This window comes from Trachemys scripta, chromosome 5, assembly GCF_013100865.1.
Source record: "Trachemys scripta elegans isolate TJP31775 chromosome 5, CAS_Tse_1.0, whole genome shotgun sequence".
Lineage (NCBI taxonomy): Eukaryota > Metazoa > Chordata > Testudines > Emydidae > Trachemys > Trachemys scripta.
In genome coordinates, this window is record NC_048302.1 from 96928333 (window position 1) to 97048561 (window position 120229).

The following is a 120229-nucleotide window of genomic DNA, read 5'->3' on the forward strand; positions in this document are numbered from 1 at the left end:
CTCTCTCTCACTTAATTTATTTTAAAAGGAAAAACTCACAAAGAGTAGTTACAATCAAGTATAAATAATATGAGATGGAATTAAGTAAAGAAATGTACTGCATGTTACATAAAACCTTTAAAAATCCAGAGTATACTGGATGCTGCATAACTTCTGCAGCATGTATTAATTAGCAGATTTCTCTTAGCATAATAAAAAGACAATATTTAAAATAAGGCTTTGGTTAAATAAAAAGGTTGCTAAACCTCAGTTATGGTGAAAAAAGTGCAATATAGTCACCAAATATATACCTTCATCTTCAAGGCAAGAAATATGCCTGCCATTTACAACTGATTTGCACTGGTTTGTCTGTCTGCACTAAAAAATAATATCCTACATAGCTGCAGCAAAACACCTTCAGTATAGGCAAATTAAACATCTAGGGCCTGATCCTGCAACATCTTATGCCCATTGAAATCAGTGGGACTACTTCTGTGAATAAAGTCACTCTCATGCATGTTTGCAAGATCAGGGTCCTTAATCTGTAACATTCAATTATTTTAGAATAGACTCACTCAGTTTCTTAGCACTTTCTCATAAGAAAGTATTTGTTGGCAATCAACTGACCGTAGTACAATAGCTTACAAATACAGTTCTTGTATGTATATGTAACATAAGGTAATTTTTTTAAAAAAGTGCTTATTATTGGTCCATTCAAAATTGTTTAGCTGTATGCTATCTTAAGACCAAACACTTAGCTCTGAAGAAAACATACAGTACCTCTGTTTACTGGTAACGTATTCATTCACTTGAGAAAAAAGTAGTGAGTCTATGGAAGAGACTAGTATCTTCATATACAAAATAATTAGAGTTTTACAGTCACAACACATGCTCCAGCTCTTCCTAGGCACAATGGTGCAACCTATAACAAAAAACAAAAAATGACGGATGTGCTAGGTTTATAAAATAAATATAATCAACTTTATTAAAGAAAAACAGATTTTCAAAACGGATAACGTACCACCGTAGTTAAGGCTGTAATGTCATATTTATAGATGCTTTGTAACCTGACTTTAAAAATTAACAAAATGGGCTGAAGATTGCCATAAAAATGCTCAGAGAAACAGCAATATTTTCTTCTGCAGGACCAAATTCTGCTCTCTCTAAAGTCAATGGCATACCCCATAAACAGTACTCTTCACAGTAAAATAATATTTATTTGAATATTTTAAAAATCAAGTATTTTTATTATATTTTAAAATGGGATCATCATCTAACACTGTACTTCTAAGTATAACAGTACTTGGTACTGGGCCTTCATTTCATTGCTATGCAACAATCCTAATCCTGTAGATATTGAACAGCCTGCAGCATTGCTCATAGATTTGGTAGAACCAAGAAAAGTTGTTGCACACTGCAAATAGCTTGTATTGTGCAGGTCTTTTAATGCAGCTTTAACACAGCTCCTGATCACTTGAAAAATGCTTTCAAGCACCATTTGGAGGTATGTGCATGAAGGAGAAAGTAGCGCAGCCTTGAAGTCTATTCACCAGATGCTCATGTACCATGATCATCATCATGGTACAAGTACAGTATCTAGATAAAACAAATGCCAAGACGAGCTTATCAGACAAATCAAATCAGCCTTAATAAGAGAGACCTGATAATAGGCAGCAAGAGAACTAAATGGGGCCCTACAAAATTTTTTTTAAATCTTATTTTGTTTTAAAAAGAAAAATAGAGGCCAAGTTCTTGTACTTATTTTCATCTTTTTTTTTTAAATATCTTTGTTTCATCATACTGCACTATCCGTGCTGAATAATCAGACGGACAATCTTCTTGACGCTGGCCAAGATTTTCAAACATAGGAAAATGGGACCTGATGGGTGCTCAGCACTTCTGAAAAATCAGATAATTGATTTAGGCACCTAACTTTAAACTTTTATTTTTGAAAATTGTGGTCTTTGTCTCTGTCCTTCTGCTATACCCCTACTGTCTTGTAATCTCCTCATTGCAGGTAAGCTCCTTGAGGCATGTACTTAATCTTTTTTCTTTCTTTACCGGGAGGCACCAAGCACACTTTTGGCATCACTAAAATATATAAATACCATATATACTCATTCATAAGCCGAATTTTTTTAGTAAAAAAGGGAAGCACCAGAGAGGGAGAGCTGGGACACAGCCCCTCCCCCCAACAGAGGGAGCAAGGAGAGGCAGCACAGCCAACAGAGACAGAAGGGAAGAGGTGGGGCCAGAGTCTCTCCACTTCTGCCTACGCTGCTCCCCCCAGCCTCCAAAGCAGCTGCAGCTCCGGGGTTGGCAGGCTGTAGCTGTGTCGCTTGGCCTTGCCCCCCAGAGCAGGCTGTGGCCGCGCCGCCCGGCCCAGCCCGCTGGAACATGCTGTGGCCGTGCCACCTGGTCTGGCCCACTGGAACAGGCTGCAGCCGTGCTGCCCAGCCTGCCGGAGCAGCTCTAGCCTGGCCAGAGACATTCTCCCTTGGCCCTCCCCAGATAAGGTGGGAAGGGATGCAATGGGGAGAGTGTGGGGGTCCCGGGCTAGGGGTGGGGTCATGTGGGGGGTGGTCACAGGGGTTACTCCCCTGATTCCCAGCTTCTCTCCCCCAAAAAATTTCCCCACCAGTTGCTGTTCTGGCCTGTCAGGGTAAGCAGCTGGCGTGCCAGGACACTTTGTTTACTTAAGTTTACCTCCGTGTCTCCGGACGCTCGAGGTAAACAAACCATCTCAAGTCAGCAGCTTATTCTGATGGCCCAGGAGCCAAAGTTTGCCGACCCCTGAATTCAATTTTTACTTATCCATCTTTGGGGGGGGGGGGGGAGAGAATTGGCTTATAAACGAACTGACTTATGATCGAGTATATACGGTAATTTAATTAGAAACTGTACCTGTGTCCACTCATTCGTTTGGGGATCATAAGACTCCACTGTATTAAGATAGGTTTGCCCATCATATCCTCCAACAGCATACAATTTGTCACCAAGGAGACACACTCCCACTGCATCTCTGCTAATGCTCATGGAGGCCACTGCAGTCCACACATCTGTTTTTGGATCATACCTGAAAGATAATTTTTGTAAAAAAGTCTAATATTGTTGCCTAAAATTCCATTAAAATACTGAAATTGACTCTCAAGGTACTAGACTATCTAGTGGAATCAGCAAAGGAGTATTCTCTCTTCGGGTGTGAAATTAAAAGGATTTCTTACTTGTTTAAACCTTTCCCTTAAAAGCAGCATTTGGTTAATCATTTCACTGAGGCTGTACAGTCACATACAGAAACAGAAAAAGATACTGTTAACAATACTATATGCAACTTCATTTAGCAGTATATATGAATAATTTGTTAAAGAGTTATTTGAATTATCTTGTAAAGTTTCTATGGTAAGCTACATAGGAAAGGGTAAAGTAACAAAGAAATCAAGACACTTAAAATAGAAACAATTAAGTCCTTTTTAGAAGTTATTTAAGAATCTATGACTAGAATAAGCTTTTTGATAACTTTACCAGTTCACCTTTTCACTAAGTCCACAATCCTGCAAGCTGGACCATGTAACTTGGAGTAGCTTGTGTGACCGGGGCCCAAGTAATCTCTGGACTATGTTTATCTTTTTTAGCTTTTACATAATAGATACTTTAAAAAAAAAAAAAAAAAAAAAATTTTCCCCTCTATTATGACCAAACATGCTCTGCTCCAGAATCAAATTCTGCTGCCAGACTCTGTTAGAGTTTAGTGCTCTCTTCATCTTACAGACAGACAACTATTATATCCCAAATTACATACAGAGTAATACAGTGTTGTTGAGGAGATTCATTGGACAAGTTGATCATTGCTTTTTGCAATAACTATAATTTATAGAAAAAACATCCACCCGGTATACATGGCAAAATTCTTCTGCAGCAATTTACAGAACTTTTCTCACCATAAACTGGTATCATTAGGATCAAACACAATAGTAGACCTGTGGTGTACTGAAAACACCTCAGTTAAATTTGAACCTAGAGCACATCAACAGTCTTTAACAGATAGGTCAGGAATTAAATTGGAGAGTCCAAACTCGTCTTTTAAAAACTTGTTTTTTACTCAATCTGTAAATGTCTCCTTTTCAGATTAGCCAGCATATTTACAAGCAGGGCCAGCTCCAGCTTTTTTGCAGCCCCAAGCAGCGAAGGAAAAAAAAAAAAAAAAAAAGATAAAGCCGCAATCAGCAGCACTTCGGCGGCAGTTCTATTGCGCCGCTTCATTCTTTGGTGGCAATTCAGCAGCTCTGAGAGGGACTGAGGGACCCAGGGCTGGCGCTTCCACTTAGGCGACCTAGGGGGTTGCCTAGGGCGCCAGGACTTGGGGGGGGGGGCAGCATTTTGCCACCCTTGGCGGCAATTCGGCAGCGGGGGGGTCCTTCCACGCTCTGGGTCTTCAGCGGCAATTCTGCGGCGGGTCCTTCACTCACTCCGGGACCCGCCACCGAAGTGCCCCGAAGACCGGGAGCGCGGAAGGACCCCCCCGCCGCAGAATTGCCGACGCCGACCGGGAGCGCGGAAGGACCCCCGCCTACGGCGCCAAAAACCCTGGCGCCGTCCTGGAGGGACCCGCCACTGAATTAGCACTGAAGACCCAGATGTGCCGCCCCTTTCCATTGGTCGCCCCAATTGCTTCCTGTGCTGGTGCCTGGAGCCAGCCCTAGTTTCAAGACACAATGCCAAGAAAACAGAAACAAATTTCTTGAGGGAATCACATTAATAAAATGCTTTTAAGGCACAGGACTAATCAAAAGAAAATATATCCATCGCTAAGAAGGTATCCAAAACCACTAAAGTGAGTTTGGGGGATGAAATTGGTGTTGATTTCTTTGCATGAGATGCAAAGATGTAATGAGTTTTGAGTGTCTTTCTGGCACCTTTTTCTTTAGTGCAGCAGGTCTCTGTTGGAAACACACATTTTATTCATGTAGAGTCATAGTGTGGAAGCATTGCCTGAAACTTATGCAGCAGGCAAAGTGTATTATGTACTGAAAGATAGTGAATTATGAACTATACAAAGTGTTTGTCAATTTGATTTATATACAGTGACAAAGTTCCTCCTCTATCTTGGTGGGTCCTGCACTTATTGGCGGATTTTCTTGCCTCAGAGATTCACCATGTGGGTTGGGGGAACAGCTCAGAGACCTTTCCCTCTGGAAGAACCCACAGTCCCGGTCAATTGGGAGGTTTGGGGGGAACCCGGGCCCGCCCTCTACTCCTGGTTCCAGCCCAGGGCCCTGTGGACTACAGCTGTCTATAGTGCCTCCTGTAACAGCTGCATAACCGTTACAACTCCCTGGGCTACTTCCCCATGGCCTCCTCCAAACACCTTCCTTATTCTCGCCACAGGACCTTCCTCCTGGTGTCTGATAATGCTTGTGCTCCTCGGTCCTCCAGCAGCACGCCCTCTCAGCTCCTTGCGCCTCTTGCTCCCAGCTCCTCACACTCACAAACTGAAGTGAGCTCCTTTTAAAACCCAGGTGTCCTGATTAGCCTGCCTTAATTGATTCTAGCGGCTTCTTTTTAATTGGCTCCAGGTGTCCTAATTAGTCTGCCTGCCTTAACTGGTTCTATCAGGTTCCTGATTACTCCAGTGCAGCCCCTGCTCTGGTCACTCAGGGAACAGAAAACTACTCATCCAGTGACCAGTATATTTGCCCTCTACCAGACTCCTGTACCCCACTGGTCTGGGTCTTTCACAATACCAATGTGATGCTCTTGAAAACCTATCACAGTGTACAGTAACAAACAAGCATTCACAAACTTCACAGTGAATTTTATGAAGCTAATTTTTAGATTACTATATTTGCATTCAATTTATTTTATGCTGGTTTTGCAGACATTTCAACACCTCCATCCCACTGATTTAGAAGGAGAGAGCAAATTAGAAATAAGCAAAACACATGTATTGTAGCAATTTTATTCCAACTTCCAAATTAAAATTTGGCCTAACAAAGATCATTTAGTAATACATTTTAACCTATTTCATAATTTTTTCTAGATGCTATTTATGAATATCATGTCATTCATAATCCTGTTTCAGAACTGAAATGTCAAACTCATCAGGTGACATTTGGGCAAAAATTGATGCACTTCTTTCCCATGACCTTTCTTCAAGTGTTAGCACTTCCCATCTCCTTCTAAAATTTAATTTGTGCCGGGATGGGGCTGCATATCTGCAAGCCTTTCTGCAAGGCCTTGGTCCTGCAACTGCCACATTTCATTTTCAGGTACACAGCATTAGTGCACTAAAAGCTTGAAAGCAGCATTTCTGGGGCTTAGCTGGAAGGTTTCTGAACTGGAACCTCAAACAAAAGAAATCTGTGAATAAAGGAATGGGCTCAAGAGTCACAGAAAAGGCTGTGGGAAGTCACGGGAAAGAAGAGACTGGTAGCCTCTTGGGAGCAAGAGAGTTTGAAGGGATCAAGTCCAGGGGAAGAATTTTGAAAATCTGCCCCCCTAGTAAACAGGGAGTGTGCTGTATCAGAAAAAGTTCAGTTGGCTTAGCATGCCCATAACAGGATATTTCAGAAATCTGGATACCTGACCCCAGTGAAGAGAAAATATGTGATTGCGCAGTATAAAGTTTTTACTATAATTGTCACTTGTTTGATGAGACCTGTATAATTCACACCTAGTTCTGCCTTTTGTGAGTAATGCAGTCATCCCAAACTTATTCCAGTAACCATTTTCTATCAATCCATTTCAATTTTGGGATGATTGCATTACTCACGAATGGTGAACATACCTGATTTTTCCATAAAATCAAGGGGAACCAGGAAAGTGGTGACATTAAAGGATTGGACAGAAATTGAATGGTACCTCATTTAAAATGGAGAAAGTTCTATCTCTTGTGAAAGGCCAGTTTGGGTGAAACACTAGTGTTTGTAAGCATCTTGATTAAAAGTTTTTCTTAAAATGAATTCTGAATCCTTCAGTGAGGTTGTTAGAAAACAAAATAATTTTTCTGGATAAAGTGCAATAAGATGGTATTTTTATTCTGTTGGATATGAACCATATTATAAATAATGTTTTGATTACATGGTATATGTCTACATATTTACTAGTATTAAAATTATACGACCATTTTAACAGGTTTTCATATTACAGCCCTTTGTGAAAATCATTCCACACTTTTTCACCAGCAATATCCTCATCTAGGTATTACCTTTCCACACAGTCTGACAGTCTGGATGTCAAGTTTGATGCTGGAGCATCATGCCCACCAATAGCATACAGGAACCCATTCCAAGTAGTTACTCCCACACCTCCTCTTCTCTTTGACATTTGAGCACAGAGAGTCCATTTATTAGTATGGGGATCAAAACACTCCACAGATTTGAGACAAGAACTTCCATCCCGACCACCAACTGCATAAAGTCTGTAAAGAAAAGAAACCAACTGAACTCATAAAATAAATATACCTCTACCCTGATATAACGCGACCCGATATAACACGAATTCGGATACAACGCGGTAAAGCAGCGCTCTAGGGGGAAAGTAGGGGGCTGCGCACTCCGGCGGATCAAAGCAAGTTCGATATAACACGGTTTCACCCATTACGCGGTAAGATTTTTTGGCTCCCGAGGACAGCGTTATCGGGGTAGAGGTGTATTACAGTAATAGTATTTCCTCATTTATAGATACTTTCTACACATGGTTATTCAGGAAAATAAAATTAGCTAGAATGAATTTGAAGGGGTGGAGAAAAATATAACAGAGAAATAGATAATGAGCTGGGGATTGGGAAGATAGCTTTTTTTCAAATGGTATCTTTGAAATAATGATTATTAGATATTTTTAATAATATTCAATTTATCTGACCCACCTTTTCTCTGTCTAGCCTTCATGATTGTTTTTTGTCCTGCATGTTGTTATGATCCTAAGATTTGTTATGATCCTAAGATTTTTTATAACATTTATTTTTTCAATCTTTAGAGAAAAAGCCAATTTTAACTGGTCCTAAGCTAAAAAAAAGTTTACCTCTGTTCCAAATAGCAGAATAATGATTTCAGTAAGAATTGCATAACAATGTTTTTTTCAAACTTTTCAAATGCAAAGGATGTAAGCTTCATGTGACAGTTGATTGTGGCTGAGGAATCTCTCAAATTTGTTAAGAAAAAAAGTTCAAAGGTCTTGAAATTTCAGTGGAAGGCTCTACAACTAGGACTCAGATGGATGATAAAGTTTTATTTTAATCTTTTTCTTTCAGTCATTATAAACACATAATAACGATAATCAAGCATTTAAAATATTGTCAACACATGTGATGTCCTTAATGAAGCACTTATGATCCATCCTATGGACATAAGTGCTCTTGAAATTTTTTACTCTAAACAAAGTTGGGTGAATAGCTAATTTTTTGATTTGCTGACAGTTCCGTGGGCATGGGCAGGGAATCAAAAAAAAATTTAGTTTCACCTGAACTGAATCCAAAAATTGCAATACATTTTGGTGAATCAAAAAAATAGTTTCATGGTGGAGTCCCAAAAAATATTTTTTGGGCCAAAACTATTGAATGAATTCATGTCACATTCACAAATATTCCACTGAATAGTCCACTGAAACTGTGTTTTTCAATGAATAAACTATTAGTCCAAACATTTCACCCAGTTCTATACCTAAGTGACTTAGGAGCCCAAGTCCCATTTTCAATAGTAACTTAAGTCTTGGTTTCAAAAGTGTTTAAAGAGTCTAAGTCACTTATGTACTTTTGAAAAATTTTACCCATATGTAATAAAAGTCATGGATTTAAAAATTTTAAAATATATCTTCTTCCTGAAATCAGCAGTAGTTCAATCATATATACTGCAACACTAAAGGGACCAGTTAGATAATTTAGCAACTATTTAATACATTTTAGTTTTCCTCAGTACTGGTAGCATGCTATCACAATAGGCTACTGCTCCAAAACAAAGCTCCCAAATACAATTTAAAAGTTACATTATTCACCATGGAGGTAGCCAGTTTCCTTTCTTTAGTGCAGCTCCCTCAGCATAGCAGGGTAGCATCCACTCTGGGCTGAGATAAAATTGTCTAGCCCTTCCCTTAGCAGTGGCATGCTCTCTGAAGTTGTCTGCATTTCAGTCTGATTATAGGAGAAAGAAAGAAAAAGAAAAAGAAGAAGTTGCTAGCCTAGTTTAAGGGGGAAGGAAGGACAGAGCATAAAACTGATGGAGCTGCACTTGAAAATGGAAAGAAAATGTAACTCCTCCACAGTGAGTAACCCCAACCTCCATGTCCTCTCTGTTTTATTTTAAACACAACTGGATATATTATTCAGTAACAGTACAGATTGCAGATGGTGAACCTGCATAACATAATTTCGGTGAAGAGACAGAATCAGTACTCCTCCAAAAAAATTAAACTCAATAAGGGCATCTCATAATAAAATCCGAACATCCAGCATGATCTCCAGGAAACTAAATACCAAAAAGTATCTGTTTAAATACTATACACTTTTGCCTAAATCCCAAGCTGGCTGTTCCCCCTTGTAGAATGGGCATACTGAAGAAAGAAAGTGCTTTGTATTGAGGTTTGATATGCCTCTTTAAAACATGGTACAGTGAAATTCAAAATGACATGGTCATATCAAAGCCGTGTTTTACCCGTTTAAAAACAAACAAACAAACAAAAAAACATTCTGCCTCCAAATTTTAGCTCTTGATAATGTCCTCACATCCACTAGATGGTGTAATTTGCCCTTTTCTAATACACAAAGGTTTTTGGCTCATTCTAGTAACAGCTTTTCAAATTGATGAACAATTAAGGCACTACTTTAAGAATGGAAAGAGAAATCCAGTGTTAGATGCACTACATGACTGGTGAACCCGAAGAAAAACTCAGAAATTAATAATGATGGTCAGATATGGGCAACTTTCATGGTATCCATTTTTTAAGCAACTAACAAAATCATCCAAAGCCCAAGATTTGGTGGTGATGGGGGACTTCAACTATCCGGATATATGTTGGGAAAATAACACAGCGGGGCACAGACTATCCAACAAATTCTTGGACTGCATTGGAGACAACTTTTTATTTCAGAAGGTTGAAAAAGCTACTAGGGGGGAAGCTGTTCTAGACTTGATTTTAACAAATAGGGAGGAACTCGTTGAGAATTTGAAAGTAGAAGGCAGCCTAGGTGAAAGTGATCATGAAATCATAGAGTTTGCAATTCTAAGGAAGGGTAGAAGGGAGAACAGCAAAATAGAGACAATGGATTTCAGGAAGGCAGATTTTGGTAAGCTCAGAGAGCTGATAGGTAAGGTCCCATGGGAATCAAGACTGAGGGGAAAAACAACTGAGGAGAGTTGGCAGTTTTTCAAAGGGACACTATTAAGAGCCCAAAAGCAAGCTATTCCGCTGGTTAGGAAAGATAGAAAATGTGGCAAAAGACCACCTTGGCTTAACCATGAGATCTTGCATGATCTAAAAAATAAAAAGGAGTCATATAAAAAATGGAAACTGGGACAGATTACAAAGGATGAATATAGGCAAACAACACAGGAATGCAGGGGCAAGATTAGAAAGGCAAAGGCACAGAATGAGCTCAAACTAGCTACGGGAATAAAGGGAAACAAGAAGACTTTTTATCAATACATTAGAAGCAAGAGGAAGACCAAAGAAGGGTAGGCCCACTGCTTAGTGAAGAGGGAGAAACAGTAACAGGAAACTTGGAAATGGCGGAGATGCTTAATGACTTCTTCGTTTCGGTCTTCACCGAGAAGTCTGAAGGAATGCCTAACATAGTGAATGCTAATGGGAAGGGGGTAGGTTTAGCAGATAAAATACAAAAAGAACAAGTTAAAAATCACTTAGAAAAGTTAGATGCCTGCAAGTCACCAGGGCCTGATGAAATGCATCCTAGAATACTCAAGGAGCTAATAGAGGAGGTATCTGAGCCTCTAGCTATTATCTTTGGAAAATCATGGGAGACGGGAGAGATTCCAGAAGACTAGAAAAGGGCAAATATAGTGCCCATCTATAAAAAGGGAAATAAAAACAACCCAGGAAACTACAGACCAGTTAGTTTAACTTGAAAAGGGCAAATATAGTGCCTATCTATAAAAAGGGAAATAAAAACAACCCAGGAAACTACAGACCAGTTAGTTTAACTTCTGTGCCAGGGAAGATAATGGAGCAAGTAATTAAGGAAATCATCTGCAAACACTTGGAAGGTGGTAAGGTGATAGGGAACAGCCAGCATGGATTTGTGAAGAACAAATCATGTCAAACCAATCTGATAGCTTTCTTTGATAGGATAACGAGCCTTGTGGATAAGAGTGAAGCTGTGGATGTGGTATACCTAGACTTTAGTAAGGCATTTGATACGGTCTCGCATGATATTCTTATCGATAAACTAGGCAAATACAATTTAGATGGGGCTACTATAAGGTGGGTGCATAACTGGCTGGATAACCGTACTCAGAGTGTTGTTATTAATGGTTCCCAATCCTGCTGGAAAGGCATAACGAGTGGGGTACCGCAGGGGTCTGTTTTGGGACCGGCGCTGTTCAATATCTTCATCAACGACTTAGATATTGGCATAGAAAGTACGCTTATTAAGTTTGCGGATGATACCAAACTGGGAGGGATTGCAACTGCTTTGGAGGACAGGGTCATAATTCAAAATGATCTGGACAAATTGGAGAAATGGGCTGAGGTAAACAGGATGAAGTTTAACAAAGACAAATGCAAAGTGCTCCACTTAGGAAGGAAAAATCAGTTTCACACATACAGAATGGGAAGAGATTGTCTAGGAAGGAGTACGGCAGAAAGGGATCTAGGAGTTATAGTGGACCACAAGCTAAATATGAGTCAACAGTGTGATGCTATTGCAAAAAAAGCAAACATGATTCTGGGATGTATTAACAGGTGTGTTGTGAGCAAGACACGAGAAGTCATTCTTCAGCTCTACTCTGCTCTGGTTAGGCCTCAGCTGGAGTATTGTGTCCAGTTCTGGGCACCGCATTTTAAAAAAGATGTGGAGAAATTGGAAAGGGTCCAGAGAAGAGCAACAAGAATGATTAAAGGTCTTGAGAACATGACCTATGAAGGAAGACTGAAAGAATTGGGTTTGTTTAGTTTGGAAAAGAGAAGACTGAGAGGGGACATGATAGCAGTTTTCAGGTATTTAAAAGGGTGTCATAAGGAGGAGGGAGAAAACTTGTTCACCTTAGCCTCTAAGGATAGAACCAGAAGCAATGGGTTTAAACTGCAGCAAGGGAGGTCTAGGTTGGACATTAGGAAAAAGTTCCTAACTGTCAGGGTGGTTAAAACACTGGAATAAATTGCCTAGGGAGGTTGTGGAATCTCCATCTCTGGAGATATTTAAGAGTAGGTTAGATAAATGTCTATCAGGGATGGTCTAGACGGTATTTGGTCCTGCCATGCGGGCAGGGGACTGGACTCGATGACCTCTTGAGGTCCCTTCCAGTCCTAGAATCTATGAATCTATGAAAATCTATGAATCCGCAAACAGCCAGAGCGCTGGGGGGGAAGGCGGCGAGCCCGCCACGGCTCCGCTCTCCTCGGCGGCCAGAGCGCCGGGAGGAAGGCGGCGAGCCCGCCGCGGCTCCGTTGGTCCCCGGCGGCCAGAGCGCCGGGGGGAGGGCGGCAAGCCCCGGCCGTGGCCCTGCTCTCCCCGGCGGCCGGAGCACCGCGCCGCCACCCTCCAGGTGCCGCCCCAAGCACAAGCTTGGTGGGCTGGTGCCTGGAGCTGGCCCTTCATGGATTAATGAAGAATAAATCTTGACAGACAAACTTGAGGTATATGTAATATTTTTGGGTTTTTAGTAAACCATTTGACATAATATCCAATGAATTTTTACCCTCAGAATGAAATCAAACTGCCACAAATATGAACAGTCACAGGGTCTAAAAACTTGCCTAAAGGATCATAGGTACAGTAAGTGGTAAAATACTGAGGCCTGGTCTACTCTGAGTGGGAGATCAATCTAAGTTACATAGCTGAAGTCGACGTACTTAGACCTGCTCATCGCGGAGTCTTCACTGCGGTGAGTCGACTGCTGCTGCTCCCCCATCGACTCTGCCTGCACCTCTCACGGTGGTGGAGTGCAGGAGTTGATGGGAGAGTGCTCGGGGGTTGATTTATCGCGCCTAGACTAGACGCGATAAATCGATCCCCGCTGGATTGATCGCTACCCGCTGATCCGGCGGGTAGTGTAGACATACCCTTAGATAGGGATAGGTACCTAGGCCCTGATTCAGCAATTTACTTAAGCATGTGTTTAACTTTAAACACATGAGCACCTCTATTGACATCAATGGAACTATTGACATGCTTATGTTAGGCATGTGCTTAAATAATTATCAAACTGTGGAAAAGTCCTCCACATGAAGTGGTGGAAGAAATGGTTACTTACTATAACTGTGGTTCTTCAAGATGTGATGCAGACGTGTATTCCATTTAGGTACGTGTGCATCCAGCGCACTGGAGCTGGAGAAATTTGCCTAGCAGTACCCATAGAGGGGTGGCATTTGCACTTCATGGCCATAGTCCCTCCCCTGGCTACATGAGACAACGCTACCCTGCCCCTCCCCCGAATGCCCAAAAACAATACTCCGCTACAGAGGGGACAGAGGGTGGGTGGTGAAATGCATGTCTGCACCAACAGCTCAAAGAACTACAGTTACAGCACAGTTATAGTAAGTAACAGTTTCTTCTTCTTCAAGTAGATGCAGCCAAGTATTCTACTTAGGTGACTCACAAACAGTAGCCCTCCCCCAGTCCAGGAAGCAGGGTTTGGAGTCTACCTAAACAAGGATTGAATGACTTCTCTACCAAAGTTTGCTTCTTCCAGGGCAGATGCAGTTATGGCATAATCATTTGTGAACATATGTATTGATGACCATGTAGCAGCCCTGCACATGTCCAATATAGAAACATCACTGAGGAACACAATGGACTTTGCTTGTGCCCTTGTAGAATGAGGTCGCACCTGCTGAGAGGGTGTAACCAAAACTATTTCATATTTAGTCTTGATGCCGGATGTTATCCATTTGGAGATTGTCTGCAAAGAGACCGCTTGAATCTTCATGAGATCCGCATATGACACAAACAAGGTGAAGCACAAAATGATTTAGTGCTGTCCAGATAAAAGGCTAGATGTTGCCTGACATCTAAAATATGGAAACACTGCTCCTCCAGAGATGAATGCAGCTTGGGAAAGAACACAACTAAATATGCTGCCTACTTCAAATGAAAGTGAGAAACCACTTCAGACAAACATTTTGGATGCAGTCATAAAGTCATTTTGTCTTTGCAGAATTGTGTATAAGGAAGCTCTGCCATCAGCCCTTCAGCTCTCACACTCCTTGCAGATGTTATCACTATGAGGAACACAGTTATCTGGCACAAAAGTGGAAAGGCACAAGATGCCAGGGGCTTGAATGGAGGTCCCATTAAGGCCATTAAGACTGAGTTAAGGTCCCACAGAGGAATCAGCTCTTGGACAGGAGGATGTAGATGAAGGAGCCTTTTAAGAATCTTGCTTCCATGGCATTGGAGAAGACTTATCTTCTCGGAATCAGAGGAAGACGTGCCAATATGGCTGCCATGTGCACTTTGAATGAACTAAATGCAAGCCTCAATGATGGAAAGTGCAAGTACTCCAAAATGTCCTGGATAGAGACCAGCATAGTTTGAATTCCACAGGCTAATGACCACACTGAAAATCACTTCCATTTCACTGAATATGCCAGCCTGGTGGAAGGTTTTCTACTCTAAAGGAGGACTTGTTGGCCAGCCACCAAACACTACTCTTTCTCCTTATTCAGCCATGCCATGAGATACAGGGAGCTGAGCACAGGCTGCAAAGTGCAGCCTTAGCTCTGAGTGAGTAAGATGGAATGGGGAGGAAGCAGTATAGGAGGCTGAACAGACAATACGAGAAGGTTGGAGAACAAGCACTGTCTCAGCCACATTGGTGCAATGAGAATGATCTTGGCCCAATCTGCCTTGAGATTGATAACATGAGGGATGATCGAGATCAAGGGAAAGGCATACAGGACAGCCAACTGACAGCTGAGGTGGAAAACATCAGACAGGGAGCCTGGACTGAAGCTCCCTCGAGAGCAGAACAGATGTCATTTTGCATCGTCCCTTGTAGCAAACAGGTCAATCGTTGGGGATGCCCAAAACTGAAGATGACCTGGAGGACATTGGTCTTCAGGGACCACTCATGACTCAGAGAAAAATAACTATTGAGAGAGTCCACAAGATGATTCTGAACCCCGGGCAAGTGAATGGCTTTTGGAATAATGTTCTCCTCGATGCAGAACTGCCCCAGCCTGATCACCTCTAGGTAGAGCAACCTGGGGTGTGCTCCCCCGTCTTTGTTCACATAGTACATTGTGGTGGTATTGTCAGTATGTGACCCACTGAGTTTATAATATGGTCCTGAAAAGCATGACATGCATTGTAGATGGCCTGAAGCTCTAGCATGTTGATATGGAGTGAGGCCTCCTGCTCCAAATACAGCCTCTGAACTTTCAGTGACCCCATGTGCGCCCACCAACCCAATCAACCTGGTTGTCAAAGGCTAGACAAAGGAAATGCCTTGGAAAACATTCTCTGGATGCACCCACCACTGCAAAGAGTCCAGGATCAGTGGAGGAAAACAAACCTGTCTGTCTAGGATGTGAAGAGTGGGATGATCAACTTTCTTGAGCCACATTTGAAGGAGGTGAAGTTGCAATTTTGCAAACTGGACCACATGTGTACAACAGACATGTGGCCCAAGAGCCTCAGATTGTCAGAACTTTCGTGCAAGGCTGAGACTGCAGACTGAGGCAAAGGTAGCAAATTGTCTGAAAATGGTTGTTCGGCAGAAACTTTTTTGACATATTGGAATCTAACAGGGCCCCAGTGATGTTCTGAGTGGGAACCAAGGTTGACTTCCCAGTGTTTAGGATGAGACCCAGATGGACGAGCAAGCACGGTGTAGTGCCAATGTGAACAAGAACTTCCTCTTTGAATCTGCTCATTAGCAACCAGTTGTCCAGATATAGGAAGATGTGAATTCCCTTCTTCCTAAATTACTGTGTACTGAAAGTCGTGCTCTGCCATGACAAATCGAAGGAACTTCCATGTGACAATTTTGCCAAGCCACAGAAAGTAGCCATCCTGAAGGTCCAGAGCAGCAAACCAGTCATTCTGAGATAACACAGGGACAGTAGTCAATAAAGTGACCATTTGAAATCTCATGTACCTGATATATTTGTTGAGGCCATGAAGGTCCAGAATGGATCTTCCCCCTCCCTAGGATCGGGTACTAGAAAGTACTGGGAGTAGAAGCCGTGACCTTGGTGTTCCAGTGGAACTTTCTCCACAGCTCCCAAAGCCAGTAGAGAAAGGACCTGCTTGAGGAGCAATATCTCGTGGGGGGGTCCCTGAAGAGGCATGAGAGGAAGCATGGGGAGGAGGTGTGGAGAGCAACTGGATGGCATAACCCAATCTGACAGGGCTTAGGACCCAGCTGTCAGTGGCGACTGAGCACCAATCATTGTGAAAGTGACCCAGCCTGACCCCAACGGGAGATGAGGAGGGGGGAGTAATGATTGGAACAGTGCTCTGGACCAAGGAATCAAAATGGGAACTTGGAGGATGCCAGGGGAAGGGAGGGGCTGCTACCTCAGAGGAGACAAAGGCCGGCCAAACATGCACTGCGGATAATACTGCTGCTGTTGCTGCTGCTGAATGCCATAGTGGTGGCTCTGCACCACTGGCATGTACACTCCCCAGGAACCCTGGAGTCTTTGAAGGAGTGCAGTATTTCATTAGTCTTGTCCAAGAACAGCATTTGGCCATTGAAGGGCAAATCCTCAATGGCAGAGGTGTCCATGACGTCTAGTGCGGACTGCAAGAACGTCTTAGCCACCAAAGGAGCTCTCAGTTACAAATACTTGAAGTTCTTCTCAAGAGGCCTCAGGCAGCTGGTCTGCAAACTTTGACATAGCTGTCCAGTTAATAAAATCATACTTGGACAGCAAGGCTTGCTGGTTAGCAATCCATATATGTAGGGAAGGGAAGGTGTAAATCTTCCTGCCCATGAAGTCCATTCGTTTGGAATCCCTATCCTTGGAGGTGGACTTAAACCTGTCCTGCCAGGTTCTATCATTCTCCGCAATTACAACTAGAGAATTTGGGGCCAGATGGGAATAAAACCCCTCAAATACCTTCAAGGGAATGAAACAGCGCTTTCTCATGCACTTAGCCGCAGGAGATACAAAAGGTGGCATGCTCCAGAAGGCCTTAGCCAGTTCATGGAACACATCCTTGATAGGGAGGGCGATTCTCCCAAGAGCAGGCAACTGTAGGATATCCACTAATTTGTAGGTGTTCTCTTGCAAGAGCTCTGCTTGGATACTGATAGAAGCAGCAACACCTTAATATCGTCCACTACCAAAGTGCAGGATGAACCAGAATGTATGGAATTGTCCAGAGATAAAGGCAAGACTAAAGCTGTATCCTATTCCAGGGCTGACAGACTGAGAAAGGATGACTCTGGAGACTCTGCAGGGAAAAGGATCACTGGTGCCTAGGCCTGCAGCAGATCGACAGTCACCATCACAGACCTGGCCAACAATTTCGCCTTTGATCAAGATGAACAGCTCTGCAACCAAGGAGCACTCCCCAGATTCCATGGTGGCCACTGACATGGATAAGGCATTGTTGACCAGTACATGCCGGATTCTCCATCCTGACCACAAGATGAGTGCCAATCCCGGTACCTGTAATGGTCCATCAACGGTCCCAATGCTGCTCAGGAGATGGAAAGTGGGAGGATAATGACCCTGAGTCAGACATTGAGGAGCCTCAGGATCCTGGGAATAAGGGCGGAGTGAGAGCAGGGGGATTGAATAACTGGTCTGACTTGGCCATTGCCCAGAATGAGGCAGGAAGTGGTGCTGCTGATAGAAGCAGCTGTTACTGCTGCTGGTACTGAGCTGGTACTGAGCACACTGCTGCCAGAAGAGGCATCAATCCTGAAGTCAGCAGAGGTACCGGAGTGTCTGATGGTACAGATGTTGAGGGTGGTGAAAGCCACCATGGTAACATTCGCTGTGCCGACTACAGCGATGCCAAGGAGATTCCCGGTACCAAGGTCCCTCATGCTGATCCCAGTACCGGCCCTGCTTCCACAACCTGTGAAAGGGAAAATGGGGGCAGTGCTGACAGACCTGAGGGTTCAGCAGCTAGTTCAGTCAATGGGGCAATAGATGGTACAGCACTGGCAAAGTCCTGGACCCAAGAGATGCTGGAAACAAAAATCAGAGGTATGTAGCTGCCTGGTACACTGCTGATATGGTAACAGTCAGTACCAGCATCTCCATTGACTCCACTCCAGGTGTCGGACTCAACAGACATCCAGGGGTTTCTAACCTCCCTACTCTATACCGAGGAAGGTTTGGAGGTACCCATGCCATCCTGTGTGCCGTTACCAACTCTGTGCTGGTCCATACTTTCCCTGGGGGAGGCAGAATAGTCCGCCCGAGACCTGGAGTGGTCTTGATATGTCTTATACAGCCTTTTCCTTGAGACAGTCAATGGGAAATGTCTCCTCCATTTCTTTGGAGAGGCACCTGCTCTGAAACGTGAAGCAAGAGCACGCTTAGAAATTAAAGGCAATCTCTGACCTGGCAAGGGCCTCGATGCCAAAACAGACCACATGGCCTGTTCAAGCGGGTGTTGCTTCAGGTGAAGGTCCCGAGCTACTTCAGTTTATTTCTTGAATGATCTGCAGATCACACAACGCTCTTCAATGTGGGCCTGGCTGAGATACAGCAAGCAACGCATGTGTGGATTGCTGATGGGGATTTCTCTCCCACATGAAGGACAACATTTAAACCAGGGGTGGCCAACCTGTGGCTCCAGATCCACATGCGGCTCTTCAGAAGTTAATATGCGGCTCCTTGTATAGGCACCAGCTCTGGGGATAGAGCTACAGATGCCAACTTTCCAATGTGCTGGGGGATGCTCACTGCTCAACCCCTGGCTCTGCCACAGGCCCTGTCTCCACTCCACCCCTTCCTGCCCCCTCCGCTGAGCCTGCCGTGCCCTCACTCAACCCCCTTCCCCTCCCCAGAGCCTCCTGCACGCCACAAAACAGCTGATCGGGAGGTTCAGGGAGGGAGGTGGAGGTGCTGATTGGTGTGGCTGCTGGTGGGTGGGAGGCGCAGGGGGGGCGGGGAACTGATGGGAGGCTGCTGACGTATTACTGTGGCTCTTTGGCAAAGCACATTGGTAAATTCTGGCTCCTTCTCAGGCTCAGGTTGGCCACCCCTGGTTTAAATGTTGCTTAGAGTGGCACAGAGGAAAATTAAACTAATACAACTAACATTATTCTAGTAACAGGGTACTACTAACAATATACAACAAAAGAAAACTAAACTAGTTGAAGAGTTGCGAAGCTAAGACCACACAGACTCCAGCTCCAGCCACAGACAGTAAGAAGGACTTGTCTTCACTAAAAAGCTAAATTGACACTGCTACAATAGATGCAGCAGCATCTATTTATGGGTCTAGTGAAGACACGCTCAATTGATGGGAGAGCACTTTCCCATCAATTTTTGTACTCCACCTCAACAACAGGCGGAAGCAATGTTGGCGGGAGAGCGTCTCCCATTGACATAGCTCTACGTCGACTTGAGTTATGCTACAAACGTAACTCAAAATGCAAAGCTTAGATCATCTGGCAGCAGTAGTGTAGACCCTGGCCTCAGAGAGGGCCAGAGCAGCATCCCCTCATGTTGCCAGGGGAGGCACAAGGTATGAACCACCCCTCTACAGATACTGTGAGGCAAATTTCTCTGGCTGTGGTGCGCTGGGTGTGCACACACTTAAGTGGAATAACATGGATGTATCTACTTGAAGAAGAATCCCCATTGCCTAAGACTTTCAAAACCAGCCTGGACAAGATACTAGAAAATGTACAGTAATGAACAATTCTGCAATGACAGGGAGAGGTAGTATATGAACTTTTTTCACCCCCATTTCTTACTTCTATGGTTCTTGGCAGGTTTTTTTTCCACATCTTCTATGGTTCTTTATAAATTTGAGCATTTGTGTTTATAGCAAGATCATACAATTGCTTAGTATAATCTTTATGAGTTGACTTTATGATTAAGAAAGTGGTTAGTTTGTCCAAATTCTTTCTGTTTCTACCTGTGAAAAATGTGTGTGTTTAGTGAAGGTTCTAATGGAAACTCTGCAAAAATCACCTTCCATTACCAATTTCACCTACAAAAGGATAGGGAGATTTTCAGCCCATATCTTATAGGTACATTTCTCTTTAGTGCAAGCAGGGCTGGTGCAACCACTAGGCAAACTAGGTGGTCGCCTAGGGCGCCAAGTGATTGGGGGCACCAAAAAGCTAAGACCACAGCGAGCCCCAGCCATGGAGGAGCCGGCGCGGCGCAGGGTGGGCAGCAGCCCTGCAAAGGCGGCGGCGCCACTAGCAGGCAGCAGCCGCACCCCCCACCCTCCTGCCCAAGCTGCAGCCCGGCGCCCCCCCTGCTCCTGCAGGCTGCAGCAGATACATGCGGGCGGCAGCCCCTTGCGTCCCCCCGGCTCCTCCCTCGCTGCGCTCGGCTTCTGCAACTCCCGGGCATGTGAGCCGCTGCCGCCGCCGCCTGGGCGCGGGGCCCTCAGCCTCCTCCTGAGAGCCGCAGAGCCTGAGCACAGCGAGGGAGGAGCAGGGGGGGGGCGCATGGGGGCTGCCACCCGCATGCATCCACTGCAGGAGCCCCCCAGGGAGGTGCCGGGCTGCAGCCCGGGCAGGCGCACCCCTCCGGTTCCCCCCTCACCGCGCTTGGGTTCTGCAGCTCCCCGGCGTGTGAGCTGCCGCCGCCGCCAGTGCCACTGCCCCTGCTGGAGGGCTCCGGCGATCTGCAGGGGACAGAGGCGGCTCCAACTTTCCCGACTCCTGCCACTCTCCAGCCCATGCACCCCGGGCCAGGCGCTTCCCCAGCGCAGCAGCAGCCGGAGCTTGGGAGGCGGGAAGTTGCTTCGGGCCCCACGGTTCAGGAAAGTTGGAGCCCGGGGAGGAGGTGGCTGCGCACTCGGATGCTGCCCGCTGCTTCTGTCCCCCGCAGATCACTGGAGCCCTCCAGCAGGGGCAGTGGCGGCGGGCGGCATCCGAGCGCGCAGCTGCCTTCTCCGCAGGCTCCAACTTTCCTGGGTCCCGCTGCTCTCCAGCCTGTGCGTCCCCGGCCATGCGCTTCCCCTACACAGCAGTAGCTGGAACTGGGGGTGGGAGGGGGGAGGGGAGTTGCTTCGGGCCCCATGGTTCAGGGAGCCGGGAAAGTTGGAGCCCGGGGAGGAGGCGGCTGCGCGCTCGGATGCCGCCTCTGTCCCCCGCAGATCGCCGGAGCCCGGCGTTGGCTCCTGCCCTGGGAGTGGCAGCGGGAGGCGGCGCAGGACTAGTCACCGTCTGGCTGACTTGGCAGGAAACCTTCGCGGCGCCAACCTGAACCTGGGAGTTATAAGTTGCAGCCCCTCAGGGTCCCTTCCCCACATGTTGCACGGGCCAAGCCTCCACAGCTCAAAAAAAAAAACCCTGGACTTTCTAGTTGTAGTTCCTTATATGGATTAATCTGGGATTTCTATGAAAAAACAACCTATTTAAAAGGTTACATGATTAAATACTTGATATTTGCATTAACCTAACTTTCAAAAATATGCCCCAATTTTTTTTATTTGCAGTGTTTAAATCAAGAAAACAATTCCAGTTGCAATGACGTATCCTGCTCTTTAAACTGTTCAGAACGCCACAACATACAAAGAAATTAATGTAGCTAACATTTTAAAAAGTAATTCAACTGATTATAAAACACAGCCACAAAACTGTTGCCAAGACAGTTGGTTTCACACTTCCCAGATAAGAAAGTGATAAAACACATATTATATATAAGCGGAGTCAATGTCAAATAGAAACAGAAGTTTCAGTAAATATTAGTTTAAACTTAAAGACAAACTTTACAATAAGAAATCATATGGGAGGGGCCTATTTTATAAAGAACATTTCAAAAAAGCACTTTTCATCAGTTGTTGGAAAGTTGTCAGGTCATTTTTAAGTAGAGATATCAAAGGTCTGCAAATCTGTTATTGAATTTATTACTATGAACACTTGAAAAGGACCAGGGTGATGGGGTTTAGCTACAGGGACACATGATTTTTATATAGTCCCTTGTGCTGTCACATTATTTAACAGAGACAAAGTGGATGAGGTGATATCTTTTATTGGACCAACTTCTGTTAGTGAAAGGGGCAAGTTTTTGAGCTACACAGAGTTCTTCAGGTCTAAAAAAGTACTAATAGTGTCACAGTTAAACACTAGATCTAACAGATAGTTTAACACAAGTAGTTAGCACATATTCAAGGGGACCATTCAAGGTGAAGTAGCCCATTACATCCACCCTGATTGAATTGGCCTTGTCAACACTGGTTCGCCACTTGTGAAGTAACTCCCTGCTCTCCATGTGTTTGTATATAATGCCTGCATCTGTAGCTTTCACTCTATGCATCCGAAGAAGTGAGGTTTTTACTCACGAAAGCTTATGCCCAAATAAATCTGTTAGGGTATGTCTACACTACGAAATTAGTTCGAATTTATAGAAGCCGGTTTTATTGAAATCGGTTGTATACAGCCGATTGTGTATGTCCACACAATAAAATGCTCTAGGTGCTCTAGTCGGCAGACCGCGTCCACAGTACGAGGCTAGCGTCGACTTCCGGAGCATTGCACTATGGGTAGCTATCCCACAGCTATCCCACAGTTCCCGCAGTCTCTGCCGCCCCTTGGAATTCTGGGTTGAGATCCCAATGCCCGGATGATGCAAAACAGTGTCGCGGGCGGTTCTGGGTACATGTCGTCAGGCCCCTCCCTCCCCCGTCACAGCAACGGCAGACAATAGATTCGCGCCTTTTTATCTGGGTTACCTGGGTTACCTGTGCAGACAACATGGAGCCCGCTCAGCACAGCTGAGCTCACCATCACCATATGTCCTCTGGGTGCCGGCAGACGTGGGACTGCATTGCTACACAGCAGCAGCTGCTAACTGCCTTTTGGCGGTAGACGGTGCAGTAGACTGGTAGCCTTCATCGGCGATCTGGGTGCTGGCAGCCGTGGGGCTTGCCTTTTGGCAGTAAATGGTGTATTATGACTGTTAGCCGGCCTATTACAAGTCGGGTCATCGCACGTTAGCAGAGTCTTCCCTGAGCAGCAGCTCGTGCAATAGGCCTGAAGACCATCGTCATACACCGCCCAGTATTTGCTGCCAAGCACCCAGAAAGATGCCGAGGGCTATCAGTCACGCTGCACCGTCGTCTTAAGATGTAAAAAATAGATTTTCTCTGTATTCATTTGCTTCCCCCTCCCTCCGTCAACAGGGTTTTCAGTTTAATCTTTGGGGGGGACCAGTCTGTGACAGTTGTTTGTGTCTCTCCCTGATGCACAGCCACCGTTCTTTATTTTAATTCCCTGTGCCTGTACGCCATGTCGTCACTCGGCCCCCCTCCCTCCTTCCCCTAGGCCGTCAGATACTACGTTTGCGCCACAGCTCGAGCCGAGAAGCGGTTCGCGCCTTTTCTTTGAATTCTGGGTTGAGATCCCAATGCCCGGATGATGCAAAACAGTGTCGCGGGCGGTTCTGGGTACATGTCGTCAGGCCCCTCCCCCCTCGTCACAGCAACGGCAGACAATAGATTCGCGCCTTTTTACCTGGGTTACCTGTGCAGACAACATACCACGGCAAGCATGGAGCCCGCTCAGCTCAGCTGAGCTCACCGTCACCATATGTCCTCTGGGTGCCGGCAGACGTGGGACTGCATTGCTACACAGCAGCAGCTGCTAACTGCCTTTTGGCGGTAGACGGTGTAGCATGAGTGATAGCCGTGGGGCTGGCAGCCGTAGTGCTGCATTGCACCAGCCCCTTGCAGGCGATGGTATATTATGACTGGTACCCGTCGTCGTCGTACTGGTATGGCTGTCAATCATGGCCACCTGGGCAGACATGCTACTGTTTCGATGATGACGGTTACCAGTCATAATATACTATTTTCTGCCAATTGCCCAATATTGTCTGCTAAGCACCCAGAAGAGGCCGAGGGCGATGCTGGGTGCTGGCGGACGTGGGGCTGGCAGACGTGGGGCTGCATTGCTACACAGCAGCAGCCCCTTGCCTTTTGGCAGATGATGGCATATTATGATTGGTACCCGTCATCGTCATACTGGTATGGCTGTCACTCATGCTGCAGCGTCGGCTGCCACCTTAAGATGTAAAAAATAGATTTGTTCTGTGTTCATTTGCTTCCCCTTCCTCCGTGAAATCAACGGCCTGCTAAGCCCAGGGTTTCCAGTTTAATCTTTGGGGGGACCATTCTGTGTGACAGTTGTTTGTGTTTCTCCCTGTTCCTGTACCTGTACGCCATGTCGTCACTCGGCCCTCCCTCCCTCCCGCCCTCCTTCTCCTGGTCCATCAGATACTACTTTCGCGCCTTTTTTCTGACCAGGCGCCATAGCTAGCACTGGGATCATGGAGCCCGCTCAGATCACCGCGGCAATTATGAGCACTATGAACACCACGCGCATTGTCCTGGAGTACATGCAGAGCCAGAACATGCCAAGGCGAAACCCGGACCAGGCGAGGAGGCGATTGCAGCGCGGCGACGAGAGTGATGAGGAAATTGACATGGCCATAGACCTCTCACAAGGCACAGGCCCCAGCAATGTGGAAATCATGGTGTTACTGGGGCAGGTTGATACCGTGGAACGCCGATTCTGGGCCCGGGAAACAAGCACAGACTGGTGGGACCGCATCGTGCTGCAGGTATGGGACGATTCCCAGTGGCTGCGAAACTTTCGCATGCGTAAGGGCACTTTCATGGAACTTTGTGACTTGCTTTCCCCTGCCCTGAAACGCCAGGATACCAAGATGAGAGCAGCCCTCACAGTTGAGAAGCGAGTGGCAATAGCCCTGTGGAAGCTTGCAACGCCAGACAGCTACCGGTCAGTCGGGAATCAATTTGGAGTGGGCAAATCTACTGTGGGGGCTGCTGTGATCCAATTTGCCAGGGCAATGAAAGACCTGGTGATAGCAAGGGTAGTGACTCTGGGCAACGTGCAGTCAATAGTGGATGGTTTTGCTGAAATGGGATTCCCAAACTGTGGCGGGGCCATAGACGGAACCCATATCCCTATCTTGTCACCGGAGCACCAAGCCACCGACTACATAAACCGCAAGGGGTACTTTTCAATGCTGCTGCAAGCCCTGGTGGATCACAAGGGACGTTTCACCAACATCAACGTGGGATGGCCGGGAAAGGTACATGATGCTCGCGTCTTCAGGAACTCTGCTCTGTTTCGAAAGCTGGAGGAAGGGACTTTCTTCCCGGACCAGAAAGTGACCATTGGGGATGTTGAAATGCCTATCGTGATCCTTGGGGACCCAGCCTACCCCTTAATGCCATGGCTCATGAAGCCATACACAGGCAGCCTGGACAGGAGTCAGGACCTGTTCAACTACAGGCTGAGCAAGTGCCGAATGGTGGTGGAATGTGCATTTGGACGTTTAAAAGCGCGCTGGCGCAGCTTACTGACTCGCTCAGACCTCAGCGAAAAGAATATCCCCATTGTTATTGCTGCTTGCTGTGCGCTCCACAATATCTGTGAGAGTAAGGGGGAGACATTTATGGCGGGGTGGGAGGTTGAGGCAACTCGCCTGGCCGCTGATTACGCGCAGCCAGACACCAGGGCGGTTAGAGGAGCACAGCAGGGCGCGGTGCGCATCAGAGAAGCTTTGAAAACGAGTTTTGTGACTGGCCAGGCTACTGTGTGAAACTTCTGTTTGTTTCTCCTTGATGAACCCTCCAACCCCCCCCCCGACCCGGTTCACTCTACTTCCCTGTAAACCAACCACCCCACCCCACCCTCCCCTCCCCTCCCGCTTGCAGAGGCAATAAAGTCATTGTTTTTTCACATTCATGCATTCTTTATTAGTTCCTTACAGAGGTAGGGGGATAATTGCCAAGGTAGCAGGGATGGGTGGGGGAGGAGGGATGGAAAAGGACACACTGCATTTTAAAACTTTAACTCTTATTGAAGCCCAGCCTTCTGATGCTTGGGCGATCATCTGGGGTGGAGTGACTGGGTGGACGGAGGCCCCCCCACCGTGTTCTTGGGCGTCTGGGTGACGAGGCTATGGAACTTGGGGAGGAGGGCTGTTGGTTACACAGGGGCTGTAGCGGCGGTCTCTGCTCCTGCTGCCTTTCCTGCAACTCAACCATACGCTCGAGCATATCACTTTGATGCTCCAGCAGACGGAGCATTGCCTCTTGCCGTCTGTCTGCAAGCTGACGCCACCTATCGTCTTCAGCCCGCCACCTCTCCTCTCGTTCATGTTGGACTTTTCTCATCTCCGACATTGACTGCCTCCACGCATTCTGCTGTGCTCTATCAGCGTGGGAGGACATCTGCAGCTCCGTGAACATCTCGTCCCTCGTCTTACGTTTTCTCTTTCTAATGTTCACGAGCCTCTGCGAAGGAGAAACATTTGCAGCTGGTGGAGGAGAAGGGAGAGGTGGTTAAAAAAGACACATTTTAGGGAACAATGGGTACACTCTTTCATTACAAGGTCGCATATTTCGGCTTGCAGGCAGCCATCGTAGGCCACAGTGTTTTGGCTTATTTAACCTTCTTAACATGCGGGAAAGGTTGCAAACAGCAGCGCATTTCCCATCTCAAGGATGAATTGGGTTGTCCATTTAAAATGGGGTTTCAATGTAAAAGGAGGGGGCTGCGGTTTCCCGGTTAACATGCGGCACAAACACAAGTAAACCACCCCCCCCACACACACACACACGATTCTCTGGGATGATCACTTCACCCCTCCCCCCCACCGCGTGGTTAACAGCGGGGAACATTTCTGGTCCGAATAGCAGGAACGGGCGCCTCTGAATGTCCCCCTTAATAAAATCACCCCATTTCAACCAGGAGAGCTTTCTGGAGATGTCCCTGGAGGATTTCCGCTCCATCCCCATACACGTTAACAGACTTGCTTGCTTTTTTTTGTAATGTTTACAAATATTTACAAAGTTACACTCACCAGAGGTCTCCTGTGTGCCCTGAGGGTCTTGGGTGAGTTCGGGGGTTACTGGTTCCAGGTCCAGTGTCACAAACATATCCTGGCTGTTGGGGAAACCGGTTTCTCCGCTTCCTTGCTGCTGTGAGCTACCTACAGTACCTCCATCGTCATCTTCCTCGTTCCCCGAACCGTCTTCCCTGTGTGTTTCTCCAGTGAGAGAGTCATAGCACACGGTTGGGGTAGTGGTGGCTGCACCCCCTAGGATCGCATGCAGCTCCGCGTAGTAGCGGCAAGTTTGCGGCTCTGCCCCGGACCTTCCGTTTGCTTCTCTGGCTTTGTGGTAGGCTTGCCTTAGCTCCTTAATTTTCACGCGGCACTGCTGTGTGTCCCTGTTATGGCCTCGGTCCTTCATGGCCTTGGAGATCTTTTCTAATACTTTTCCATTTCTTTTACTGCTACGGAGTTCAGCTATCACTGCTTCATCTCCCCATATGGCGAGCAGATCTCGTACCTCCCGTTCGGTCCATGCTGGAGCTCTTTTGCGATCCTGGGAGGACTCCATGACGGTTACCTGTGCTGATGAGCTCTGCGTGGTCACCTGTGCTCTCCACGCTGGGCAAACAGGAAATGAAATTCAAACCTTCGCGGGTCTTTTCCTGTCTACCTGGTCAGTGCATCTGAGTTGAGAGCGCTGTCCAGAGCGGTCACAATGAAGCACTGTGGGATAGCTCCCGGAGGCCAATAACATCGAATTCCGTCCACACTACCCCAATTCCGACCCGCAAAGGCCGGTTTTATCGCTAATCCCCTCGTCGGAGGTGGTGTAAAGAAACCGGTTTAAAGGGCCCTTTAAGTCGAAAGAAAGGGCCTCGTTGTGTGGACGTGTCCAGGCTTAATTCGGTTTAACGCTGCTAAAGTCGACCTAAACCCGTAGTGTAGACCAGGCCTTAGTCTTTAAGGTGCCACCAGACTCTTTGTTGTTTTTATTAACTCCCTTGTAATCCCAGGACAAAAGGGGACATTAGTGGGTTGCAAGTTGTTGTAATTAACCATAAATCCAGTATCTTTATGAAGATCATGATTTTTAATGTCTAGCAACGTTTTGAATTCAAGCTCCCAGGCTCATCTTTTGAAAAGTGTTTTGCAGGTTTCCTTTGAGGATGAGGACTGATAGGTCAGATATCGAGTGATTTTGTGGGGGCCCAACTCATGAGTTCTGAATGTTTGAGGTTGGCAATACTAAATATTACATCATGTCACCAAAGAAATTTAAGTCCAGGTTTCTCAAACTTTTTTACAGGCCGCATCTTAATACAGTTATTGTTTCATGGGCCAAATCCTCCCTCTCTGTATTCATTCTAATGAACAATGCCACATTATGCAGTATTCATTTTTGAAAGTTTATAATAAGCGATGCTCGGGGGGGATGGGGGGGGCGCAAGGTGGAAGTTCCGCCTAGGGTGCAAAATATCCTTGCACCGGCCCTCAGTGTCAGGGGAGTTAATAGTCTTTAAAATGGATTATTCTACACCCATATCAACATCATCTATAATATAGGCTAAAACTGTACTGCACAGCTATAGATGTTATGTGGATTCTTTACTACAGACATGGACAAGTGGCAGAAATAAAAACACTTAATATATTTTAGAAGCCTTTTTCTACTTCTAAAAATAAGGACTAGTGCAAGTCTTTGTTGGTTTAGTAAACTTTGTGCTTTCATTCTTCTAAAAACGTGAGAACTCGAACATGTCTTGTTTTTCAAAAAAATAATTGTGTGACTTGAAGTATTTTGCTTTAATTAGGTCATGGCTTTGAAGATGTAGTTCTAAACTACAAAAGCCAAAGAAGAAGAAACTATTACCTGTATGTATTAAAGTTTGGTTTTGGCAAATTTGATTATTTTGCCATTTGCAGAGTTACAAAAGGTTAATTTTCATCAATACATAGGTTCAACACTAACAGAAACTAGAACTCCAACTGGTGCCCTCAGCAAAGGTGTCAGGGACTTCATTAATAAGGAGATAGAATTGCTTGCTTGCCCTTAGAGATGGCTCCTTCTTTACAGCACTGAACCACATTGCGGTGTTATGGGGAAGCTTGCATAGTCAATGCTGTACTTTTTCCATAAGAAGAGGACTTCTGTTCCCAGTACTATCAACTAACATCTTTCATGAGCAATACATTCATTTTAAAATATTTCTAAAGCTACATTTAAAAAATTAATGTAAACAAAAATTGGGCCAAATTATTTCTCAAGAAAATGCCTTTGCTTACTTTCCATTTAATACTGCTACACCAACAGTGCTCCTTGGAGTTGACATACTGGCTACAAAGTTCCATTGACGAGCTTGTGGATCCCATCTTTCTACTGTATTCAGGTAGCTCCAACCATCATGCCCTCCTACAGCATACATAGGACCTTCCAATACAGCTACCCCTAAAAAACAGAGAGAAACAACTGCTTCCTGGAAAAACAAAGGGCATCACTTTTCCATTACCCCTACCAAAAAAGGTGCACCTTTAAAATAAATACAAATCACATCCTCTTTTGGCTGCCAATATTAAATACGTTCACAGCAAATCAATCAAAATAATTTGTCACTTTAATTTTAGCTGATTTCAGAGTTTAGATTTAGGCTAGTATCAAGATAAAACCAAATGAGCTTTAAAGAGAGATTTTAACTGCTCTTAACCAATCATAGGTTTAGCATTTTAAAAATTATGAAGTTATACATACCAAGGCCATGCCGATGTGTGGACATAGGTGGCATTACACTCCAAGTTTTTGTTTTGGGGTTGTAGCACTCCACGGTATTCAATGTCTTCAGTCCATCTCTACCACCAACAACATACAACTTATCATCTAATACTGCAACTCCAAACTGTAACCTTCTCCCATTCATATTTGCTACAGGAGTCCACATGTTGGTACGCAGTTCATATTTTTCAATGCTCGTAGCTCCTTAACAGAAATATATACACGTTATAGTCAAAGAGAACAGTTATTTGCAGTAAGTGTTCTATTTAAATTACTGGCAGAAGGCTTGATCCTCCAGCCTGCTGAGCCCTCTGGATTTGATCCTGAAATTCACTTAAGCCTATGCTTAACTTAAAAATGCAAGTAGTATTCTTTATTTATTTTTTTAATTTTAATTTTAATTATATTATTTATTTTTTAAGCATGTAATTAATCCCAGATTAATTACATGTTTAAAAATTAAATATTTTGAAGGGCAAGAGCCAGAATGCTCAACATCCTTGCTGGATTAAGCCTATAAAGAGCATTAAATTTTCAGAAAGTGACATAAAATGAACCTGACAGAACTATATTTAGGTATTAAGATTAACCTCATATCATATTTAGCACAAAATCTGAAGTTCTGTGAAAAAATGCAGGTTCATACATATACACACACATACACATTCACAGTCTATATACAACTAACATAATTTGTATAATCTGTATTAATAGAATGTTAAAATTAATACACAAACTAAGAATGAATGAAAATGTGTTCTAATTCTCGTGGCATTCATAACTCACTAAAATGTTTCTAGTTATCACCACACAGCAAGAAAGCTCATAAAAGTACCATTCTGAGACACCTTGATAGAATGTCTTAATAGTCAATAAGGGTATGAGTTAAATATTCTGTAGCAGCTTTCACTTATTTTTGTTTGTATTCAAGTCTTCATTAATATTAACATTTTTATGTATAATTTCCTTAAGTTTTTAACCATGTTAATTAACACTCAAGTGAACAGAGGTGATTTTCCATTCATTTGACTGAACATCTAAATGAACAGAAGTGAGGCGATCCCATTACTGGTTTACAACAACCATAACTCAGCTTCCTGCACACATGTAATATTTTTATTGCTATATATGTCTATTACTGAAGTAAAAAACATCAGTAGATATATGTGAATTTTGTACATTATAATGTATAGCCTTTGAATGTTTTAATTTATATCCTACATACATATCTAATAAATATATCTTTACAAAACTCTACTCAACTGATTTTCAATATACATTATCATCAACTAAAATTATGTAAACCAATACCTTTTGTTGCATCCATTCCTCCAACTGCAAACAACACTCCTACTGTAGACTTTCTAGGCTTTGTGCGAGGACTTTGTAACATGGGTCGTCTCTCAGGCAACAGATGGTATTTCATTGCTTCCATAATGAGTTTTTGACATTCAATGTCATCCTTAAAGAGGGCATTATTTTCCATGTCTGCCAGAAACTGGCAAAAATAAAATTAAACACGTTAAAGTGCTAAGCAAATGGCAAGAAGTTTAAAAGAATAAAAATTATAATGGAACATTTTGTCTGAAAAATATTGCTGTCTGGCTTACAATAAACATCGTCAGAATGATCACACAAATAGAAAAAGTGTAAAATTAGATGAATCAATGTACAGAACACTCACATATTTTGAAATATACTTAGAAAGATAGAAGAAGGGAAGGAATGAGGTTCACCTTATTCTAATGGGCGATTCCTGCTCAATGCTCCAAAGGAAGACACAATAAATTTCCCAATGTCACTGCCAATATACCCAGAGGAAAATGCTTCCTATCAAATTTGTCACTCAATTTAACCCTGGCCATATGTATCAAGAATCACAATAATTACAGCAAAATATCTAATCTGGGGGTGTCAAAGACATTGCAGCAAAAGTTGGACTCTTCAAAGTAGATTCTGTTCCCAACTCTGCAAATGACCTATTCTGTGATCTTGTAAAATTCACTTTTCCGCTCTGTACCTCAGTACAGTACCATAGAGGCTGAAATGGCAAAGCGGGAAGGAGGCAGAGGTCTATACAATGACATTTATACTAGGGCTGTCGATTAATCACAGTTAACTCATGATTAACTCAAAAAATTAATTGAGATTAATCGCAGTTTTAATTGCACTGTTAAGCAATAAAATACCAATTAAGATTTATTAAATATTTTTGGATGTTTTGCTGCATTTTCAAATATATTTATTTCAGTTACAACACAGAATACAAACTGTACAGTGCTCACTTTATATTATTATTTTGATTACTAATATTTGCACTCTAACAATGCTAAACAAAAGAAATAGTATTTTTCAGTTCACCTCATATAAGTACTGAAGTGAAATTTACAAATGAAGATTTTTTTTTGTTACATAACTGCTAAACAAAAACAATGTAAAACTACAAAAACAAAACAATGTAAAACTTCAGAGTCTAGAAGTCCACTCAGTCCTACTTCTTGTTCAGCCAATCACAAAGACAAACAAGTTTCTTTATATTTACAGGACATAATGTTGCCTGCTTATTATTTACAGTGTCATCTGAAAGTGAGAACAGGCGTTCGCATGGCACTTTTGTAGCCGGCACTGCAAGGAATTTAAACATACGTATGCTGCTTCATGCTTTGGCCACCAATCCAGAGGTCACGCTTCCATGCTGATGACACTCGTTAAAAAATAATGCGTTGATTAAATTTGTGACTGAACTCCTTGGGGGGAGAACTGTATGTCTCCTGCTGTGTTTTACCCATAATCTTCCATGTATTTCATATTATAGCAATTTTAGATGATGACTCAGCACATGTTGTTCATTTAAAAAACATTTTCATGCAGATTTGACAAAACACAAAGAAGGTACCAATGTGAAATTTCTAAAGATAGCTACGGCACTCGACCCAAAGATTAAAAAGCTGAAATGCCTTCCAAAATCTGAGAGGGTCGAGGTGTGGAGCCTGCTTTCAGAAGTATTAAAAGAGCAACACTCCGATGTGGAAACTACAGAACCCGAACCACCAAAAAAGAAAATCAACCTTCTGCTGGTGGCATCTGACTCAGATGATGAAAACTTGTGTCGGTCTGCACTGCTTTGGATTATCATCGAGCAGAACCCGTCATCAACATGGACTCATGTCCTCTAGAAGGCTGTTGAAGCATGAAGTGACATATGAATCTTTAGCGCATTTTGCACATAAATATCATGTGATGCTGGCTACCACAGTGCCATGAGAATGCCTGTTCTCACTTTCAAGTGACATTGTAAACAAGAAGTGGGCAGCCTTATCTTCTGCAAATGTAAACAAACTTGTTTTTCTGAGCAATTGGCTGAACAAGAAGTAGGACTGACTGGACTTGTGGGCTCTAAAGTTTTACATTGTTTTATAAATCCAACTTTCATGATAAAGAGATCGCACTACAGTACTTGCAATAGGGGAATTGAAAAATACTATTTTTTTTTACAGTGCAAATATTTGTAATAAAAATAAATATAAACTGAGCACTGTATAACTTTGTATTCTGTGTTGTAATTGAAATCAATATATATGAAAATGTAGAAAACATCCAAAATATTTAAATAGTATTCTATTATTGTTTAACAGCACGATTAATCGTGTGATTAATCACAATTAATTTTTTTAATCATGTGATTAATCTTTTTAATCGTGTGATTAATCGTGATTAATTTTTTTAATTGCTTGACAGTCCTAATTTATACAGTGTTTATTACGATAGCATCTAAGCACTGCACAGGTATAAAAACACTAAGACCTGATCTACACCTAAAATGTAGGCTGAACTAGCTACATTGCTCAGGCGTATGAAAAAGTCACATCTTCAAAAGATGTAGGTAAGCTGACCTAAGCCCTGGTATACGTTGATAGAAGAATTTTTTTGACAATTTCACTACCCGCCTCTTGAGGGGGTGGATTAACTACAGTGACAGAAAAACCCCTTCCATCACTGTAGTAAGTGTCTACACTACAGCGGCACAGCTGCAATGCCATAGCTGTGTCAGTCTAAACATCTGTAGTGTAGACATGCTCTTAAGATCTGCCAAGGGGGCAGTTGTTATGTAGACCCCTATTATGAGTGGGATGTTAGTTCTTCACACTGTTCTTGGTTCAATCTTAGATTGCTACTTTTGAACACACCAATGAGTTTTCTTCTGTACTGGTTCTATGTGCAAATGCACTGATCAAACTCAACTTCATTTCATTGCAGCATGATGAAATGAGTCCCAGGTTCATCACATGTGCTAAAAAGTCTACAGAACAGTATCAAGTATTCTAAAAAGTTAGGAAATATACATTAAGAGAACTGTACAATTAGGTCCAGTAAAAAGACGACTGAGGTCAGACATGAAAGCATAATTTCTTCTGGAGAGATGGTCATCGTGTATAATTCCCAGCATAAACAAGAAGAGATGGAGACTGTGGCTCCTTCAGTAAGAAATATTGCTTTTCCTTATGATGCATGGATTGGATGAAGATGGCAGTCAGCCATGACAGATCTCATATTCCTGCCTGCCTCCAGAGAACCATCTCACTTTCAAGTGTACTAACCAAGCTCTCTCAAAGATTGCCCCTGTAGGTTAGCCAGGTTCACTGAATTGATTTGGTTATTGACCACAAAAGCATAAGCATCTCTTGTGAATTTAGAGCTGCCTAGATTTAACAAAGCCCACTATTGGTTGGGGTGGTGGTATATTTTCCCAGTGGCTCCTCATTGAAGTATTGTGTCACACATAAACACAAAGATCCCAGGAGATGAGTTGTCTAACTGCTGCACCATCCTTTAAAGATTGTGTAGTGTGCACTCCCTCTGTGGATTTGCTAGCTGATACAAAGGAGAGAGGCAAGGCCATGGCTTCTACCTCACTCCTTTTTTGACAGGCTAGTACTCAGGTGAATGCAAGATCTCAATTGTGCCCAGCTGCAACATGGGAACATAAGGAAAGGAGGCACATTGCACCCACTTCTCTGACTTGTGCCTCTGTGCAGGAGCCAAGCACAATTTTCCCCTTAGTATGAAGTTTTGTACACCCAATTCCTTTATTCCTTTTGAAGTTTTGCACTCAATTTATGTAATTCACTTGTTTGTGATATTCCTACTTTATTTTTTGTTTTTGTTTCTCAGCTCTCTTGGGGCTTTTGAACCCAACATTTGTTATCATGCTGCAAAAATATCTAAAAAAATACTAGATTTCTGTAAAATAAAAGAATCAATTTCACAACTATTAGGTCTTACTCCATTTTATGCTGGAAAAGGGAACATATTGCATACATATTTTTCCTTTGCCAAAAGTGATAAATTCAGGTCAGCATAGAGGCAGCAAAATGAGTTAAGGCAAAGGTTCTCAAACTGTTGTCTGCAGACCACCAGTGCTCCGCGAGCTCCATTCAGGTGGTCTGCGGATAGCTACTTCTAAGGTGCAAACCTGGGCGGCTGCAACAAGAGAATGAAGGGCCACCCACCTAATTAGTGGAGCCGCACAGGTGTGGCTCCACTAATTAGGTGCCTGGTCCCTGGGGAAGAAGCACAGGTAAGGTGAGGTGATGGCCTTCAAGGGGATAGGTGGGAGGGTACAGTGGGGTGAGAAAAGGGAGGTGTGGGGAATTTGGGATGTGCAGGGCTGCGGCAGCCAGAGAAAAAGGCAACTTTCCCCAGCACCAGGGCTGCGGCTGCTGGGGAGAGACGGCCCCCCTTCCCAGCCTCAGCTCTGTGGTGGGGGAGAGACCCCCTTCCCTCCTGGCCCCAGCATGGGGGCTTCTGCAGCAGGGGAGAGAGGGCACATCCATTGCATTAGAAAGACTACTGATATTAAAATGTGAGTTGTGTGCTTTTATTTGTAGGGAAAAAAGTTAAATATTAAGTTTTTTTATGTAGCGCTTTTATCCAAAGTGCTTTACAATAGTTAGCTAGTGGTACAAACATTTGGAAAGATCCCTAAGTGGTCCGCTGAGACCCTCAGCAATTTTCAAGTGGTCCGCGAAAAAAGAAGTTTGAGAACCACTGAGTTAAGGAAGTAAACAGAACTATAGATTTATAAAAAAGTTTTCCATCAGATTTTAACAACTTATGTTTTTAGACAAATGCAAAATACCATAATTAATATTTTCAACTTGGCTTTAGCAAAGGTTTGCTTCTATTTGAAAAGCAAATTAAAATCCCTTTGATTAAAACCATCAGTAAGAAGGAACAGTGCCTATCTTAGTTTTCATCATTCTCAGTTGCAATACTTCACCTGAACTGCTTTTTTTTAATACAAAGCAGTGCTTGCTACTTTGACAATCTTACACTCATTTAATTATTAGAAAATTGCTAAACTGAAAGAAATGTTACAATGTTTTAAATGTTGGCATGCAATGCTCTATACTTGTGTACAGACAGAATATCAGTGTCACACTGCTGTCTAAAAGAACGAGGAGTACTTGTGGCACCTTAGAGACTAACAAATTTATTTGAGCATAAGCTAAAACATTTGATATTAGGCCACTATATTCCTGAATAAAAAGGACCAGATAAGATTCTCTCTATATATATATACACACATGTAAACACAACTCCTTAACTGGCTGAATGGATTACTTTTGATGCCACACATAAGTGCCTCTACAACACCACCAACCTCTGCATCCTTCTAGATCAAGACTAAGAGTAGGCACTGAAATCTGCTTTCCTATAATACAGAAGGCTACCAAAAGGACAACAGTCTGACCTCAACCCAGTCCTTGGATCTACTTTTGAGACTGACAAGTACTATTTAACCTTTTTTGGGGGGGGCGGGGGATGGGGGAGATCAAACCCACTAAAGCTGTATAAATTAATACTTCTTGCAAAATTCTTCTTTGCATCTCCAAACAACAAATATATCTACTCACTAGAATAGAGAACCCCAGCATAACTATGATTTACTATAGCACAAGGTTTGGACCTATGAAAATAATTCCATGATAACTAAAAATATAAGCAGTCTAAGGCTGTTTTTGACTAAAAAAACCCAAACTGTGTTCTTGTGACTAAGTCCACTGTATTGCAATTCATTGTAAATTAATATTCCCCACTGAAACAACCTGTCTTGACTTATATATTTTACAAATGCTAACCATTTAATAGAATGCATTATAATCATTATAATTTAATTATAATGCATTCTGATTTTAAGTTTTAACTGATCAACACTGATAAAACAACCCCAATTAAAGAAAAAGAAATGTGTGTATCCAGTAAAAACCTGCAAAACACTGGAAATAGTTACTTGTATCTAAGGGCTTGTCTAAATGGAGCAGTAATATGGATTATGGGAGCATGACTTCTAAAGCACACTTATGTGTTACTCATTAATTGGTCCATGCAGACCCCATTGGAGTGCACCAAAGGTTCTCTAGTGCACTTTAAAGTAATGCTGTGTGAGAGAGTACTATGTTAAAGTGCTCTAGAGAACATCACAAAGAGATTACTTATTACAGTATATATATATTATACTATACAATGTAACATACATTACTCATTACAATATATACTAAGAGAAAGCCCCCCAAAAGCCCTGATTTTTTTGACATCTACATAAAAGGCAACAATTGCTAAAAATAAACCCTGAAAAATGCAATTAATAAACCCCCAAAAACAAAAGCCCCAATTATAAATTACAGTTTTCTGGGGATTTGGTTATTTATGTAGCTCCTTGCACCAAATTTCAAAGACATTTATAACTGAGCAATTACAAATGGTGCATTATAAGCACATCTGAAAAACATATGCAGAAAGAGGTATAATGTTTGTATATTTGGAACAAATTTTTTAGCAGTAATTTAAAACAGAAAATTCTAAAGTACTAGGAGCTTCTGAAGAAAAGAAAGCTGAATCTCTCACAGTTAGGAATGTGATTAATCAACTTTTCAGAATATGATCAAAGACCAGATACTAGCCACTGGAACCTGGTAAACACATAATACAAATACAAATAAACAACTATGTCACAAGCCTTTGCAACAGCAACAAGATTTTCCAGATGTCTAGGATGCTGCTTCTGTCAATAAACAGGGATGCCAGAATGTACAATGGTAGCTTCAAATAAATTTTTATAAATAAAACTGATGAAATAGAGGTTCCATTATAAGTTTTGCTGCCATTAGCTCTACAGTCCTATAACATTCTTCTTCTTCTTCGTTTAGCCAGATAGTTGGCCATAGCGATAGTTCACCATTTGGTCCATTCCTGCACAACCGCAAAGGCTTGACGGTCTGAGAGTCAAACATCGGAACAGACTTGATAAACTCATGTACTGGGCCACCTCCACTCCTCGATTCGTGGAATTTTCTCCCGGATGTTTCAAGCCACCCGGAGAACGACATTCGCTGGAATGTCCTGTGGCATCCTTGCGACATGTCTGAAAAGCATAAGGCGCCACCTGTGGACAATGGCGCTAGTAGTCTGTAGTCCCAAACAACCATAAACATCTGCATTACAGATGAAGTCATGCTACTTTATACCCAGTATACAACGTTGACATTTTGTGTAAAATGCCTTCAGCTTTGTCCAGTCTGTTCAGTATAGTGTCCATGTTTCGCACCCGTACAACAGTATGGAAGGATACAGCTCAAATAAATCCTGAACTTGGTTGTCATACTAAGATGATGTTGATTCCATATCTGTTGTAGACGGCCCATGGCAGATGTGCGATGCCAATCTGATGGAGAACCTCTGTGTGAGAATTGGAGGAGATAGTACCGTAAGTATAGAACCCAAAGCTGGAAACTGATTTGACAGTTTCATTGTTCAAAGAGATTGGAGTCGCAGGTGGACCTGGTCCTAGATTTTTCAGTTTTGTCTTTGACTATGAAGCATGAAGACCAATCTTAGCTGACTCCCCCTCCATATGCTGGAGTGCCTCATGAAACCTGTCGGGGCTCCGTACTAAAAGATCATCATCAGCGTAGTCAAGGTCTGTGAGCGAGAGATCACCAATCTCAATGCCTATCGACCTAACAGAATGATGCATTATGAAATCCATTGGCCGACAAAAGAGTGCAGGGGCCAGAACGCAGCCCTGCCTAACACCAGATACTGATTTAAAAGGCGTTGACATCCAGTTCCCCAGACAAACATGGGCAGTGATTCCATTATGCAGTTCTCTAATCAAGTCCAGCAGAGTAGTAGGGACACCTACACCCTTTAAGGCCTTCCGTAACGTGACACGGTCTACTGAATCAAATGCAGCCTTAACATCAACATACGCTATGTGCAGGTGCTTCCTGAACTCATGATTTATCTCTGACAACTACCGAAGGGCCAAAATGGCATCTAATTTGGAACTGTTCCTCATAAAGCCTGACTGTTGGGGACAACGCTTCCGATGTAGCAAAGGCTCCAGGCATGCCAGCAAAACATGCGCAAATACCTTTCCTGGAACGGAGAGCAAGGTGATTGGCCTGTAGCTCTTACATTCGCTGCACAGTCCCTTGCCCTTATAGAGTGAGATCACAATACCATCCTTCCAGGCAGTTGGCAGGGTTCCAGTTCTCCATACCAGACAAAAGATGGCCAGAAGTGATGCTGCTACAGGATCAATAGCACATTTTAGCAGCTCTGAGGGGATGCCATCAGCACCAGCTGCGCGTCCATTTTTCAGTTTAGAGATGGCATACTTCACTTCATTCAATGTTGGTGCATCAGTACAAATGTCTGGATCCAGAACCGCAGTGACTGAGAGATCCTCCAGTTCTGAACAAGTGGCAGCTGGAGGATGGTTCAGGGCACTGTGATAATGTTCCACCCAGCGTGAGAGAATGTCATCATCCGATTTACATGGATGGCCTTGGCTAGCATTCAGGATACCATTTGTAGTGACTACCTCTTGACCACTGAGGTTGTGAATGGCGTGGAATACTGGTGGCAAGTCTCTCCTGGCTAAGCCAAATTCAACATCATCTGCCACTTGGTTATAATATGCCTTGCGATTGCGGCGTGCCAGGGTGTTAAATTTTCGCTTCAGCTGATTATGAGTGTGTTTATCACCATGCTGGCGCGCTGAGGCCTTCAATTTAATTATCTGGAAGGCCTCCTCCGATAGCCATGGTCGACGTGCTGGATGCTTATAGTCAATCGTCTGCTCAGTAGATTGGTTGAGGGGAGAAGAAAACAGGAACCAGGCAACCTCCATGTCGTCTGGCAGATTAGCTAGAGCTGAGAATCTGTTGCTGACATCAATACAAAACCTGTTGGCTAAACCTGGCACACGGAGTGCGTAGATGTCAAACTTCATCATCAGAGAGGGCTTACCTGCTCATTGGAACATCAACACCATACGGGTAACCACTAGATGGTGATCTGTGTTCGCCGCGCATTCTGCACCACAATAAACTCTACAGCAGGCGAAGATATGCCTATCGTGTGTAATGATGTGGGCCAACTCCTTTTGACTGACACAATCATGAGAGATCCATGACATCTGGTGTAAGCGTCGCCACTTGAACCATGACCCAAGAATGGAAAGATTCTGGGAGGCACAGAATGTAAGCAAGCGGCAAGAGTTATTATTGGGTGTGCCTGAACCATAAAGACCAATGACCTGTTCAAACCCAGTTCACAGGGAGCCAGTCACTGCATTTAGGTCACTCAAGATCACGAGATTATCATGTGGAAGGACTGTGCATACTAGATGTTCCAATTGATCACAGAAATTATCTTTAACTGAGGGTATGTCTACACTACGAAATTAGGTCGAATTTATAGAAGCCAGTTTTATAGATATCGGTTTTATACAGTCGATTGTGTGTGTTCCCACATAAAATGCTCTAAGTGCATGAAGCCGGTGGACCGCGTCCACAGTACCAAGGCTAGCGTCGACTTCCGGAGCGTTGCACTGTGGGTAGCTATCCCACAGTTCCCGCCAATTGGAATTCTGGGTTGAGATCCCAATGCCTGATGATGCAAAACAGTGTCGCGGGGGGTTCTGGGTACATGCCGTCAGGTCCCTCCCCCTCCGTCAGAGCAACGGCAGACAATCAATTCGCGCCTTTTTACCTGGGTTACCTGTGCAGACAACATACCACGGCAAGCATGGAGCCCGCTCAGCTCAGCTCACCGTCACCATATGTCATCTGGGTGCTGGCAGACATGGTACTGCATTGCTACACAGCAGCAGCTAATTGCCTTTTGGCAGTAGACAGTGCAGTATGACTGGTATCCATCGTCGTCATACTCCAGTTCAATCATAGGCACCTGGGCAGACATGCTTTGTCTCCTGGAGACTCAGTCCTGCCGGCAGTCCTATTGAACCGTCTTGACGATGATGGCTAGCAGTCGTAGTACAGTATCTTCTGCCAAGCACCCAGAAGATGCCGAGGGCTATCAGTCATGCTGCACCGTCTGCTGCCAGCCTAAGATGTAAAAAATAGATGGACCAGATTTGTTCTGTGGGCTGTAGTCCACGAAAGCTTATGCTCTAATAAATTTGTTAGTCTCTAAGGTGCCACAAGTACTCCTGTTCTTCTTTTTGCAGATTTGTTCTGTATTCATTTGCTTCCCCCTCCCTCCGTGGTCACCTGTGCTCTCCACGCTGGGCAAACAGGAAATGAAATTCAAAAGTTCGCAGGGCTTTTCCTGTCTACCTGGTCAGTGCATCTGAGTTGAGAGTGCTGTCCAGAGCGGTCACAATGAAGCACTGTGGGATAGCTCCCGGAGGCCAATAACGTCGAATTCCGTCTACACTACCCCAAATCCGACCCACAAAGGCCGATTTTAGCGCTAATCCCCTCGTCGGAGGTGGAGTAAAGAAACCGGTTTAAAAGGCCCTTTAAGTCGAAAGAAAGGGCTTTGTCGTGTGGACGTGTCCAGGCTTAATTCGATTTAACCCTGCTAAAGTCGATCTAAACTCATAGTGTAGACCAGGGCTTAGTCAAAAGATTCCTCTGTCGACACAGACTACTATGACAGTGAAGTAACCGTGTTGATGTTTAAGATATGCAATTAGTAAATGAGGAGACATAGGCATCCAGGTTGTCAGGGAGGACTTGGCTTCGTGTCGCAATAGTACTGCTACACCATATAAATGGTTGGGGCTGCCAGAATACAGTAGGAAAGAATCGTCCACCTCATGATGTCTGTGATCCATCAGCCTTGCTTCTATTAGTCCTGCGATTGATATACCAAGACAGTCCATTTCGGGTGAGACAGCGACCTGATGACCATGCCTGTGAAGAGTTGCAATATTCCAAGTTGCAATTTTGGTGGACTGCTGGAGATCCCAGATACAATTGCATGCATTGTCACAATGTACTCCAAATGTGCCTGTCGACATCAGTGGACGTGCGTTCCTAGGGGGGCTTTGGCATGAATCCATCATGTTTGCACTGAGGGAAGACGGCACCGACGGGGCATCTACAGCTGAAAATAAGGCAGGGGCTTTAACCCTGGTACTGAGTACTAGGTTATTCATGGTCAAAAAAAAGAGCCAATGATTACCCCGGGAAATATCTCGTCCTAGGATGAGATGGAGATGCAGTAACGCAACCTTATTCCTAGTCTACCAGTACTGGCTTCATGCTGTATGACCTGAGCCATTGAGTCTTTCTCAGCGACTTCCTTTGCCTCGGGTAGCTAGGTGCAGCTGCTGCCCTGCATCTTTGCTGCCTGTGTTAGCCATCATTTTCAGGGTTCACGTTGGATCTGTCCACCTCGCATAATGCCCAATGCAATATTTTGGACAAACCTTCATCGCTGATGGCATAGCTCCAACGAGCAATCCCCTACTTCAAATGCTCTGTAATTTTTTTTAAGTTTGTGAGTTTAAGTCCCCACATCTCTACTTATAACAAAATGGCTTTTAGTGAGCCCTCCAATTTTCTGTCTCCTTTCTTCCAAACAGCTTTGAACCTTCTACCATAAAATTGGAAACAGTTTCATTATATTTTACTGTGTTTGCTATGTCACATTGCCCATTGCTGTGTGATCATGTAACAAAACATTATACTATAACGCACCCTCATGGGTCAGAGTGAAGGCTGTTGTTGCAACTTAATTCAATTTCCTGATTTATGTGTGATTAACACTCATTTTAAAAATACTTCAATTTCATTTTTTGAGGAATCTGAAAAAATGGAATAAATGAAAAAGGTGATAGAAATGTAGAATCAGAAATGCCAGCATACATCTGCAAAAGATGGAAGAAAAGTGAGAGACACAATAGTGGTTGTAATCAAGTATTGTTTTGGTGTTTTACCCTTAATGTTTAGTGTCCAATTAGTACTGATCACGCCCAATTTCTCTTGATTTTATATTTATTTACTAATTTCTGTAAATTCTATTTCCAAGGACTCTAGATGTTTCAATTACAGTCGATTAAAAGACAAGAACAATATAAAAATAGCTAAGAACATAAGAACAGGGTCAGACCAGAGGTCCATCAAGCCCAGTATCCTGTCCTCTGTCAGAGGCCAATGGCAGGTGCCCCAAAGGGAATGAACAGACAGGTTATCATCAAGTGATCCATGCCCTATCACCCAATCCCAGCTTCTGGCAAATTCCTGCCCATCCTGGCTAATAGCCATTGATGGACCTATCTTCCATGAATCTATCTAGCTCCCTTTTGAACCCGTTATTGTATTGGCCTTCACAACACCCTCTGGCAAGGAGTTCCAGAGGTTGACAGTGTGTTGCGTGAAAAAATACTTATGTTAAACATATGCTGAACAAAATAAGTAAGCCTTAACTTATTTCCTGAAGGTCAATGGACTCTGACCTTAATAAGTTTCTAAAGAAAGTGAATTACAAATGCAGGGACCCACAGCTCAGTAAGTTCTGCCACTGGTTATGGAGTACTCAAATGTAAGTACACCTCTACCTTGATATAACGCTGTCCTTGGGAGTCAAAAAATCTTAACGCATTATAGGTGAAACCGCGTTATATCGAACTTGCTTTGATCTGCCGGAGTGCACAGCCCCGCTCCCCCAGAGCACTGATTTACCACATTATATCCAAATTCGTATTATATCAGGTCGCGTTATATCGGGGTAGAGGTTATCAAAAGCAAATGCCTTCTAGCCAACTCATCTAATGATCATAAAGAGGACACAAGGTGCATACAAGTGCTTTAAAGATAATCATTAAGAGATTGAAGAAGGTCACAGTTCATAGATGTTGATTAGTGAATTTTATTTGTATATGTCAAAGGCTCATGAATACCTTAGTTTTCCCATCTATAAAATGGAGATAATTCTTACCGTACCTTACAGGGATGTTGCAAGTGTTCAGTTTGTAAAGCCCTTTGACATTATATAAGTGCTAAATATTATTAATGAAATCAATGAGAGCAGTTATTTTAATGACCCTAGTGCAGGTGGCATTCTCATCCATTCAAATACAAAACTGACTACAGATCTTCCCCATTCCTCATTTATTTATCTCTATTTCTAAGAAACCAAAATCACTACTAGTTGGGGGAACTTCCACATAGACAGTATAAGTATGTCCCCTAAAAATACTGATGTTATCCATGGGAAGAAAGAGCTAATGGTTTTATATTTGTAATAATTTACCTGTGGAGCAAGCAGAGGCAGCCTAATGTAAGCCAACAGCTTACTAAGTTCTTTCCTTCTCTGTTCCAAATCATGTCGAACCCAAGTAAGCAGTGCATTCAGTATAGTTTCTTCATTAGGAATATTCATATCATCACTTGCCAAAAGCTTTGCAATTTCAGCAGCTGGCAATAATAAAAACTCCTGGTTTCTAATTACTTCCATGAAATTCTCCTGAAAAAGAAAAAAGTATTTTCAATATGAACACTGAAGACCTTTGGATAGGCCACTATTGTCATCCGCTGCTGAAAGTTGTAGAAACACCATGTATTGAGATGCAGATTTTGCTGAGTAGAGTACAGCATACTCCAGTAATGGGCATGTTTGTAATGGTTTTCATTATAGTTGGATTGGTTTGTGTCAAATATAATTTCCAATGAATAAATGAACAGGAAAACAGTTCTAACTTTAACTTTTGGTGGGTTATTTTAAATTGTTTTTATTGTTTTGTAAGTCAAATACAGCTGAATAAGGTATATAGATAATGGAATGAAGATATAAAGGATTCACAGTACTGCACCAGGCTACAAATTTATTTATTTTTAATCAACAATTACTTTTTTGATAGGTTTCAATTCTCCACATCTTCCCTTCTGTCATTTCTAATAGCCTGTCCTCATTTCAGGATAGGAAGAAACACAGTATAAAATGTTTCCAACCATAAATGCACATTATTTAAAAATACCAGGATTTTTAGAAGGTTTTGTGGAAGCTTTATTAAACTCAAGTGCAAATGGTAAAAAAAACACAAAAAAATAAAAGAGCAATAAGAAGCTTATAACAAATATATTTTGCCAAAATTGAATGCTTTTTTAATAGTACTGAAAAGGGCAAGATCACAGTTCCTCCATGCTCCTTTGCAGGGGAACAAGAAGAAGGCATAAGGTGGAAAGAGTCTTTGATTCAAAATAATACATCTACACTGCAGTGGAAGACCCGTGGCACAGCTGTGGCTTGTCCAGGTCAGCTGACTTGAACTTGCAAGGATTTGGCTGGGGGCTTTAAAATTGCAGTGTAGATGTTTGTGCTTGGCCTCGGGCTGGAGCCAAGGCAAGCTCAAACGTCTACACTGCAATTTTATAGTCGCACAGCCCAAGCCAGCTGACACGGGCTCTGAGAGTTGATGCCGCAGGTTTTTTATTGAAGTGTAGATGTACCCAATGTGGTCTGCTCCTGGAACAGCACATCTATATGTTTCCTTTTACTCAGAGTTTGTAGTAACTCCATGATCAAGTCCAAAATTAGCAGACATAATGTAGCTGAATTTTAGAAAAACATTTGATTTAATCTCTAAAGTAATCTTACTCTCAAAATTAATTGAAATCGGTTTGGATATCCAAACACATGTAGACTGAAAACTGGCTGAAATATTTTTGTTTTTTTAGAGGTAAAAATAAAAGCCAAAATATCCGCAGGAGTGGGTGTGTTCGATAAGGGGACTGTGCAGGGATTAGTGTTAAGACCAACCCTATTTAATATCTTCATTAATGATCTAAAAGCAGTAAACTGCATGTTAGTGAAATTCACTGAAAATCCTAAATTGGAAAGACCTTCATCTTGGAAAAATGCAAGTTAGTATCTCAGAGGAAAAATAATTCAATAACTCAAAACACAGATTTAATAACAGAGAAAAATCTGGGAGCTGTAGAAAGAAATACTGTTGAAAATGGCATTGCAAATCAGATATGAATTTGCAATACAAAATGTCAATAACAATGTCCATTACAGTTTTGGATTGCATAAGCACTGGACATATCATCACAGAGGAGGGAGATGACTTTTTTTTTTAATATGGCTCTGGAAATACATTGCGTATTGCATTCAATTCTGTGCATCTCATTACCAGAAAGATATTGACAAAATAAGGGAACTCAGAGAAGAGGAACAAAACCTGAAAAGGCTGGATGGATTGACTTATAAGGAAAGATTAAACGAGTTGAATATGTATTAGTGTGACTAAAAGATATAAAAGAGGACAAGGCACACAATTGTCTACAAATATCTAATTACATTTTTAAAAAAGTGTCTTCATGCTTTCTCCGTTGTTGCCTCTCACATTTGGGAGGTGCTCCCCATAAATGTCCATAAAGCTACCTCATTATCCATGTTCAAAACCCTCCTCTCTGCCATGATGCCTAAAAAAAACTTGACAACAATTGGGATGCTGTAAGTGGAGATCACTTCCTATTATGTTGACCAATATTGTCTAATTGTTTCCTTGTACTCCCCTATTTGTCTGTATCCATCTGTTGTCTCTTATCTTACACTAAGGATATGTCTACACCACAGTGGCACAGCTAAGGCATACCTTTCTGGTTGCTATATATGCGCTGAATCTGCTTTTCCATCCCGCTCCAAGCCTCTGTTTCTGAGTTCTTCTCCTCATAAATAGTTAGTATTGATCTCTGCTGTTGCTCATGAATTACTCAAGCAGCAGCAAGCTGAACTTGATCCAATTCTTGTAATATTTTTGTATTGTTCATGTGTTTCTGAAGACCAGTAATAAAAACTGACGTGACTGTTCACTTTTCACTCTGCTTTAAAGCTTGAAAAAGCTCTGAGCAGCAGCTGCAGCAGAGATTCTGGAGCTCTCTTCTTGCACACTTGGACAGCACTGGTTTATAATCACTTCATGTTCAGGTGGTTTTCCTTGCAACTTAAAAGGCTAGCAACTTAAACCAAAAATTAACACAAAAATTAAAGCTTAGATGTGGCAGAAGTTGCCTGGGAAAATTTCCTATTCACCATAGACAAGTGGATTTTTCAAGCCCTGAAAGAAATACAAGCCATTTTCCTCTTCTCTGAAAACAATCATTTCCCTTTGGTTTGCATTTTTTGAAAGGGAGAAAAAGCTAAATATTTCATTGAATAACTACTGCACACTATCAACTGTTCTCAAATGAGCTAGAAGAGAATAAAAATTGATTTTTTCCTTGATAGATTGAGGATAATTAGAGGCCACTGGACAGGTCACAAGACTGAAAAGTTTGGAGTTCTGGATTCTCTTCCTAGCTTTGCCATTCAGTAGCTACAAGACCCTTGCCTTAACTTTTGTATCACCATTTTACAGATGGGAAATTAAGGTATAATTACACTCACCCTCTTTTATAAAGCACTTCAGGACCTACAGATGAAGTCACTATACAAGTACTAAGTATTGTTACTACAAAGCAATCACCACACAATGAACGATTTTCTTAAGTTAAAAAAATAATGCTGATCTTAGAATAATTAATGACATTCATCAACTCTTACAAATTTTGCATCTATTATATTTTGTTCCCTCCCTGTCCTCAAAATAGAGGAATTATACTGTGCTCATCTTGGGACACGATGGCATAGCATCTTGATGTTACTTGAGATATCAAGTTAATGGAGATTATGTGATTCTGATCTCCTGGATAAACTAAAGAAATCACAGCAGTCACCTTTGTTGGAAATGTAGGATGTCCCCAGACCTGATATAACAGGAAGATGTTGGAAGTAAAACACTATGTTAGATGCTGCTTTGGAAAAAGAACAATCAAACGTGCAAAAACTCTGTACTTTATGCCCTGATACAGAGATACTTAAATTAATCTTTTGGCTAGTCTAGCAACATTTTTAATTTTGTAGTCATGTGGCCCATTACTTTTTATAAATTATATTTATATAATAGGATAACTGTATGTGTAAAAGGTTAATTTGGTGCATTTGCACACACAATCCTGGTAATTGCATTTTACATGCCTACATTATCAGAATCAGGCCCACAATGCCTGTTTATATGCTATTATGTGCACCACTATTCACTTTAGACTGTTGCAGTGTTTCACTTACTATGTCCTGAGGATTTTTCAGGCACTGTCAAATTTTGAAGTCTAAAAAACTGATCTAGTTTGACAATAATCTTGAAGAGTTTTCTTATTCTTTGTCACAATGAATAAATAGTCTATCAATTGAGTGACAACATAGTTAATAATAAAGTAATGAAACACTCATGTTCTTTTAGCAAAATAGCAACATACATACTTTTAATTTGAAGTGGTCCAGCATTCAAATCAATCCTACTTATATTTATACTTCAAATACACTGCACTGACTGAAACCATGCCAACGCTTTCAAGTGACACTAATGGATGTTGTTCAGATAGAGAAAGTCCATTAGTGGAGCTGGATCCACTGAGATTATTCACTGATGGATCTTTTATTTTGAGAAAATGCCCATTTCATGTGAACTGCTGGTCTCAAAGTACAGCAATGGTTTAAATTAGGTGCTTATCAAAATACTCATTGTTTTACTCATAGCTTTTCAATATGACAGCATTAAAACTGAGTAGCTGTTTTAACTGCAGTGAAATTGTCTGCATGGTGAACTGCTCTTTCCATCGGACTAGAAAAGAAAAAGCAGCAGCAAAAGAAAGAAAATGAATATATTGAAATAAAAATATAAATATTTTATACTATTAATTTACCTCAAATTTCAAGTGCCTTTAAAAAAGGCAAAACAGCATGGCAAAACCAACAGAAATTTCTCCAGTCAGAGTCATTTCAGTGTAACCCATGATCATTTGTGACATATGAATAATTTATGGATTTTAACAAACAACAGAATTTACAGAACTATAGGTATGTTTAATCCTGATGCTTTAATATTTTTAATGGCATGAGCATCAAGTGACTAGTATTTATTAGTGTTAAACATTTTTATGCTTTCAAATTGCTTTTAAACAAATGAAATTATTTTGGGATTTATTTTAATTGAAGATTCAATTGGACTATACATTTCTATTCAGTTTCCATAGCAACATTAGTTTCAAACCAAAGGAACTGTTTCAGTATTACTCATTATTACTAAAATTCAATTTCATGTCTCCATTGGAACTAAACAACATTAAAAAGGCCTTGGGAAGAATCCATCTGGCACAACTAATTAGTTTGAAAATGGCTTTTTAAAATCCAGCTAATTTAAATTTGATTCATGGCAAAGCTTTAGAATCAGTAATTGTGCCACTGAAGTAAACAATGGCCTAAAGATACGCAACTATTTTCCTGTGAATTGAACAACTTCTTACTAAAGGAAAGATGTCGAGTCAGTAATAAACTAACTTTTAAGAAGTGAGACAACAACCAACAGTTGCTGTCAAAATAATAAGACCAGATGGAGGTACACCTTCTAAAGGCTCATATTTTAAATTGCATCAAATAATATTTTGTTAACCTTCCGATTCTAGCACTCCACTAGTAAATGTTAGAAGAACATGACTAGACAGTACCACAATTAAGACAATTATTTATTTAGAAAAAAACTGTTTGGGCAAGGAGGAAATAAGGAGTCTATTTCTGTGTGATTTTTTTCATCATAACGTACAATGATTTCTCAGTCTCTCACAATTAAGCATACTATTTCTCATAATCATACATATCTGTTTTACTCTATTCTTCCTGCCTCATCTGATTGTTTTATTGACGCTCTGTCTTCAATCCATACTTGACCATAATGAAACCTTTTCTCATTATATACTGTGATTTGCACACTATTCATTCACGTGTTTTAATAAACATTAGTATGGATGCATTATTAAATGCATCAATGATCCACCCACCTGAGAGGGAACTGAATCACACACAACAAGAATGCCAGGATATTTGATTCTAATCTCTCATAGTAAACTTGAAGCGACAAGGTGGGTGAGGTAAACCATTTCTGTTGGTGAGAGACAAGCTTTTGAGCTACACCGAGCTCTTCTTCAGGTCTCCATGTGTACCTCAAAAGTTTGTCTCTATTATCCTGGGACCAACGTGGATACAACAACACTGCAAACAATAGTAAGCTTGGACATTAAGTCAGAGGAAAAGAATAAAAAATAAAACAACCAAACAACGGGTTCCATTCAGCAAAAATTCAGAAGGTAAAAGGAGAATTGATGGATTTCTGATTCAATTACCCCAATTCCAATTAAGAAACACAAATCATACATTTCAGATGACGTGGGGATACCACACGGGATCAAAGGCTTTAATACTAAGTTTACTGATGTGGTATCCCATCTCCTAAAACTGGAAGGGACCTTGAAAGGTCATCAAGTCCAGCACCCTGCCTTCACTAGCAGGACCAAGTACTGATTTTGCCCCAGATCCCTAAGTGGCCCCCCTCAAGGATTGAACTCACAACCCTAGGTTTAGTAGGCCAATGCTCAAACCACTGAGCTATCCCTTCCCCCCTGCCTAGGTTCAGTTACCAAGAGCCTAGACCAGCAGAGGCCATATCATGAGAGGTGGAGAGAAGTACCTCACGTAATTCTAGGAACTCCCATGAGCAAAGAGCAGCAGTGCTAACTGGCCACAGACAGATATGCCTCTTAGGTCCTTACACTTCTCTGATAGTAGAGTTACCATAAAATTATACCCTTGAGGGAGGTAAGGAGAAAAATTAACAAAAGATGTTGGTGAGGGAATGAAATTTAAGAATGTCAGAGAATCAGACTTGCTCCAAATAAATCCCCAAACCCTCACTTAATTGCTGGCTATACTTTTGCATTTGGCTACTCATGACTCTACCTAAGAACATATGTTCCTTGTTCCTATGTTGCTATATAGAAGGTGGCTGAGTACATTTCCCAGACCAGAACAAGGGTTCTGCGTAAGCTCGAAAGCTTGTCTCTCTCACCAACAGAAGTTGGGCCAATAAAAGATACTACCTCACCCATGCTATTTCTCTAAATAGTCACAGGCATTTTTGAAGATTTTACCCATTACTTTTTTTCTGACTAAATGGAACACTACCAAGATAGAAAGCAGTACTTAATGTCACAGTATATAAATAGCTCTGATAATAACAATGGCTCTTAGGGGGTGGGGGTGGGATAGCAACATTTACCTCAGGAAGGCAGATACTCTATATTTTCCTTGCTACAGAAAAATCAATGAATGGATGATGCTACAAATAAGGACATACCATGGTGAAATTGTGAGCCACTTTGTGCAAGTCAGTGCAACCCTGTGCATCAGCAAAAGAGCGGATTCCAAGGCAGTTGGATGGGTGAAGTTGTTTCATTAAGAACTTACAGCACGCTTCCACAACCTGAGAGAGCTGGAGAAGGCAAGCTGTAGATAACAGGCACTCAATATTATCTTCTTTTAATTCAAGGTGACCTAACAATATTAAAAGAAGGGTGCTCATTATTTATGAAAGAATATTGACTGTAATTCCAACAAGAGATTTTTCTGAACACACACAAAAAAGTTTTTTTGACAGACTAAGTAAGAGAGAGAGAGAGAGAAATGTGGTTGAAATGGTAGTTCTGTTTCCCCTGCTTTTATCTTTTGTCAACCTCCTCCCAAAAAATCATAAACAACATAGAATTATTTTCAGAACATGCTACAGAACTAAGACAATAACATTCCTACAAAACAGCCCAAAAATTAGTAGCTTGCATAATATAGTGCAAAAGAATTATGAAAAAAAATTCTTTTTTCGCCCATCAGGATGCATCTGAAATATTTTGACATTTGTCAACTAACTAGACATCAACTAACAACTAACTAGATCCCACTGAGTTGCTCTAGATAATGGCAGTAATAGTAGTTTTAATAAATAAGCAGTTCAATTGTATGGTGCAGCATTTCTACCAAATATCTGAAATCTAATAATGGAATACGATGTTCACTTAGGGACAGAACATCAGAGAAACATTACCACCCTTTTCTTCATTCTTCTTACCTGTATACGCATATTGAACCAAAGCCCACAGTGCATTTGGCTCTACACCTTCCATCTTGATTTCTTCCTGTCTTGCTTCTCTTACATCATTAGTAAACATGGCTGCAAAGTAGTCCGAAACAGAGGAGAGAACTAATCTGAGACCATATTGGAGAAAGGGGAGAGAGAGGCAAAAAAAGACCTTAGTGAAGCTGACGTTTGTTAATAAATGCTTCATTATTTTGCCCTTTGAAGGTGCATTGTACTGAGGAAAGCATTTTAAACTTGACAAACTGCTTCATGCCCCAGTTCCTTCCTATGAATAATGAAGTGCTGTTACTGAAAGTACATTTTCTGCTGATGTAAATGATTTACCCTTTTAGTGCTCAATGACTTTTTATAATCGCCATATAAAAATAATACATAAAGAAGCAAATACATAGCATTAGATACTGTATGAAAAATACCCGGAAAAAACAATCAATTATTAATTTTAAAATGGTAAAGGAATTACTTCTTAGTAATTTTAAAAAATACTTTAAAATATTTTATGTTCCTCATAGGCTAATTGATACAAACATCAATGACAGAACCTGCCTACTGAGTAGAACTGGAGATCATACAAATCTGAAAATTCCATATGTGAGTATAGTAAGTCAGTCACAGGAATATGGTAATAGTAGAGTTACCTTTTTTGTGCAAGCACTTAACACATTACTTTTGTCAACTGTTTGGGATGAGTGCATGTCTAGGTTAATGCTCAGCGAAGAGTTATTTGCATCAGAGAGAGATCAAAACACTTAATACATATTATAATAGTAATACATTTTCAGGAATTAAGGTAGCTGAAGATATGATTAAATAGAGTGGAAAAGCAAGGGAAATGCTTGGTAGTATTTCTTACAGATATTTGGATTAACTGGATGCATTTTACAGATGAACTACATAAAATTGTCTTAGTTTATCAATTGCAAAGTTATAGATTGCTGACGGTGTTGCAGCCATTACTTTTCATTAAATTGTGTCTGCATATCTTCCATCTGTTATCCATTGCATCATCTTTGTCCAGGGCTGCATCACGTAAATACCTTTTGCCAGCCTTTTGGAGGCAATGGAGATGGGTGAGAATGTGTAGAACTTGAATTAAACACAATTTGACCATGAGGAAAATGGTTTAAAAGCATTTTAAACATTTCAAAGGACATTATAACAGTATTCTGTAATACAAAATTCCTTTTATGGCCCATTCTTGATAAACTACGTTATTCAGTCCCAGAGGATAATTAGAATAATTCGTTAGGATAGCTATCCATGTGGCAGTTCTGGGTGTTTTAGCTTTTCATTTAAATAAAATCTCAGCTTCAAATACTGCCTCTCAGAATAGGGTTCTATACAGCATGACTGTGGTATGAGATAAATTCATCTTGTCATTGAGGGAGATTTGTCAGATTGATTTGATATTCTCCTGTTCAGTCAAAGGCTTAGTTGTCCTGGGACCACGTAGTCATGGTTAAGTTTAGAAAGTGAATGGTTCTTTGGATGGACTAGATTTGAATGAGTTAATAAAACAAATTTTAAAATAACTTGCAATTCATTATATTCTTCCATTAAAATTCAGAACCAGACATGTAAACTAAATATCTCACGTTAAAAATATTTAACACTGACAATATTGTAATAATATTTAGGGCTCTAACGGGAAAATAGTGTTTGCTGCAACAGTAGCCTAAGCTAAGACCCAGTCTACACACAGATCACTGGTCTAACTATTTCAGTAAGGAGTGTGATTTTTTCAATGTGGTTATATCTGTATAAGTCCTAGAGTAGAGACAATTATACTACTGAAAAGATGCCTTATGACTGTACAGTTTATTCCCCTTCTGTCCAAGCTATACTGGTATAAGCACATTTAAGCTAGTATAACTTCAGCCACTCTAGGGGTAGTTATACCACTTAAACTATACAATATAATTAAATCGGCACAACTCTTGTGTAAACACTGCCTTAGGCTTGGTCTACACTCAAAATGTAAACCAGCATAGCTATGTTGGCCAGAGGTGTGAAAAAACCACACACCTGCCTAACATAACTATACCGACAAAAACCCCAGTATAAATGCAGCTATACTAACCAAAGAGTTCCTCTGTCAGCATAGCTAATGTCATTCTGGGAGGTGATGCTCATACACTGGCAGAAAAACTCCTTCTGACAGGATAAGCTGCATCTAAGGCAGGGGGCTATGCGCACATCGACCCTATAGCATAGGCATAGCCTTATGTCTTCCTTTTGTGTTCTTATTCCTGGAACTCTATCCGTGACACTCAGCTCCACTTCCCCCCCTCCACCTTTCTCACTACAGTTGTAGTGAGAAATCTTGCCTATATTGGGAAAAAGCATAATTTTAGGAAATTTGTTTTAACTAATATAATATTAGTTAAACATATATATAATTATATATTATATATAATTGTATAATATATAATGTATAATTATATATAATCATATAATGTTATAATAGAATATTAAACACATATGACACACATCAAGTTCATAATCAGAATTCATAAGTTTTACATAGTTTGAGAAATCTGCCTGTCACAACAACTTAGCACCTAAGATAAACAAGGACAGGTCATGTTTAAAAGACACGGTAAACAGTCCCAGTCCACACTAAGTGCCAAGTCATGATGAACATTGTGTTAGTTAAAACAGGTTAGTTTTTGGACTTCTCTTTAAGAACAGGTTAGTTCAACAAAGTTAAGCTCCAGCCATGCCAGTATAGAGGAACTTGGACATAACATATCCGCTTTCCCCATCCTTTCCAGAAGCTATCTGTGCTCTGGTTTTCAGACACATCTCCACCATCACAGTTCAGATGATATCAGGAACACAAGACTTTTAATAGAACACAAATTTTTGGACTTTTATTTAAGAACAATTTCAGAGTAACTGATTGGCTTTTGAAATTTTTTCTTAAGTTCTGCATTGGAAGTAGCTTTTAATTTTTGAATCTATGATTAAGTAGTTTACTTGGATTCTGTAGTATTTTAAGCAGAATTGGTGGCTTATTCTTGTCTGTTCCCAGGGCCGGTGCAACCCATTAGGCGACCTACAATTTGGTGGGCGGTGACAGCGACGGTATTTCAGCGGCGGGACCTTCCGCCGCCTCTGTGAGGGTCGGCATTTTGGGGCGGGACCTTCCACCACCTAGGGCAGCAGAAAAGCTGGCGGTGCTCCTGCCTGTTCCTTATGCGTGTGCACAAGTGCAGAACCCTCCAGGGTGGATTTGATTTAAATCACTAGTCAGGAAGACTCAATTTAATCATAGATTTCTACATAAAAGTGCATTCTTGTTGGTTGTTATAGCCTTAATACATATTCTTCACAACTCAGAGACAGATGTAGGTTTCATTTTTAGAAGGTACACGCTATACATTTTTAAGTGATTTATTTTGAAAACTTTTCAGATTAGTTTTACAGCTAAATCAGAAAATGAATGATTTTTTGGTTATTTCATTTACCAAAGGTAATTGAAGCAGATATTTATGAAGTCATTGGGAGGTGAACTATTCCAGTTCAACAGGTTAATCATTAATATTTGGAGGATTTTCTTGCCATGCTGTATTAGGAGGAGAACATCACCAGACGGACATTTAAATGGTTTTATTTAACTAAAACAATGTTATGTAGTCTGGATTTTTTTCTTCAACAGCAAACATATAATATTTAAAAAAAACAAGCATATGAATTTTTGAATTTAAACATTCAAGTTTTTTAAAATCAGGTTTGTTTTTGTTCAAATTGTTTTTAACTAAAATAGTTAAATGAAATTAAAAAAAAGTTAGATCGACTATGTCAGCCAGGTCAACACGAGAAACTTAAAATACTGGCTTCTGCAGCTAACTCTGTCGTCTTCACCTTCATTTTCCTGTTTGTTCATAATCTGGAAAAGAAAAACAAGCTTTCCTGCTTTTTCAGGTCCTAAATGATTTCTCAATTTGGAATGAATTAGTCCAAAGGAAGAAAATATTCTTTCTACACCGGAAGAAGAAGCTACTGCTGTTAAAAGTGAAATTATCACTTCAAGAGTCTCTGAATCCAAGTGCTTAAGTGACTTCCACCAATTCACTGGTGTGACTTTCTTTAAAACATCATCAGAAAACATACCGTATATACTCGTTCATAAGCCGAATTTTTGTAGTAAAAAAGGGAAGCACCAGAGAAGGGGTTTGGCTTATGAACGGGCATAGAGAGGGAGAGGTGGGACACAGCTCCTCCCCCACAACAGAGTGAGCAAGGAGAGGCAGCACAGCCAGCAGAGCCAGAAGGGAAGAGGCGGGGCCAGAGTCTCTCTGCTTCTGGCCACGCTGCTCTCCCCCCAGCCTCCGAAGCAGCTGTAGCTCTGGGGTGGCAGGCTGCAGCCGTGCCGCTCGGCCTCACCCCCCAGAGCAGGCTGTGGCTGCGCCGCCCAGCCCGCTGGAGCACACTGCGACTGTGCCGCCTGGCCCAGCCTGCTGGAACATGCTGCGGCCGCGCCACCCAGTCTGGCCCACCGGAGCAGGCTGTGGCCACGCTGCCCGGCCTGCTGAAGCAGCTCCAGCGAGGCCAGAGACATCCTCCCTTGGCCCTCCCCAGATAAGGTGGGAAGGGATGGGATGGGGAGAGTGTGGGGGTCCCGGGCTAGGGGTGAGGTATGTGGGGGGTGGTCACAGGGGTTACTCACCTGACTCCCAGCTTCTCCCTCCAAAAAAATTTCCCCACCAGTTGCTGTCCCGGCCCATCAGGGTAAGCAGCTGACGTGCCAGGACACTTTGTTTACTTAGGTTTACCTCTGTGCCTGCGGATGCTTGAGGTAAAAAAACCATCTCGGCCCACCAGCGGCTTATCCTGATGGCCTGGGAGCCAAAGTTTGCTGACCCCTGAATTATAGGGTCGGCTTATGAACGGGTCATAAAAATTTTCCATTTTTACTTATCCATCTTGGGGGGGGGGTTGACTTATAAATGAACTGGCTTATGATCAAGTATATACGGTATATTTCTTGAATGGTTCTTATTTCAAACTGGGCCTCTTTTACCGCCTGCTGCCATTATAGGTTTTCCCTTCTAGTGAGAGAATGGTATGGTAGATCTCAAATCAATGAAGGCTACACTCAAAAAGACCTCAAGACTTCTGGAATGTGCTGCTCAAACAGTTTCATTTTTGTTTCTACTGCCTGTCCCTCCCTTCTCACATTTATCTCCAGGCTTCTTCTCCTTGTCCAGATCTATTCTGCCCCCAACAATCTTCTATTCATTGAACTTTTTGAAACTTTGCACTTTTAGAGAGAGGTAAGAGATTGACTCTGTGTACACAAATTTATAGAGAGACAATAAGGTTGAGGACTGTTATTTCTCACCTCTATATATTATGTATTTATTTAATTAAAAACATTTTTGCTGTTAACAAGCATATTATCTCTGGAGACACAAATCCACAGTTTGAGAACTGCAAAACTAAGCATCTCTGATGGTATCTTCTAGACTGAGCACTGAATCCCATTGGGTAGATAGAAAGATTAACCAAAATAATCTATACAGAAGCCCCTGGAACTCCATAAAATTGGGTTCCTAATCCATGAACTACTGGAACTCATTTACAAAACTTTTCTTAAAGATTACATGAATATATTGTCTCATACTATAGAATTAGAATTTATAATCCCTGTTCCATGATGAGATATCTTTGAGCTATAATGTATCTTAATTAAAACTATCTTTAGATAGGTTTTTTCCTCAAAAATAAAAAAAAAATTCTATTTAAATAAAGAAATCAAATTTTTTTTTAAATCATTGATTTTTATCCACCCTGAACACTTAATTCCAACACAGGAGTGCTTTCCATTCTCCTTATGGCTTGTTACAAACATAATGCCAAAGTGTTAATTTTCATTTGAGACATCTTTTTGTCACTCAAAGTATTACAATAAAATAATCCCCCACATTGTATTGATGCACACTGATCTCAACTGCATACAGGCAATTCTGATGGAAATATAACTTGGAAAAACTGAGCATGTTCTACAAATAGATGAGAAGCACATACCAGACCAATTGATCTATGGTGAACTGTCCAATAGAAAACTGACAGAACTTGGAAAGAAACTGTTTTTAAAAATGCACAGCTATAAACTGATTTTCAGGTTAATATTGAAATTGAGCCTTGGGAAACTAACTGCCAATAAACAATATAGCTTGGAATGACATATTTGAAAATTAGTGGTATGACTGTGAAACAAAGTGCCAACTATGTCTCCAACAGCAATGTTTGGTTAAAGCACATCATCCAGAAAGACATCAAAGGATAGAGAATCCATCTCCTTTTGCTCCTTTGGTTAATTGTCCTAACTTTTAAAAAATTGTGCCTAATTTGTCATTTGAATTTGTCTGGCTTCAGCTTCTAGCCACTGGTTCTTGCTATGCCTTTCTCCACTAGATTTAAGAACCCTTTAGTAAAAAAACAGTTACTCACCCTCTCGTAACTGTTGTTCTTTGAGATGTGTTGCTCATGTCCATTCCAAGCAGGTGTGTGCGCACTGCATGCACGCCAGCTGGAAGATTTTCCCTTAGCAGCGTCTGTAAGGTCGGCCTGGGCACTCCCTGGCGTGGTGCTTCCATGGCCTCCAATATAGGAGCCTGCCGACCCTCCACCTCCTCAGTTCCTTCTTGCCGGCACTCTGACAGAGGGGTAGTAGGGTGGGTACTGGAATGGACATGAACAACACATCTTGAAGAACAGTTACGAGAAGGTGAGTAACCGTTTTTTCTTTTTCGAGTGATTGTTCATGTCCATTCCAAGCAGGTGACTCCCAAGCCGGAGTTCAGGTGGTGGGGTTGGAGTCCACTACAGATTGAAGCACTGCACGACCGAAAACTGCGTCGTCTCTGGCCTGATGCGTGATGGCGTAGTGCAATGTGAACGTATGAATTGAGGACCATGTGGCCGCCCTGCATATCTCCAGGGTCGGAATCTGAGCCAGCAACGCCGCAGAAGAGGCCTGCGCCCTGGTGGAGTGGACTGTAATCGGCGGGGCAGGCACCTTCGCCCAATCGTAGCACTCACAGATGCAGGACGTGATCCATGAGGAGATATGCTGTGAAGAGACAGGGAGTCCCTTCATCCTGTGGGCCACAGCCACAAAGAGTTGGACTGATTTCCTGAACGGCTTGGTTCTTTCGATATAGAACACCAGGGCCCTGTGAACGTCCAGGGAGTGCAGTCTACACTCCCTGCTGGAAGAGTGTGGCTTAGGATAAAACACAGGGAGAAAAACGTGGTCCCATGTGGAATTGGGAGACCACCTTAAGAAGGAACGCCGGGTGTGGCCTGAGTTGGACCTTGTCCTTATGGAAGACAGTCTAGGGTGGCTCGGACGTTAGGGCTCTGAGCTCCGAGACCCTCCTAGCTGAGGTGATAGACATGAGGAACGCAACCTTATAGGAGAGATACAGCAGTGAGCATGTAGCCCAGGGCTCAGAGGGGGGCCCGTGAGGGCAGAGAGGACCAAATTAAGGTCCCAGGCCGAGACAGGCTGTCACGTATGCGGGAAGAGTCTGTCCAGGCCCTTGAGGAAGCGACTGACCAGTGGGTTTGCGAAGAGCGAGAAACCGTCAGCCCCTGGGTGAAACGCAGTGATGGTGGCCAGGTGGACCCGAACCGAGGAGAGTGAAAGTCCCTGCTGCTTCAGGTGAAGTAAGTAATCTAGTATGAGTGGGACCGGGGCGAGCAACGGAGCCTGTCCCTGCTGCCCTGCCCAGATGGAAAAACGTTTCCACTTGGCCATGTATGTGGCCCTGGTAGTGGGTTTCCTGCTACCAAGGAGGACTTGCCTAACTTGATGGGAGCATCCCATTTCTACAAGGTTCAGCCATGGAGCATCCAGGCTGTGAGGTGGAGCGACTCCAGGTTTGGGTGCCAGAGGCGGCCCAATCCTGTGTGATCAGGTCCGGGAGCAGGGGCAACGGGATGAGCGCCTGTACAGACATCTGCAGCAGTGACGTGAACCAATGCTGGCTCGGCCACACCAGCGTGTGGCGAACAGGTCTATCTGGGGAGAGCCCCAGAGATGGAAGATTGAATGTACCACATCCCGGTGGAGAGACCACTCGTGACCGTGAAACAATCGACTGAGGGTGTCTATTAGGCCGTTCTGCACCCCCAGAAGGTAAGACGCCATCAGGTGAATTGCATGCTCTATGCAAAAGTCCCATAGCGCGAGGGCTTCCCGGCACAGGTGAGAGGAGCATGCACACCCGTTTGTTGATATAGAACATCGCCGAGGTATTGTCCGTGAGAACTGCGACACATCTGCCTGCCAAGGAGGATTTGAAAGTCTGGCAGGCAAGATGAACCGCCCGCAGCTCCCGGTCGTTGATGTGTAAGGTGAGGTCCTCCGAGGACCAAAGGCCCTGGGTCCTGAGATCCCCCAGGTGCACCTCCCACCCCAGGTCCGACACATTGGTTACCAAGGATGGGGGGGGGGGGCTGAGGGCTGGCGAAGGGCACTCCTACACAAACCTGCCACCACCGGAGGGAGTCTAGCACTGCACAGGGCAGCGTCACCACAGAGTCCAGCGCATCCCTGGTTGGTCGGTACATGGTCGCCAACTAGGACTGGAGAGAGCGCAGTTTGAGCCTGGCGTGACTCACCACATAGGTGCTCGCAGCCATGTGCCCCAGCAACTTCAGGCAGTTTCTTGCTGTAGTGGTCGGAAAACGCCTGAGACCGAGAATGATGTCGGACATGGACCGGAACCTGGACTCTGGGAGGTACGCTCTGGCTTGAGTCGAGTCCAGGACTGCCCTTATGAACTCTATCCGCTGGACTGGGGACAGGGTAGACTTGGCCTCGTTTAACCGGAGGCCGAGCTTGAGGAAGGTCTATCTGATGAAGACCACCTGAGCCTCCACCTGTACCTTGGAGCGGCCCTTGATGAGTCAGTCGTCGAGGTAGGGAAACACCTGAATTTGGTGCTTGTGCAGGAAGGCCGTCACAACTGCCATGCACTTTGTGAAGACCCTCGGGGCCATCGACAGACCAAACAGCAGGACTGCAACCAAATGTAAGGTTGGTAGGATCCAAGGTCCTGACTGGTAGGTCGTCCTTGACCGCACCATCAAATTTGGGGTCTAGGCCCCAACGGAGGCCTTGGTTGGCCCAAAGACTGTCCAGCATACGGATATTGCCTCCTCCTGCCACTCCTACTCCTACCGCGCGGGGCCTGTGGGCGGTTCTGGGGCTGATATGGCCGCGGGCTGGCTGCGGCCTAAATTGTCTATGCTGAGTGGCCGGAGGGTGCGGGCCCATGGAGCGTAAAGTAGCCCTGGAGTCCTTTAGGCTATGGAGCCACTTGTCCGTTTTCTCAGAAAATAATGTGGGTCCCTCAAAGGGAAGGTCCTGGATGGTCTGCTGGACCTCATGGTGAAGGCCGGAAACCTGAAGCCAGGACCTCGCCGCATCACCACTCCGGTGGCCAGTGTGCGGGAGGTTGCATCTGCTGCGTCCAGGGCTGCTTGGAGGGATGCTTGTGAGATCAGCTTCCCCTCCTCCGCCAGAGCAGAGAATTCTGTTCACGATTCCCGGGGTTACTCTTCGGCATAAACTTCCCGCAGACCACATGGAGTTTAAACCCTGGGGACCCGGGCATGCCCCAGGAGGGGACAAGGGTTGAGTTTAGGGGAAACCCCCCCAACAGCTGACTAACTTACAACTAACACTAGCTATAAAACTATGAGAATCAGAACTATATACACGAACTGAGACACTGCTAGGCTTGCTGCAGGAACGCAGCAAAGTTCCAGCCAGCCATCACTGGCGGTAAGAAGGAACTGAGGGGGTGGAGGGTCAGCAGGCTCCTATATTGGACGCCATGGAGGCGCCACTCCAGGGGGGACCGAGACCAACCCTACGAATGCTGCTAAGGGAAAATCGTCCAGCTGGTCTTACAGTTGTGTAAACCATAACACTGAATTAATTTGGAAGACACAAGGGAACATCCAATACACATTTAAATGTTAAATTCAATTTTTTCTTTGTGAACAGTAAAAAATACTACAGTCCTTGAGGACTAACAGAAGTATTGGGAGCATAAGCTTTCGTGGGTAAGAACCTCACTTCTTCAGATGCAGATTCAGACTAACACGGCTACCCCTCTGATACACTACAGTCCTTGAAATATTTTCAAAATTGATTCTGGGTAGGGATTTTATTGTTTTTGTTTGCCAAATATTTGAGTGTCTAGTCACAGGTGGGAATTAACATTGTACCCATTAGAATTACTTTTGATCATGTATCACAGGGAATAGACAGAAGTTAATTTTTAGATTCCAAAGTTTATTTCATCAAAACCTCCTCTTTCTTGAATCTTTTATTTTAAAGCAAAATAGTTAACCCTTACACCACAGATGCACAAACATAGGTAAGCCAATGTAATTTATTTTAGAATCAGAATCTTTTAGATATTTACCTGTGAGCTGGAATTCTGCGATCACCAGCAACTAATACCACATCACATAGTTGTTTGTGTCTCAGGTAGTTTTCCATCTTTTTAAAGGTTTGTTCAGCATGGTTGAGTGCCTGAAAAAATTCATCTGATGTACAAGGCTCCATAGTTTGGCAAGATGATAGAGTCTGACTGCTGTTGGAAGTCCTAAAGGACATAATAACAAAATCTTAGTATGGCTAATATTTTAATACAGCAATTCTGTTCATAGCTGAAACAATGAAAGTCATGCTTGCATTTTAGAAGTGATATATATTACTCAGGTTAACACTTTGTCTCTTGCAATTACTTTTATTCGCATCTTCCCTCCTCCATACACACGTGTGTGGTCCAAAGAGTGGAATTGAAGAGTGGAAAGATGATCTAATGCAGTATTTCTCAATCTTTTGTATTGGTGACCCTTTTCACAGAGCAAGCCTCTGAGTGCAACCCCTCTTATAAATTAAAACCGCATTTTTCCAGTTTGAGAACCCCTGATGTAGTGGTTAGGGAGTTAGCCCGAAACTCAGAAGACCAGAGTTCCATTACTTGCTTTACCACAGACTCCCTATGTAGGTTTAGGCAAGACACTGAAGCCTGATCTATACTTAAAATCCATACCCCTGACCAATGCAGCTGATTTAGCTACATCTATGCTGGAGGTTAAACTGATGGAAGAATGTTTCTATCAATCTAGCTACCATCATTTGGGGAAGTCGTGTTCCTATATAGACAGAAAAATCCCTTTCATCCGTGTAGACTATATCCACACTACCGGGTTATGCTGGCATAGCTATGGCAACATGTCTACATTGCAGCTGGGAGCATGTCTCAGCATGGGGAGACAGACGTGCTAACTCCGCTCAAGCTAGTATGCTAAAAATAGCAGTGTGGATGTTGCAGCATAGCCTAGTTTGGGACCACACAAGTTTGGGTCCAATGGGTTGGGTAGACTTATACTTGGGCAGCCAGCCTTTGCCGCCACCCATGCTGCAAAGTCCACACTGTTATTTTTAACATACTAGCTCGAGCAAGCTAGTGTGCATCTGTCTACCTAGGCGGGGAAGCATGCTCGCAGCTGCAGTATACACATACCATTAGTCTCTTTGAGTCTTGGTTCCCCATCTGTAAAATGGGTATAACGACATTTCCATTTCCTTACAGGTTGTTGTAAGGCTCTTGGATACTATTGTAATGGAGGCCACATCAGTACTTTTGAGAGATAAATGTCTTAAAGTGCCCTTTCTATACAACTCCTTTGAGAATAAATTTAGAAAAATAAATATTTACATACACATAGTTATGACATGTATGCAGTGGAAATATTTTTATTGTCACATATCTTGGAACATAAGTCGGTGAAAATACAGTTCAGTTTACTCTTTCAAACTTAAGTCGATGTAAATTATGTCGCTCAGAGGGGTTTTTTTTTACACCCTAAGCAACATAACTTATGCCAACTTAAGTGGTAGCATAGACAAGGCCTAGGACTCCAATCCAGCATAGAATTTAAGCACATGCTTTATTTTAATTATGAGTAGTTCTTTGGAAGTCAACTCATTACTTGGGTCTTAAAACATTTAACACTGAGGATCACAGAACACAGTCTGAGTGCCACTAGTTTAAGGGATTTTGTTACTCCAAGCAAGATTTTTGATTAAGTATTTTTGCCTGGGAAAGTGGTTCATTGTTTGGTAGCAAAACAATTAATCTTGGTGGCACTGAAATAATCATAATTAGGCTTCAATATTAACAGCCTATTAAAAAGTGGGATGGTGGAATACACACCTATCATAGAATCATAGAATATCAGAGTTGGAAGGGACCTCAAGAGGTCATCTAGTCCAACCCCCTGCTCAAAGCAGGACCAATTCCCAGCTAAATCATCCCAACCAGGGCTTTGTCAAGCCGGGCCTTAAAAACCTCCAAGGAAGGAGACTCCACCACCTCCCTAGGTAACGCATTCCAGTGTTTCACCACCCTCCTAGTGAAATAGTTTTTCCTGATATCCAACCTGGACCTCCCCCACTGCAACTTGAGACCATTGCTCCTTGTTCTGTCATCTGCCACCACTGAGAACAGCCGAGCTCCATCCTCTTTGGAACCCCCCTTCAGGTAGTTGAAGGCTGCTATCAAATCCCCCCTCATTCTTCTCTTCTGGAGACTAAACAATCCCAGTTCTCTCAGCCTCTCCTCATAAGTCATGTGCTCCAGACCCCTAATCATTTTTGTTGCCCTCCGCTGGACTCTTTCCAATTTTTCCACATCCTTCTTGTAGTGTGGGGCCCAAAACTGGACACAGTATTCCAGATGAGGCCTCACCAATGTCGAATAAAGGGGAACGATCACGTTCCTCGATCTGCTGGCAATGCCCCTACTTATACAGCCTAAAATGCCGTTAGCCTTCTTGGCAACAAGAGCACACTGTTGACTCATATCCAGCTTCTCGTCCACTGTGACCCCTAGGTCCTTTTCAGCAGAACTGCTACCTAGCCATTCGGTCCCTAGTCTGTAGCAGTGCATGGGATTCTTCCGTCCTAAGTGCAGGACTCTGCACTTGTCCTTGTTGAACCTCATCAGGTTTTTTTCTGCCCAATCCTCTAATTTGTCTAGGTCCCTCTGTATCCGATCCCTACCCTCTAGTGTATCTACCACGCCTCCTAGTTTAGTGTCATCTGCAAACTTGCTGAGAGTGCAGTCCACACCATCCTCCAGATCATTAATAAAGATATTAAACAAAACCGGCCCCAGGACCGACCCTTGGGGCACTCCACTTGAAACCGGCTGCCAACTAGACATGGAGCCATTGATCACTACCCGTTGAGCCCGACGATCTAGCCAGCTTTCTATCCACCTTACAGTCCATTCATCCAGCCCATACTTCTTTAACTTGGTGGCAAGAATACTGTGGGAGACCGTATCAAAAGCTTTGCTAAAGTCAAGAAATAACACATCCACTGCTTTCCCCTCATCCACAGAGCCAGTTATCTCATCATAGAAGGCAATTAGGTTAGTCAGGCACGACTTCCCCTTCGTGAATCCATGCGGACTGTTCCTGATCACTTTCCTCTCCTCTAAATGTTTCATAATTGATTCCTTGAGGACCTGCTCCATGATTTTTCCAGGGATTGAGGTGAGGCTGACTGGCCTGTAGTTCCCCGGATCCTCCTTCTTCCCTTTTTTAAAGATGGGCACTACATTAGCCTTTTTCCAGTCATCTGGGACCTCCCCCGATCGCCATGAGTTTTCAAAAATAATGGCTAATGGCTCTGCAATCTCACCCGCCAACTCTTTTAGCACCCTCGGATGCAGCGCATCCGGCCCCATGGACTTGTGCACGTCAAGTTTTTCTAAATAGTCCTGAACCACTTCTTTCTCCACAGAGGGTTGGTCACCTTTTCCCCATGCTGTACTGCCCAGTGCAGCAATCTGGGAGCTGACCTTGTGCGTGAAGACAGAGGCAAAAAAATCATTGAGTACATTAGCTTTTTCCACATCCTCTGTCACTAGGTTGCCTCCCTCATTCAGTAAGGGGCCCACACTTTCCTTGATTTTCTTCTTGTTGCTAACATACCTGAAGAAACCCTTCTTATTACTCTTAACATCTCTTGCTAACTGCAACTCCAAGTGTGATTTGGCCTTCCTGATTTCACTCCTGCACGCCTGAGCAATATTTTTATACTCCTCCCTGGTCATTTGTCCAATCTTCCACTTCTTATAAGCCTCTTTTTTGCATTTAAGATCAGCAAGGATTTCACTGTTTAGCCAAGCTGGTCGCCTGCCATATTTACTATTCTTTCTACACATCGGGATGGTTTGTTCCTGCAACCTCAATAAGGATTCTTTAAAATACAGCCAGCTCTCCTGGACCCCTTTGCCCTTCATGTTATTCTCCCAGGGGATCCTGCCCATCTGTTCCCTGAGGGAGTCAAAGTCTGCTTTTCTGAAGTCCAGGGTCCGTATTCTGCTGCTCTCCTTTCTTCCTTGTGTCAGGATCCTGAACTCGACCATCTCATGGTCACTGCCTCCCAGGTTCCCATCCACTTTTGCTTCCCCTACTAGTTCTTCCCTGTTTGTGAGCAGCAGGTCAAGAAAAGCTTTGCCCCTAGTTGGTTCCTCCAGCACTTGCACCAGGAAATTGTCCCCTACACTTTCCAAAAATTTCCTGGATTGCCTGTGCACCGCTGTATTGCTCTCCCAGCAGATATCAGGGTGATTAAAGTCTCCCATGAGAACCAGGGCCTGTGATCTAGCAATTTCTGCTAGTTGCCAGAAGAAAGCCTCGTCCTTTTGCTGTTTCAAGCTGCACTGCTGCAGCTCAACAAGGACACAGAGCAGCAGTTTATCATGTGAAAGCTATCTCTGAAAGCAGAAGAAATGTCAATTTTTTCTAAATTCTGGAGGAGGTGGGAGCACAGTGTCAGGGAACATGTAAACTGTGGATTTTTATAATCTCAGATAGTAACAAAGCAAACAAAAAATGTAATTACTACATAAGAATTCTAGTAAACACTAGCCCTGCCTACCATAATTAAGGTTACAAATCCATCATTCTTTATAAGCAGCTGTTTTCAAACATTCCATTTTCAAAAATATTCACCTTTTATGGCTTGTCTACACTTGATTCACTACATCGGTGTAACTGCAGCAGCACTTCAGTGTAGACACTACCTACACCGATGGGAGGGGTTCTAGGTAATTCCATTCCCCCATGAAGCAGTAGGTAGATCGATGGAAGAATTTTTCCATCAACCTAGCACTGTCTACACTGGAGATTAGATCGTCTTTACTATGCCACTCAGGGATGTGAATTTTTCATACCTTTGGGTGAAGTAGCTTTTTAGTGTAGACCATGTCTTAGACTGAGCTTCTCAATGCTTTGCTTTTGCCAATAAAATAAAATGTTTAAGTCTGAGCAAACTTCATTATGGTAGAGTGAAAAAACAAAAACATATTTTATCCTTTTCCCATTATAAAAAGTTCTAAATATCCTTTTTGGAACTAGTATATAGGACCAACATCTGAGATTTGAAACTTAGCGTGGACATTGTTCCTCTTAAGGACTAGTGCCTTTGGCTTGAAAAACAATTATTCAATAAATATTATTTGTAAAAAGTTGCCTACCAATACTACCATTAGTCCAGTTGGTTTAAACTAAGGCTTTGTCTTCACTGCCAAGAAAATGTTGCATTTTTACCATGGCATAACAAACATGCATTAGTTATCCTGCTGTAAAATTCTAGTGGAGACAAGTCACTGCAGTTTTACTGTGAGGTAAACTAGGTGAGGTCAACCACAGGCAGGATTATAAAGGCTGATCTCGCCTAGTCCCCTCGCAGTAAAGGCTACCTGCAGTGCCTAGTCTCTACTAGCTATTACAGTTCGAATAGCTAATGTGATACAGTTACCTGCTATAACCCAAAAAATCCCACACACACTATACCATTTTTGCTATGACACCAAGCAGTGGTTAGGGTGATCAGACAGCAAGTGTGAAAAATCGGGACGGGGTGGGGCATAATAGGCTTCTATATAAGAAAAAGCCTCAAATATTGGGACTGTCCCTATAAAATCGGGACATCTGTCACCCTAGCAGTGGTAAAAATACAGGAAGCTGCTGAAGTCTTTTCTAGACTAGGGTTCACAATGGTGCTACCAATGGGAACCTTTTTGCAAAAATCTTTAGTGCATAATAGGTCAAATATATTGTTCATCTATTTTGGTCAGTAGATGGAGGCAAGAAATGTAACTCACCACTGGAACTTTAAGACGTCAGCTTTTTCTGAATTATTAGTGTATGTAAACTTACAAATATTCATATGATACTTCACAAAAATGGAATAAGATGTTCCTTCCCAGAACAGCTTACAATAAAAAATCAGCAAGACATCAATTCAAGTAACAGAGAGTGTGGAAAGTTTTTTGAAAAGGAGAATGAGGTAGGAAGGATTCTTGGGATATGAAGGAGAAGGCATTTGGCAAACCGGAAGTAGGAGATTTTTTCAAATGTAGAGCTCAGCATGAATGCAGGCATGAAGGCATACTGGAATTGTTAGCGAGGACTAGGAGAAACATAGGGAGTAAAAGACGGGGGGGGAGAAGGGGGGAAGAGAAGGGGAAATTAGGAGGAAATGAGAATAGAGGTGGTTATAGGAGAGAGTAAGGGAAGAGAGAGTATATACACCCTTGAACTTGAGGACTAAGGCCTTGTCTACACTACAGAAATGTATTGTGCTAATGGCCAGATCACAGATCTTGCATCTACATACAAAAATGCTCCTAATAGTATATATCTGTGCTAAACATTTTTCAGATAAGACTTGCTTTGATCATGGCTAACCACTTTCAGTCTAACATGGTAAGAAATAAGAAGCCAGGGAAGGGATTCAAATATTGAAGGGAGGTGGTATGGACAGAGCAAAAGGAAATGACATTAATTGTATGTTTTGGAGAGAAGAGAGACAGGAAGGCTAAAAAGCATAATTTTACAGTACCCAAGTTGAAAAATTATAAAAGGCATGGGCAAGAGTTTTAAAGAGGGGAATGCCAAAAAAAGAATAAATTTTAGTGGTCCCAGAAGCAGCAGCAAATATCCTTTAGTGGTAAACAGGATATTTGGGAAGAGGGGGCATGATAGCAGGGGAAAAGAAGAAAAGAGTGAAAGAAGACACTGAGTTTGAGAGAGTTAGAGACCAGGATTTAATGGTGATAGACAGGGATTAGAAGGAACTAAAAAAGATCTTTAGTTCTGTAAAGACTGAGAGGACACTGACATCTAGATCTCAGAAACACACAAGACAATTGTGAAAAGCAGTACAAAACAAAACAAAACCCCTCAACATCTGTCAGCAGAGTAAGACACAAGATACATGAGGAACAGACCCCTGTTGAGTAAAAAGGTCTTTTAAAAAAGCAACCCACACCTTTCACAATAGAACAATGCTAAAATGAATTTTCTGACCCAGGTGGGAAAAAAATACAGAATTTTTTTTTTTTAACCCTTGTATGTATGTGAGGCCTCTCTAGAGACAAACAGGACACTAACACTTTCTATAACTGCCTGAGTTACTGAGAATTGTCTTATTTATACGAATGCTGACAATTTCAGTTTTACAAGGGAAAATTTGTTTCATATTATCAGTGTGTCTATTCTGATTTTGGTTTACTTTCTAGGACGGGGCATACAACCAGTACATACTCCTCTATAAGCCCCTCAGCTAGTATTAAGTGTCTTCGTATCATCCTAATACAAAACAACCCACAACTGACAAATCAACAAACAACCATTATTTCAGGGTGGATCTACTTTGCGCAAGGTGCTGTACAAACACATAGGACATGCTCCCTGTTCCAAAGAATTTACAATCTAAAAAGACAACAGAGTGAGGGGTGGGGAGGAAGGATACAATATACTAGTAAACTGATCAGTGATGTCTGACACAGATCTGTTTAGTTCCATGGTATTGTTTTTTTTTTTAATTTGTATTTATTTAATCATTAAATAACCTATCCCTAACAATCTTCCAGAGATATCTAGGTGAAATGAACTTTTTCTATGCTTAGCCTACACCAGAGTGGCTAGGTGTCCGGTTTTTGACCGGAAAGTCCGGTCAAAAAGGAGACCTGACAGCGTCTGGTCAGATCTACTGACCAGACACCAAAAGTCTGGTTAATGTGGGCAGGGAGGCACCGGGTCATTACCCGTGCCATCCCCTATTCAGCCGGGGCTGCCTCCTACCTGCATTGGGTGACTGCCTCTCTGTGCCCCAGCTCTGCAGACAAGTCCCTCCCAACCCGAGCAGAGGGGGAGAGAAAGGGGGGGAAGAGAGGGGAAAAAGCAGCGAGCAATGGGGAATGGAGGGGGATGAGGACCAAACGGGGGGAGGGGCCTCAGGGGAAGAGGTGGGTCTTGGGAGGGAAAAGGCAGGGCAGGGGAAGTTTCGGCACTCCTGCTGGAGTGTCCAGTTTTTAAATATTACAAAGTTGGCAATCCTAAGGTACACCCTACAGTATTTAAGAGCTAATACACAGCAGCACTACAGGAGGTGTAAGAGAGGATCAATAGCAAAAAGGATCTCATGTATAGGCCCCAATATACATGTTAAAGTATACATGTCAAGAAACAGAATGTAAATCCCCTTCTTCCCTCTGCTTTGGCCCACATATTCCCATATGGCATGGTGGGAGGAGACATGCAGAATACAGGACTATTTCCTCTATCATGCTGTGCTTCCAGGGCCTGCAACATGGCACTCATCTAGAGAGGAGTGCAGACGCAAGAACTTTCCACACACACAACATTTCTCTCCTACAGATCTCTGCAGATCAATGGGCTTGGAATCTCATTCTCCTTTATGACAGAGGAGGGTGGGTGGTGTGTGTATGCACGTGCGCGCCTGTCCATCCAAGTCTTCCCTCTTTTACAGAAGAATTCAATGAAAGAAACTGAGTTAAAATGGATTTTCCACTCCCAGATGTGGCTTATTTCCACATGAAGGGAGCATGGGGCCCTTATATTAGGAAGGAAGTCCGAGTGCAACAAAGTATTTTTGTGCTACCCAAAAGAACATAATAAATGTGAAATTGTATTTTAGAAGAACATATACAGAAAAATGATTGTATGGTTATTAAATCTCTTTACTTTAATGATTACAAGCAGGAGGGAGGTTCCAACTGCTCAGTCAGTCAGACTGTGTCAATTGATGTGCCACATTGTTTGGTATTTTTAGATTATTCCAGTTTGGGGTTCTTGCATACCTATTATAAAGGGTGTGTAGCAGAAATGGTTTAGTATACACCTTATCTTGATGATGCAAATGTACACAAACTAATGATTAAATGAAGCAACTTCTTAACCATTAGCATTAACTAGGCATGACAGTTCATATTGAACCCATAATTTACCTAAAATTCTCGCATTTAAATGAAAATAAAGTAATGGCAAGAGTTAAAGCACAATACAAAGAATACACACACCAGGCAAATAATTCTACATGATTCAGATTACGAGTGTAAACATACAAGAAAACAAGGATGCAGTTACTTTGTTAAAGGCTACAAAAGCCAGACAAGATTTGTACTTCAATTGTATTTCTAGTACTACATAACCCTTGCCACTTGCAAAAACAAAACAAAAAACAGAACTCCATCACCATAAATAAAATTAAAATACTAAGATTATACACAGATTCCCCCTATACTTTAAACAGATAATTGTAATACTCCACTTTTATTAACTAGTTTTATTGGTCATACTTCAGTTCCTTTCCTGTACTTGACCATTTCTGCAAATCAAAATGTCTCTTTAATTTTAAAGATTGCACATTGATCTCTTTGAATTAAACATGTTTTTTTATACCAATAGTTTTCACCTGGGGAATATCCTCTTTTGTTTGTGTAGTGCTGTACATAGAAAAATTGCACTCAATGAGTAGATGTTTCTGAAAATATTAAAAAGACTATCTTTGCAGATTGAATGGTGATGTATTCATGTCATCTGTAGTAACTGTTCATATAATTGTTTACAAAAACACATACTGAAAATCACCTCATATAGAAGATTCTTAGGTACTTTCTCTGAAACTCATTTTGTTGATAGCTAAATATACTTATTATAAGCAAGACTAAATTGCTTTTTATAAAGCCTCATTATGCAGTTTTTCATTCCCTGATAATTCTGATAAATGTTTCCAACTCAGTGACAAAAGCAAATACTATGTTGACTCCTAAACATGGAGAATTTTTGTTTTGTTAAGGATATAAACCATAAATTGTGCAGTGTTTGCTCTTGTCTGTTTGCCTTTGCACCAACTAAATTTTTCTATATACGGGTACACTCTCCAAAGGGAACGCAAACACATTGAAACTATATTAACTAGATTGATCTATCTCTAATAGGCTTATTAATAAAACTCTGCCCCCTTTAAATAAAGATAATCACACTTCTTTAGAATATCAAGTCACTGCAAAATAATTTTAAAAGCTAAAAAGCAAACCACATGAAAATTAATTTGAGATGACAAGTTAGCTATTGTAGCATTTCTAATATTTACAACAAAAAAGGGCACAGCAAGACACGTTACTCTGTATAGTATAGTTGAGCTAAGTAATAAAGGTTGTAATAAAAATAAACTGACATTTTGGGAAAAAAACAGAAAAAAAAAAAGAGAAATTAAATTACGTATTACTTATTTTCCACCAGTTAACATACACCTTTTGATAAAAACAATAGTGATATCATATACTATTTATTTTTAGCACCAGAAACAAGATGTAAAACAGAAACAAAACTATTACCATAATTTTATGGACATAATTATGTTTACAATTTAAGACACTTGATTAGCACAGCCACAATCAATTTAAGGCACTTTTCATGTTTTAGTTTGCTGCACAAGCTGGTTGGCAATATATCACTTTCAATGGATGAAGTAAAACATTTTTTTTCTTTAAGCTGTACTCACATTCGGCTGCATAATCAACATATAAATATGGACATTAAAATACAGATTTATATGCCCAGATTTACAACTCCAGAACACTGCAAAAATGCACATACCTGACACAATTATAACTGAGATTCATAGCTAAAATAAATAAAATTTGTTTTTCCATTTGAATCTTTTATTCTCAAAAATACTTAAAAGATTTCAGAGCTATAGAAATCTTACCTCTACATTATTTCTTTCTAATTTAGTGTAAAACTAATTCTTAACACAGTTAAGCACAGAACAAATGTTACTCTAAAGTAATTCAAAAAAAGCCTTGTAAAGCTATTGTGTGCATATTATTTTCAGTAGCTGTAAAGATTAATTTTGCTATAGGTTAGCTATATTAAAGTTAAATTTTAATTTGGTCATAGCAAATATATTCAATTATATGCTCTGCCAGTTATCAGTATTTTTATGCTTTTGATGCAATGCAACTATCAGAAAATTCTGAAGCATTTCTAGGATAAATTATAGCTGACATTTGTAGGCATGAAACATAAAATGACATTCAAGACATAAAATGACAATTAATTTCCCAAAATAGGAAAATAACAATTAACCTGCATGAACTGCTGTCCGATTCATTTTCTTCTTCACTCGCTCCATCATCTGCTTCTGGTCTGTCAAGCCAACGCGCATCTCCACAGTTTTCTGTTGTGAACTCAAATGTAGGGACTTCAGAGGTGGATGCCATTGGCCAAGGAGGCAAATTCTGGAAATCCTGTTGGCTAGACCTTCTGTAACCAATTGATGCCAAAGGTAATGGTAGGTTACCTGGATCTAAAAACTTTGTCCCACCAGTTGTTGCATTTTGTCCTCTGTTCCAGAAGTCTCCCTGGTGGCTGTCCACTGCAGAATTAGGGATTGATGACTGGTGACCAAACCATCTCCATCTGATTTTTAAAATCTGCCTCACGTCAAACTCTTTACGAGAGCCAGACATCCTCAATGAAAGCAAGTGATCGTCTAGGCAACAGGGCACGAAGCAATGCACATAAAAGAAGATTTGTGCATCCAACCAAGACTAGAGAAACACATGCTCTTCCTGCATATGGCAAGCAAATTTTGGGAGGGACTGCATTCACATACATAAAAGCGCTTTTTTAAATCATATGTCATCTGAATATAAACAAATGGCAAGAGATGATGAAAAATGCTGGGATGAAAATACAAGGTGAAACAGTCACCTCAATCAAGAAAAATGCTAATTAGGTCACACTGAAGCAGCCAATGCACTTTCTATTGCTTTCCTCCACATCCTCTGACCATTAGCTTTCACAAACACTAACAGCATTCATTAAAGCCCTTTCAAATGCTGAATACCACCCCCTTTTCTTAAACCACAAATGACAGAGAACGTAATTCCTATGCTGCATCTCAGAATCTCTACTGCTCTACTGTGTTAACTCTTGCTACTACAAATAGGAAAAAAATCAGTGATTCTAAAAAGCAAATGAAACACTTTCTTGCACTGTTAAGAAATCACTTATAAAAAAGGCTAAAATATTCCAATATACTGATTCTATTTCAGGAAAATCTGAACGGGAAAGGATTCCTTATTTCTTTCCAGTTACAAGACATGCATCAAATTGTTTTTCAAACAGACTAGATGGCTCAGGGGACATGTAAAGGGTTACAGAGCCTTTCATCTTGACATACTGGTTTGAATCAAATCTGGGTCTGTAGTGACTGAAAGTTACTACTGATGGTTGCTTAGTAGCCTAGGAGAAATGCACTAATGGTCTCAGTCTATTTACACATCATGAAAACCATAATCTCAACTGCAACTAATTGATCATCATCAAGGAGTCAGAGGCACCACAGACTCAAGGAGCATCAAGACCACACTATCTTCTCACCTCTAGAATTGGCCGCTACAGGTAAAACTTAAAGTGCACTGATCAGATAGAGTGGAAAAATAAAACTGCCTTTGCAGAAAGGAGTTCAGTCTCTAGTGCTCTTTGGATATATATTTTATAAGCAGTAATTTAACTTTTAAAATATGTTAAAATCCCATGTCAGAATTCTCTATTTGTATTTGGAAAAGAGAAGGTCAAACAACAGGGACATTTTAAATCACAATTTGCTATAGGAGTTCCTATATTTACTCCTGAGGGAATTCTGCACCAAAAAATTAAAAATTCTGCAAACAGTATTTTAAAAATCTGCAAATTTTATTGGTCAATAAATAAATGTGGAGGATCCAGCATGACAGTGGGGAGCACAGGCCACTGACTGCACAGAGGTGGGAGATCACCCTGCAGCCCTCACCCCGGGACATGGACTCAGTGGTAAGGCTGCACCCAACCCTGACACAACACAAGGGCCAGACCTGCCCCAGAAACACCCTGGGGCTCTTCCCCTCTATGTCAAGCACACTAGATGTAGACAGGCAGGCTCAGCCCAGCAGAATCCAAGTGTGGAGAGGCTTAGAGCGGGGAGATCCAGGTGTGGGGTGATAAGGATTCTGTGTGGGGCAATCTGGCTGCAGGCAGCTGGGTGGTCCAGGTACAAGGGGGATCTGGATGAACAGGGGCTCATTGGGGGAGGGGTTCTGAGTGGAGAGGCAATGGGACTCTGCGGGGGGGGGGGACGTCCAGGTGAAGGTGGTTGGGGCTAGGCCAGGGGTGTCTGGGTATGGAGAGTTCAACGGGGGGAGGGGGTTCCGGGTGCTGGCTTGATGGGGTGCAGGTCTGGGTGCTGTTTGGTGGGGCTCAGTGGGGTGGTGGTCTATGTCTGGGGAACTAGTCAGGTCCAGGTGCAGGTGGGATAGGGCCTGTTGGGATGGGGGTTCAAATGTGGGGATGCAGTCTGGGTGCAGAAGTGGGGTCCAGATTCAGGGAGGTGGGGCTTGGCCAGGGTGTCTGGGTGCAAGAGGGCTCCAGATGCAGAGGGTCAGGCTTGTTGGGGTGTGAGTTCAGGTTTAGGGCCTCAGTGGGGGGAGGGAGGTCTGGTTGTGGGTGGAGAGGCTTGGTGGGGCAATCTGGGTATGAGGTGGGTCCAGATGCATGGGCACCTGGCAGATAGAGGAGCAGCTCCACATACAGTGACCTCCTTCCCCCCCTCCCCCCGCTGAAGAGCAATGGAGGCAGGAAGGAGAGAGCGTGCAGCGCTTCCTGCAGCTAGAGAGGTTTCTGGGGGTGGGTCTGACCCAGTCCTGGCCGCTCCTTGCAGGGGAAGAAGAAGTCTCATCCCTGCCGGGAATAGCAGCTAAGCCTGACACAGGGTAGAAGCCACTGGCTGGTGCATCCCCAGCTCCCCCCCACTGATTTACCTCTCCGCTGGCTGCTCTGGAGGTCTGAAACAATGCACCTGCGCTGCTGGGGAGCAGTGCATGACCAATTTTGCAGTTTCCCTTTGCTTCCCCCATCAGAAAGTGATTTTTCTCCAGGGAAGCAAATAAATTTTTGGGAGACATGAATTCTGCGCACGCGCAGTGGCACAGTATTCCCCTAGGAGTATTACTATGTAAGATTGGAGGTTGGTTGCTAGCTAGCAGACTCTCAATCCAGACAAAAAGGAGATGGTGCTGGCGGCTGGGGAGAATCAATTAGAAGGTGCAGCAAGGATTTTATCAGAACTATGATTAAAGTGAGGCTTTAAAGTGAGCACAGTGAGGCTGTGCTACACTACAACTTTGGTTGATGTAAGTTACATCAGCGTACAGCTGCTGCAGTTAGCATATTGCTCGTCCACATGCATACTTGGCTGCTTTCATTGACACTGTGTGTACTCAGCAGTGATTATGTCTATGTAGGTTGCAGTGCACCACAGGTAGCTATTCCACTGTGCCACTCACCACTGGCCAGGTCACTGTCTTTTGGGAAATTTTCACGTGTTGTGGGGTAGAAACGAGTCACACAAAGGTGCCTGGGAGCAAGGAGTCATGTTCCCATCATGCAACTTTCTCCATCCCATAATGCTATCCATATCCCATAATTTTCACACTGCAGATGGTGGAGTACTATGTCCAGGCCCAAGAAATGAGCACTAATTGGTGGGAGTTACAAGTAGTGGGTGCTTTGACTAGCAGCATAAGTTGTGAGGTAATAAAACTAAATTTATTTAAAAAATACACATTTATTGCCTGGCAATAAACAACATGCAGTTAAAAAAAAACAATACAATACAAACTACCAAAATAAATTAACAGAACAGAACTTGAAAATTAGAAAGTTAGAAAACAACCCTGCCCATTTCAGCTACACATAAATTGATCTGTGAGCTCTACAGTTGGCATATGTGAACTTTGGTTAGAGTGGCTGTTCCTCGGAATAGAGTGGTAGGGGTAGGGATGTGACCTGCGATGCCACGTGGAATGTTGGGAGATGTAGAGAGCTGCTAAATTGGAGTTCTCCAATGACTGCAATGGGTGGGCAAGCCATGACTGCTGGATCTGTAGGTCAACAAGCACCTGCAGCATTTGTGATTCTGTCTGAGAAGCCCTATTATGTCCTGGTGCATCTCCCTCTCCTTCTCCCGTCTGCTCTTTCCTTCTACATAGTGTCTGCAATACTCACCCTCCAGGCCTTCTGTTCATAGTCTTATGCAGCATTGGCTTGCAGATCTTGCTGAACATACCCTCTCTAGTCCTATTCTTTCTCCTCATCAGAGTCAGATGTTCCACAGGTGTAGAAGGGGTACCCTCAAGGCTCAAATGCCAGTAGTTACAGATGAAAGACAGATGTAAACACTGTATTTACAGTTACAACAGAAAGGAAGAGGTAAGTTTCAAAACTCCCTTCCCTTATTCCCATAATCACTTTTAATAAGACATCCTTATTGTCACTTGAGCTTTAGAACACCTCTGCATAGCACCACCCTCCAGCTCCAGCCATCGTGAGCATAGCCTGCTGGGGCAGGGAAGAAGGAGGAGAGAAATTTTTGGTTGCATTAAATGATAACATTTTGGCCCCTATATCCAAGGATATGAGTATAAGGCAATGGCACTGAACACTGGCACTATTTTCAACAGGCAATGGTGACTATAGCTGATACTCCTGAGAGTAACAAAGGCACAGAGAGCACATCTGTTGCTGGTGCCCTGAAGATACCCTGGCTTAAGTGCCACTAGTCTGTTTACTGCAATGGTGCCTGCTGAAATCATCGTGGAATCATGTGGGAAAGTGTCCTACCAAGAAGGAAAAAATAAGGCTACCATCCCTAGAAACCTTCAGGAGAGGATCACTGAGTATCTCTGTGAAAGTTTCATCAAGCTCTCTCAGGAAAATACAAGGGCCATCTCTATGTACATAAACAAACTGCTCCACAAGGCCCCCCTTCCTAACCCTACAGAGGAATGAAAATCAGATAGCTCTGCCTTTTGCTGTACTGCTTGTACTGCCTGGGGCAGCCCTCACTGAAAATACCAAAGGCAGGGCAGACTGCAAAAGGGAGAGCAGATAATCACCAGTTTTGGGAGTAACACTGAAGTTAAACTCCCCAACCAGTCAGACTATACTTCTGATCTCCCACACCGATTATCAAGTAGTTTAAAAAAAAAAAAAAAAAAAAAAAAATCACACAGCCCCTTTATTGCATTCCAGTTCTTTGGCTCCCAATTAGCACATAGGTCCAGTAAGTGAGAAGTTATTTAAAACTCTGGTCACAAACAAAATGTTCTTCTGACCCCAAAAGGTCAGCAACATTACCAGATCAATATTAATTTGGATCTTACCCAAAATACCATGCTGCCAGCCAATCCTTTAGCACCTAAAACTAAATGTTTATTGTAAAGAAAAAAGAAAGAACAAAAAGAGAGTTGTTAAATGGTAAAGCCATCAAATACATACAGAGACTTCAAAAATCCATATATCAGGTTCTTAGTAGTATTGGTGAGTTTGCTGGCATGAAAGTTTCTCTGGAACATTCCCATAGCTTGGATGAGTCATTCAGTCCTTTATTCAGAGCTTCAGTTTGTAGAAAAGTTACTCCAGAGGTAAGGAGCAGGATTGAAAACAAAATGGAGATGATGCAGCTGCCTTTTATATTCTTTTGTCATGTGACTTGTATTTCCTGTATCCCAAACAAACTTTGCAGCACATAGCATGGAAAGCCTTAGAGTTCTATCCATAAGCATACCACATGCCTTGCTGACTCATAAGGTGTATCCCCTAGTTCCTTTCAGTGGGTTCATTGTACAGTTGATGACCCTTAATGGGCCATCGAACAGGTTAGGCAGTGCTGGTGCCAATCTGTTTGAGGGAGTCGTCCAGATTCACAGCACAAGTTTGAAAAAGAGATATTCCCTACAAATCTATAAATCATACTATAAATGTGATACGAACATATAAACAAGATTATCATACCGGGTAAATCATAACATTTTCCCTTACACGGAATATCCGGCACGATTCATTGCAATTTCATAACATTGATAATATCACAAAGTGTTCCACATAGTCCATACAGCATCACACTGTTTTACTCCTAGAAGAGAGAGGAATGAAAAGTTGATATCTTTGCCCTGTTAACCTGGGACTGAACTGGGCACCATCTTTACATTTAAGCACTGTAAGGAAAAATATACGCATACACTTACCTGAGGTTCTTGCCCCTTCATCAGGCTCATCCGTGCTCAGCTGGTGGGACTGACTATACCAGTGATACTCAGACCTCAATGGTTCAAGGAGCCAAATTAGCGATCAACATTACCCAAAAGCGCCACAGAAGTATGTATTCATTGTTTCATTTACTATTTTTATATTATATATTATATGTTCAATCTTTTCTTAATGTCCACATTTCTACAGCTGGTCTATCGCTGAGCCTACATAGTATCTTTTTCCTACAGGCCCAGGAGATCCAATACCTCCTGTCTAATCCAGCCAGGAGTGCATCTAGTGCGTGGAGCTTGCATGGTCAATTGGGCAGCTGCACACAACAGGAGAGAGCTACTAGGTGAACTCGTCAAGGTGCGCAATCAGGAAAACGCATTTAAAAATACTCAGGATTTTTAAAAGGCAGAGAGTGACTTCCATCTACATGGAATCTGAATTGATAAAAGCACTGATTTTAACCCATAATGCTCAAAATTATTTAGGGATTGCCTGGTAACTTGAGGGAATGACTCTTTCACTTGCTATCACAGTTGCAATCAATGGAAGTGCTTCAGTTTTCTCAATTTGTATCTACCAGACCCCAGATTTGTTGACCTTTGAAGTGTGCCCAGATTACTATTTTTTAGACAGTTGGGAACCAAAAGTGGGTGGGTGTATAGAATATGAAATTATTGTTGCTGCTTTTGTTGGGTGGCTGACTTCAATTGATCAGAGTAGTATCATGGAATTTTTTTGATAATGATGATTTTATGTCATACAAAAAAGTTACATGATGTTTTTCAAAACAGAGATCAAACCCATTCCCCTTTCTCTATTGGATATGTATACCTGATATTAATTTTCAGTGTCAAATGAATATCAATATATAAAAGGGGTGCACAATTCCTGTCTTCTGTAGGTGGAGCTTATTGCAAATACCAGGGATTCCGTGCATCCCTCCATTCCCACCACACTGTCATGTGCCATGCTCCTACGTCCCTCTCTTTCAGGGACTTTCTCAACTTCTCCCAATTTTCCCCTGGCACAGGTTCTTTGCTCCTTCCCTCCTTCCATATCAGGATCCCCCATTCTCTTCCCCATGCCAGGGGCTCTGGGTCCACCTGCATTCCTTTTCCCCATCCCCCAATGGCAGGGGCTTCATGCATTCTCTCCAACCTTCCCCCATGCCAGGGTCCACCAATCTCACCACCATCACCAGGTGTTCTATGCACCCCCATGCCCTCCATACTAGGATTCCCCAATTACCCTGCCAGGAGTTGTGTGTGTCCCACCCCCATTCTCCACATCATGCGAGGGGCTCTAGTCCTCTATCTTTCCCCCTCTCTCCCACAGCAGAGTCCCCCCATTCACCACACCAAACAATGGGCTCTGTTTTCCCCCATTCCCTTCCCCCACAGCAGAATCCCCTGTTCTCCCCACCCTGTCAGGAACTCTGTGCGAGACTCTTCTTCCACCCCCACAAAGTACCTTTCTTCCCCCCAGATTGAAAGGGAGGGCTGAACATATTATGCCCTCTCTCCCTCACCTGGATCAGATTTTTAGGAGGTAGGAATGACAGAAGCCATCTCTCTCCTCTTCTCTCCCTCTGGCTACCCCTGCTGTCGGAGTATCCTACCCCTGGCTCCCAGGAGGGAGAGCAACTATTTCTCTTCTGTCATTCATGGTGTCAATAAGTTAAACTGTATTGGAGAGATGAGCAAGGACACTGTTGTGCTGCGAGGTGTTAATGGATGCCTTTGACAGATGAATCACCATTTGCCTCTTTAGAGGTTATGATTGTCCCCAAAATCATTAGAAATCTGACCAATGATGCTTAAAACTTTCCTTGAAATTTTGGAATTGATTGGATGTGACAGTAAAAGTTACCACATTACATAAACAAATACCAGTGAGGTCAGCCAACAATGCATTGTTTTCCAGATGATCTTGTTAAATTCTGCTGAAATTATTGTTTAAATATTAACTTAAAATATAACTTACAAGAATTTTGCAGTTTGAATTTTAAACCATGGTTCTACTCTAAGAAATAGAAAGAAAAAACGGCTTATTTTTACTTATCCCTTCTCTCCATGTTGTGTATTTGTGCTCAGTGTTCATGAAGGATGACAGATGAGACAGGACAGGACAAGAAGTGGTGAATACATTAACACCTAAGCTCATGTTCAGATACTTCCTGTCTGTATTCAAAGTCATACCTACTTACATGTCAGCAAAAAGGTTTACAGCTACAGTTAGCGTGGCAAAGCCAACACAACTAAGAGACTGAGCTGGATTCTCTCTTTTGTTCATATCAACAAAATAATTTCTTTAAATTCAAATCGCTCCTGTGCAAATCAAGTAAAGACAATGGCAGACTTGCCAACTCTAGTGCTTTTCAGTCCTTTCTACTGTCTTACTGGGAACTCCCGCCAATTTACTGCTTTTTCTGGCGCAAGGTTGTGGACTCAATCATACAGAGATAAGAGAATAAATTGTGTTGTATTATGAAATAACAAAAGCACAAATGTTTTTTCCATTTTCTTGAAAAATTTCCCTCATAATTGAAATTATACAAATTTGGATTTCCCACATAATTTCTCCAGAGATAATAATAAAACATATGTTCTAACAGTTTGTGCCTAAATTAAATGAAATTATAATCCACATTTTTTTGTAATAGGATGTTATGTATGCATTTAGATTAGATAAACGTCACCAGGATCTTCAATGTAAATTAACAGGATTGCACAGGAGCAGCTAATGGCCTACATTTAGTTTGCAGAACCTTTATTACGGAGAAAACACAAAGAAAATAATCCACATTAATTCTCAGAGCCCAGTTGAGTTTGTAGTATTCGAAGTTAAGGGGAAAAGTCTTTTTTTCTTAAACTTTGAAACTGAGCATATTTGACCTGAGAGAGAGAGACAGACAGAAGGACACGCACAGGCACAGAGGATACTATAATGCCATTTGTATAGTCATTTCGCAGCTTTGGTTTACACTTAAAAAGTTAGGTCGGCATAGCTATGATAAAACATGCACCCCTGACCAACACGGCTATGACGACCTAATCCCAGTGGAGATGCAGCTATGTCAACAGAAGACTGCTTCCATCAAGGTAGCAAATTTTGCTCAGGAATGTCATGTTCATATGCCAATGGAAAAACCCTTCTGTGCGTGTAGGCTGCATCTATGCTACGGGATTATGCCAGAGTAGTTATGCTAGTATAATCTCTGTAGTGTAGACATATCCTCAGAGGCCCTGATCCTGCAAAACTTATTCACATGTACTTAACTGAGGGCATGGCTACACTTGCAGATGTAGAGCGTTGTGAGTTAAACAAGCTCTCGGAGACCGCAGCAGGGAAAGCACTGCAGCATGTTCACACTGTCAGCTGCAAGAGGAGCGGTGCATTATGGGCAGCTATCCCACAGAGCACCTCTTCCCATTCTGGCGCTGTGGCTTGTGGGAAGGGGGCATGGGGTGCGTGTCATTCTGGGTCTTGTCCCAATGCCCCGTGATGCATCGCTTCGCATCCCAGCAATCCCTGTGCTTCCATCTACATTTGGTGCCATCTTTAAACATTTTTTGTACTGCGCATTCTGTCTTCCCTTTCGATCTGCGGGAATGGATCCCGAACTGCTGAAGAATATGCTGATGGGTCTTGCAAGTACGTCACGAATTGCAGACAAGTTATTCCTTAAGCTACAAACTGACAGTGAGGAGTCCGACAATGATATCGACTCGCATAACGCACATGACACGAGATTGCTTGTGGCATTCACGGACATGCTCACCACCGTGGAACCCCGCTTTGGGGCTCAGGAAACAAGCACTGAGTCGTGGATTACATCGTCATGAAAGTCTGGGATGACGAGCAGTGGTTGCAGAACTTTCGGATGAGAAAAGCCACTTTCATAGGACTGTGTAGCTCACCCCCACCCTGCGCTGCAAGGATGACCTCCTGAGGTCCCTTACAACCATGATATTCTATGATTCTATGACACGAGATTGAGAGCTGCCCTACCAGTGGAGAAGCCGGTGGCTATTGCAGTCTGGAAGCTGGCAACTCCAGACAGCTACCGATCAGTCGTTAACCACTTTGGAGTGGGAAAGTCGATCCATTGGAATCATGTTGATGCAAGTTTGCAGAGCTATTAATCGCATCCTGCTCAGAACAGTGACTCTGGGTAACATGCATGACATTGTGGCTGGCTTTGCCTAACTGCGAAGGTGTGATAGATGGGATGCATATTCCAATTCTGGCACCAGCCCACCTAGCCTCTGAGTACATAAATCGGAAGGGATATTTCTCTATGGTTCTCCAGGCGCTTGTGGATCACCGTAGGCGTTTCATTGACATTAACACAGGCTGGTCCGAAAAGGTACATAACGCACGCATCTTTTGGAACACAGGCCTGTTCAGGAAGCTGCAAGCTGGGACTTTCTTCCCAGATCAGAAGATCACCGTAGGGGAAGTTGAAATGCTCATTGTGATCCTTGGAGACCCCGGTTACCCTTTAATGCTGTGGCTCACAAAACCCTATACAGGGAGCCGTGACAGCAGCAAGGACAGCAGCAAGTGGTTCAACAACAGGCTGAGTCGGTGCAGAATGACTGTGGAGTGTGCCTTTGGCCGTTTAAAGGCCCGCTGATGATCTCTGTATGGGAAGCTGGACTTGGCCAAAAACAGCATCCCCACGGTTATAGCCACGTGCTGTACCCTCCATAACATTTGTGAAGGGAAGGGTGAAAGATTCATTCAGGCATGGACCTCAGAGGTTTAACACCTGGATGCTGAATTTGAACAGCAAGAGAGCAGGGCTATTAAAGGGGCCCAGCGCGGGGATGCAAGGCTTAGGGATGCCTTGAGGGAGCAATTTGAGGCTGAAAGCCACCAGTAATGTTTGGTGCCCCGCACAGGAGTGAAGTGCAGTGGTTCCAATGCTAGTAGGAATCTGTGTTTGCTATGTATGATGCACTGACTTGCAGTGCGTGTTGCTTTCCTAGGCTACGGTATCTTTTACTTAATGCAATAATAAAGAATGTTTTCAAAGCCAAAAAATTCATTTATTGAAAAGAAACACAACTGCTTGGGAAACAGAAAGGGCATGACACATCTGTGCTGTGTGGGATGAGGAAGGGGGTGGGGAGGGGAACGGGACAATCACAGATTTGCGTATGTCTTGTTACCATACTCAGCCTTTCTGTCTGGAGTGCCATGCAATGAGTGCTGCACTTCAGGCTGGCTAAAATGCATGGTGATGGGGATTGAGTGCAGTGGGTAAAGGTTGTAGTTTGCAGGGCTGGGTGGTAAAGCTACAGGTGTTGGAGGCAGCTGGTGGCAATAAGAACCCGGATGTTGGGGAAAGTGGGTTGGCAGTGACATGGGGGCACAAGGGAAAGAGTTTGGGGACAAGGTCAGTGGGGAGAGGCGGGCACAGAAGTGCTCCGCCTGCATTGCTATGAGCGCCTGTATCGAGTCCGCTTGGTGCTCCATGATGCTTAGCAGCCGCTCCATGCTTTGGTGCTGGTGATCTGCATTCTGTTGGCGGACCCTCCTTTCACTCTCCCGTCACTCCTGCACTTTTTTATTTTTATTAAGGGACTGCTGCATGACTTCATGCAGTATGTCCTATTTGCTTCTTCAGATGCTTCCTGATTCTTTGGAGTCTTTCGGCTGTTGATAACAAGGACAGCTGAGATCTCAAGGTTGCATCTGTAAAGCCAAAATGCAACACTTAACAGAGGCCACATTGTTCACACCAGACAGAGCAATGAGTTGGCTGAACTTAAACACAAATACAGTGTACACAATAGCACAAATTGCCCACCCCAAAGCGAGTGCACAGAACCCACAGGAGCCCCAAAATGGTAAGTAAGCAGAGGGGCAAGGGGGACTGATTGTTTCACGGCTGTACTTTCCTCTGGAGTTGTGTGCTTTGGGGAGAGCCAACAGCTGCAGGGGGCACCTATACTGAACACTGTCCCCACATTTTCCACAGGATGAGTTCGTCCTGGAAGATATCTCACTGCTGAGGGTGACCTGGAAAGCAAGGGAGGGTCTTTTACTACAATGTGGCTTCTGCCCTGGCCCATATGCAGCTTGCCTGTGTGCAGCAATGGTCCCCCCGCCCATCACGGCACAGTGGCACAGACATGTTAGCCTTACTGGGAAAAGGAGCACAGCAGCTCTGCCAAGGAACCTGAGCAAGCAGATTGCCCAGCTTCTGCATGAGACCTTTGAAGAGATCACTAAGGCCAATTACCATGACGTGAGAGAGCACATCAACGCCCTATTCCGCATCTAGGCATGCATGCAGCCCTAACCCTCCTTGCCCCAAGAGTCCACACCGAACAACTTCCTTCCCAAAATAAAAGCCGCTTACCGGGCACCTCCTCTGCTGTTTGTTATTCCCCAAGCACCGTCCACTGTGACTGGCTACCTTCCTCCTGGCTTGAAAACAGCTCCTGGCTGCATGCATCTAGGGATGCCGGGCTGTCCCTCTTCTCCTCACCAGCCTTGCTCCTGCTTTCCTCCTCCTGCCTTGTTGAACTGGGCTCTGAAGTGTCCATGGTGGTCTTCAGAATGGAGGTGGGGTCTCCTCCAAGTATTGCATCCAGCTCTTTGTAGAAACGGCAGGTCACAGGGACAGCACCGGAGCGGTGGTTTGCCTCGCGGGCTTTGTGGTAGGCATTCTGCAGCTCCTTCTCTTTAACCCTGCACTGCAGTGCGTCCCGGTCATGGCACCTTTCCATCATGTCCCTTGATATCTGCCCAAAGGTTTCGTAATTCCTACAGCTGGAGCGCAGCTGGGACTGGACAGCTTCCTCCCCCCAAACGCTGATGAGGTCCAGCACCTCGCCACTGCTCCATACTGGGGATCGCCTGGCGCATGGAGGCATGGTCATCTGGAAAGATTCGCTGAGAGCACTCCACTCCTTGCTGAGCAAACAGGAAGGGGAATTTCAAAATTCCCAGAGAATTTAAAGGGCGGATCTGGCGGTTGGTCACCTGAGGGCAGGGCAGTAGAGTTCAAAGTGATGACCAGAGTGGCTAGAACAGGCATCGTGGGACACTTCTGGAGGCCAATCAGAGCGCAGTAATAGACCAGGGTGTCCACACTGGAGATGCAGCAAGCATTATGCTTCTCGTGGAGGTGAATTACCAGGAGCGCTCCAGCCACAGAGTCCAGGCGCTCTATGTGCCTTGCCAGTATGGATGCGTCATGAGTTAGGGCACCCAGGGCTGCTTTAATGCGCTCTAACTCGCAAGTGTAGCCAAGCCCTTCATGAGTCTACTCGCAGTGCTTAGTTAAGCATGTGTGTAAGTCTTTGTAAGATTGGGGCTTTTAACTTGCAGACCAAAGAATCTATGCCTAAACACGTCTTTTCATAGAAAAGTCAAAAAGGTATAATTTTCTACTTTATAGAAAATCATAAAAAAAAACTTATAATTTGCCCAAGGGCACATTGTCCTCACTTTGTTAACATAATACTGCTGAAATTAATGGGAGTTTTATATTCTTACTGTGGAGACACCCTAGAACAGCGTTTCTCAAATGCGGCCACTGTGGCTACATGCGGTCACCAGGGGCTTTTCTTGCTGTGATGGGGGGGAGGGCAAAGTAGAGCCCCACTCCCCCTCTCTGTTGCTCCTGGATGCTGGGGCCAGCAGCAGGGATTGGACCCCCTCCCGCCCTCTGGAGACACCTGGGGCACAACACCGTAGGAGTAGGCAGCCAGTGAGTTCCCCACCTTCCCAGGAGTGGTAAGACTCAGACTTTGGGCTTCAGCCCTGTGGTGGCGGGGCAGCAGGCTCTGTTCATTGGGCTTCGGGCTCCAGCCCCGGGCTCTGGCTGCACAGTGGCAGGTCCCAGACTCTGGCCACATGGCTTCGGGCTCCATCCCTGGACCCCATCCTCCAGCCGTGGAGCTTCGGGCTCTGGCTGCAGGGCTTCAGGCTCCAGCCCTCCACCCCCCATCCGCCCTGGCCCCTGCTGCCTCCCCCATTCTTCCATCCAGGGTTTAATTTGTCCCCAGGCTTGCCAGGGCTGAGTAAATCTGCTGTGAAAAGTGATACTTGTCTGTTTGTTAATATCACAACAGACTTACTAGCTAGCAATAAATAAATTACAATGATTTGGACGTGTATATGGGCATATTTATTTGGTTTTCCTAAAGCTAATCAAGTATTTTAGGAAAAAAGTGTGAGAGCGGCCACCAGCAAGAGTTGGTGGCCGCACTCTGAGCCACCAAAAAATTTGTCCTAAGAACCCCTGTGCTGGAACTTGACAGGCTCCAAATCAACTGATAATAGAATACTGATTTTCTTGAAAGCATGAGGCTCTGAGCCTGTAAACACTTAAGGGCATGTGTAACTTTAGTCACATGAGTAGTCCTATAAACTTCAATAGGACTACTCAAATGAGCAAGGTTCTGCAAACATTTAAATATGTGCATGACTGGGAGCTTAATTTACCAAATTCTGCATTCTGAACAATTTAAATTGGCGCTAATAGTTAAACTTGCACTAGAGGACAAGATAGATAACTGAAAGAATTCAGCAAGACAGTTTTAATAAATTACTTCCCACAAAAAGGTCTCAAGAATAATCTATCAGAATGAAGGGGGGGAAAAAAAAGATATTGGCTTTTTTTTTTTTTTAAACTATTAAAAAGGAATTCAGGGCACTCACATTCTTAAGACAATATATATATGGCCTGCTTCATTTGTCCAAGGGTACGTCTACACTTACCGGAGGGTCCGGCGGCAGGCAATAGATGTTCTGGGATCGATTTATCGCGTCTGGTTTAGACGCGATAAATTGATCCCGGATCGATCCCGGAAGTGCTCGCCGTCGACGCCGGTACTCCAGCTCGGCGAGAGGAGTACGCGGCATCGATGGGGGAGCCTCCCTGCCGCGTCTGGACCCGCGGTAAGTTCGGACTAAGGTACTTCGAATTCAGCTACGTTATTAACGTAGCTGAATTTGCGTACCTTAGTCCGAAGTGGGGGGTTAGTGGGGACCAGGCCCAAGTGTTGAAGAGTGATAATCCAATATAATTAGTTACAATGTAGACACAATATTTATGCTAAAGGAGATCATAAGGTCAGCAGATGCTATTTAACCTCAACTAGTCAATCTAAAGAAATACAGCTAGAATATGAGCAGAGGCAGGAGAGAGATTTTATTTATGCTAGACTTTTGTAGATAGTAATCTATTTGAATTTTGTATATGCATTTTCATAAAGATGTGAAGTACCCACAGTGCTAGAGAGGATTTAATACATCTAAATAAATACACACACACACACACACACAAAAGGTAATTCTAAATAAGTCTCTATTATTTGGTATTTATTATCTTAGATTAATTTTCTATTAGGAAATTAGTGCTTAAAATTAAACCTCCAAATGAATATATAACAACATCTACTGAAGCATTTTCAAGATCTGAAAACCAGCACTCTTCTATTCAGGTGTTTTTCCTGTTGTTGCTGCTACTACCCTTTGGCTTTACACAATTATATTATCATCCAACACCAATGCAACATCAAATACTATATTTTCAATCTGATTATTCTGTCAAATCCATTATACAATTATCTGTTTATCCTGAACAGCTCTTTTGTCCTTCAAGTCAAGGCCTGTGAGACAAAAGACTCAGCTGATCAATAGAAGATTTTAATATTCGATTTGTCAACTAAATGAAAATATCAAAATATAATTAAAGTCCTTATTTTAGTCCTTATTTTAACTGCTGTAATTAGTTTCTCCTAATTCCAAAGATTGCTATGTACTGTATAATATTGTAATTCAAACTTTAGAACATAATTAAACTTTAAAAAATTGATACAAGATTGCAAATACTGGCAGTTGAAAATATTTCTAAAAAACACTAGTCATCTATGCTGAGGCATAGATGAGTGCCTCAGCATACTTAAGATGTTTGTAACTGATCAAATGCACACTCTGGAATGTTACCGGGCTTGCAAAACTATTTTTGTAGACATTTAAAAATATAAAATCAGATTAAAATATTAACCCAAAGAAAGTAGTTACATACAGACAAAAAACCTACTTGTGTCTGAAGGCAAGTGATTACGGTAAAAGAAAAAAAGCCCTCTCTGTCCTCCTTTCTTTGCTTCCTTTTTGCTACACCCAGAGGATAATGGCAACAGCCTGAGAGGGACTTCAAAAAGAGAAGGAGCTTTGTTTAGAGCAGAGACAGCATTCAGATTTATGGCACCATGAAGGGACCTTTGTCGAGCAGCAATTGGACCTTGCTCAGCTCTCCATCTTATTCATATAAGAAAAATAAATCCTATAACATGTCTCAGGACATGGCTACAAATTTAAACAGAGACATAACATTTCTCCCTCTGAAGATGCAAGAGAGGAAAGGGTACTTTCTTAAAATCAAACGTGCCACTGCTATCCAAACCAACTCATGAGTAAAAGCTTAAGAAAAGAAAGGATAGACTACAGCTCTGACAAACCAGTAGTGGGAGGGAAGGAGAAAGCATATTTCAGAGTTAAGGGATCTCTAATGAGAGAAAGTCAGGCTACTAGTCCCATATGTTTAAATCTAGTGTTTCAGCTAACTTTAGCGGCTTCTGGAGAGAAAAGCAATGGCAGCCAGGGTCTAAGGCATATAAGGCTATCTGGATTTAAGTTCATCTATACATCACAGTGGATTCTAAGTACAAGCATCTTGACCTGCACCTAGAAATAAACAGGAATATAGTCAGGGGTGAAAGTAGGCCGGTACGGTGTACCAGTAAGAAGTGGCCGCCAGTACCGGCCTGCATGCAGCTGACGTTAAAGCCCAGCCCTCCTCCCCCTCCCCCCCGCCTCCCTCCCCTATCAGCGGCTGGAGCTCCAAGCCTTTTAAATCGCCAACGGAGCCTCAGGCAGCACGGACCAGACAGCCGTCCCGTCCACCCGAGGCCCCACCCCTCCCGTCTTGTGTTACTTTCACCCCTGAATATAGTGCATGTTCCCTGCAGCCAAAACCCCTTAAGAGGTAAGCAGGCATATTCTCCATGAGCTCTAGCTTTCAAGTGATCTTCAGCTATAGCCCAACATGGGTTGCGCTGCAATACACCAATCTAGAAATCGAAAAAGCACGGATATTTCTGTGATGAGGTCTGCCTCTGAAAAGTTTCACACATTTCTAGACAGGCACAGATTTAAAAAAAAAAAAAAAAAAAAAAAAAGCCCCAGCAAGTGCCACCTACTGACAAATTCTCAGAGTAGACAAATGTCCAAGAACACCACCAAATTGCAAACCTCTTGAAGAAGAATGAAAAAAATACCCTTATAATAAGGGTGGAAGCAACCACTCCTGCACTCCCTTTAAATTCCTTCCCCCAACATCTGACTTGCTGAGACTGAGGCTATATCTGCACTACAGCAGCAGCACTGCAGCTACACTGCTGTAGCATAGACATTTGCTACAGCAATAGATGGGTTTTTTTCTGTTGCTCTAGTAAATCAACTCTCTCGAGAGGCAGTAACTAGGTTAATGGAAGAATTCTTCCGACAACCTAGGGGTGCCTATACCAGGGCTTAGGTTGGCTTAACTTAGGGGCCTGAATGCTTGTGTATGAGGAAGTCTTTGAGTTGGCATCTTAAATACCTTCATGCTGTTTCACATCTGATACTCCTGGATGAAACACAGGAGCCTTGTCTTATAACAGGCTTATTTAAAGAGATACAAGCGACAAAAGTAAGATCTTGGAAGAGTGTTATGATTTTCATAATGTAATAAAAATACTGTAATGATACATAATAGTGTGTAATAAGAAGGTCATAAAAACAAATTTTATATTTCCAAGATCACTGCTTTTATAATTATGCTCAGGTAAAGGAGAAAATCCCTGGAAATATTCATTTTTAGAAGGGGGTTCGCGAGACTGGACATTTTAGTGAAAAGGGTTCACAGGTTGTTAAAGTTTGGGAACCACTGCATTACATAGATATAAAGGTGATATTGTATCTACATATATCACTCATTCTTTTTCCAACTACAATATACTACTTTGCCAACTCTAAAATAGGTCATAATAAAAAAATAATAAAATAATAAAATAGGTCAACACTATGGATCAATAATAGTAATTTCCAAATTTCTCAATTAAAAAAAAAAAGTTATGTGAGGAGCTTTAGACACATGACTCCACTTATCATAAATAGTACTCATACAGATAAATCCCCACATTGTACTTTGAAAATTCACTCCTCTATGTTAATCATAGAAATGTAGGGCTGGAAGGGTCCTCAAGAGGTCATCTATTTCTAGTCCAGCCTCCATCACTGAGGCAGAATTAAGCATATCTAGATCATCTAGGGTTGCCAACCCTCCAGGAATCGAACCCTCTAATGAAAGATTATGTCATATGATGAAACCTCCAGGAATATTTTCAACCAAAACTGGCAACCCTAAGATCATCCCTGACAGATGTTTGTCTATCCTGTTCTTAAAAAGCTTCCAGTGACTGGGATTCCACAACCTCTCAGGTAACCTGTGCCAGTGCTTAATTTTCCTTATAGGTCAGAAAGTTTTTCCTAATATCCAACATAAATCTCCCCTGCTGAAAACTAGGCCAATTACTTCTTTCCTTATCCTCAGTGGACATGGAGAACTTGATCGCTATCCTCTTTATGACAACTTTTTACCAATCTCAAGACTTATCGTGAACTCCTTCAGTCTTCTCCAAACTAAATATGCCCAATTTTTTTCAACCTTTCCTCATATGTCATGTTTTCTAAACCTCTTATTTTTGTTACTCTCCTGTGGACTCTCCAATTTGTCTATATCTTTCTTAAAGTATGGCACCCAAAACTGAACACAATATTCCATCCAAGGCCTCATGAGTGCCAAATAGAGCAGAACAATTACCTCCTGAGTTGCATATGATACTCCTATTAGTACATTCAAAATATTTGCCTCTCTCAACTGCCTAACATTGTTGACTCATTCCATTTATGATCACTATAACCGCCAGTTCCTTCCAAGCAGCATTACTGCCTAGTCAGTTATTCTCCATTTTGTATTTGTTCATTTGATTTTTCCTTCCTAAGTGCAGTACTTTGTGCTTGTCTTTATTGAATTTTATCTTGTTGATTTCAGACCAACTCTCCATTTTATCATGGGCATTTTGAATTCTAATCCTGTGCTCCAAAGTGTTTGCAACCCCTTTTTATTGCTGCATTTCCAAAATAGCTTTTGGAAAACCAAATACCGTTATTTGTTATTTTTACTTGGATTAAACTATTTCAGATGATAGAAACTCTCCTCTATTCACTAAAGTGATCCCTCTTTTTTACTCTCAGACACTAGAAGTCCAAAACATTTTAAGTATTAGCATATGATTCACCTAGTTCAAGTGTCTATGGAAAAATTAATTTTCACTTACAATACTAGCAAGAAAAATTTAAAGGAAGCTTTGATTCTATGGCCAAGTTGTCTACCACTGGTAGACATCTCAGTCAAAGTGACAAAAAAATAAAAAGAAATTAATTCCTGACACACACCACTTTATCACAGCAATATCGGATCAATCATGTTTTTGAAAAAAATGTGACAAGTTCCTTGGAGAATCCCTCAGAGAAAGTGCTTAAGGATTGAGCTATACTGCTTTTTCACACCAGCTCTCCTGGGGGACATAGAAATCTGCATATCAAAAGTACATGATCTCTCAATCTAATCTAATCCTTCCAGCCATTTTGTCCTCCTTGAGCCAGGAAATATTTTTCCAAAAATTCAAATAAATGGTGCAAATCTGCTGTTTTAGGAAATTTTATGCCTTAAGAATTAATCTTTGAGAAAACTAAACATTTTCCTTTCTCTGTAGACCAATTCCACCTCAGACAAACCATTCTAAATACTATACAAAAAGAAAAGACATTTGAGGGATTTCCCATCTCCCTTCTTATCCTTTATGCCTGTGAACTAAAATAATAAGCATAGCCAGACACAGAGGTCATAATTCCAATACCACCTTAGATAATTATCCTGGAATTCAGTTTTTTTTGTAATTCCTATAAAGTGGATTCTATCCTCCTTCAAGCTATATGTGTGACACAAAACAAAGATCAGAAGATACTGCATGACTCAGTCAAGAAATTGACTCATTCAACCTTTCTACACTGCACACATTTCAAGAATCTAGCCCTCTCTTTCCCATCAGACCTGGCCAACTTTGTTCTCGTGTCCTCTAATTAAACAGAAATATTGGCAATTCACGTCATGTCTTTTGACATAATTATCCTCTTGGAGTGTTCAGATCAAAAAGTGATTTTCCCAACAGGAAAAAGAGGACATTACCTGGACGTTGTCCTATTGAAAGTGTACTTACCATAAAAAGAAACTTCTCTCCACATTTTTCAGTAACTGCACCAGCAGCAATTCATAAGTAACAAAACACAAGCCCAAAACGTTCTTGCTTTTATCTCTAGGTCTTATCCATTTGGGAATTATCTGAATAGTAATTCTCCAATTCCAATTTCTAAAGGTCAAGTTTAGTCCTCTTCCAATATTTTTCTCAAGAAGTATCCTCCCAATATCTGCAGCTCTTATTTATTTTGGCATTATCTATTGAGAAATACAGTACCCCTAAATGTCAAAATTCCTTTTCCTGAAGAATTGGCACCAATTAATTAAATTTTCTGATAGTTCTTTCAAAGTACACAGCAATGCCCTGTTTCACAAGATTCCCAAAAGCATTTTCTCATTACACATGCAGAGTGACAACTGAACAATGGGAGCATACATGAACTTTCAGAGAGGAACTAAGAACAAAAATCAGAATCACAAGCACCAAAATTATTTCATTCCCGGAGAAGCAAGGCCTGTCTACCAAGACAACATACACACAGCTTAAGACAAACCTCAAAGCGGACTGGCTTGGCCTCCAGAAGAAAGTGAGAGCTGAACCAAGATGAAACTATAGGACAAAGGTCTACCATCCAATTTTCTCTATTGTCCCAGATGGTAAGTCTGACAGTCAAGATTAACTACTATTTTCACTTTCTTAAATCTAAGTTTTTCTGTAGTATTTTAAAATGGTTTGCAACTATTTACTAATTTATCTTCCCCTTACCATTCATTACCTGTTTCACACACATACAAATCATAGGGTCGCTCTTTAAAATGCTTCATCTAATTTTTTTTAAAATTATATAATACATTGAGAATATTTATGACGAAGCGAAGAACTAGTTGGATTTTTACTGAAATGCATTTACTGTATTTTCAACTATAGTTCTCTGACCAAATTCAGTCAATTACTTATGCAAAAATGCAACTGAAATTTAAATTAGCTAGTTGAAGGAAATAAACCACTGATTAACTAAACTTAAGTTGCGGATTTATGACAGTGTGGGAAGATCAAATGATAAATACCTGTATCTGCTCAGGAATCTTAATAGATTCTCTTTCTTCTTTTTTTTCTAGAAGAATACTTCCAGGCTTAAAATTCCATGCTTCTTCTTAGTGAAAAGCTTTTTGAGCCTTATCAGGTTTAGACTAATAGAAACAAGAATAAAGATTTAATATACAAAATACATCTAATGATTTAATATTGTAATTATAATCAGATTGCATAGGTTTGTTACTACACTGACATTCAACACCTATGATTTTTGTTGCTGTTTTTAGACATAGTATTTTAGCTTTTAAGTCGAGTCAAAATTTATTTAGATCAAATTAGATGTAAACAATGTAGAAGGCATAATTCAACACAAAGCTATAATACTAGGGAGCTTTATTATATTAAAGTTAATGTAAAATGAGGACTCCAATAATAGCAATGCTAACTTTGCCCATGAACAACAAAATGCTTTCCTGTGAGTTCCCTCCCCCTTCCTTTCACACTGCACACGCACACGTGCACACTCTTGCTTTGACACTCAACCTTGCTGATATCTTTGTGTTCTGTACAGTTTAGATTTTAAGCATCTGTGTACTTGGATCATGTCTTATTGCATCTATGAAGTTATGGACACCTACAGTATTAAATAATATAAGCCAGATACTATTAATAAATATGTTCCTAAACTGTTTTATAGGTAACACTTAATTTCAGGCTTGATAAGGAGAAAACCTAATATTCAAGAACAAGAGGAACGAGAGACTTTGCTTATACTACACAATCTGTATGCTACTAACAAATATAAGAATGATGTGCAGGTTTTTATAATGTGGGGTATTGTCCACTATATAAGAACAATTAACAGTTTAAACTTAAACTAGACTGATTAATGCATATGCTATTTCAATCTTTCAAAAGATAGCAAAGTCAGAATACATCTCATATCTTTTGATTGCTTGCCACTGCAAGAACTCATACATAATGCTTTTCTCATCTACTTTCTGAATACTGTATTATTGATGATCCCATGCATCTATATCCTCTCTTCCCATAAAAGTTGATCAAAATGCCAGCAAATATTGAGAATTTAATGGCAATGCCACTAACTTTCTACATACATAATGTACAATCAAGTTTCATAGCATTATGAATTTTAAAGTATTTCTTATTTCAATGTTGTTCACATTTTAAATGTTACACCTGTGTATATCTAACATGCCTATACATTTGTTTACAGTATTGCCACCCTGTGCCAAATGGGACAACCTCCTGCAACTTCATATTGAATCACAACATCAGGTCTCCTATACTTGCATTGTGCTGTAGTATTGTGGAGAGGGTGGGGAGAGAAAGGAGAGATGGGGATGGATGGCACATTGGAAAGGAAAAGGGAAAACTTTCAAGGACAATCTCAAAAAGGCTTTAATTGTAAGGTAGCTCTCTCCTTACTTATACTGTTTTAAAGATTAGCTGTAATTGCACAGTAGCCTAGTGGGCTGCCAAGAGACAGTTCACCTTTAGTTTTTTGAAAGTGGTGGGAGGGGAGTAGGGTATGGAGGGAAGTCATGGAAAGCAATAGTCAAAATCCTTCTGTTTTCTCCTACCCTTCATTGCTCTCTTCCCGCTTTCTCTTGAAGGACTCTCTTCCCTCTATACTTTGAGAAGAAGAACCCACGATCAAAAGTGAAACAGGTTATGCATAAAGCAGGCAGCAAGAAGATCTTCATGTTGGATTTTAATATTTAACAAGGCTCCAGGTTCAGAATTATTTACACATGAGAATGTTACTGTCAATACTAGATCATGAGCATGAAGGGCGTGCATAACCACAGAAGGATTATATTAGACCACACACATGGAAAACCCTATGTAGAACAGATTGGCCAAAAAATTGATTCTCTTTGTTCTATGAATCTTGGCAGTGAACCTATAAAATACGCATTTGTAAATCTATTAATTTAGGTTTTCATGTGCAAGCTTTGGCAACATTTAAAGGTCAGAGCCATGACTATTCCCTTCATCTGTTTTGTTCTATGATTGTAAGTATTTTTGCCACACTCCAAACCCAATTTTCTGAAGGAAAAATGGTTCCCTCCAGTTTAAAGTTTGCTTTGTTTATGAGGAGTTGCTAAGTAGGCCTCACTTTTCTTACTAATGAACAGCCAGGATTACAGTTAATTTAAAAAAAATCTTGTATGTTGCATTATTTAAAGACAATGGGAGAAAATACAAGTGTTTGAAAAGCTGCTCACACAACCAAAAATTTGAACTTTACAATTTGAAGTTTTTAGGTTTGGTAAACCTCTGTCTGGATTTCTTTTCCCCTGGAGCTTACCCCCCGCCCAACCATCTCCAACTGCAATCTCCTAGTGCTACTAACGCTCATTCCCAGTCACTCTTAGTTTAGTCAATGTTATCTTTTTCTGGTACTAGTGTGATGAGCTGATGATTTTTCTGGTGATGCTGTCATGAGCTGACAGGTGAAATTCTCCAACACATATCCTGTTTGACAGGAGCAGTGAGCCTCAAAGACTTCTTGAGGAGAAAATATCCACATGGAATAAGAAGAGTACAATACTATGAACTGTAGTAACTACATGTAAAGACTTCAAAATCTGGGAAGAGGTAACATATTCCACTTTCTATACAATATTTCCAAGTTGGACGGCTCTTTTATTATAGATTCTGTATTCTAAGATAGCCATTCACAGTCTTTGTTTAATCCTGATCTGATGGTGTCAAATTTGCAAATGAACTGGAGCTCAGCAGTTTCTCTTTGGAGTCTGGTCCTGAAGTTTTTTTGCTGTAAGATGGCTACCTTGACATCTGCTATTGTGTGGCCAGGGAGGTTGAAGTGTTCTCCTACAGGTTTTTGTATATTGCCATTCCTGATATCTGACTTGTGTCCATTTATCCTCTTGCGTAGTGACTGTCCCGTTTGGCCAATGTACATAGCAGAGGGGCATTGCTGGCATATGATAGCATATATAACATTGGTGGACGTGCAGGTGAATGAGCTGGTGATGTTGTAGCTGATCTGGTTAGGTCCTGTGATGGTGTTGCTGGTGTAGATAACACTGAACAGCGCACTGATACACAGATACCCTCCCACCAACAACACAGGAAGAAGAACTCCACATGGACTCCTCCTGAGGGTCGAAATGGCAGTCTGTGAAAGACTGTGAATGGCTATCCAACTACAGAAGCAGTTTCTCCTCCCTTGGTGTTCACACCTCAACTGCTAGCAGAGCACCTCACCCTCCCTGATTGAACTAACCTTGTTATCTCCATACTGATTTATACCTGCCTCTGGAGATTTCCATTACTTGCATCTGAAGAAGTGAGGTTCTTACCCACGAAAGCTTATGCTCCCAATACTTCTGTTAGTCTTAAAGGTGCCACAGGACCCTCTGTTGCTTTTTACAGATTCAGACTAACACGGCTACCCCTCTGATAGGAAGAATGGTAAGAGAGCATTACGGCTCTGTAGTGAGGTGGAGTGGCCTCCCTCAGACTTGAGAGCAAGGGACCACTACCCTCCCCCTGGTGGGCGGAGCCAGATCCGCTCTACCTCCTTGCCAGAAATACCAAAGCAGGAGAAGAAGTATAAAGGGAAAAGTGTGAATTGGGAGTGCTTTGTTCCAGGTGGGCCTTAAGTGGGCCTGACTGGTATATAAGGGCAGTCAGCAGCGAACCAGCTAAGCGGCGAACAGCAGAGGCTAACAGAGGGAGTTTGCCTGGGGAGAGCACACTGAGGCTTCCATCTGCAGGTTCCTCTGAGTAGTTCTTGCAACAGTTGAGGAAGCTCTTAAGAGGACGGTGATATGGAAGGTGAGCGATCAGCTGTCGTAATCTGCACAGGTTGTGCCATGTTTGTCTTTCTTCCACAGGACAGAAGCGACTTTGTCTGTACAAAGTGCAAGCTGGTCTCCATATTGGAAGAGAAGGTTCGAGGGCTGGAGAAACAAGTATTGACTCTGCGTTGCATAAGGGAAAATGAAGATTTCCTGGACAGACATCAGGAGATGCTTCTACAGCCACAATGTTCTGAAGATTCAGAGCAGGCGCAGCAGGGACAGAAGGATTGTGAAGAGGTTTGGCAGCATGTGACCTCCAGAAGGAGAAAGAGGAGCGTCCATGCACCAATGGAGATACAGGTGAGCAATCGTTTCCATGTTCTCTCTACAGGTCCTAATGAGGAGAGTGGACTATATGACCCATCTGAGGGAAGGGAGCAGAAGGAGACTCCACTGATTGGAAGGCAAAAGATGCATTGTCCTAGGGATGGGGGTTCCACGACCACCACTCCCAAGAGGAGGAGGAGGAGGAGGGTGGTGGTGGTCGGGGACTCCCTCCTCAGGGGGACTGAGTCATCTATCTGCCGCCCTGACCGGGAGAACCGAGAGGTCTGCTGCTTGCCAGGAGCTAGGATACACGATGTGACAGAGAGACTGCTGAGACTCATCAAGCCCTCGGATCGCTACCCCTTCCTGCTTCTCCACGTGGGCACCAATGATACTGCCAAGAATGACCTTGAGTGGATCACTGCAGACTATGTGGCTCTGGGAAGAAGGATAAAGGAGTTTGAGGCGCAAGTGGTGTTCTCGTCCATCCTCCCTGTTTAAGGAAAAGGCTCGGGTAGAGACCGTCGAATCGTGGAAGTCAACGAATGGCTACGCAGGTGGTGTCGGAGAGAAGGCTTTGGATTCTTCGACCATGGGTAAGTGTTCCAAGAAGGAGGAGTGCTAGGCAGAGACGGGCTACACCTAACGAAGAGAGGGAAGAGCATCTTCGCCAGCAGGCTGGCTAACCTAGTGAGGAGGACTTTAAACTAGGTTCACCGGGGGAAGGAGACCAAAGCCCTGAGATAAGTGGGGAAGTGGGATGCTGGGAGGAAGCACAAGCAGAAGAGCGCAAGAGGGGAGGACTCCTGTCTCATGCTGAGAAAGAGGGACGATCAATGAGTTATCTTAAGTGCCTATACACAAATGCAAGAAGCCTGGGAAACAAGCAGGGAGAACTGGAAGTCCTGGCACAGTCAGGGAACTATGATGCGATTGGAATAACAGAGACTTGGTGGGATAACTCACATGACTGGAGTACATGGATGGATATAAACTGTTCAGGAAGGACAGGCAGGGCAGAAAAGGTGGGGGAGTTGCGTTGTATGTAAGAGAGGAGTATGACTGCTCAGAGCTCCGGTATGAAACTGCAGAAAAACCTGAGAGTCTCTGGATAAAGTTGAGAAGTGTGAGCAAAAAGGGTGATGTCGTCGTTGGAGTCTGCTATAGACCACCAGACCAGGGGGATAAGGTGGACGAGGCTTTCTTCTGGCAACTAGCAGAAGTTGCTAGATCGCAGGCCCTGATTCTCATGGGAGACTTTAAATCACCCTGATATCTGCTGGGAGAGCAATACAGCGGTGCACAGACAATCCAGGAAGTTTTTGGAAAGTGTAGGGGACAATTTCCTGGTGCAAGTGCTGGAGGAACCAACTAGGGGCAGAGCTTTTCTTGACCTGCTGTTCACAAACAGGGAAGAATTAGTAGGGGAAGCAAAAGTAGATGGGAACCTGGGAGGCAGTGACCATGAGATGGTAGAGTTCAGGATTCTGACACAAGGAAAAAAGGAGAGCAGCAGAATACGGACCCTAGACTTCAGAAAAGCAGACTTTGACTCCCTCAGGGAACAGATGGGCAGGATCCCCTGGGAGAATAACATGAAGGGCAAAGGGGTCCAGGAGAACTGGCAGTATTTTAAAGAATCCTTATTGCGGTTGCAGGAACAAACCATCCCGATGTGTAGAAAGAATAATAAATATGGAAGGCGACCAGCTTGGCTAAACAGTGAAATCCTTGCTGATCTTAAACGCAAAAAAGAAGCTTACAAGAAGTGGAAGATTGGACAAATGACCAGGGAGGAGTATAAAAATATTGCTCAGGCATGCAGGAGTGAAATCAGGAAGGCCAAATCACACTTGGAGTTGCAGCTAGCAAGAGATGTTAAGAGTAACAAGAAGGGTTTCTTCAGGTATGTTAGCAACAAGAAGAAAGTCAAGGAAAGTGTGGGCCCCTTACTGAATAAGGGAGGCAACCTAGTGACCGACGATGTGGAAAAAGCTAATGTACTCAATGCTTTTTTTGCCTCTGTCTTCACGAACAAGGTCAGCTCGCAGACTGCTGCACTGGGCAGCACAATATGGGGAGAAGGTGACCAGCCCTCTGTGGAGAAAGAAGTGGTTCGGGACTATTTAGAAAAACTGGACAAGCACAAATCCATGGGGCCGGATGTGCTGCATCCGAGGGTGCTAAAGGAGTTGGCGGATGAGATTGCAGAGCCATTAGCCATTATTTTTGAAAACTCATGGCGAACGGGGGAGGTCCCAGATGACTGGAAAAAGGCTAATGTAGTGCCTATCTTTAAAAAAGGGAAGGAGGAGGATCCAGGGAACTACAGGCCAGTCAGCTTCACCTCAGTCCCTGGAAAAATCATGGAGCAGGTCCTCAAGGAATCAATTATGAAACACTTAGAGGAGAGGAAAGTGATCAGGAACAGTCCGCATGGATTCACCAAGGAGAAATCGTGCCTGACTAACCTAATTGCCTTCTATGATGAGATAACTGGCTCTGTGGATGAGGAGAAAGCAATGGATGTGTTATTCCTTGACTTTAGCAAAGCTTTTGATACGGTCTCCCACAGTATTCTTGCCGCCAAGTTAAAGAAGTATGGGCTGGATGAATGGACTGTAAGGTGGACAGAAAGCTGGCTAGATTGTCAGGCTCAACGGGTAGTGATCAATGGCTCCATGTCTAGTTGGCAGCCGGTTTCAAGCGGAGTGCCCCAAGGGTTGGTCCTAGGGCAGGTTTTGTTTAATATCTTTATTAATGATCTGGAGGATGGTGTGGACTGCACTCTCAGCAAGTTTGCAGATGACACTAAACTAGGAGGCGTGGTAAATACACTAGAGGGTAGGGATCGGATACAGAATGACCTAGACAAATTAGAGGATTGTGCCAAAAAAAACCTGAATAGGTTCAACAAAGACAAGTGCAGAGTCCTGCACTTAGGACGGAAGAATCCCAGGCACTGCTACAGACTAGGGACCGAATGGCTAGGTAGCAGTGCTGCAGAAAAGGACCTAGGGGTCACAGTGGACGAGAAGCTGGATACGAGTCAACAGTGTGCTCTTGTTGCCAAGAAGGCTAACGGCATTTTGGGCTGTATAAGTAGAGGCATTGCCAGGAGATCGAGGAACGTGATCGTTCCCCTTTATTCGACATTGGCGAGGCCTCATCTGGAATACTGTGTCCAGTTTTGGGCCCCACACTACAAGAAAAATGTGGAAAAATTGGAAAGAGTCCAGCGGAGGGCAACAAAAATGATTAGGGGTCTGGAGCACATGACTTATGAGGAGAGGCTGAGGGAACTGGGATTGTTTAGTCTCCAGAAGAGAAGAATGAGGGGGGATTTGATAGCAGCCTTCAACTACCTGAAGGGGGGTTCCAAAGAGGATGGAGCTCGGCTGTTCTCAGTGGTGGCAGATGACAGAACAAGGAGCAATGGTCTCAAGTTGCAGTGGGGGAGGTCCAGGTTGGATATTAGGAAACACTATTTCACTAGGAGGGTGGTGAAGCACTGGAATGCGTTACCTAGGGAGGTGGTGGAGTCTCCTTCCTTGGAGGTTTTTAAGGCCCGGCTTGACAAAGCCCTGGCTGGGATGATTTAGTTGGGAATTGGTCCTGCTTTGAGCAGGGGGTTGGACTGGATGACCTCTTGAGGTCCCTTCCAACCCTGATATTCTATGATTCTATTCCAAGAACAACTCACTGGACCATTTAGTCTGGTATCTTGCCTCTAGCAATGATGTGCTTGACTGAAAGAACAGTGATTATTTTAAAATCCTATTTGAAAATTTTGTGCTTACTATAGTTATTGAGTAAAACCCAAGATTAATATAAGTGAAAGCAGCTAGCAAAATTAATCTATGTTTTAAAGTTTATTTTCTTCGTGCATTTGACAGCACTTTGCATGTATTCACATCTAGTTTCCCACTGTACAATGACCTATGGACTAGTTTTGCCAAGACTCAATTGAGTAAAGTTACTCGCGTGTTTGAGTAGTTCCATTGTCTTTATTTGACATTATCTGTAACTTTTGAACCTAGGCAGTGCAATTCTTATTCATATGCATCTAACACTTTAAAAAAATTGTCTATTACCCTTCAGCTTTAATATTAAAAAAGAAATTTGATGTGACCCTACTAAAACTATAGACTTTCAGTTTGTACATTGTTTTTTAAATGTCATTGTGTGGGGATGCAGAACTAAATGATAATAGACTATCCAGAAAATTGCAAGAGAAGAAAAAAAAAAGATTTAATTCTTAACAGATACATTTTTCCCCCCTCTGAGAATGAATTATTTTCTTCATATGCCAAGAGGAGAACAAGTGTTCATGCAAACATCATGAGTCTGCAGTTTCTGCAGATGTTCTACTGTGAAAGATTTTTAGCTTGATAATCAGTATCTTTAACATATTAATGTTCATAAAATGAACAATTTAACTAAACTATATCCTTTGAGATAGATGAAGCACAAATGATTCTAATCTACTCTGGTTCCCATACTGTACTCATCCCCATGATATCCAATGGTCTGATTATATATCCTCTAGTCAAACTTGCAAGTCTTTGCATATAATTTTCTGAATTAAATCAAAGGGGCAAAATCAAATTACATATCCCAGTAAATGTCACAGCTATTCATTGAAGCCATGGGCTCTAGTTTACCTGAAAGGGCTCTCTGTGTGGCAAAGAAGCTTAATTAGAGTTGATTCTATTAACTTTCTACTGAAGCAGGCCATAAGATATTAACTTGTTACAAAAATAACCTTTTAATACAACACAACCTATTTTAGTTTTCTTTAAGCAAGACTAGGAATCAAGCTGCAACAACATACATATTTAAGCAAAACTACATTCCCATCTTATGTACAAGAAATATTGTGTTTATACCACCTCATCAAAAGAGAGCTCTAAGTTAATTATAACAATGTGTAAATTATATATCAAAGAAAAAAAGATTAAAATATATTTGATTGTGATATGCTGACAACTGGAAATGCTGCTCCCCAAAAATAGAGCAAAAAAAATGTATGCTTTCCCTAAGTTTAAAAGTAAATGTATGAGGTAAGTCATAAAGCTAACCAGTGATTCAGTGAGTAGTTAAGAACCTGCTGTAATCCACACATCATTATCCACTTCCATAAAACACCAAGCAGAATTTTAAAAACCAACTTAAACTGTAATTATCAGTATTCAGACCTGAGCTCAGATCCTCAAAGGTATTTAGGTGCCTATCTGCCTCTTTAGGAACCCAAGTCCACCTCTTGAGGAACCAATGACATTTTGAAAATCATCACGCAGCATCTGCCTACCCTGCTAGGCACCTGAGTTTTGGCCAGGTAGGATTTGCAAAGCCACCTAAGCTGTGGGGTAGCATCAAAGCAAACAAGCAGCTTTAAGCCCCAGCTCAAGCTGAAGCCCCAGAGCAGGATTCTCAAGCTAGCTAGGGGGAACACCTGTCTCACTAGTGGGGCCCAATCCTGCAGGCATGCTCTGAGCACAGTTAAGACCTGTGACACCTCACAGCAGGAGGGCCAGATACAGACCAACAATAGATGAAAGGGGAGCAACACAGCACCTGCACAAAAGACAGGTGGGGGCACAGGGAAAGAGGGTGAGAGCGAGAGATGTGTTGACTGTGAGTAGGAAAGAGAGCAAGAGAGAGAGAAAAAAAGACAGTTTCAGCTGCTAGGGCATCTAAGACAGGTCAGCCATTTAACTATAAGAGAGAGTTTGTGGCTGAGGATTCCAAGAGGACAGAGGTACTGCAAAAACATAGAAACAAAATAAATCAGAGCAGAAAATCTCAGAGTCTACGGACTCGAGCTTGCATTGCTTGTGCTATGGAGCTAAAAACAGCCATGCAAACATTCTGACTCAGGTTGGGACTTGGGCTGTGAAGCCCATCTCCTTCCCGGGCTTCAGAGCACGAGGTGGAATGTCTACATGGCTAATTTTAGCACCATAGCATGACCTCAAGTCTGTAGACCAAGAACTTGCTGCCGCAGGGGTTTGTTTTTGTTTTTTTGGCAATGTAGACATACCCCAATGTGTTAGCGCCTGCAAAGCTGAGTGGAGCAACAACTAAGTATATGTGAGGATCTGGCTGATGTTCCTAGCCCATGGGCCATGACCTTAAGATGGGCTGACAGAAGGTTTATATAGTTAAAAGACTGCCTCCCATTCACTGGTAGCATAGTCAGGTCCCAAAGGTCAGCATTTTATTTGATCTATCACATGGAACAGATGGGATTTAGAGAAACAGAGAAGCATTTCTTGCAGCAACTACAAGGAGGTAGAAGAGGCTGTTGTTCCCTTGTCCAAATTGCCTATAGTGAGGAAGAGAAGTAGCATCTACCCACACAAGAAACTCTGTGAAAAGCACAGAAACTGATCCAAAGGACTGTAGGATGTGGTGTTAGAAGAAAATCACAGTAATTTTGGGTGACAGGAGGTAAGAGAAGGAAGACCACTCATCTATATTAATGATCTGTATTATGAACTTTCAAAGTTACTTTGAAATTAACAGCTTCTTTACCATCCATTGCAATGTGCCTTGCTATTTTAAAATAGAATATTTTTAGAGTATATTCAAATCTTGCCTGTCAGTGTTTGTAAGACAATGATGGTTAAGTAGAGGTCTATTCTCAGACCAATAAGCACACAAATGACAGCCCAGATCTTACATGTTACTCCATGCCAATGGATCACTTCATCTGTGCACAGACGCAGTGAAGTCTACAGGGGTCCACCAAGCAGAATCACTTGCAGGATTAGGGCCTATACGTGCACAACACAGAAAATAAATCCTATTCAAGAGTTGAAATGCAGAACTGTGGCTATATATATTATTTATGGGAGAGTTTCTGAACTACGATAATGGAATTACTAAAATGTGTTTTACAAGATATTGCACAGAATGATAAATTAACTGACTTTTCTAAAGATGTAGACACTGCAGTTCTCTAGAACAAATAAGTGTCCGTAGTTTTACAACCACACATATATACATATATGTATTTGGAATTATGTCCAAACTGAAACAATGCTATTGTTCCTATTTGTCACTTCAGATGGTGTTCTAAAATATATTTTAAAAATTGTGCTCTTAAATACTAGGTCAAAGTTTTTTTTGGCAATTCACAATTTAAGATACAGTTCTTAAAAATAATTTTCTGGTATAAACGTGTCATCAACTTGAAGTATAGTTTTCATTTAGAACCCAATTCTGTTCCTAAAGTCAGTAGCAGAACTCTCACTCCAATATCATCATGCCACAGGATCTGATCCTGCAAACATTCACTTTTTTATGTGATAGGATAGCAGATGATTGATAACGGAACTACAATTTAACTACTTAAACGCCTAAAGTTAAGCATACGTAAGCATTTGCAGAATTGAAGCTACACTTTCTCTTTCAAACTACATTTATCTAGCAATGACAAGCATATTTCTATGAATATGTTCCCCTCACATGTGCTACTGTCTCATCCTCACCCTCTGGCCAATGAACAAAAATTAAGAATTGTAATCCACATATTACCTAGCAGTGCTACTATAAAAAAAAAAGGAGGCACAATACACTTTTACTGACACTGAGGTGAGTTTCTCTTTTAAAGAGTGTGGTGGTACCTAACATAATATCAATATCAAGTGGTCTCATTTCTCTTGCTTTCATTACAAAAAGTAAATACATAAATAAAATAAAGACTTGTTATAATTTGTTCAATTTGTGCCCCATTAATTCCCTTGCAATTACACATTTCAAAATTCATCTTCAGTTATGTTAGAAGTTAACAGACAACAACAGTGCATTTCCAAAGGCCTTGCAATTAAACAAATATGTAAAGAAATAAGAGAACCGTTCTCTGCAGAAATCCTTGTGGCTTTAAACCACCAATAACAACATTCTGCCAACATTACAAGTATTGAACAACAACAGAGATACCAAAACAGAGATAACTTCTATGAACTTTTCAAGAAAATACTCTGGCAACACAAGCTAAAGGAAAAGAGAATACAATTCACATACAAATGCTAGTAATAATCCAATTTTGTAGTGGAACATGTGGGAAGTCCACAACACAGTATAATAAAGATTTTTAAACATACCAGAAGCCAAAATACTGCCAGTTTTGGTTGCTTTTGTACAAAATTTTATTTTATTTTGAGAGAGGCACAAATTTCTGTAGGCATCGGGAAAAAAACAATAGAATTCCCCCAGCGTAGGAAAGGGAAAGGCCAATAATGGAACTATAATGGCAACTTTTGTTGAATTTTAAATTTTGAGAATACTAGAAGTCGTCAGAGGTGAGATTGAACATTATAGCATGAAGACCTATTTTTCCTGATCTTATTCCTCATACCCAAAATAAGTACACTCATGGAAAGAATCTTCAAGAAAAGGAAGTGGAGGTATTGTTTCCAGCAAGATTAAGCAACTGCCCACATAAAAGAGTTTTTGTTTTCTTGAACAACTAAATCCTGATCCTTGCAAACACTTAGGACATGTCTACACAGGAAAGTTATTATACTAGTATATAGTAAGATGAAATTTAAACTGATATAGTGATACCACTATAACTCCTATGTGGCCACTCTTATTCTGGAATAAGGGTGATTTTTTGTTGTTGTTGTTTAATATATGTCATTTTGGAAGAGGTTTAACTAAAACAAAAAAAGCCTCTCTTATCACATAATAAGCAATCGAGCCAGAAATCTGGTCTGGGGAGCCTAAACTAGTGCACACATACTAGCCTAAGTCAAGAGGACACATACTGAATTTAAATTATTTGCTTGCTTTTTTTTTGGAGCAATTATCTTTGTACAGATTTAGGCCCCGATCCTGCCAAACACTCATAAAAATGACTAGGAGTCTGGTGGCACCTTAAAGACTAACAGATCTACTCGGGCATAAGCTTTTGTGGGTAAAAACCTCACTTCTTCCGATGCATAAAAATGACTGTCACAACTCCCATTGAAGTCAGTCTACTTGGTATTTAAGGGCTTGTCTACAGGAGTGAGACACCCCTCTGTTCACGTCGGACTCCCCCACCCGCTGTCCTCACACACAAAGTTGAGTCACCCTTTGCACGAGTCTCAAGCCCACGCGACACTGACACAAGTTAAGTTTAGTTCCCTCCCCGCCGTCCAAGGGGAGCTTCCTAGCACGGGGCCGCCTGCTCCTCGGTACAGCGCCCACGTCCAGCAGAGCGGCAGGATCGCTGCCCCTCGAAGCGCCCCCTCTACCTCCCGGCTGCCGAGCCATCAACCCGTCTCCCCTTCTCACCTCTCAGGGCAGGGGGGCTGTCACTGTGAGCCCCCGCTATGCCAGGGGAAGGGAGACTGCAGTCACCGGGCAGCCCCCTCCCCGGCCACCTCTGCTGCAGGACTTCCCGGCTCCGAGCCCCGAACTTGTCCCTCAGGGATCCGGTCCCCCCCCGGCTCAGGGCGGCTTCATCCAGGCAGATGAAGGGGACCACAACAAGGGGAGGGGCCCTCAGCAACGCCCTCCGCCCAACCGCAGACTCCGCCTCGTCACTCGCGGGAGGGGAAGGCCAGCTCCCCCAACAGCCGTCCGCGCGCCAGCTGACAGTTCACTTCCGCGCGCCTGAGGGGGAAGGAATTAGAGTCGCCGGCCGATGGGGTGGAGATATGCAAAATTAGAGGCGGGGTCGCACCCACACAAGGGAGTGGGCGGGGTTGAGGCACGTCGCCTCAGGAGAGAATGTTGCGTTAGGCCTTCTTCTCAGCAGCGTTAGGCAGGGATTCCCTGGGATGGGGGGCGGCAGGGATAGAGCCATGCTCTCCTACCCAGAGCTAAGGATTCCCTCTGGCTGGCAGATGGGATGTGGGGGCGCTGCAACTCTTCAGGATATTTATTTGTTCAATTCTGTACTAAACTACAGGAAGGCCAGCTGGGGCAGGCATGCTCAGCTAGCTCCATGAGAGCTAGCACTAGTATAAAAAGTAGCATAACTGCAGTAGCACAGGTAGTGGCAGCAGGGCATGACTTAGCCACGCTGAGTACATATCCACAGGGTTCGGGCATGTTTGTAACACTCATTGAGGTAGTGCAAGTATGTGACTCATCATGCTCCTAGCTCATAGTGTAGGGGTAGCCTAAAAGAGGGCCCCACCAATTCTCCAGCTGCCGTTGGCAAGCAATCTTTATGAATATTAACATAAATATATAAACAGACCCATCAGTTACCCCAAATTAAATCAAATAAGCCAATGACAATGTAAGTAGAACAAAAATCAACCTCCCTGCACAATCCCCACTAGAGTTACACAGCATCATGCCCAATATCCATCTCCTCACAGGCAAAGGAGAAAAGCTGGGTCTTGCAGCATACCCTGAAGGCTACAAAGCACCTGCTGCTGTGTCATGCAAAACCTTATCAATGTCCTCAGCCCCATGAATGCAGAATAATTTCCTAAATTAATGGACTGTGTGATAGTCAGATGTGCTATCTATTGATACAAGAATGTATGAGTTCACCATTAAAGTTTTGCCTCACAGCAAAATGATGTTGGAGTGTGTATTGTTTTTAGGTATATCTGTTGGATATAGATGTGAAAGCCTTTATGGAGTGTTATTGGCAGCATTGGGGCACTAGCAGAGGTGAAAGTAAGTCGATCTGGTCCGGTCCGGCTTCCCCAGGCAGCAGCTGGAGCCCTGAGCCCTTTAAATCACCCCTTAGCTCCAGGGCTCCCAGCTACCTCTGCAGGTGGTAGCTCCGGGAGTGATTTAAAGGCCCCAGGTCTCCCAGCCACAGCCGGAGTGGGGCCTTTAAATCTTGATTTAAAGGCCCCGCCTCTTCTGGTTGAGGCCACGCCCCTGCTCAGGACTCTGGCATACAAGTAAATCCTTTAAATTACTTTCACCCCTGGGCACTGGGAAGGTGGTAAGGAATGCTAGAGATTTTCCCCTTCTTGTTTGCATGCTTTTAAGGTTTTGTGTTGGTGGATAAGTCCTGATATAAGCTTAGCTGTAACTAAATGTAGTTTTTGTTATGAATAATTTACTTTAGGTATGTGACTTCAAATCACAAGCCTAAATGCTTAATTGGATTGAGACCAGAATTCTCATTGCCTTGCAGGATCAAGTCAATAATGAACTACAAAATGATAGTGTTGGTCACCATTACACTTGGACAAATAATAGACTTTTTGGTTCAATGGTAATTAAAAATATATTTATATTTAGTTTCAGTTAATCAAAAAGTTGAAAAAATCTTAAAATGAAATTTTAACTTAAATTTTGAGCATTTTTAGACATTTTTGAATATTTTTAAAATGAAAGGAAGTGTTTTTAAATTAACAAGTCAGCAAAATTGGTACAATTTCATGAAATGTTAAGGTGTTCCTGAATCTGCATTTTTTCACAGAAAAAAGTTTAGGTCAAAATTTTAGGAGCTCTAGTCAATATTCTCCATTCAGTTTAGATCCTTTAATTCAGTGGTTCTCAAAGCCGGTCCACCGCTTGTTCAGGGAAAGTCCCCGGCGGGCCAGGCCAGTTTGTTTACCTGCTGCGTCCGCAGTTTGGGCCAATCGCAGCTCCCACTGGCTGCAGTTCGTCGCTCCAGGCCAATGGGGGCGGCAGGAAGCAGCGTGGGCCGAGGGATGTGGTGACCACCCTTCCCGCAGCCCCCATTGGCCTGGAGCGGCAAACCGCAGCCAGTGGGAGCCGCGATTGGCTGAACCTGCGGACGCGGCAGGTAAACAAACCGGCCTGGCCTGCCAGGGGCTTTCCCTGAGCAAGCGGCGGACCGGCTTTGAAAACCACTGCTTTAATTAGCTGTGAAACAGTGAAGTTTAGGTACAATGCTTCATCAGCTAGATGCTTCCAAGGGAATTGGATCTGAAGGATACAGTCCTGATGTCACACCCCAATGGCCCCCTCCGCTTAGGGAGTCCCCCCCGGGAAGGTAGATTAGCACAGTATATTGCTAATGCTGTTGCAAGCATCGCAAAGTATTTTGGGGAGGGCCAAAGGTGCGTGAGTGGAGGGTGGAAGGTTTTTTTGTAGGTTACAAGAGGCCGAAAAGGGGGGAGAAAAAAAAGAAGAGCAGAGAACGGGTTAACTCAACACTGCAGCTAGCAAGCTTAGTCCGAAGATAGGACGCTGGCCTCCGCCCAGGGACACTGCTTGCAGCCAAGACTTGGCTGACAGCTGAGAAAGATGGGGGCTTGAAAGTTGCCCAAGCGCCCATGAGAAACCGACTACACAGACCTGCACCTACAGGACAGCAAAACCAGCAGAGAGGAAAACAAAGCCCAGGGCTGCAGAGTCTAAACACACAGACAAGACAACAAGAGGGGAAGCCAACTAGGCATCCCTGAGTCTGGGATGTTTTGGGAAAGGGAAAGAGACCATAGAAAGCCTGTCTGGATTGGTGCAAAAAGCACCAGGAACAAAGGGCCCAGGACGAAAACACCCCCAAAGAAGCCCAGGACTTAAAACCCTCCTGAGGGCTGGACTTGGAGAGCACAACAGATTCTTGGGTGCCCTAGGCCCAGGACAGCACTCTCATCCACCTTTCCTCTTTTCTTCTTCTGACGTTACACCCAGACTTGGCCAGTCTGGGTAGTGTGGGTGTGAGTATGAAAGTGCGTTAGGACCTGGGGGCATTAATGCTTTCTTTCATCTCCTGAGTGACGTGGGAACAGTCCCAGAACTCCCTGCTGTATTTTATTATTTTATTAATAAAGCTTTAAAATTTGTACACTTGGTGTGTTATGTCATCTCCTCCCCAAACGATCCTGTGGTGTCAGCCTGATCACCTGATGCTCCAGGCAGATTGGTAACGAAAATCTGTCTCAGTTTGGTGGAGAATTGTGGAGGGGGGGGGGGGGAGCGGAGCCTTGTGGCGCGCACCAACTGTTTTGCCCTTGATATTTCATGTTTGCTCTGTCCGGCACTGTTGGTATTGCATGTTGGGGATTTTATGATTAAAAGTGAGCCCCACCCTCAGTCGTAGCATGACAGAGAACTGGAGGGAGGTTTAGTATTCCTCTTTCCAGCCCGGTTGGTGGGAGAAGGGTGCAGGTGGGTCTACCCCCGGTCGTAGCAGTACCGGGCAATAGGAGGAGGACTTAGCGATTCTCGCTCCAAGGGAATAATCCTCGGTGCGTATACCCCCCAGTCGTAGTATAACTGAGTTGAAGAGAACATAGGGTGTCTCGCTCTGACGGGGAAGGGTTGGGGTGTATGTACCCTCGGTGGGATCGGAACAAGTAATACGGAAGGAGGTTTAGCGTCTCTCCCTCCGGCCCCTCAAAGGTGGGGGTGAGCATTGTAAGCCCCGGTGCCAGTCGGTGTGAGCAACATGTAATTTCAAGTAATTGAAAGATCTTAAGAATGGTACTATGGTATTGTGACAATATGTTCAGGAAATAGAAGGGTACAGCTATGGACTCGGGAGTCCCGCAGTTGTGGGCAATGGCATCAACGGTGGCTTCAAGGCTGGACGTATGGGCTGTAGGAAGCGTGGACATGGCAGTCCGGCTGCCCGGTTAGCTTGCATCACAGGAGGCAGGCGAACATGATGCCTGAGCCATGGGAGAGGCAGCAAAGAGGGATGGAACCCTGATGCCTCTTTCAAAGGGGAGGTGAGGAGCTCTCCCGGCTGGAGAAGGCTCTCACCAAGGTAAAATACAATCCCTGGGGTTCCGTGATGGAGCTTCAGAGGAGGATGCATTCTTGGCAAAATTTGTTGAATTTGTATAGTGGGTATAAAGAGCAGAAGGGTAAAAACCTAGGGGTAGCTGTGGGATTAATTGGGACTGCAGCTGCCATGTGGTATCAAATGTTGTCGGGACAGAAAGAGGAGTTGGGGAGAAGGGAAGAGGTGTGTACCCAACAGCTGGTAAAAATTAAGCAATTAAAAGCACAGAACACTAATCAGGCAGCAATCCAGGCCTATGCCCAGGACAAGTTGCAATCCTTAAGGCGGAATGCATCCACCTGGAATCACTGGCTAAAAAAGTACCAGTCCTTCAGGGACTTGTCAAAGACTTGACCATTCGTGTCCACCATATGCCTCAACGGCAGTGTGCTTGCCATAAAAAAAAAAAATTAAACAGTTAAAATACCAATTGGCCGTGTGTTCTGTCCAGGTGGCAGCCATTACAGCGGGTGAGGGGGAGAAGGTCGTATGTACGGCACCCTCCCCCCCCAACTACAAGGAAAGCACCCTGTGGGGTAATTACAAAAAGGAAAGGGACCAGAAGGGGTGGGGGCTAGTTAAGGAGTCTACCCTCCTTGCTAAATTGATAGTGGAACAAAGCCTGTGCCCATGGAAAGGGACAGTGCAGAAAAAAAAAAAAAAGGATTGGGCCCAGACAAGCAGGCAGGCAACAAATAAAAAAACATGTTGAAAACCTTAAAAGCATAGTGGCAGAAGTAAAGGATGCAATAAGTGCAGACATGGGGAATTTAAAGCCCTAAATTAGTACTTAAAATGGTTAAATCTGGGAAATAAGCAAGTAATTTAAGGAAAGAGAGTGAGAAGTTAACTCTGCAGAGGCTGGAGAAAATTAATCAGTTAAATGTTGTAAAAGTGTTAGAGAAAAAGAGAATCCTTGGTTTCTTTGCAGCTATTCTGAAGGAAAATGGGCCCTTTTCCAAAGGAATGTCTGTAAATAATCCAGGCAAAGAGATTATCTAAGTGAAATCATTTGACTATAAACAAGTTAGTCAAATTTGCTAAAAAAACACTCCTGGTGTTTTGTAGGTTTAAAATAAATTGATGTTTTAAATAATACCACTAAAATCCATTTGAATCTTCCATTCAAAGTTGCAAAACCAAAAAACACTTTTGCCAGACACAGGTAACCAGTTTAACTTTGGTATTTAGCATTTAACCCTTAAGGTAACTCTATGTTTTACAAAATTTAAATAATTTTAAATAAGACCAAAGTTGTACCTGCAGCAAGCCAAAAAAAAAATTAAATCTGTTTTTTAAAAACAAAATAGCAAATAAAAGCTGCAGTAATAGAGAGAAAGACCGTCCCACACACTGAGCCTTAAGGTGGCTCTGTGTAATCAAATTGTCACTTTGCCAAAGAAAGCCACAATAGGTTGTATTTTCTTTTTCAAATCACTGTGTGTTTTAAAAGCAAAAGTTAAAAGTAATGAAAACTCTGGTAGAAGTTAATTGTGTCCCTTTTAAGACAGAGTATCTCGGCTGCTAATGGCTTTAAATCCAAAAGCAAGCCAAAAAGCATCTGTGGTAATGCAAATTATCTAACTAATAAAGGTAAAAACCATTAAAGCCTGGCCTGCCTATAAAACAAACACAGGAAAATATGGGGGCAACTCCTCTGTTTTTCCTGCAATCAGCAAGGGTATTTGTAAATATATATACATATTTTTAAGCAAAAATCTGCCACCCCCAAAAGGGTAGAAATATGTTCTTTTTGTCTTCCCAAAAATAAAAAAACACCTAATACCAGCTAAAGAGTAACCCAAAATACCATGCATCCACTGTCACAATAAATATTGTGTTTTTTTGTCCCATGTCCTGTTTTGTTTTGTGTTGTTTGTCTTGTTGCTAGCATTGTTGTGTATCAAATGCTGCAAAAAAATATCCTCAGGCAGCAGACAACATATTGGGAGAAATTGGTTTTGAAGCAAAAATTATACCCTGGGTGGAGCTATCCCCCAGATGTAGCCACAGGGGGCACCCCAGCAGTGAATAGGAACCCATGACACTCTACCATCGTAATCATTTTGATTGCAGACTGTCCTGTACTCTGATTTCACATCCTACTTTCCTCCTAACTTCATTTGTTTTAAAATCATCCAACTTTATACCTACCAGATTACTATCTTTCAAAGGACACTTACCTCTACTGTCTCTAGTCTTCTGATGTCTATTTCATTTAATGCATCTGCTTCCAGACCATAGAGAGTAATACTGTTAGTACACTGGTGTGACCCAGGCATGCCTAGGCAAGTATATTATGCCTGTGTCCAAACATCTTCTCAGTAGTTCAATGAAAGGTGTTGTCTCTGCTGAAAGCTAAGAACTATCTGATTGTCATGGCTATTCTGAAATGTTTGTACAGGAAACAATTTTAGAGCTATGTAACAAGTAGGATATTATGTTTCAAAACTGTTAGAAGTGAAACTTGTCACCTGTGGCAGGGGAGTCTCAGAGCTGACTCAATCCATATTAAAAGCAATCTGCATCCATGGAGCCAGCCCTGTATTTCCTGTCTGGACCAGATGCAGGCTTGAGCATTACAAAAGACAAAAGAACCCCAAGAAAAGTCTCTGAATAAGGGACCCTTGGGGTAGGAGACAATAATATGTAACTGTATAAAGGAAAAAGAAAGGTCACAAGATGTTATCCATTACAGAGGAGAGACTCTGTCAGCGGAAGTGTCTCATGACATGTGGATTCCAGCTTTTTGGAATGGGCAAGTGCTGTTAGGACTCACCACTGGGTGAGAAATCCCTTATTAGACTGTGAGGTAACTTGTTAATAAGTATAGGGAATAGGTTGCATTTTATGATTTTCTTTTACTTGTAACCTTATGTTTCCAAACTCTTATACTTGCTTTTATTGAATCTCTATCTCAAGCTCTGTTAAATAAACTTCAGTTTGGTTTTACTATGGTTTTACTAGGTCTATGTGCCTTGTGCTAAGGACTGTGTTGAATGGAGGTGAAACCAGTGAACTGGGGTGCACTGCTTCCACAGAGGCAGCTGATAGGTGTCCATAAGAGTGCCAGAAGATAAGGCACTGGGCACTTGAGTGCAACAAAGTGGGGCATGTAAATTGCTAGCCTGCATTGGGAAAGAGCAGGGCTTTTGGAGCCTGGAGTGGAGCACTTGTGTTACAGACAAGGCTGTCAAGCTGTTTGGAGTGGCTCAAGTCCGCGAATACCAACCTCAGTGAAGACTGTTACAAACCAGGATGCAAACCCCAAACTGGTTGTGAGTTCTATATTTAGATTTCACTGACCAAGCATCATGTGTGAACTCCATAAGCACTATAACAGCCTTAAGATGGAGTCACAGACAATCCCCTTGAGTAGGGTTACCATATTGGAGCCCCTGAAAAAGAGGACACTCCAAGGGGCCCCGGCCCCGCCCCAACTCTGCCCCTTCCCCACCCCAGCCCTGCCCTGGCTCCACCCATCCCCTGCCCTGGCTCCGCCCCTTCCCAAAAGTCCCTGCCCCAACTCCGCCCCCTCCCCAGAACGCTCCGTCCCCTGCTCCTCCCCCTCCCCTGCTTCCTGCGAATCAAATGTTCACGGGAAGCCTAAAACAGGCAGGCAGCAGGTAAGCTGAGGCTGGGGGGGCAGGAGGAGGCACTGGCCGAGCGGTGCTGGCCAGTGGCCGAGCACCCCCAGCCCCGGTCGCTCTGGCCCAGCTTGGCTCGGGCCCCGGTTCCGGCCACCGGCCAGCAGCCGAGCACCCCTGACCCCACAAGCCCCGGCCGAGCAGCTCCGGCCCGGCCCCGGCCCTGGCTGAGCAGCACCGGCCAAGCACCCCCAGCCCCGGTCACTCTGGCCCAGCTCAGCTTGGGCCCTGGTTCTGGCCAGTGGCTGAGCACCTCCGGCCCAGCTGAGCTGCTCTGTCCCGGCCCTGGCCAAGCAGCGCTGGCCGAGCACCCCCAGCCCCGGTCCCAGCGTCTCCGGCTCGACTCGGGCCCCAGTTCCGGCCGAGCAGCTCCGGCCCAACCCCGGCTGGTGGCTGAGCACGCCCAGCCCCACCGGCCCTGGCCGAGCCGCTCCGGCCCAGACCTGCCTTGGCCGAGCGGCGCCAGCCAGCAGCATCCCAGCTCACAGCCGCCTCCTCCCGGTCTCCGGCTGCTGCTGCGCTGGGGAGAGCGGTGGGAGCCGGGAAAGTTGAACCCTGGGGAGGAGGCGGTCCCCTTACCATGCCTCCCTATTTTCCCAGACATGTTCAGCTTTTTGGAAATTCCTCCCGGACGGGGATTTGAGAACCAAAAAGCCAGACATGTCCGGGAAAATCCGGACGTATGGTAACCCTACCCTCGAGCACTCCAATCTTGCCAGCCAGATAAACTTGCCTTTGTGATCGATCACAACAATATTCAAGTTACTGCCAATCCTAAAGGACTGGTCACTTACCCCAGGTCAATTGCACTTTAGATCTTACGCCAAAGATAACATGTGTAGCTAATCCTATAATTAACTACAGATTTATTACTAAGAAAAAGAAATGAAAGTGAATTACAAGATTAAAGCAAATAACACACACACACACAAATGAGTTACAGTCTTAGGTTCCAAAAGGTGATAGAAGCTGCTATAATATGTAAGCTCTAAGTCCTCTAGGGTTAACCCAGGCCAAGCACTGGGGATCCCTTGCTAATGCTTAGAAATCTTGTCCTCTTCAAGTCTAAGCAGCATAGTGATACAATTCCTTTTTGTAAGGGATTTTTATCCATTTCCCCTAGAGTTCAAGCTGATGGGAGGAGTCCACCTGCATGTCTCTTCTTCATGGGTGTTGGGGAGGAGCAATCAACAAAGTCTTTGTTCTTTGATGTTTCACAATGGCTCATTTGGTTTATGTGGGCCTTCTTGGTGGGCAAGACCTAACACCTTCTGTGGAAGCCAGCATTTTACATTAGTTAATGCTTCTTTCCTGTTTGCTGAGATACACAGTTACAGAGGTTTACAACGCACACATGGGCGGGAGGGATAGCTCAGTGGTTTGGGCATTGGCCTGCTAAACCCAGGGTTATGAGTTCAATCCTTAAGGGGCTCACTAAGGGATCTGGGGCAAAATCAGGACTTGGTCCTGCTAGTTAAGGCAGGGGGCTGGACTGGATGACCTTTCAAGGTCCCTTCCAGTTCTATGAGATAGGTATATCTCCATTTATATTATTAACATAACTTTATAGTTGGGGGTACAGCTTTTATAAGTGAGTTTACTACATGCAGCGTCCTACAAGCATATCATAAAGTCTAAACACTAAACACATTCATATAAACTTAACATCTATTTTAACACTAACACTCAGGTGATCCAGACTGGTTTCCAGCTATGTGTTCAATTGAAGCCTAGGGGCCTTGACATGAGCTGGCACCTGGTTGCCAGCGTCACAAAGGCCCATTCCCACTGTGAGTAGGTGGTAGTGATTCACCCCAGACACCTCAGTAGCTCCATAAAGTGTCACAACTGGTTTGATACATTTTCATTTTGGTACCAAACAATGTTATCGTCAGTCCATAAGGTCATCAATTTCTATGCAGCACTTAGAGTCATAGAATATTAGGGTTGGAAGAGACCTCAGGAGGTCATCTAGTTCAATCCCCTGCTCCAGTCCCTTTGTGGCTAAGGCACACATCTCCCTTCAACCTCACCCTTGATGGAGCACTGATCAAGCTTCCTAGGTACACATAAGAGTCTACTTTTTCTATGACTTCACTTCTGCTGCATTTCAAGACTTTATATATTGTCTCTTTTCCAAGATAAAACCACTTTGTTTTGTTGGAATTTACTGTAAATCCAAGTCAACTACTGCTATTTTTCGAAGGTATCAAAGAGTATCATTATCAGTCAACAGGAATAATTAGAAGCATGGAAAAACTTTGATACCAAGAGGAATTGAAAAGGCTGGGATTGTTTGCATTAGAAAGAAGACAAATAAGAGGACACATGATTAAAAAGCATGATAAAACGGGGAACCGTGGCCAATGGGAACTTTGGGGGAGGTACCCGCAGGTGAGGGCAGCGCGCGGAGCCGTCTGCCACCCCCTGCCCTCAGGGGCTGCAGGGACGTGTTGCCGGCCGCTTCCGGGAGTGGCGTGGGGTCAGGGCAGGCAGGCAGGGAGCCTGCACAGGCTGCCACCCCAGAGTCGCTCCAGGTAAGCGGCGCTGGGCCGGAGCCTGCACCCTGAACCTCTCCTGCACCCCGCACCCCAACACCCTGCCCTGAGCCCCCGCCGCACCCTGCCTGCACCCCAAACTCTGCCGCATCGTGCACCCCTCCTGCATCCCAACCTCCTGCCCTGAGCTCCCTGCTGCACCCCTCACCCCAATCCCCTGCCCTGAGCCCCCTGCTGCACCTCGCACCCCTCCTGCACCCCAACCCCCTTTCCTGAGCCACCTCATACATCCTGCACCCCTCCTCTGCCCCAACCCCTTGCCCTGAGCCCCTTCCTGCACACCGCACCCCCTCCCATACCCCAACCCCTTGCCCCAGCCCTACATTCATGGCCCTGCATGCAATTTCCCCACCCAAATGTGGCCCTCGGGCCAAAAAGTTTGCCCACCCCTGGCATAGAAGCATTTCCTCTGGAATGGTCATTGAAGCATGAAGGGACATACAAGTGTTTAGCATACCTGACATGTAAATACCTTGCAATGCCGGCTACAACAGTGCCATGTGAATACCTGTTCGAACTTTCAGGTGACTCTAAGGGCTTGTCTTCACTACCCGCCCAGATCGGTGGGTAGAAATTGATCTCTCGGGGATCGATTTATCACGTCTCACTGGGATGCGATAAACGATCACCGAATCGACGCGCGTATTCCACCAGCCCAGGTAGGAGTAAGCGCCGTCGACGGGGGAGCCGCGGCGGTCGATTTGCCGCCATCCTCACAGCAGGGTAAGTCGGATCAGATACGTCAAATTCAGGTATGCTATTCCCGTAGCTGAATTTGTGTATCTGAAATCGATTCCCCCCCCCGTAGTGTAGACGTAGCCTTAGTAAATAAGAAGTGAGTAGCATTATCGCCTGTAAATGTAAACAAACTTGTTTGTCTTAGCGATTGGCTGAACAAGAAGTAGGACTGAGAGAATTTGTAGGGTCTAAAGTTTTACATTGTTTTCTTTTTGAGTGCAGTTATGTAAACAAATAATAATTCTACATTTGATTGCACTACAGAATTTGTATGAGGTGAACTGAAAAATACTATTTATTTTATCTTTTTTACAGTTCAACTATTTGTAATAAAAATGATAATATAAAGTGAGCACTCTAAACTTTGCATTCTGTGTTGTAAT

At 42.9% G+C, this 120229-nt stretch overlaps 1 protein-coding gene and 1 long non-coding RNA gene across 5 annotated transcripts; one reads left to right on the forward strand and one right to left on the reverse strand.

Annotated features, from left to right (window-relative positions):
• Positions 1-275: 275 nt before the first annotated feature.
• KLHL5 (kelch like family member 5) lies at positions 276-108832 on the reverse strand. Of its 4 annotated transcripts, XM_034771130.1 has the most exons (13): positions 108520-108832; positions 96712-96757; positions 95140-95262; positions 62681-62863; positions 52197-52333; positions 51432-51628; positions 44456-44668; positions 31193-31379; positions 29861-30085; positions 29398-29560; positions 7184-7396; positions 2884-3055; positions 276-901 (listed from the first exon to the last, which is right to left on the reverse strand). In XM_034771130.1, the coding sequence occupies exons 4-13, from the start codon at positions 62821-62823 to the stop codon at positions 845-847; spliced, it is 1707 nt and encodes a 568-aa protein (XP_034627021.1). In that variant the 5' UTR covers positions 62824-62863; positions 95140-95262; positions 96712-96757; positions 108520-108832; the 3' UTR covers positions 276-844. The 4 variants fall into 4 exon arrangements, with proteins under 4 accessions (XP_034627021.1, XP_034627020.1, XP_034627019.1 ...); XM_034771129.1 differs by lacking the exon at positions 96712-96757; XM_034771128.1 differs by lacking the exons at positions 95140-95262; positions 96712-96757.
• On the forward strand, positions 79985-94530 carry LOC117877726. Its single transcript, XR_004645798.1, has 2 exons — positions 79985-80099; positions 94481-94530. It is a non-coding gene; the product is annotated as an uncharacterized LOC117877726 (long non-coding RNA).
• Positions 108833-120229: the final 11397 nt, after the last annotated feature.

What these genes read in the sequence shown, in the direction of transcription:
- KLHL5 (XM_034771127.1), bottom strand. Translation starts at nt 74,128, where the DNA reads ATGTCTGGCTCTCGTAAAGAGTTTGACGTGAGGCAGATTTTAAAAATC. An exon ending in TGGCTCACAATTTCACCATG is followed by an intron (nt 44,669 to 51,431) that starts GTATGTCCTTAT and finishes TTTCTTTTTCAG; the next exon opens with GAGAATTTCATGGAAGTAAT. An exon ending in GTAGCAGTATTAAATGGAAA is followed by an intron (nt 7,397 to 29,397) that starts GTAAGCAAAGGC and finishes TTTTCTTTACAG; the next exon opens with ACTTTATGCAGTTGGTGGTC.